The 121,896-nt window shown below is 35.7% G+C and overlaps 1 protein-coding gene across 4 annotated transcripts; it reads left to right on the plus strand.

Annotated features, from left to right (window-relative positions):
- The first annotated feature begins 54,070 nt into the window (after positions 1-54,070).
- Positions 54,071-119,289, plus strand: LOC149065476 (acyl-CoA-binding domain-containing protein 5-like). 4 transcript variants are annotated; one of them, XM_089253968.1, is made up of 10 exons: positions 54,071-54,323; positions 90,725-90,845; positions 92,728-92,800; positions 94,849-95,014; positions 97,382-97,462; positions 111,613-111,701; positions 114,855-115,047; positions 117,172-117,380; positions 117,549-117,673; positions 118,798-119,289. In XM_089253968.1, exons 1-10 carry the CDS (start codon positions 54,251-54,253, stop codon positions 118,805-118,807), a joined length of 1,140 nt encoding a protein of 379 aa, XP_089110094.1. In that variant the 5' UTR covers positions 54,071-54,250; the 3' UTR covers positions 118,808-119,289. The 4 variants fall into 4 exon arrangements, with proteins under 4 accessions (XP_089110094.1, XP_089110092.1, XP_089110095.1 ...); XM_089253966.1 differs by having other exon boundaries at positions 54,109-54,323; positions 117,549-117,669; XM_089253969.1 differs by lacking the exon at positions 54,071-54,323 and adding an exon at positions 86,615-86,725.
- Positions 119,290-121,896: the final 2,607 nt, after the last annotated feature.

Genomic DNA, 121,896 nt, shown 5'->3' on the forward strand with positions numbered 1-121,896 from the left:
AATATATGCAATGTTATCCCAACGTTATTTTTTGATTATATTTGCAATATTTCACCAGCATCCTTGGTGGATTCATTCATTAACCAAAAATTATCCATTCGATCAGTAAGATTTGTTTTATTTGTGTATAATTATGCGTGTGAAGAAAATCTTTCAACACTTATTTTAATTAAATTTTTATGGGAAAAAAAGTTTCGTGGACGTATCATAAAATAATAAATTGGTTAAATGAAGAGAACAGAGGTTATATTTATTTTTTCATATTTATCAAATTCACCCACTTCAATTAGGAATTATCGATTCCTAATATTGCAGGTGACAGTGATAAACACATTAAAATTCATTAAACTCACCGAGGCGATCGGTGATTATGCATAATCACTGATTTACCACGTTTCCTATAACATTCATGGGTAAAAAATAGTTTGGAGTGAAATATTCCAAAAACATTCGAAATTCTAGTGATAAAAAAAAATAGTTGAACTTTAACAATGTGGTGTGAATACAACCCCTATATTCACTTAAGGAAGGCAATAAAAGAAAGTAGGGGTAGAAAGAAAAAAAAAGAAATTTAAGAAGGTACGGTTGTGCGTAAATTTCCGCAAATTGTACTTGTGCGGAAATGATGTTGTGCGTATCTGTCACCAAACCGATAAAAGTAGACGGGGGAAAAAAAAGACGGCATCATATTATGAGAGATTTGAGCACAATTTTTAATCATGGAGGCTCATTCTTGCAGTTGGACCTGGAATCACCTCTCTATTTCATTCGCAGTGTCTAACACAAAAAATTTGGAGAATGTACCCAAATCACCCTATTTGACGGTGGTTTTTTTTTAATTTATCAAAAAAAAAAACTTACATCATGATAATTACTTTCGTGCAAACCGCACTTTTATATGTTGATTAGCTGATTTTTTTATTAATTTTCAAAACACATCATTGACTTTTCGCCATTCTGTATTTTCAGAATGTTGAGAGTAGATTACATCTCGCAACAATAAAGTCGGATCCGTGTTCATACACGTATATAAATATCAAAGGTAATTTATAGAAGCCTTATAAGAAGTACCCGAAGGGAAAATTAATCACCGACTCATAATATTCATTCTGAAACAACATAAAAGAAATACTAAAATGAAACCTGAAAACTGCCAGACAATTTTTTTCTCATGATATAATAAAAGATCAAGGAATCAACAACACATTTTTATGAAATTCTACAGATTCCATTTAAAAAAAATACATTATAAAAGTGCAAATATGTAAGGAATCTCAAAGAATCAATTTACAGTTTATATAAAGAAGCCAAATAGAATTTTTTCGGCACTGGAATAAATTTTTTTTATTGTTAATCGAAATTATACAAAAAATGAATTTTTTTATCTTCCCTTCAAAAAGAAATTATAATCTAAGCGAGTACTTATAATTTTTTTCTTTCAAGACACTTAATTGAAAATATACATAAGAAAGCAAACACGGATTAAGTTCGAGAACGAATTTGAATTTATTTTAAATTTCTATGTTTAATAAGTTTCCTATAATGAGGTATGAACAATGAAGTTGATAAAAGTGAATAAATACTCTATTTTACTCATTCACTCTATGCAATTTATATTAGAAATTTCATTTTAATATACAGGGTGATTGCAATTAAAGTACCCGTACTCTGAGTAGTTTTTCTCAAAAACTGCTTATCCGAATACGGCCAAAGTTTTAGGATATTTTAATCAGGCCACGGAAAAGAGATTTATGAAATAAAAATATAGTTCAATTTTCGACCACCAGGTGAAAAAGTGACACTTTTTATTGAATTTACTTTTTTCCCATGGGCCATATAGCGTATATACCAAGTTTCAATGGAATATGTCTACCAGAACCTCCTAGATACTATTAAGAGGCATTAACACTACTCAACCTATGCAGCGCCCGTTCTGGAGTATTCCACGTATTCCATTGAAACCTGGTATATACGCTATATGGGAGGGAAAAGGGTAAATTCAATACAAAAGCGCCACTTTTTCACCTCACGGTTGAAAACTGAACTATTTTTTTTTATTTCATAAATTTCTCCCCCATGATCTCATTAAGATATCCTAAAAAATTTTGGCTGCATTCGGATAAGAGTTTTTGAGAAAAACTACTCAGAGTACGCGGGAACTTTAATTATAATCACCCTCAGAGGCGAGGCTGATAGAATAATATGTGATTGAGAAATACTAAATTTTATTGATCAGTATTCATGAATATCTGATCTGGAAAGCGTGATTGCATCCATGTAGTCATATTCCCTGAGGTGATAACTAACTATTCAGTAGCATTTCATTTCATACCGTGCATCGCCCAGTCTATTCGGTACCAATGCCTTGAAGCAATCGGAATTAATTATCCTTTTCCAAAATATTTAATGAATATTGATTCATTCAAGCCGTAAAGTGTGAGTTTGGCGCTTCTAAACTTTTAAGCTAACGAAAGATTTTGATCTCTCTAAGAGAATTTTTAATGGGCTTTCCTTTTTAAGTCTTGTCTGCTGACTCTGCGCGTTTTGTTGTCTTGGTTGTTGTTTTCTTTGCACGTTGTTTGTCGATGATGTGAAGCCAATGCAATGCTGAAGAAATAAACACTGCAGATACTGAAATGATGCTGTTTTATCGGCGGAAAATATACAGGGTAAGTGAGAAATAAGTTCCCGCACATCAAAGAGCTCTGGAGTGCGTTCTACTACTACAAATGAAACAAAATTTGTAATACAGATAATTCAAATGATGCGCTTGTCATTTATTAAATTAGAAAAGTACAAAATTCCGTCGATATGTGGTGCTGGAGCAGACATGTAGTGAAACCTGTATAAAACGGAATGTCAAGAGACTGATATTATTTTCCGTTCCAGACAAGTTTCCGTTTTATAAAAGGTTCACACAAAAATACATGCAGTGATTTATTTCTGTCGTTTTGCGAAACTTAAATTCTGAGAATATCGCCCTAACTATTATATACCAACGACTATTAAACATTATTCTGATTGTTTTCATGTTCGCTGTTTCAAATTACTATACATTTGAAATTTCACATTCAATGCGCTTATAGTTAAAATTAAACTTCAATATAAAACGTTCTCCTGAACATCAATAGAATGAACACTCACTTTTTTCAAAAATGAAAAATTTTCAATATCCAAAATAAAAAAATTTAGAAATTGTATAAATTTTTAAAACTAAGTGACAAATGAGATCAACAACCAATAAACGTTTCTAAAAGAAAGACGCTAAATTTCTGTAACACTTGGATTTAGCTTTTCCTGTTGCCTCTATGACCTCCACATATTTTTGTGTTTAAATCCAATACCGTACGTATTTCTTGCGGCTGGTCACCATATCTACACTGAATGAAATGCTAAAACACGGTATAGCTAAACTGTGAACAAGAATTCAATCTCCCTTGCTTATTTCTCTCTCGAACTAGTTTGAATGGAAATTATCAACATTTTTCCAAGAAACCGGAATGTTTTCTAGAGAAAGCCACTATTTCCATCGTAGGTTAAATGCTATAAATGGGCTTTTACTAAATTTTTAATAGTAAATCCACTTTTACTCAAAGCCCAATCCTCTTACTTCCAGAACAAGTTAAGATAGATGACAAGCATTCATCATTTTTCCAAGAAGTAAAAGAGTTCCTTAACAAAAGGGGGGTAAAAAATCAGTACGACTCTTAACTTTCTACCGTATAAAGGACAAAAACTTGCACTTGTCCAAGAATTCTTTCTGTTTTAGCAGCTTTTTTTTTAATCTAAAAATAGACTAAATATGTCTTCCGTTTCCGCGTCAGACAGTTTCCGTCTTAAAGGGGGTTTCCCTAATTTAAAAGCATTAATTATCCACCAAGTATTTTTCTGTTCCGTTCAAGACAGGTTCCCGTCTCATACAGTGTCCATCTAAGAGAGGTTTCATTGTATTGCGACTGCTTATACATATAAATGTTTAATGTGTGTAGCAGTAAACCTGCTCAATATGTCCCGCTTCATTTTGAACCAGTGTTATCCGAAAAAATAATTTATAAGAGTAATTTCTCACTCCTCTTAAAAATTATAAGGGGTATTTTTGTAAAAACGTAGGGTATTTTGTTATCGGTGGGAAATGACACTCTATTAAAGAAAAAATTACCTTAAGAAATTTAATAAGATTAATTGAGGGATATTTTCATTCCTCAACGAAATTCGGAGAAGTGAAATTGAAATTTGATGCGTGAATCTTGAATCTAGATGTGTATTGGCAAAGAATGTTTTGAACAATGTGCACTAACCGCACAGGACAGAATTCAGCGCCATGTTGTGGATGTTTCGCGGACTCACTGAGTTCAGCTGTGGAAAATACGGTTTTGCGATTGCAGAAATTCTAAAACCTGGTCCACGGGTGCAGTGTGAAGGATCTAGAGGATCAGTAGTATTTCTGCCGCTCGCGGGCCAAAAACTTGTGCATGTGGAGGAACCATATGACCTGCAATTTTATAGCTAATTTTGTTGTAGTCTTCCTAACTTTTCTTAAAAAAACGTCCCGTTTTTCCCTTATTTTCAACAAGGATAACTTGAAAATTTTTGGAATTAAGATTATTTCATTCCTTTATGAATTATATTATGATAATTAGCCTAATAATTATATTATGATAATTAAAATATTACTTTTTTTTGCCTATTTTCGAATTTTTTTGTAAAAATGCTTTTTTGAATTTTTCTTGCCATAAATGCATGTTTCGACTTTTTCTTTTTTGTTTATCCGTGAATTTTAGAGGCGGTATTCAGAAGAACTTGGATATTTTTAACATTGAGAACTTCAAAAGCATTGTTTTTTTTTTTAATCTTCAACCTCTTTTTTATTCTTATCGGAAAGAACGAACCCAGACCTATTCAAACCCAAATAGGAGTGAGACTCGAACCCACGTTTTCTCACTTGCCGGGTGATCGCACTAGACTACAAAGGCAACGATTGTCGCAATCTTTCCTTAGAGCTCGTGTGCACTGAACGGGACCATACATGGATGGTCGGACTTATTTCAGGCCTCTGGTGGTAATGTCAGCAATTGCGAGATTTGCCCTGAATTAGGTCCGACCGACCGTGTACGGTCCCGTTCAGTGCACACGAGCTCTAAGGAAAGATTGGGATATTCGTTGCCTTTGTAGTCTAGTGGTCTGGTTATTATGCTTAAGTGAACTACGGAAAGAAAAGTTGTCTCCACCGTGGATCAAATCTTGGAACCCTTGCAATCCGGGCAAAACATTTATGTATTGCCGCCATATGGGGCCCAATTGAGAGAGAGATACCTTAAATGACAAAAAAATATTGTCAATGTTTAAAAAAAAATACGGGATGTTACATTACAGGCAACACATTGCACATATATGATTTATATAGATTAGAATAGTATAAATATGTCTTTACCATCGTTGCCAACTTACTGTTTATCAATTTATTGTTTGCAACTTATTATTCTATCATTGTTGCAGAATGCAAAGCAATATTTGTCCTTTACATGTGATATTTCCCTCCAAAATTCAAGGGTTAACAATCGCCCTTGCTTGGCTTGTCAAGAAGTAGGAGACGTGTACTTTTTAGCCAATCTGCTGGTGATTATAGAAACTTCATCAACAGTTCACAAGTAAAAATCTAACGTTGAGAAGTTTTTAGAAGCATCAATACCGAAATGAGCTCAAAATATAAAATTACTTTACTTGAGAAACATAATAAACTCATTTTGGTTGAGAGCAACAATGCCTAATTAACCCTTTAAAAGGCAAACATTGAAATATCCAGAGGGGCAAAATTTTGAGCTGTTGTATATTGTTATTAAGCAATTGAGGTACCCTGAATGCAATTACATGACAAAAAAAAAAGATTTATGGTTAATATTTAAAAAAATATGGGATGTTTCACTTTAGACTTTAGGGAACGCACTGTATATTACATAGATTTGAATAGTATGAAAATGTCATTTATTATTGTCAACTTAGTTTTCTATCATTATTGAAGAAGGCACAGCAATATTTCTCCTCCACATGTTGTATTTGCCTCCAAAATGCTAGTGTCAAAAATCGTTCTTGCTTGACTTGTCAAGAAATAGGAGACGCGATTTTACTGGCAATTGTAAAAACTCCATGAGCAGCTCACAAGTATGAGTCGAATGTTTAGGAGCTGCTTTTAGAAACATCGTGCCGAAACGAGCTCAAAATTTACAATGCGTTTACTTGAAAAATGTAAGAAAATCATGTTGCCTTTGAGAGCAACATTGCAAATGGCAGGTTAAGGGTTAAGAAACTTCAATGTCTCTACTCAGCGAATCGCGCTACTGTGCATGTTATAAGATAATTTCAGTGATGCACGCCTGACCCACTCGAAGGTATACATGTTAACTTGTAAATCAGACGCTGCAGTCCTGCCAAGTATCAGGGAGAAACGGGAATAATCCCCGAGTCGAGTGCCAATGAGGTCTGACTCGAGGGGGGGGGGGGATTGCCACTCCTCTTAATGTCCCACGTTATAAGATAAGTCATGTCTCTGTGGTACAATGGTCAGTGCGATTGCCCGGATTGCAAAAGGTCTCGGGTTCGATGGAGATAATAGACTTTTCTTTTCGAAATTCACCCCTTCGAAGTCTAGAAAAAGTCCCTCGATTTGAATTCTTCTCGAGAATCTGTGATTAACATACTTCTGTTTCCTTTCGCTGCGAGGGTCCATTAAACCCAGACGAAAATTTAGAGTCACGCCCAAATGGCTGGAAAAATCTAGGATCTCTCAGGGAGTTGGATTCCTGTTGAAGCAAGGGACTGGTGAACTAACCGCTCAGCTCATTCATTGATGAGAAAATTCTGTCGTTTATCGAATCGATCGGACATCGTTGCTCCCTATGTTCTGCGAAGTATGAAGTTGGTAGGAATAAATGTCCCGTAAAAATAGTACCAACTGTTCTTAGAATCTTTTATTCAAAAACTTCTTTCTTTCTCGCCTTTTAAGCAATTCTCTTTGATCACGTTCAGAAAGGTACCGCGAAGATGGAAGACATGTGGCACGATCTAAAAAATGAAGCATTATAAAAACATTTTGCCATGGCAGCGTATGTAAAAAACAAAAAAATTCGTTGAATTGACTCTCCGACTGTCAGCTTACATCCACCTAGCTAGGCCACTGCATTGTATTTTATTGTATTGCTAAAGCTTGAACAAATCCAGCTGCCGTGAAGCTTTGAACCCAAACTGTCGTTTTTGACAGTTTCGTCATTTTCTTTCATGAAAAGCTTACTATTTAAAATAAAAGAATTATTTTTCCATACTAAGAATTTCGTTTGAAAATATATGTTGTGCTCAAGAACCCTTGTTCTATCACTTGACCATAGCACACAGTTTGATAACTTCATCAATCAAAAGACATTTTGAAGTTTCATTTGGGTTCGAATTCAGCTTGGTCCTAATCAGAAACCTTTTCGACTAGACATACAGTACTGCCGTAAAAATGATCAAATTATGTGCGACAAATACAAATGCAAACACAAAAAGCAAATTGCCCAACTAGATGGCTGAAAAAGATGCCCATAAAGAATATGGATGTCAAGTAAACCCGAAATACAGCAACCCAATATAAAAGCACATATCACAAAAGAAAAAGCTAATAATTAAATAATTAATAATATATAATACACTACCCATAAAAAGATTATGTTTGTCTTATCTAGGTATAGATTAGCTTCTCGATTTATCCCAATATGTTTTTTCGACTTCTTTCTAAAATTGTCAGATGTGTTCGAACTCACGACGCCGGAGGTAAGCTATTCCATTTATAAACAACCCTATTAGAGAAAAATTCCCTGCGACACCACAACCTGAAAAACCTGTCCCTTACTAAATGGTACTGGTGTCTCCTCCTTGTCGAAGCAACTGATTGACGGTCTATTGATAACTCATGGACCATCCTATCCATCCCGTTGAAAATTGTAAACACCTGACGGCAGCTCACCAAAGATGGGTTGATTAATAATAAACAGATAAATTATAGTATGAAAAAATATATCGTTCATGTTAATCAATCGTAAACAGTTATAAAATATTTAAACATCTATTTAAATATCAGAGCTTCCAAAGAGAAAAGATGTTAAAAGTAATTACATTTTTTAGAACATTATTATTGGTCTTAATAATTTTTCTACATGTTTTTGGTATAATATTTAATTTATTTATTATATACTACAATTTTAAGAGTCGGAAAAATATATTGTAATGTACTCTAATGAAAAATGAAAAAATTTATATAAATCATTTTTGGACAAGGAATTTTCATTTCTCTCGTACGCGAATTAAAGTAAACAATTAAACAATGTTTGTATGGTATGCAGCGTGTTAATCAAAATTATAATGTTAATAACAAAGCCTTTTGTGACTGAAAGCGCAACAGATCGTACGATATTACGATAGTGGGAATTATCGTAAGCCAAGAAGCATCGTGATCGGCTGAATAGGGCTCATCACTGAAAAAAAATCGTATAATCACGGTGCAATTGCGAAGTATACTTCCCGGATCGTTTCGGATCTTACTTGCGATATTGGGAGGGGGGGGTGGTTCACCAAAGACAGTGGCCAATGGTCGCCAAGTACGAGGACTGCGCCGAGCACATGAAAAGTATAGCACTTAGTTGTGTCCGAAGATGATGTCACTCTCCGCTATCCACACAAAGGCTTTTAACAGCTGGCTGATGCGAAGATATATTTTGGAAAGATAAAACTCAACTTTTCCTACGAGAAATCGAACCCACGTCCTTTCACTTTCCGGGTGAACGCTCTAGACCACTAGACTACAGAGGAAACGAATATCTCAATCTTTCCTTGGAGCTCATCTGCGAATAAGTCGCCATCTGGTGGCGTCAGCAATTGTGAGATTTGGCCTGAGTTAGGCCAAATACGACCATCCATGTATGGTCCCGGTCAGTTCACACGACCTCCAAGGAAAGATTGAAATATACGTTGCCTCTGTAGTCTAGTGGTCTAGTGCGTTCACCCGGAAAGTGAAAGGACGTGGGTTCGATTCTCCGCAGGGGCAGTTGAATATATTCTCTCTTTCCGAAATATATCTTCGCATCAGCCAGCTGTCAAAAACCTTTGTACTTAGTTGTTGTTACATTCGTCTTCGCCGTCGTTGGGAACGGACGTGCTATTATCGCGCTCCGCTCACCGACCAATAGAAGAAGTTTTATCCAAAACCGTTGCCGGGGGATTACCGAAGGATTATCCGTCACGCCAGTGCGCCATTTTGTGTCTTTCTTTGTGTTTTTCTTCGTTCTCGTGAGTTTTACTTAGCGTGTTGTTTATTTTTGGGTCATATTCTGCGGTGATTTTCTTTTTTTTTTAGCGCACGTTGGATTGTGAGATAAGTGGTTTTTTTTTATTATATTGCTCTCATTTATTTTAAATTTTCGTTGTGTATTTTCGATCGACTTATATTTATTTTTCTCGTTCGCATTTCATTTTCGTTGTTTTTTCGCCAGGTTCGCTCGCTTCTTTGATATAAGTTCGTAGGTTTTTGGACGTTAGTGTTAGCAAACAGTGTATACTTTTTCCCGGGTACTCTCAATAACTTTGTTTTCCTTCCATTTGGGCCTATTGTTGTAGTGTTAGTGTTTTGAGATAGTTAGCTAATTCTAATAAGTATAAATTGTACTTCGTAGCTTAATACTTTTTTTAGAGGGTGTTGTATTCTTTATATACATATTTATTTTATTCTTCGTGATTTAGTGCTGAGCATTCTACTTTACGTAATTATTTCGTATAGTCTCTTACGTATATTTTGCATAGTAATGTATTTTACATTATTTTAATTTCCAGTTAACGTTTCTCATTTTCCTATTGTTAAGTATTATTATTATTATCTACAAGTCATATATTATTATCTAGCTTTAGCAATAGTGTTAGTATGCCTCGACCTCGACTAGTGTTGTGTAGAGCTTGCGACGGGAGGTTTCCCTGGTCTAGGGGTATAGTAGCTGATAGTTTCAATTGTAAAGGGTGCTTGGATAGAAAAAGGCTGGAACTCGAGGTCGAAGCTTTACGGGAAAAAGTTAGGGTGCTAGAGGGCCCGGTTATAACGGACCCTCTGGTCGTCGAGCCACCTGTTGATGAAGAAGCAATCTCCACGAACAACGACATTTTAGAGGGCGAATGGGTGGTCGTGGATGAGGTAGAGGGGGATAGTGATAGGGGTTTAATCATCGGCGATTCTATGGTTAGGGAACTTGGGAACCGAGTGTGTAGGGATTTTCGGGGTTTCGAGCGCTGTTGTCTTCCTGGGGGGAAGATTGGCAACGTTCGAGACGTTTTTCATCGCCGAAAGTTGCCCTTGCGGGTGATTCTGTGGGTGGGAACAAATCAGGTAGGAGCGAATATTAGTGAGTCTCTGTCAGAATACCGGGATTTACTATTATCCGCTAGGGAGGGGGGTTCAGATGTGGCAGTGATTCCAGTGCTGCCAAGGGGTAGTAGGGGATATAGGAGTAGGATCCACCAATTCAATATAGGCCTGAAGGACATTTGCTCCTCATTTGGGGTCACGTTCTTGGAGCTTCCCGCATTTACCGATAGGTGGCTTCGTTCGGATGGGATCCATCTAAATAAGAGAGGGGTCTGGGAGGTTTACGATAGTCTTAGGTCAGGTTTTTTACTCCCAGACCACGTAGTCGGGAATGCGGGTTAGTTAATGATAATCACAACAGTACTGACGGGGAATTACCCACCTCTGACTTGGATGGCTTCTCGATTGACACTAAATCACCGGGCAAATTAAAATGTTTGTTAATAAATGCCAGGAGCTTGGGTAACAAGAAAGATTTTTTAGAAACTATGATAGTTGTGGAGGACTTGGATCTTATAGCCATTACAGAATCTTGGGCAAACGATGGGGATGAATCTGTCTTACACATCTCCGGATACGATACTTTTTTGAGAAATAGATCTGATAGGAAAGGGGGTGGAGTGTTGATATACGTGAAATCATGTTTGAAGGCTAGAGAGTGTAACGTGCAGAGAAGTGATATTGAAACCATATGGGTTGAACTTGAGAACAAAAGACGTCATAAGCTTATTGTTGGGGTTTGTTACAATCCACCGAATAGGGATCAAAACTACATCGCCAAAATGCATGATGAAATTTCCTACATGTGTAAGCAAAAGAATGTTCTCATACTAGGGGATTTCAATTACCCGGGTATTGATTGGGAGAACCTTTCATCTGGAAATCAGTATGAAAGAGACTTTCTTAAGTTGGTGCTCGAAAATTTTTTGTATCAGCATGTATCAGAAGCCACTAGGGGTACTGCTATTTTGGATTTAGTTCTTACTAGTTCTGAGGATCTAGTTGAACATGTTTCGGTGGGGGAAGAGTTTTCTTCCAGTGATCATCGTATCGTCAGATTTCACTGTAACTTTTCCTCGGGTAAGGTTGATAACAAAAGACTGGTTCCTTGTTTTCGGAGAACTAACTTTGATGTTTTGCGAAGAAGGTTAGCGGAAGTTTTCAAAGACCGGTTGGAATCAGTAGGGGTGGTAAGTCAATGGGAAGAATTTAGTACGAAGCTGTCCTCTGTTTTGCACGACGTCATACCCTTTGTTCGAAAAAAGCGTGTTTGTACATCACACCCTCTATGGTTCACGGATAGCGTGCGGAACCTTTATCTTGAAAAGAAAAGAGCATTCAGGGAGTATAAAAGTGGACGAGGTGACCTATCATTGTTTACTGATAAAAGAAGACTGTTGAAGAAAGCGATAAGGGATAGTAAAAAGCAAGTTGAATCTAGGTTGGCAGATAACATTGGCTCTGACCCAAAATCATTTTTTCGATACGTCAATAATGGATGTAAGGGGACAGTTGGCCCCCCTCTCGATAGGAGGCTCAAAAGTAGAGAGCAATGTAGGCATGTGTAGTGCTTTCAATGACTTTTTCGCGTCGGTTTTTAATGGAGATAATGATATTCCATATACGGGTGTTGCATGGGGTAATAAAACGCTCAACGATATTCAAGTGGAAGACGTGGAGGTCCTAAATCTTCTAAGAAATGTATGTGCAAGAAAAGCACCAGGACCAGATGATATCTATCCCAGGGTTCTCAGGGAAGGTGCTAATGAATTGTTGGGGCCAGTCGCACAGATATACAGGAGTAGTGTTGCTGAGGGTATCGTCCCGAGAGATTGGAAACTGGCTAACGTTGTTCCGATATTTAAGAAGGGTAGTAGAGAAGTGGTGTCTAATTATCGTCCAGTGAGTTTGACGAGCTCCCTCTCGAAAATTTTGGAAATTATCATCAAAAGGCAGTTTGTCGAGAATAGACGAGAGTGGATAGACGAGAATAATGTATTGTCGGATAATCAGCATGGGTTCAGGAAGGGGAAGTCATGTGTAACTAACCTCCTTTGCTTCTATGATTACGTGACTAAGGCTTTGGGTAAGAGCAAAAATGTCGACGTTGTTTACCTTGATTTCCAGAAGGCATTCGATCGGGTCCAACATGGCAAACTCTTGAAGCGTTTACACGAGATTGGAATAGGGGGCAACTTGCTGAATTGGATAGAATCGTGGTTAAGAGATAGGTCGCAACGAGTTATGGTGAACGGGGAATTCTCTGGTTGGACAGACGTCACAAGTGGAGTTCCTCAGGGAAGTGTCCTTGGCCCCATACTTTTTTCACTTTTTATCGACAAACTCGATCAGGGTATCGATGGAATTACTAGCAAATTCGCAGATGATGTGAAGCTAATGGGGGTAATCGGAAATGAAAGCGATAGGGAGTTGCTCCAGACCAACTTAAACAAGATTGCAGCATGGGCAAATGAATGGAGCATGACGTTTAGCGTAGATAAGTGCATGGTCGCTCATTTTGGTTCGAACAACCCACGGTTCTCTTACGAGTTGAATGGTGTCACTATCCCGGATGCAACTAGAGTCACCGATTTGGGAATTCTCATTGACGAGCGACTTAAGTTTTCTGAACATTGTTCAGCGGTTGTCAAAAAAGCGAATAGAATGCTTGGTCTCATTTTCAAAAAGGTCTCTTCGCGTTCTCCTAAAGTCATTCTTCCGCTTTTTCGAGGCTTAGTTCGTCCTGGACTGGAGTATGCTGTAAGGTTTTGGAGACCATACCTACAGAGGGAGATAGACTTGGTTGAAGGGGTGCAGAGAAGAGCTACGCGTGTCCTTATTGGCACACAGGGCTTGAGTTATGAAGAAAGACTTCATTTTTTGAATATGTTTACATTGGATGAACGCAGGTGTCGAGGAGATATGATCGAAGTGTTCAAAATTTTCAATGGGATGGATAGGATGGACCATGAACTTTTAGTACACCGCCAATCGACTGCTTTTACAAGGGGACACCAGTATCGATTGGTGAGGGACAATGCAAGGTTATGGTGTCGCAGGGAATTTTTCTCCAATAGGGTTGTTAATAAATGGAATAGCTTACCCCCGGAGGTAGTAAATTGTAACACAATTGACACGTTTAAAAAGAAATACGATAAACATGTTGGGGTAAATCGAGAAGCTCTATCCATTCTTAGAATAAGACAACCATAAGTATTCTTTATGGGCATTGTATAATATTTTATCATGTGTATATATTGTTTGTAATTTGTGTTAATTGCATTTTTAATTGGGTTGCTGTATTTTTGAAACATATGACAACCATATTTTTATGGGCATCTTTTTATCAGCCACCTCGTTGGGCATTTTGCCTGTTGTGGCGTTGTATTTGTATTTGTATTTGTATTTGTATTTGTTGAACCGCAACTTTTGATACGTTTGACACGCGTTTTTCTGGCGACTGTTGGTTGGCATCAATATATTTTCTGGTGGCGTTTAACAACAGAGATGTACTTTATTCTGCGTAAGAGCGACAATTGGTGTACTGGTTACCGTAAGGGGCTGTTGTATCGAAGGATGAGGGTTCGATTCCACCTCAAACCCGCGTCCGAGGTTTTTCCTCTCTTTCTTAAATTTAATTTAATTTTTTTAAACCGCTGCACACAGGTTAAATGTGATTGATTATGTTATATTTCACCACCAAAATCGTCAGATGCACGAGGACAGAGGGTTTTTCCCAAATAGTCAATGTGGCAAGACGAGGTTACGGGGGCTAACGGCCCAGGGAGCCGACCTATTTCTAAGTTATTGGTTCATAATGAAAATAGATTCATTAGGAAACGAAACATAGAGCTTGCGTTGTGGCAAGCCACTGTATTTATTGCATATAATTGTTATTATATTATATATCATTATTATTATTATGTGATCGTTATATTACATTATTATTAAGTTCTGCATCATTGTAATATTATCACGCGAGCAAGACTCCTGACAAATAGAGAAAAAAACCTAGATCAAAAATTGCGGTTCAACGGCTTAAGTCTTGTTGTGGGAAGTTGCAGGTAGTCGAGCACGATGACTCGAGCAACCTCGATCATATTTCCCCCCACCAGCTGCGTTCCTCTAATGTAAACATATTCAAGAAATCAAGTCTTAAATCAAAAATGATCAAAATGTGTTTGACGAAAATTACCAAAATATTTCCCCCAAAAATGATCAAAAGATTAATAACGTACCCTAAAATACAGATTGCTACCCGATTCTAACCGGATCGGACATTATCTAATGAACCGGATACCATGATAATTTAACCGCTTTACGATCAAGGACGCATTATTGCATCCAAACGTCAGTGGAATAAATTCAAACAAGTTCTCTCTGTTTTCTTTCCTCTCTCTTCATCATCGCGAAGCTGTTGTAGTCCTACGAAACAAAGTTGTATATACTCCTGCTAGCTGTTAACCGCGGCTTCGCTCGCGTGGATTTGGTAATCCGAAAATTAATATTCCCATATAATATTCGAACTCCCCTTTGGCGGTTCAATTTTGAGAAATTCCATCTTAGTGAGAATTTTCATTATAGAATATAATGCTGACCAAATTTCATATACATAGCTTCAGCGATTACGGCTCAGCAATGATAGCTCCATATAACCTTTGAACCCACGTTAGGGTTTGAAAAATAGTAATTTAGTAATAGTAATAGTAATTTGAAAAATCCCTTGTTAGTCACTTGTTGAGTCACTTACATTACAAAATAAAAATACTGGCCACATTTCGTATTTATAGTTACAACGGTTTCGGCTCGGTGTGATTCTCTATATAACTTTTAGACCCCCCCCCCCAAACCCCAATAGGGATGGAATTTCGAAAAAATCCTTTTTAGTGTGTCTTTGCATTATTAAATGGAAATCTTACCAAATTTCATATTTCTAGCTTAATCGGTTTCGGCTCAGCGTGATTTCTCCATGTAACCTTTGAACCCTTCCCCTCACCAAGGGTTCGAATTTCAAAAAATCCCTGCTTAGTGAGTCTTTTTGCGTCATTAAATAAAACTACTGTCAAAATTTCATATTTATAACTGCAGGGGTTGTGTCTCGGTGATGATGAATCAGTCAGTCGGGACATGTCACTATTAGAGTTCATAGCAAATACAGGGGTATGGCATTTTACTGGTGAACCGTTGATCCTAGAGATATATTTCAATTAGAAAAAGTTTTAAAATAGCGAGCAGTGAGTGCTCAGATATATCATCCATGTTTCAAGGGGCTGTATGCTTATCAAAATAAATAAATTAACTTTTTATACAGTCTCCGTGTGCCCCAAAAGCCCAATTGAAAAGTTGTTGCCCTGTCTGTCCTGATGCCAACAAAAGATTTCCATGTTTCTAAGTGAGATATTCACTGAGATATTCGAATTTGAAAAACGGAGGACATTTTAGAAAAAAAACAGCGTTAAATGCGGGTAAAACGGTTTTTCCGCATTTAGAGCTGTTTTTGACATAAATTTCCTCCGTTTTTCAAATTCGAATATCTCAGTGAATATTTCACTTAGAAACATGGAATTTTTTTTGTTCGCATCAGGAAAGACAGGGCAACAACTTTTTAATTTAGGTTTTGGGGCACACGGGGACTGTATAAAAAGTTAACATTTTTATTTTAATACTTATACAACCCCTTGCGATATGAATGACGTATCTGAGGTCTACACGTTATTTAGAAACTTTTAATTTTTTCTAATTGGAAGAATACCTCTAGGATCAACGGTTCGCCAGTAAAATGCCATACCCCCCCCTGTTTGCTAAGCATTTCTTGCCAATAACTTGTAAGCGAAGGGGGTTAAACACCCTGTGTGATTTATAAAAGCTCATTTGAATCCATTGAAACCCACAGAGTTTTATATTTCCGTGATATCTTCAAACACGTAGCTGCATTAAGACAGATAATTGCTCATATAATTCTCCGGTCAAAGAAATCGATTGAGCAATAAATTATTATGCAAATTTATTTCCCTATTCATTCATCATGTATTTCATCCGGAAGAGCGAAAACTTCAAACTTTACACGCGTATATGTTCGTCTTGTTTTGACAGTTCGTTTTATATACATTACGGGAGGATGAATAAATAATAAAAAAAAAAATTGCCTAAAATTCTCATCAATCATCAAAAGGATGAAACGTGTCAGTTGCAATCCGATGCTGGAAATCCATTCGGGAAGCATGGTTCTCAAGTTCTTCGACATGGATGTCAGAATAGAACATCCCAATTGGAACGTGTTCAAAGTTTACTAATAAGCTATTCGGCTAGTTGCTCCCGCTTTTTCTTCATCGTTGATTCATTCATTCATTCATTCATTTTCCTGGAGGCGATGAATGCGTTGCATCTATCACTCATCGTTGAATTTCCATTTCAAAAAATTCGAAAATATAAGATGTCGTATGAGTGGATGCCAAAAAAAAAATTCGGAAGCCTTATATATATGTTAAAATTTATTATCTTCACTTAAAGGAAATATCTAATAGTACAAGGAATGAAATGTTCATACCAGTTGGATGCTGAGTTACTACGTGTCATGATTTTGTGCATCTTTCAAATAATGGGTTCCTACTTTCTATGTGTGGATACCCAAACCTAGAGGCCATTAGAATATGAAAGGAATGAAGGCAGCAGAGTGAATACAAGAGAGAGAGAGAGAGAGAGTGCGTGCGTGTGTGTATGTGTGTGTGTTACGGTAAATATGATAAATCTGGTTATCATGCATAATTGTCGATTTTGATAAATTTCCCTAAATTCATCACTTTTACCGGCGATTATGCATAGCACCCAAGCGTCGTTGGTATAAATTTAATAAGTATTAAAAACTATCACTTTTACTAGCGATTATGCATAATACCTAAGCGTCGCGTCGTTGGTAAACATGATAAATCGTACGATACAGGGTGTCCTGTAAGTGCTAATGTGGCTGTAATCTCATCAACCGTCCATGGCAGAGGTATTTATTCATTCATTTACACAATATTGTTTGGCCGAGGCCTATACAAGAGGTTGCGATTTGACATAGGAGACGATTGATGCTACACATGCAAAATCAGAAATCGAAGTTCAGTCTATTGTATTTGATGGAAGGTTGTTTCCCCATCAATAATTATTTGTGGGGGAAAAACTAAATTTTTGAAGCAATCTGTTGATGCAAGAAAAGGTTTCAATTTGTGGGAGCGATTGAGTCAATCGGAAAACTGTGAAGATTTGATTATAATATGGGAAGTGTCAATATTAAAATAGCCGTGGATAATTTTGAAAAGTAGGGATAGGCGAGCAATATATCTACGAGCGGTGAGTCTTTTCTGACCCCAACCAAAAAAAACCATGTTTTTAACTGCAAGACTTACTGAGCTATTTTAATTCAAAAATCGGAGAAAAGTTGGGAAATAACAGCAAAAACTAACGGACAAAGCTCAGATTCATGCTGTCCTTTTCCACATTTTCTCAGATTTTTTAATTTGAATATCTCAGCGAATATTGCGGTTAAAAACATAAGATCTCTTTTGTTGGACGCAAAAAAGATAGGGCAACAACTTTCTAATTGGAAGTTAGAGGACAAGGGGACTGTACAAAAATTTAGAATTTTTTTATTTTGGTACACACTGTATTTATACACTCAAAACTGGTAGATGGTAATTTTTCAACACATTTTGAGCATTTTTTAAATTGAAACCATACCTGTACGATAAACGGTTGATGAGATAAGTATCGCATTAGCACTTACAGGACACCCTCTATGACATACTATACAAGATAATTCAGCATGTGTATTGTGTATCATTATATCGGGGTACGATCATAAAATTTGTTATCATTATATCGGGGTACGATCATAAAATTTGTTATCATTATATCGGGGTACGATCATAAAATTTGTTATCATTATATCGGGGTACGATCATAAAATTTGTTATCATTATATCGGGGTACGATCATAAAATTTGTTATCATTATATCGGGGTACGATCATAAAATTTGTTATCATTATATCGGGGTACGATCATAAAATTTGTTATCATTATATCGGGGTACGATCATAAAATATGTTATCATTATATCGGGGTACGATCATAAAATTTGTTATCATTATATCGGGGTACGATCATAAAATTTGTTATCATTATATTGTGGTCCAACTATATTCATCACACATACTAGAGTCATTTGGAATTTTTTCCACTTTTTCAAATTCACCAGTTACATTATGGTATTATGCATAATTACGGAAAAAGAACATAAATTTCAAGTATTTGCCAAATTTACCAATGACACTTGGTTGTTATGTATAATCGCGGGTAAAAGTGATAATGTTTTTAGTATTCGTCATATTTATCAACGATGCTTGGGTATTATGTATATTCACCGGTAAAAGTGATAAATTTATCAAGCTCACCACGATGACTGGTAAGTATGCATAATAATCCGACTTATCAAATTTTCCGTAACACACACACACACACACACACACATATATATATATATATATTATATATGTGTACATGTTACATATAAGTATATATATACATACATTGAGTACATGTCCGGCGAAAGGACGAATTTCGGACATTGGCCGGGTAAACTGGGCTGGGAAGTGGCCAGCCCATATATATGTTACTGCTTTGTTTATACCGTCAACCGGGACAACTTTGCTGGTTTTTGAAAAAAATTATGTTTGTGGTGCTTGCAAAAGTTCCTGAACCAACCAATAGAGTCGCGATTGTTGCGATTGTTTTCATCAAAGAGAGAAGACATTGAATGATAGGCTTTTCACACGTTTTCAGCCTTATTAGTTATTTGCAGGTCGTTATCACTGTTTTTGTTTCCACTTAGTAGTACATAATAGCAGTTTTAGGTAGTCTGCAGAAGTTTCTAATCCCGCTCATTTATTTAAATGTATGTTTAAAAAAAAACTTTTTTTACTTAATACACTTTCCAAATCACTTTTTAGATTTAAAATTTGTGTTTCATTTAGGTTTAATAACATAATTTATCAATGTTGTACCGGGAAACGTGGTAAAAACGAGGGGTGGGGGGTGGTAACTTTTTGCGAATTTAAAATTTCGTCATTTTCTCAAATTCTTACTTACTTTCTTTCAAATTGCAAGTTTTTCGCATCTGTTTTGAAGGTCGTTTACATGGTAAGACGCGTTAGGACGAACTTGGAAGTGAACAGGTATCAAAATTATGATGATACCAGTGGCGTATTTACAGGGGGACTTAGCGGGCTATAAAATATATAGTTATATATTTTAATACTGTAGTTCAGGGCGACAAATTTGAGGAATGAATGACAAAAAAAAATTAGTAGAATGAGAGAAGGGCGAAAAAATTTGTATTACCCCTAAATAAATCCACCTCTGCCGAGACAGTAAGGGACTAGGTCACTGAGTGATCAAAAGAGTGACCATCGCAAGCACGCGAGTGAGCAAAAGAGCGACTTAGAGCTTGAGCAAGCATGTGAGTAAACAAAAGAGTGACCTACAGTGTGAGGGACCGGGTCAGTGACCTAGAGTGTGTGCAAGCACGTGAACGACCAAAAGGGTGACTCAGAGAGTGTGAAAGTATGTGAATGACTAAAAGAGTGTGAAAGCATGTGAATGACTAAAAGAGTGACCTAAAGAGCGAGGGACCAGGACAGTGAGAGACTTGGAGCGTATGCAAGCACGTGAATGATCAAAAGAGTGACCTAGAGCGCGTGTAAGCATGTTAATAAAGCAGTTCAAAGAAGAAAAAAAGCGACAAAGTTGTCCCAGTTGACGGCACCACAAAACGTTCTCAATTCATTACGAAATGAAACCGAAAACACGCAGTTTTTTTTGCGAGAAAACTACTCTCAAATTCGCCAAGTAACATCGGGGCGCGGTAGCCCAGGTCGATAAGATGTTTAGAGGTGTCGCGAGTTCGATACCCGGTTCGTCCTTGTCAGAAAACTTTCCTGACACAGGGGTACAACAAAAACGGCGACAAGACAGCAGGAAAAAATTGCTACCGCAAGGATTCCCCCCTCCAGGGGTTATCGCACCAACCCCTAGACGAGTATAAAAAACAAGCCTGCCGTTCGGAATCGGCAATAAATTGTAGGTCCCGGTCTAATTAGCCCTCGTGTGCAGAAAATGACTGCGGTGCGACAAAAATGATCAAGTAACATCGAAAAATATCAAGTCTTGAATTTAGTAGTTTTATCGTATGGGTTGATTCATCTTGGAATTACCACGATGACTCTCGTGTGTGCACAGACAAAACTATAAAGACCGTTTCACAATTCAAGCTACTGAACTTTCTGGACGACTCGGCTGTAGAAGCTGAACCCGTCGTTTTTTGGATTGACGATAATACTCATATTCATAGATTTAGGAGATAACTTTGGAGAAAATGAAGGAACTGAGGGGTAAAAGAGCCGATATATATTCTCTCCTGATTCTCAGTACGATCAAAAATCTTTAGGATGTTCTCAGAAAAGCCGTCTCGGATCGTCGAAACCCCTTTTCTATACTGATGTTCAGAAGCTGGAAATTGCACTTTCGACGTCTTGAATATATATACATATCTTATTGTAAGGATAAATTAATACCATATTTGGTTCAAAGTATATTTAGAAGCCAAAGGAGACGATAGGTTAAAAAAATTATCATCGCATTTTCGGTTGAGATTATTTTGAGGAAAAATTGTGGGAATTTTTTGTTGACTTAAATGTTCTTTTACTTATTGAAGAAATTGTTAAAGGGACACACATATATAGGGTTGGACCCGCTTATAACGATAGCTCTTTTTCAGCGAAAATGCTCGTGAAATCCGATGACTCGCTAAATCCGTTCTCAAGCGAAAAAAATGAAATTTTAGAAATCTTAAGTGCTTATATAGCAAGTATATCTGTGAAACCTGTATAAAACAGAACCTCAAGAGACAAATTATTTTCTGTTCCAGAGTGTTTTCCGTTTTATATAGCTGCACATAAAAATATATTCAGTAACTAATTTCCATCGTTTGGTGAAACTCAAATTTTGAAACATCACCCCTAACTGCTATAAACCAACAGAGCCACGCATGTTATTTGATTTCGAATTTTTCATATTTTTTGTTTCAAATTACTATACATTTGAATTTCATGCTTAATGCGCTAATGTAATCCCGGCCTTAAAGAGGTTTCCCATGATTGAAAAATGCAACCAATAAGCGTATCAGTTACATTTGCTCGAATGTAACAGATATACTTATTGGTTGGTTTTTTAAGTTTTATAAAATATCTTTTCTAAAACTTTTATAATGTAATCCCGGCTTTACGCAGGTTTCACTGTATAAAATTATACCGAAAAAAAAAATATTTGAGGTACACATTTTTGTTTAGCAGCTTGGTGATTTCTATTTTATCTTTAGCAGTTGAAACTTTGCTTTTCGACATTTTTCGTCAAAAAAGGCTACAACAAACGAGAAAGGAAAAATTCAGGTGGGGATATTCACACTCAAACACGTGAAGTTTTTATTGGATGCAAAACAAAAGTTTCTATAATTATCCATTTTTGAAAATTCTGATTGATCGATTTCTCACCTTCATTTCCCATGCCCATTCCTCTCTTCTAGACAAAGTGTTCTTATTCCTGCATATTGACAACAAACCAACAGTTTGTCGTTTTTCTTGCCTCTTTCAATTTTCACTCATTTTTCTATTCATTTTTTTTTTTTTTTGAATTTTCCCTCTTAAATCCCTCGTTGAATCCGAGCTACAGTGAAAAACTTGATCGCTAAAAGCGACAGAACTGCTATACAATTAGCATAGTATCAAACAAAATGCATTAATTTGCTCGTTAAATCCAGACTCTTGCTTAACCCCTTGAGGGACGATGGTTCCGCTATGAAAAACCACCTGTTCAAAATTTTTTTCCTCAGTCGCGTGGTGCCCCCTGGAACATTGGGGGCGTTAACGCCCACGTTGATTTGAAAAAAAAGGTTTGCTAAGATTCAATAAAGCTATTAGATGGCAACGCAAAATTATTTACTTTTTTTTATTGACTTAAAAAACTTTATCTACAGGAAAATGAAATTTTTTTATTTTTCTCATTTAATCTCCAAAAAATATGATCAATAACCTCGACAAAACTTATAAATTTTTCAGCTACATACTCTTTATTTGCTAAAATCATAAAACCAAGAAAAATTATTGGTAGTTTCTATATTTTTTTCAAAGTTTTTAAGTGGTTTCATGGTCAACCCCATTCCCTGTACTTATAGCTAGGAAATGTGACATTTTTTTTGTTTCTGGGGCTATCATATGATATGCTTGCAAGTGGGAAGACGGAATTATGCATTTTTGGGAAGATTGATGTCCTTCCCTAATTTTTGAAGTAAAAGACAAAACGTAGCATCCACGTGCCAGTAAAGTGTACATCATAAAGATGTGCCTTCTGTAGTACTAAAAAGAAGCACCACTGAACAATTAATATATGCAGTACTTGTAAAGTGTCACTGTGTTCTTATCAGAAAGGTGTCGTATGTTTTCAGAAATTTGTTGATTTGTGAAAGTAAGTTAGAAGAAATGAATAATGTAAATGAATTTTATATGCAAATTTTTATTGAATAATTTCTAGTTAACTTTTTGCAATTTATTATTTTGTTTCACACATTTTTTCATGTGTGTTCAGTACTGGCTGATACAAAATCGTACGAAATTGAATTAAAATAAGTACCAGCTTTGTCGTTATATTTTTAACGGGCTCGTAATAAGCAGCAGCTTCTATTGTATTTCATTGTGATCTGATGAGTAAAAATACTCGCGTGAAGAGTGTATATAGTAATATCATCCGCTAATAAATTTACCTTTCCTCGGAAGAAAATTTTCTATAGAACTTTCAGCAAAATTATTGCCGATCATAGATGTCGAAGTCCGTCGCGCTAGTTGCTTTCCGGAATGTACATTACCGATCAAGTATCTTTAAGGCGTGCCCAGAATCTTTGGTGAGTGAATTACCACGTGTTCCGGAAGACTTCACCACAAGAACTGAAATGCTATTGCCGGTAGGAATACGTAACGAATCTCAATAAGATCGTTACCGGTCACGGGATTTCGGCGTAAACATCGGAAAAAGGGGGGCCTAATATACAGTAGACTTTCAGAAAAACGTGCTTGAAAACACAAATCGTAAAACGTGGCCCTCAAAACCAATCAGTACAATAAGCATGTGGGGATTACATGGTTAGAGTTAAAGAGAATGGAATAGACTAGATATAACTTACCGTAAACGCGGGCTACTTTTGCCCAAAACGATAAAATAATAAAACGCACTGTAATTACTGCATAAAATCATTTTTGGAACCAGTTTCTGTAGTTTCTGCTAGGTAGCAGCACTAAGCTAAGTAACTGAGTGCATTGGCTAGTCAACAAATTGCCTATTAGGCAGTAGTAGGGGTGGGTATTTATAACTGTGACTGCATGTGATTTTCCACCTCTCGAAAAACTTTCAACTGTAACTGTATAGATTATGATCCAGCTTTTTCAAGATAGGTAAGGCCTAATTAGAAACACAATCTAATGTTTTCAACTGTAGTATGATTAAAATTTCGTTTAATCGTTTATTTTTTCCGACAACATTAACTGGAAATTTAAGCTATGGAAACTTGAAAAATATGCACCTTACTTTTGCCCAACATTTTGATGAGCCAACGTAGGTCGTATTTTTGTAACCCTTGGTAATTTGTTTGTGAGAACACTTAAAAACGTAATTATACATCGTATCAAGCACGGAGCGAAATTAGGGAACCGGGGGGATCGTTCCCTCCCTCCGAAATGTTGTAAAAGAGCTCTTCCTAATATATAGGGAATAGTCTCGAAACTCCGAGCCCCGAAAGTTCGAGTTTCCGGATAATCCGAGGCACTGAAAATTTCGAATTTTCTTAGAGAGAGAGAATGAATCTATGGGCATCTTTTTCTCAGCCACCTCATTGGGCATTTTGCCTGTTGTAGCGTTGTATTTGTATTTGTATTATTCCTGGTAATTTCAGTTTGAGAGGGACTAGGAAGCCCCCAGCCCTATAATGGGTAATTAGTGTAATAAACTATTAGACTCCCTTGGATGGACGTAGACTATTTTAATTTTCTGGTATCGTTGTGAAAGAGGAGGAATTTTGACAGTTTTCTTCGTAATGGTGGACAATGTCATTGTCCCCTAGTTGCTTACGTAAAATCATTGGAAAGACAGTTGAAAGCTATCAGTGTCCCGGCATCGTTTACCATCAATCCCATTCCCAAGTCTTCTGAATCACTCTCATCTCTTCGCACCGTTTTCGCATTCTTTATTTTTTGAAACACATCGTATAGCATCTGCATCTTATTCAAGAATAAAAATACAGTAAATATGCCTGTACTGCTTTTGCTTGTCTTTTTTTTAAGTAAAACCCAACATTTAAAGCATTTTTTTTATTGTTTTCCGGTTAATTCGAGCTTTTATCTAGTCCGAGATGACCTCGAATTATCGAGACTCAACAGTACTTAAGTCTATTGTTCTATCACTTTGGTTCTTTCCCTCCCCCGGAAAAAATTTCTGGCAACGGCCCTGCCATGTATAACTATGTTTTTTTGTCTTCCGTATTTTTTGTTTCTAGACTGGAAAAATGGTATATAAATATAAGCGTCAGCCTGGAAAACAGTACCCGAGTGGCATGGTGGTAAGATGCTCGTCTACCATCGTGAGGGTTGTTGTCAGGGTCCCGGGTTCGAACCCAAGGGAGGATATAGATAAGATATTTTCCCAAACGAACTCGAGGCGACCACCGATAGACAGCACCTTCACTTCCAACCCATCTCACTAATGGCAGTAAATTGCAATATAGCGATATGGCCAGAGTTGGTGTTTGGTGAAGTAGCCTGGAAAACAAAGATATGCAGAATACAGCAATGACCATCTTCAAAATTGTTTAGATGCTGTTAGATCTGGTGGAATGACCCGAAAGCAAGCAGCAAAGCATTTTAAAATACCCCGAAGCACCATCAAAAACAAACTTAAGAATACATTTTCTGGCACATCAAATCACCCCAAAATTTTCAGTGCCGAAGTTTCAGAAAAAACAGAAGCAAATACTGCAAATCCAGGGTTGGTGTTAGCTGTGGAAGAAAAAGGAGCTATTGTGGACTGTATGGGCAAACTCAAAAGTTGAGAAAGTGACCCCAGGACAAAGGCATTTTGTTTTATAACTCGAATGGACATAAAATAAATAATTACGCCACCAAAGTCTGTTAAAAGAGGTTTTTATTTATCAACAATTTGCACGACATAAGATTATTAAGTGAAAATTTCAAAAAAAAAGCATCCAAATATTGCTGTTTTTGCAATACAATTTGAAATACAAGTTTTCTTTCAAAAGTTGAAGTCTCATTACGAGACGAGGGTCAAGAATAACTCTAGGTCTTCGTTTAATGCTTTTTAAGCAAAAAAGTGAAATGGGCCAAAGTTGGGAACATGCTAAGGTAACATTGGCCTAAAATGTTTTGACGTGAATTTTATTTACGTCTTTTAAATTATTTGACGATACTGGGAGCATTCGCAAAAAGTTACGTGACGAAATTCTTTAAACGCTCATACCTCAGGAAGTACCCAACGCAAGTCAAAAGCAATGGTATCGTCAGATGCACATTGCAAAGACAACTCCAATGATATCACTCTGGTTTCGATATCTCTTTCCGTCTGGGCACCATGTCCGCTGCCATGATTCGTGACAAATTGTTTTCCGCTCTAAGAGGGATTCACAAGCATAGTAGACCAAGTCCATTTATCTTTATTATGGATAATAACACATTAAAGTTTTTTGTTAAAGCTCTGCTTTTACAAAATTTGTAAAATCAGGGCACTAAAAAATGAGTTTTAACTGAACTTTGACATGTTTAATTCCTTTACATCACTTGAACTGATTTAATTATCTATCAAAGACTTTAAGGTATTATTATCTATAATAAAGATAAATTTACTTAATCTACTATGGTTGTGAACCCCTCATATCTCGAGCAGTTCACAACAAAAAATGACGGCATTGGTACCGTTGTTAGCTAATCCAAACACAAAACCGGTGACTACGCGATTTAAGGCACAAACAACGTATTCACGTCAAAACTTGTGGTCGTGTCTATGACGCAGCCTACCTCAATTTTTTTTAATTGGGGTAGGCTGTGCTAAAGTTAAAAAAATCCGTTCTGCGTTTACATATACATAATTGAAGATAGCCTTTAAATTTATAATAGGTTACAAGAACTTAAAAACACTGTAGTAATAATATTGGGTTTGCTGGAAAGTGAATTTGAAAGTTTAAAAAAATGGGCCTAAGTAGTCCGCTTTTACGGTACTACTTTCCATGGAAAACGACGCATGACATATAACTTAATTCATAAAAAAAAACAATGTCATCCTCTTCATGAAATACCACATATTGAATTTTCTTTGGGGTGAACCAACAAAATACTTATATAAACTAGTTTATATCCCTACCGATTTCACTTTGGGTTCATTTTGAATTTGATTAAGGTACCGAGAATAAAATAGATTTCAATTATTTTGACTAACAAAACTTGTGAAAAGCGAACTGAAACCATATTATACAAGAGCAAATTTTCGCAAGAACTCAAAAGCAGTTATTATTATACGTATTATATTTTCAAACACTTTTGCTCGTGAGATTTATACACAAACAACGAAATGAAAAAGTATACGTCAGGCATAACTTGATAAAGATGTTCATGGCGTAAACATCAAGCATTCGTAGTTTATTAAAAATGATAACCTAGTGAAAATAATCATTTTCCTAGTGAAAAGTTTTGGTAGAGAATCTATTTTTTTCGGGTTGTGTGTGTGTGTTGCGTCTTTAATTTTCTACCGAGTGTCGGTATATGTGAGGAATGCACACAATTTTCTTTAAGAAAGAAAGGCAAAAGTAAACGTCTTATATATAAAGCATAAAAATGCTTAAACAAACAATCTCAGTCTAGCTTCGAGGGTTTAAAAAAAACCGAAATTTTTGTCACGCGCTGCGGCAAAAATATGAAAATTTTCTTCTGACGTTTTTTTTTTTTTCCTTCAACTCTTCGCGGAAATATTTTCAGACCACAGACGAATTGAATTTATTTTTTTTAACGACAGATATATATGAATATTTCATGTTTTTTTTACAAATTTTTCTCGCTTCGTGCGCAGCGATATTGTCAATCCTTAATTAAAAAAATTCACTGCGAAAAAAATTCATGTTCCCTTGGAAATTTCAACGGTTTTTGGGTATAACGGGGCTGCTGATTTTGAAATTGCTGTTTATTTTGCCGCATTGGTTCTAGTACACTGGTGGGCAAAAATTAAGCAAGGAGCTGAAAAATTGAGGTCGATCGAGTACTCTTTACGGATGAATGCGTCATGCTCTTACGGATGATTTAGTCTGACTAGTGATTTTGGACGCATACCTATCTGGAGAGAGCGGGGAACACGAAGTAACCCTTCCAACATCATCAAAAGGGACCGGTTTAGAGGTGAAATTCTCGTTTGGGGAGGTAACATGCTTGGTACCCGTACATTTTCCAATTTAGTTCAGTCACTGGTGCCCCCGGAATTGTACCGATGTGCTCATTCCTCACGTGCGTCTTTTCAGAGGCGCTATGGGTCCTCAGTTCCTCTTCATGGACGACAACGTTACACCTCTTCGTACAGTGGCTGTTGGAGAGTGAAGATATTCAACGCATCGATTGGCCGCTGACAAGGTCCCCGGATCTGAATCCAATCGAACACGTGTGGGACACTCTAAGGAGATTCTTGGCAGCACGTCACCAGCAACGATTCAGGAGCTGCGATTGGTACAACAACAAGAATGGGCAGTAATGCCTCAACAGCTCGTTGACAGCCTTGTACTCGGCATGGACGATATAAATGCTGCATAGCAGTCAGTGGTGATCATATTCCCTACTAAAAGCTCTGGATTTTCCTTGCCAGTCACTTATCACATGAACGTTTCGGTCTTCTGTTCAATTGTGCTCGAAGCTAATTTTTCAATGAAGTTCCTTTTTATCCTTTTGATTTCTTTTTTGGAAAATGTTGTTTACTTTTCCCATGTTCTTACGTCTTGGGGATCTTATGGTATTATTTGTGTCGATTTGGAACGCTTTTTCTCAACGTTACATTAGTAAAATCGTCTCGTCCTTAATTTTTGCACGCCGCGCGCGCGGTGTATTAGAGATAATGCATGCTCTCCACATTTAAATACAGAGTCTTCATTTTTACTTTCAATTTCTTATTTTTTTTTCATGTTTTTTACATGATCAGACATCAATGATCTTTATTTATTGGTATTAAGTTTATTATTGATTTACATTTCGCACACTTCCAATGTGATTTGTATGCTGTTTATATATTACTATTGAAATTTAATTCTTACTTCATCTCAAAAACCAGAGCCGATTTGGCAAAACCATGCCAAATTCGGAATCAGCACCCCAAAATCACCCTAAAATAATTGAAATATCTTTGGCAATGATTTACTGTATTTATTCATAATGCACAGTTTCAATATGATTTGTATGCTTCTTATGGTACCACTATTGAAATTTAATTCTCACTTCATCTCAAAAACTGCAGCCAATCTGACAAAACCCATGCCAGATTCGGAATCAATGTCCCGAAATAACTATAAATCACTGAAATATCTTTCAGGACAAAATCAGTGTTGAGCAATGTTAGTTATCAGTGTTAGTGTTAGAATTTCTAAAAAACTTTCGAAAAATTAGAATTTTTCAATTTCGCCTCCACACGATACATATGCTTGCTGAACATAATCACAGCACATAAAAACAAACGCCAACACAAAGCGGAGCTGACTGAGTTAAATTTAAGAGCCAAGTTTTAATGAACCACTTATGTGATTAAATCCATCTTAATGAGTCATTCCCTTTCATTTACCGTATTTACTCACATATAGGACGGGGTATGGTTTTGAAGATCAAAATAAGTAAAACTAGATTTATTAATTCAACTCCTCTCTTATTTCGTTTATTCATGAATTAACGCTTAAGATTTTTAGAGCGAGACGACGTAAATGCAGGGTGACATAAGTCGGGGTATTATTTATTGTATAGATGATTTCTGGGTGAATTTCTGGGTTGGGGGGGGGTGCTCAGAAAGGTGTTACAAAACACCGTGCTACGGCGCTCCAGGCTCTCACGCCACTGTTGAAATCCCTGTGTCTGGCCCAGGGCCGTGAATCAAACAGAGGGCCCCAAAAGTATTGAAAACTTCTACAAATTTTGAAATTATGTCTGTAATAAGTTCTCAATTTTCATTAATTCTGGAACTATTTCTCTCATTGAATATTATGCTGAAGCGAACTCGGGACGAAGTCATCTGGTCCCCGCCGGGATTCGAACCCAGGCCCTCTTGCAAACCGGGAAAGCATATTACCCGTTGTCTCCAGAGGTGCAGATGGTAGCACGCTTTCCCGGTTTGCGAAAGGGCCTGGGTTCGAATCCCGGCGGAGACCAGATGGCTTTTTCTTTCCGACTTCACCTCGGCATAATGTTCAGATAATACATTTCCTTAATATATTGGACTGAGAAAAAAACCGTCTATTTCTGTCATTAGTTTCCGATCGTTTTATTAATCAATTATTATTTTAATAGTTATTTCTCCCTCTGATTCTGACTTCAATTTTTTCATTGAATTTTCAACAAATCCCGAAAATTATAATTTTCAATCATTCAAAACTATCAGTAGTTCTGGATTTATTTTTTAAATTCATTCTCATTATTTATTGATTTTTTTTAGTGACAATTTTTGTTTAGATATTCGCTGGCGCAGATAGCACGCGAGTGAATACGGTGAATATGCGTAATATCGCACAAACTAAGTAGTCCAAATACTGCTTTGATATTTGGATCACTTTTGTATTATTTTACGTCTTTCCTATTCGTTGCTATCCATACACATAGGGTGGTATTCAACGATATGGTTCAAGCAATAGCAGGGGCGGATCTAGAGCTTGGAAGGGTTGATTTTTTTTTAAACTTTGCATTGTTGTAAATCGTCCCGCATTGTCCCGTATTTTCCAGGATTTTCTCTGTCTTGATTTTTTTGAAAAAAATGCCCCAGTTTTTTTCCGTTTTTTAGTCGGTTTTCTTTCTTTAATCAAAAATATTCATAGAAGTAATTTTCAACGGATTTATTAAATGCAATATTATCACATTGAAATTTATCATTTATAATTTTACCTGCTGTAATTTTTTTTCTTGATCAATCCTGCAATTTATATTTACAAAAGGGTCTCCATCAACTACTAAGCAACATTTGTCAGTTCCAGCCAGCTATTTCTCATAACAACTTTAAATCTCTCGGAAACTAAGTTTTTGTATTCTCAGTATCACACAAGGTGTGCGATATTGGGAACGCTGTTAGCCAGCTGACGATTTGGAGGGAGGTTTGTACATTTTTCCCAAAAAAATCAATGCGTCTATAAATCTATAGCATTATCGGTGAAAAACACATAACTGCACTTGTCTGTGAACACAGCCCATATATCATTTCCCATTTTTTGTGCGACCCAAAAGCTTGGAGCGAAATTTGAAAATGTGTAAGATATTAGGCACGTCTGCTCAACAATCATAAATCTTTTGATAGATTGCCTACTGTAGATATCTGCTGATGTAATAGAACATCTGGCTCTATATCCTCAATACTAAACCGTGGCCTAACAGCACAAAATAATCATCGAGTTTTTTGAATCAATCATTGGATGTGTCTTTAAGATGTTGTGGTGTAATGTTTAGAGCACTAGTCTAAAAGGCCGTGATCACACTATAAAGATTTTATTAAAGTTCTTTCATAAAACTTGAAAAATTCAACCAATAAGCACCTCGGTTACATTCGAGCGAATGTAACCAATAGGCCATATTTTTAGTTGTGGGTTTTTTTCAAATTTTGTTAAAGGTCTTTTATCAAACTTTCGAAGTGTAATCGTTACTTTTGTTACACTACGAACTACACTATAAAAGTTATTTCACAAAAGATCTTTTGTAACATAACTCAAATAAATATGATGTGTAATGGTCAACTTCGATAAAAGACGAAGATAACTTCGGTAAAGACGAAGATAACGTCGATAAAGACGAAGATAACGTCGATAAAGACGAAGATAACGTCGATAAAGACGAAGATAACGTCGATAAAGACAAATTGAAAATAAATTTGAATAGAAGTTTTATAATAGATATTTGTCAAATATTTTACACTATATAAAGTTTATAATACCAGTATTACACACAGTTACATGAGTACCAGTATTACACACAGTTACATGAATACCAGTATTACACACAGTTACATGAGTACCAGTATTACACACAGTTACATGAATACCAGTATTACACACAGTTACATGAATACCAGTATTACACACAGTTACATGAATACCAGTATTACACACAGTTACATGAATACCAGTATTACACACAGTTACATGAATACCAGTATTACACACAGTTACATGAATACCAGTATTACAGTTGCATGAATACCAGTATTACAGTTGCATGAATACCAGTATTACAGTTACATGAATACCAGTATTATACACTATAAACGCGTTTTAAAGTGTTCTTTGACAAAGATCTTTTATGAAACTTTGATTCAAATTTCTTTTTACTTCATCTTTTTAAAAGTTATCTTCGTCTTTATCAAAGTTACTTTTGGCTTTTATCGAGGTTGACCATGACACTATCATACAGGGTGGTTATAAATAAACTGACACTACTCAGACGTATGTAGCGGCCATTTTGAAGGAAGTATTTTGATGAAACTTGGTATATAGGGTATATGGACTATGGGGGAAAAGAAAGATTCAATCAAAAATAGTACAGTAAAACCTGTCTTCAACGGAATCGCAAGGGACCGAGATTTTTTCCGTTGAACACGGATTTCCCCTTAATAAAGGTTCAATTGACATAATGTGTAAAATTATGTAACGATCTCTTGTGTGATTGAAATAAAATAAAAATAAATTAATTGAAGATAAAGTAAATAATTTAAAAATGGATAAAATAAAGTAAATAAATAATTAGTCTATAATTACTAAATACTGTATTTAGTTTTTGACAGCATCTGCGTAAAATTCCGACCTACCCTGTTTTTCTTCTGAAATAACGACATTTACGTTCTTTTTAACTTCCTCAAAATTTTTCAATTAGGTGTCAATATCTGTCACGTCAGGTTTAGTTTTTACATTATCGTATATGTTTATGTAATCCTCGGCATCAGGGCCGTAACTAAGAATTTTGTCAGGGAAAGAGAGAGAGAGAACACAACATGATTTTGTCGTCCCTACCACTGTGAAATTCGATGATTTTATAACGGTGTTTTTGTTCCAACCTAATATTTGCAACCCCCTAAATTTTGCCACCATGTCAGTTGCTCTTTGCCTCTCTCTAATTAATTCTGGCCCTTCTCAGCCTTGCGATCATGGAATGTACACAGCTTGCATAAAATTTTTAACTCTTGCATATCATTTTGAAATTCAACCGTTTTACTGATTTCTCCCGTTTAAAACTTTTGCTTTTCCGAAAAATTTCAGAAAGCAACTACTTTACTACATATGGCTTATCAAAACTACAGTATCAAGTACAGAAACGAACTCACATTTTCAAGCATAGATTGCGTAAAAAATTTCGGTGGACCACTTTAACATTTTGTATGGTGCTTTGGTCGCCAAACACTCGCAGCGTTTGTTTGAAATTTTCCGTTAAAGGGTACAATTTTCATTTCCGTTTCCGCGTAAGAAGGTTCCGTTTAATCCAGGTTTTTAGTGTGTATTTTGGCATTGAAATCACGGGACCACGATTTTTTCCCGTTAAAGACAGTTTTCCGCTTGATGCAGGTTCCGTTAAAGACAGGTTTTACTGTATAATTATTGACCACCAGCTGAAAAAGTGACGTTTTTTATCGCTGTTATCTTTTTCCTATGGTTCAAATAACGTATATACCAAGTTTCAATGAAATACGTCTACCACAACGAGCGCTACATAGATCAGAGCAGCGTCATTATAATTAATCTAAGTAGTGTCAGTTTAATTATACGGACACTACTCCGACCTATGTAGCGCTCGCTGTGTGGTCGTATTCCATTGGAACTTGGTATATACATTATATTGAACAAACGGAAAAAGATAACTGCGATAAAAAGTACCACTTTTTCTCCTCGTGGTTAAAAATTGAATTTTTTTACTGAATCTTTCTTTTCCCATGATCCATATATCCTATATACCAAATTTTATCAAAATACCTCCATCAGAATGGGTGCTACATACGTCTGATTAGTGTCAGTTTTTTTATAGCCCCCCTGTATTTCTTTGTCAAACTTATTTTACAAAAGATTTTTTATAAAATAACCTTTATAGCGCCAGTTAACTTTTAGTTACCAGCCTTATAACTAAATCAGCTTGATCGAGTACTGTACCCTTATTTTACTCACACTTCAAATATCTCGCATCGATACGGTTCGTATATTATTCATGAGCGTGTAGTATTCATCTCATAGTTTAATAATAGCGTTTGAAGTTCAGTTGTGCTCGTGGTGCCAATCGTATAAACCGTTTTTGTCTCATCTAAACGTGCTGGAATACCGCACGAACTTTCTCACCCCAAATTCTTTTGGGAAATAAAAATGTTTCTCTTGGGTACAATGTATATATTCTTGTCTCTCCTATTCCCTAATGTTCCATTTAGACATTTTCTCAGCAAGAACCCATTAGAAGAGATACCTTGCCAAACTTTTCTAATCAAGTTGTTAAAGCTCTCGAATCGACCAATAAGAGGTACGATAAATTTTAGTGCCTTAATGATCATCTTAAATTCTGTCAATTTAAGACACGAACCCATTTTGAAGATTTCAAACTCTTATCAAAACCTTGATCTTTCCAATGCTATGGTATTACGGTTGTTTCGATTAGAAGGCATTTTCACATCGGATTACGTTTCCCAGAATATATCATAATGATACAGAAACCTAATTTATTGATAAATTCCTCTCAATTAATTCAATATCTATTGAGTGAAAGAGGACTTTTCGAGTCCTTCCCGGGAAGTTTATAATCCATGCAAATGTAGAAATAATCACGTTCCATTTGCGATTTCGTGACATACCAGCCGATATTCTATTTATTAGGAAATCCAGGAATATATTAGTAGAGTGTGTGTGTGTTCTCTTGAAATTTTTATTGATCGAAATCTTTGCAAGCTATTTGCTCTTAATTTACAACATGGTGTAGGCAACACTGCGTAGGCGTAATTTATATATCTTCTCCAACGTCAGACACATAAAGGATTTATATTTTACCGCCTCTGTTGGACTTGAGACTCATCCCAAAGCAACCGAACTCAACCGAAATACATTATTCAAGAAAGAAATGAATGGCGCTTTTCAACCCCACAATTCAAACCGGTAAATAGTATTATCATGTTATTCGTATATAAAATTTTAGAATTTAAGTCTAAAATGAATCATGAAGCCAATCAAAAGTACAGTGATTAACATTAAATATGGTTACATGATCGGGTCGGGGATTCTTTTAATCTAAAATGCCTGCTACAGCCTTGGAGTTATCGAATAGCAATTTTGTCATTTTCGATCTCTTTTACTCGATCAAATTGATCTTTCAACAAACAAATATTGATCTTATAATGAAAATAGTGTGTCATAAATGTTTTTACTTTATACATTGTGCTTCATAAAAAGTATACAGTTATTTCAGATGCTCTAAGACAGAAACAGTTGGCACCATGGACCACAACTGTGATCCGTTTAGTAAATGTAATCATCAAGTTTTCGTCCCACTACTGAGGGATTGGACAAAGGCTCATAAAAGGACATGTTGCCTGACCAAGCAGTCAAAATGGCAGCGTATGCAGTGGAGAAGGGGTTTTTTGCGTTTTGGAATTGAGCAAAACGGAATCAGTACCGTAAACGCAGGCTACTTTAACCCTAGGGAGTTACTCGTCCCAAAACCAAAAAAATAATTGAAATAGGCGTGTTACAAGCTGATTGCTTCAGGTTCAAATAGTAGCCGACGATACCGCCAGGCCGTAGTACTTACTAGATAGGCAAGCAAAATTCAATAGATTTCTAATGTTCACCACTAAATTGCAGCGAGGTTATTTTCATAACCGTTACGCATATTTTGATGTTTTCAAACTTTCGTTTATGCAAGGAAACCAGCACGGGTTCAAACCCGAGGGAGGGTGTAAGTAAGATATTTTCCCAATGAGTGCTTGAAGTGACCACCGATAGATGGGGCACCTTCATTTCCAACTCATTAATGGCAGTAAATTGCAATACAGCGATATGGCCAGTGTTGGTATTTGGTGAAGTAGTATATGTTTTAGGGTTTCCTCACACACAACGAGGATATCAAAGTCCGGCAACTGATTAAAGACTCCGTATCCAGAAGACGAACACGTACGTTTTTATGGATCTTCTCACACAAGGATATTGGCGTATTGGCGACGAAATATCCAACGCGACTGGATCACTAGGCGACTGGTATGCTAATCGAACGCCAACATTTGTTGCGCAACCGTATAACAATATCTTTAAAATAAAAATAAATAAATTTCATAAAAATATTAAGAAAAGGGGATTTTTTTTATACATAAGCTTTTAGAGAAAGGAACTATTTAAAAAATCCTTTAAAAATCTTAGTATTTTTTAATTATTATTTTCTACCGTAAGGCCGGAATTACACTATAAAAGTATGATAAAATATATTTTATAAAACTTGAAAACAACCAACAAAGCTATTGCTTACATTTGCTCGAATGTAACCGATGCGTTTATTGGTTGCATTCCCCCAAGTTTTATAGATGAACTTTTGTAAAACTTTTATAGTGTAATCCCAGCTTAAGATTAAATTAATTCAGATTACTTACTGACGTCACAAGCAGACTGCGGAGGCCTTCTATCTCTAGGAGGTGCTGCTCTGATGCTATTGAGATGGCTTTACTAAATGTATCGCAGTTGTGCTCCGTGTCTTCAACTGCTACTGTTTTACAACATCCAGAAACTGTATACAGTCAATTTACGACAGCTCGAATATCTGTTTAAGTCAAAATTTTCACTCAGCCCCAGAACTTTTACCGTATTTTGTTAAAATTTCCCTTAATGCGAAGTTTTCCGGATTGAAAGAAATTTAAAAAATGTCATTTAGTAAAATAGAATTTAGCATTTAGCAATAGAATTTAGCATTTAGCAATAGAATTTAGCATTTAGCAATAGAATTTAGCATTTAGCAATAGAATTTAGCATTTAGCAATAGAATTTAGCATTTAGCAATAGAATTTAGCATTTAGCAATAGAATTTAGCATTTAGCAATAGAATTTAGCATTTAGCAATAGAATTTCGCATTTAGCAACAGAATTAAACATTAAGCAAATAGGATTTAGCAACAGAATTAAGCATTAAGCAAATAGGATTTAGCAACAGAATTAAGCATTAAGCAAATAGGATTTAGCAACAGAATTAAGCATTAAGCAAATAGGATTTAGCAACAGAATTAAGCATTAAGCAAATAGGATTTAGCAACAGAATTAAGCATTAAGCAAATAGGATTTAGCAACAGAATTAAGCATTAAGCAAATAGGATTTAGCAACAGAATTAAGCATTAAGCAAATAGGATTTAGCAATAGAATTTAGTAATTGGCAATACAATTTAGAATTTAGCATTTAGCAATAGAATTTAGCCATTGGCAATACAATTTAGAATTTAGCAATTAGCAATACAATTTAGAATTTAGCAATTAGCAATACAATTTAGAATTTAGCAATTAGCAATACAATTTAGAATTTAGCAATTAGCAATACAATTTAGAATTTAGCAATTAGCAATACAATTTAGAATTTAGCAATTAGCAATACAATTTAGAATTTAGCAATTAGCAATACAATTTAGAATTTAGCAATTAGCAATACAATTTAGAATTTAGCGATTAGCAATAGAATTTGCAATTTAGCATTTATCAATTAGCAATAGAATTTAGAATTTATCAATTAGCAATAGAATTCAGAATTTATCAATTAGCAATAGAATTTAGAATTTATCAATTAGCAATAGAATTTAGAATTTATCAATTAGCAATAGAATTTGTCAATTAGCAATAGAATTTATCGATTAGCAATAGAATTTATCAATTAAGCAATTAGCAATAGAATTTATCAATTAAGCAATTAGCAATAGAATTTATCAATTAAGCAATTAGCAATAGAATTTATCAATTAAGCAATTAGCAATAGAATTTAGCAATGCAATTTCGCAACAGAATTTAGCAATGTAATTCAACAGCAGAATTTGGGAATGGAATTCAACAGCAGAATTTAGGAATGGAATTTAGCAGCAGAATTTAGGAATGGAATTTAGCAGCAGAATTCAACATTTAGAAAAAAGAATTGAATTTGTTATGGGTATCTTTTTCTCAGCCACCTCGTTGGGCACTTTGCCTGTTGTGGCGTTGTATTTGTATTTGAAAATTTACCAACAGAATTTAGCAGATTCATTTATCGGATTCTTTTGTCTACTTGCAAAAACTGAATGCCTTTCTTACGAAGGAAGGACAGGAAAAGAGAGTAACAGTCAAAAAATCACTGCGTTTTTTGACAGAAAAAAAAATAATCTTATATATATTTTATTTATAATTCATTCCTCATTTATACGAGTATCATGTATGTAGCCGTTTCCATAATAGGGTATGTACGTCTAGTTTATTTCTAAATATTCTCATTCATTAATTAAATATGATTAAATTAGAATAACTTATCTTTCGGAATTTCTCCATCTCTAGTAGTTTGACATGTTTTACTAATACGATATTCGTAAATAGCGCTGTTATTTTAATAAATATTTCTTTTTCTCAGTCTGAAATCGGAATTTCCGATAAGTCGAACTGACGATAACTCGAAGTTTTTTTGTCTCTCGCTGCGCATTCGACTTATCGAGATTTGACTGTGATTCTTTATGAATCACCCAGTATAATCGATTCGATATATTTCTCGATTTACCCCAATATGTCTATCGTATTTCTTTTTAAACGTATCAATTGTGTTAGAATTCACTACCCCCGGGGGTAAGCTACTTGCATTATATTTATTCACAACCTTATTAGAGAAAAAAAGTGATGAATGTAGTGAAATTTAATCACCCAGTATAATCGATTTGATACATAGAAAAAGAAAAGCCACAAAATACATTAAAATGAGTATCTTTCAGATAAAAAGGAAAGGCTAATTTAGCCTTGCGTGTATTGTTTTGTTAAAACTGATTTGATGTAGATTTTCTTCTCTAGAAATCATTGAAATTCGTACCTCACGTAAGATAAGAATGATTAATGGATTCTCAAAAAACAATGTGGCATAAAAATCCTACAGATCAAAGTGGATTAGAACGGTTTTATAGAGATACCGTGACTTTTAGATTAAAAATAATAACTGTATCAAAAATCTCTTTTTAAACTTTCATTAGTAGGAAATGCGAAAGATTAAATATAATGTTTTCAATGACCGAGAGAGTTCTTTTCGCAAAAATCATACGCATTGAGCAATTCAAACATTTGGTCTATATCATTATCAATAAAAAATCAGAGATATTTTCTGTGGATTTCAATACAAATACAAGATCACAACAGGCAAAATGCCCAACGAGGTGGCTGGAAAAAAAAAAGATGCCCTTAACAAATATGGATGTCATATATTTACAGCAACCCAATTCAAAGTGCAATTTTAAAAAATATTAATGATAAAACATAATACACTGCCCATGAAAAATATTTATGGTTGACTTATCTAAGTCTGGATAGCTTCTCGATTTACCCCAATATATTCATCGCATTTCTTATTAAACGTATCAATTATGTTAGAATTCACTACCCCGGGGGTAAGCAATTTCATTTATTCACAACCCTATTAAAGAAAAATTCCCTGCGACACTACAACCTTGAGTTGTCTTTTACCAATCGATACAGATGTCCCCTTGTCTAAGTACTCGATTGACAATGCAATAAAAAACTCGGGGTCCACCCCGTTGAAAATTTCAAACACTTCGATATCATGTGCCCCCGACACCTGCGTTCTTCCAATGTAAACATATTCAAGAAATCAAGTCTTAAAGTGAAATCAAGTGATAAATGTACACCGGTGTATCATTTTTACAGTAACGTACACATAAACTATAGAGGAACCAATTGTGCGTGTGTGTGACCGAAGTAAACGTCGTATTAAAATAGGTTGGTTTCAAACCTGATAAATGCAATATAATACGGAAAAGTGGCTGTGTAAAGAGATATTGATGTTTAGGAAAGGAAAATTCACCTCTCCCGTCACGGGACTTGAACCCCGGGCTCTCACTTGCAAGACTACTTCTAAGATATGAATGCATGTCAAACATTCCCTCCTTGGAGGATATATATATTCTGAATGGTCCGTGCGATGAACGGCGGCAACATCGCTAATTGCTTGCAAATGACATTAAGGCGTATGTGTCGCCATCTGGTGGCCTTAATGTCATTTGCGAGCTAGTAGCGGGATGTAGCATCCATCGCACGGAGCCATTTAACATATGTATACGCTCCAAGGAGGGAACATTCTGTCTGCTTTCATAGCTTAGAATAGAGGTAGAGCACTCGCCCGGCATACGAAAGACCCGGGTTCGAGTTCCCGTGAGGACAGAGGTGAATTTCCCTTTCCTAAGTATCAATATCTCTTCGCACAGCCAGTTTTCCGTATATATTGTATTAACAAAGAAGTGTCTCTCTCTACAAACCTGATGAAGTGACTGAAGTAATAGCGATAGAATGCCGCTCACGCGCGTTGTATGCTGATATTCCCGAATGGCAACGATTGATTTGTCATCAGGCAGTTGTGTACTTGGAACATTATCCTTCGGTTCAACAGACTTGAGTTTGAATCCCAGTTGGGCATAGATGTTATATCTGTCCAGTCGTTCCAAATTAGTTATAATCGTAATCCTTGCTATCGATATTTGACCGATGTGTGCCGGTCGCATGATTTGTCGTACATACGATGTGTCGGAGGCAGAAATATAAAATATGTGTTTGGAGAAGGATGATTGGTGTTTCGTCTTTAGTAAAAGCAAGAGACAGAAAACGCAAATACAGTTAAACCTCGATATAACGATATTTTGCGGACCAAGAAAAAATATCGTTGTAGAGGGGTTATCGTTATATTCAGAGGTATCATCAGGCCCCACCAAATTTATGCTGCTGCAGACATCTCTTCTGAATGGACCTTGTTAGTACCATCAAAATTCATATTTATTCGCTGCCAAATATTCTATTGATTACACTCATGTCCATAAATTAAGGATAATTCAGAATCACACGGAAATCGAAATCTAAAGTAAAAATTTCACCTGTAGAATTATCACACACATCTGCAAGAATGATATGCAAATTTCAGGAAGCCAGATGATGCCGATAATACGTCACAATGACGAGAGTGTAAGAGGGTGGTACATAAGGAATGGTGGCAAAGAAGTGAAATTGTTCACAAGAGTTCTGTAAGGCGCTCAGTGCCATAAGCGAATAGTTATGACACAGAGGACGCATGTGGATGATTTTTTACGTGGTAGAATTATCGGCCGCCTGGAATGTGGGCGTACTCAGATGGAAGTATCCGAGGAACTTGGAATTGCCCAAAGTGTCATCTCTAGGCTTTGGCAACGATTCCAAGATAACGGAAATGTCAGTAGACGTTACAGTACAGGTCGCCCCCGAGTTACAACGCCGAATGAAGACCGATATTTGGCAGTAACTGCCAAAAGAAGCAGACGGAGCACAGCATCCGACCTGTCTCGTCAGCTATCTGCAGCCACGGGTACCACAGTTACAAGGCAAACCGTGTACAGACGTTTGGGAGATATTGGTCTATATGCTCGCAGGCCTGTCAGATGTGTTCCGCTCACGGCAACTCACTGTCGGCAGCGATTAGCCTGGAGTAAGGAACATGCAATGTGGACATCGTCACAGTGGGCTTGTGTGATGTTTTCCGACGAGTCCAGGTTTAGCTTGCAGTCTGATTCACGTCGGACTTTCATATGGAGAACGCCAGGTACCCGTTACCACCATGACAACATCATTGAACGACACCGTTACGGTGGTGCAGCATTGCTCGTTTGGGGTGGAATTATACTGGGTTCCAGAACAGATCTGCATGTTCAAACCGGAACCATGAAAGCCCAAATTTATCGGGACATCATTCTGGAACAACATGTACGTTTGTTTAGGGGTGCCATGGGCGCAGAATTTGTGTTTATGGATGACAACACCCGTCCTCACCGAGCAAAACATCGTAAACGAATGCCTTGAATCTGAGGATATAGCCCGTATGGAATGGCCAGCATTCTCACCTGACTTGAATCCGATAGAGCATGTGTGGGACATGCTTGGCCGACGAGTTGCAGCCCACCAACCACTTCCTACATGTGTACCGGAACTTCGGAGAGCATTGCTTGCTGAGTGGAGTGATCTTCCCCAAGATCAGATCGATAATTTGATACTCAGCATGCCTAGGCGTTGTACGGACTGTATTTCATCGCATGGGAGGCATACAATGTATTAACCATCATACCAACCATGTAATAGTAAGTTTTTGTAAAGATATTTTTGTAAGATATTTTTTACAATTGCTCCAGGGAGCAAAAATCGTAGTTTTTATGAATGGTATCATACATACACCATCGTTTTTGTTCTTTATCTTTTGTTTAATAAATGGGCTTCATGAATAAGTAACGTTTGTTTTGTTTCTGAACCTTTATTTGCCGGAGCCGGGATTATCCTCAATTTATGGAGATGAGTGTAGTTGCTGAATAAAATTCAGTTAAGTGTTTTCACCCTGTAAAGTTTTTTTTCAAGACAACAGTTTTGTGTACTACACAAAAAGTGGCTTCACGGCAACTTGATTAATACTTTCGGATTGTGGATCGTGCGAAATACCGATTTTAATAAATACCTTCGACAAACACTGGTGAGGAATTTAAAAATTTATTGAAGGTGATTTTTTGAGTGAAATACAAAGAATATCGTTGTAGTAGTTTTAAAATATCCTCAAAAATATCGTTATAGAGGGGTTTATCGTAGTAAAGTAAGGATGCTCAACCTTTTAGAGACTGCAGGCCACTTTATTGGTTTAGAACCGCGTCGCGTGCCACTCAAGCCAGCGGCTTTTTACCAGGGGTCCGCGGTCCCCTTTGGGGAAGGGGTCTTTGAAGACAGGTGAGGGAAAGAGAGCCCATGAGCTTTGATGAGAAAACAACTCGTTGTTTTTACATTGCTATAGACTGAATATTATTTCGTGGAGAGGTTCTTATAGTCACAAAGCGGTCCAAATAAGTGATCTAAAAGTATGCCGCTGTGGTCATTCAAGGAATCTGGAAATATGCCTCGGGTCACTAAAGTGATCTGAAAGTGTGCCGCGGGTAGTTCAAGTGATCTTGAGATGTGCCGCAGGCAGCTAAAGTTGTCTGGAAATGTGTCAAGCGTCACTCGAGTAATCTGGAAGTGTGTCGTGGGTCGTTAAAGTGTGAGCTGGAAATGCACCGTGGGCAGCTTAAGTGATCTGAAAATGTACCACACTCCACCTAAATGATCTGTAAATGTGCTGTGCGCCATTAAAGTGAATTTTTAATCTTTCGTGAGCTACTTGAGTGGTTTGGTAATCGACCGTGTGTCACAATAAAACGCAAATGTTTCATGATTTTTATTTTATTATAAATTTCTAAGTAGCAATGAGAAAAAATTTTAAACGCAAAACCATTTTTGAAATAAGAGGTATCTCCATATGTTGGAATTTGATACCACTATAACCACAAGCCCTTGACGCTCACAGTAAAGGAACACATTGTGGGATAACTACTGTTCACTACCAAACAATACTTGTATGAATAATGATTTAATGAGTTTTTACAAAATTGTTTGAGGTCACAGGCCACTTCAAATATCTCTGAGGGACGCATTTGGCCAATGAATGAACGCCAGGGGCTCTGCCACTGGACTTATCCCGTTGCCGAGATCTCTTCCAGTGAACTTCGTGACAGAGTCTGGAACAAAGTGAGTGCACCTAACAGTCTGAGTGTGTAGCTATAAGTGTTGTGTCTGATATTTCAGTGCTGCCATCTATACTTCAAACTGTGAGTGAAGTGTAATTATTGAATATTTTTAACGTTGTAGGGGGGCCTGTTGCTCTCTGTGGCGAGACTTTTCAACGGGGAGATCGGCTCGCATTCGCTCCTTGAAGTTGAGAACCACAGAAAACCAACTTCAGCTGGCCACCACTGCGGCGCCGGTGGGGTTCGAACCTGGATCCTCGCGATGCGAGTCCGGCACAATGACCACTCGACCACCACAGCGGCTATTTTGGCCAGGCACATTTGGCCAGTGGGCATTGGGCTGAGGATATACTTAGTAAAGGATATCGTTGTATCGACTATATTAGACTATAGGCAATTCCAAACAAGATTCGAAAAATTACCGTGGTAGAGCAATTTACTATTATATCGAGTATCGTTGTCACCAGGTTTTACTATATCTGTTTTTTAACTTTGCGGCAACATTTAACTTTATATACGGTGTCATGTAAGTGTTGATGTGGCCTTTATCTCATCAACCGTCCGTCGTAGAGGTATAGTTTCAGTTTGAAAAATTCTCAAAAAGCGTTCCAAAATTACCATGTACCAGTTTTGAAAGTGAAAATACAGTGTGTAACAAAATAAAAATTCAAAATTTTTATACGGTTCCCTTTTGCTCCGACTTATAATTAGAAAGATGTTGCACTGTTTTTCCTGTGTGTGGGGCCAACAAAAAAAATCTCAGTTTCTAAGTGCAATATCTGCTGAAATATTCAATTCAAAAAACGGAGAAAAACGAGGGAAAGGGGCGTTGTCCGTTAGTTTTTGCTGTTCTTTCATGTTCTTTCTCCGATTTTTGAATTCAAATATCTTCGCAAATATTGCACTTAGAAACATGACATTTTTTCTGTTGGCCTCAGGAGATACAGAGCAATAACTTTCTAACTGGAAGTTAGAGGATAAGGGGACCGTTTAAAAATTCAGATTTTTTTTATTTTGTGGTACACTGTGTTTCCACTCTCAAAAACAAAAAAAAAAACTCCTTCTATATAACACGGGGTGACAGAACGTGTGCTTGCCCTGGTTTACAAAGTACCTAGTTGCTGCCTTCCTGCTGATTTATGTTATTGATTCAAAGGACTCGGCTTTTTTTTTTTTTTTTTGGTTTTTTCTTGTTTATTCTCAGTTTTCTGTGGCATAAAATCAAATTAAATATTATTTTGTCAATTTTCGTCAAAATCGATGGAATCTTGAACAGTATTCTCTTAACACATGGGTCCCATCATTACCTCCTAGAACCTAGAGCTACATCTCTAGGAGGTAATGGCCCCACCCGTGCAAGATCCGTGGGTCTCATGACAATGAGATCTAAACACTATTTTCGGGAGTAAGTATGTTAATTGTTAGGTAGGTAGCCTACTTCCAGCCAGGTAGGACCTTAGAAAAATCACTTTGCCCAGAGGCCTATGCTCTCAAATAAAATAAATTTTTCAAAAAAAAAAAACCAATTCTCAATTTACAGGGAAAAATAAATAACAAATTAAAAAAAAAAAAAGATATATAAAATTTTCGGATTATAGTTCTGTCTCAACAAGTTTTTTCTGGTTCCCCGGGACCGAAAAACATTTCGGCGGGAATCCCTCGTTTCAACTTCTGTAAAAAATTGCCTAATCGGCCACACACCGAATTCAATAACCAAACTCAAAATAGAATACAATTTTTAGAATAAATTCTGAAAGAATAAACATTTCTTCAATGATGCAGGGCCCTTGCATGAATGACTCTGGGCCCGTTGACTTTACCCATGAAGATATTACTAATTCAATTCCATACACACCGTGGTGAGACAAGACAAGTTGCGCCATCTCTCCGTTGTTATGTTATTCACACGTAAAATCTGATAGAATATACACACAGAATAGTTATTCAAGAGCTTTAGCCCTCTATGGTCTAGTATAAATTTGAATATACACAGCAAATGCATGGACAGAAAAAAACCCACTATATCAATTTCTTTTCTAATTTTTTTTTGGTATTTTAAAAAGTACACATACATGTTTTAGTGTCAGCCACCTCGTAGGGCATTTTGCCTGTTGTGGCCTTGTATTTGTATTTGTATTTAAGCACAAAATACGGCTATATAAGAGAGAGCAGGCCAGTAACTAGGCTGGGGCAACTGGGGCACTCTGCCACTTTGCCCCGAGCCGAATGATGGGCCCCACAAAAATGTACACTTATTTGGCATAATAATAACCCTTTCAAGAGGCCCCGAGGAGTCACGCTACGGCCCTAAGAGAGAGTGCAATACTCATCTAGAAAGAGTTGATTTATTGTCGTCGGTGTCATCCTTCGAGAGCAGCTGAAGTTTCAGCCCGGTTTTTAACAACGATTTCCGGGATTTATCCCGGTTTTTCAAGCACCTCATCTGGTCACCGTATGCTAACAGCACCCATTTACAGCGCATCCGTATTTGCAACAAAAAAAATATAATATTAAATTTCAATGACGTTTTCACGGGATGTCAACCATAGACGGTTAAACTGTAAATGGCTACTCTGAGCTTCTAAAATTTTGTCGCGGCTCCGTATGCAACCGCGAATCTAGACCCGAATAATATGGGAAAAATTTGTCTGCCCCGTAAAATACGGGATAATTCAATGCACCTACAAAATAAGTCGCTTCTCCAACACAGCGTCCTGGATCAACCCCACAGCTGAAGATGTCTGCCTTCGCTCTATTCAAAGCTGAAGATGATTGAAACAAAGATGAAAAAGTAATTTGACACTAAGAAACATTCAATCTACTTTCTGAAAATTGTTTACTGCCGATATGCTCATGAAAAATATCTTAGAAGATTGCTAATCTTCCGTAGGTACTCTTAATTGAAGAAAAATTCTTTTGCCTACCCTGTGAAACTTTGGCGCCGCCCCATGGATATCATCATGACAATTCTTTATATTATTTATAATCAGAATTGGTCAAAAATTCAAAAAAAACTTCCTTGTTTTTAATAATTTTTCTCAATTTCTATTTTCCGCATTAAAATTTCTCTTTTCCATTTTTAATACTCTAAACAGAATTTAAACGAAAATCTCAGTGAAACGAATTTTATGGCAAGCGGATTTTGCAAACGATGGTGACAAAATGGAAGAGATGGAAAACTTAATAAGCGCTTGTGAAAAGTTTCCGGGTAAGAAAATTACTAATTTTTAGCTCAACATTTATCCATTAGACTACATGGCATCACAATTTCCTACGAATTTAAAATTTTCTCTTAAAAAACGAGAATACTGGTTTATTTTTTTTCTGATACAGTAGGAAAACTTTTTCACATATTGCATGTAAAAAATTGAAATAAATTAGCAATTAATCTCCCATGCATAAAATTTTAATTGATAATTAGTGGGTAATATTTTAACAAATTAATTAAGCATTTCATATGAGTCTCATAACAAGTTTTCTTTTTCATGTGATGTTTCCATCCATTACATCGATTTTTTAGGTATCAGTTTCTTATCTCTGACAACTTGTCGAGTGTGTTAGTATTGTTTGAATTACCTAAATTTATTTTCTGGACATTTGGATTATAAGTGGTTATTGAAGTATTGTCGTGAGTATATATTGTTTTTATTTATTCACTTTATTTCACTTGAAGCAAGTTTTGGCTTTACTCTCGGATTGAAATCGTTAAAAATTCAATTAGTTATCCACCCTGCTATTTTTATCTCTACATCATTTCTAAATCTGCTATTGAGGCTAGACCAAATTAATTAACCCTCAATGAAAGAAATGTTCGTTTAAGCATGTTTTAACAAACTTTTTTTAATGATATACAAAGAATATTCGAAAATCTCATTGAGAAAAAGGTTATTTGTATTCTTCGATTTGCTAATTAACGCTAGAAATTTCATTTATTAAAACAAATACTGTATTACACATGTGAATAAAAATGTGAATTATATATGGTGTTATTAATTTTCCTGGTGACATAAAAAACATGGTTATGTTTCTCCAATTTTAATATTTGAACCATTCATGTTGATGTAACTAAAGATTTCTTAAACATTGTTAAATGCGTCAGGAAATGAAAAGTATTTCGGGGAAAATGTTACTCTGGCCTAAATGAATTTCAATTACCGTATTTTCAGTGGATTATACATTAAAAAAATTGAAATTTCTAATTGCGGATATATACGCAATGCGTATTTTCTGCACCTTTTTTTTCTGTAAGGTTGGATTGGAAATTAATATTTTATTGCAAAAAAAATAACTGTTAGAGATTTATAGATGAGAGACATGGATGTGCGTGGAAAATTAAAAAAATGTTAGTTGATTTCTTCATTTTTAGGTATTGGAATTGTTTTTTTTTCTTTCAAGGCAAAATTAATCTCCCTGCGAAGCAGATATCTGTCCATCTGTGTATTTGCCAAAAAAAATTTGCCCTAAATACTTATATACATAGAACAATCTGCGTATAAATTCGCAAAAAACGAGTACCGACATTTCCTCCAAGGAGGGTAAATGCTATTATAGTTATGGCTCCAAACTAATGAAAATACACACATATTCTCTGAAAAAAGGAACTAGAGTACGCATCTTAAGAACATGATTGTTTTTGCTCAACAGCTAAGTATACCACTCTTGAATAGCAAAAAATATTGAATTCTCTGACAATTGAAAGTTTCATCCTTATTAAATAAGGATGTATTTTATTTTTGTAACTAATATTATTCAGTCACTTGAATTCAACATTAATTTTAAGGTAAAACGATTAAGGTTACTTCAGAATTTCCAGTCATAAGAGATGAGTATATCGATAATACAATTAGTAAGAACTGGTAAGTGTGGTGGCTAGAGATATAGGGAAAAAATAAACAAAACGGTTCTGTTTGGTTGGAAAACTTGTTGTTTCTTTCCTGAACATAATACATTTTAGGACGTCATTTTCCGGTTATGAGATGACTTGAAGACTTTAAAGTTATGAATTCATCATGAAGGTGTGTGATGAGCGTTACGATTTAACATTCATTAAAAACAGTTGGATAGTTTCAGAACTATAGCTTCATGCATAGGATAAACATTGATATCTTAAATTCATGAAAACCTGAAAGACACAATCGTTGATCGTCGTTTATATCGATACACGGATGCATAAATATTTTGTGAGCACAAAATGTCTTTTCTTCAAATTCATATTTAGAGAAAACTTAGCAAAGCATAATAATCAGAGGAAAAAATAACTATAAATCGATTGTGCAATTTTTGCTGAATGAAAATGTAGAACTTTTTAATGAAAAATTTCATATGAAAAATGTGGTTTTAATAAAATAAAATGTGTTGATATATATCAACACAATTTATCAATTATAACTGAATCCATATTATAGTGCACGTTTTATACCGAAAATTAGAGGATCTGAGAAATCACTCAGTGATTGGAAAAAAAGGTGTAATGGATTCTTTGAAATGCATTAGACTAGAAAAATGGATTTTAAAATCCCCCTTTTTTTCTTTTTTTGCAAATTACAAATATTGCAAATAATTATTATCGTTATTTATAATTTTTAAACGATAAAAAATAAAAGACAACGAAAATAACTGCAATCAACATTGTTCGACAATAATGAAATAAAGAAATACGCCGTTAATTATGAACTCATATCATTATAGCAGTGGATGAGCATCGCTGTGATACCGTGTTTGGTGAAGGTGTCAGGTTGGAGCGGTAAAGTACTCACAATCTAAGTTCAAGTCTTCTACGTGGAAGCGATCTTATTTTTTTCTCTACTCCCGAATGGCACCATCTTTCTTCCAAAAGTCAAAGTATTTGCATATGTTCATTTTTTTAATACAAATACAAGGCCAAAACACGCAAAATGCCCAACGAGGTGGCTGAAAGAAAGTTGTTCATCACAAATATGGATATCAATATTTCTAAAATACAGCAACCCCCCCCCCCATATAGGGCGCATTACGGGGGTAACGAGAAAGAGGCTTCTCGTTCTCGTTAGCCCCGGAGGTAGAGAGCACCCCTTTATATACGTATATGAAGGCGTCTTAGCCCCGAGCACATTAGTGGTGACGTCACGACCGGCAGTTCCAAACAAACATGAGCTGCGCGAGATTATAAAGGAAAACGCTATAAGACGTAGGTGAGTCTCTGTTTAAATTATTTTTCTGAAAAAAATATGATTAAATTAGAATTCCGAGCTTTTGAAATGGAAACTCTCCAAACTCTTGTGAATATGCAATGTCAAAAATATAATAGTAGTCTCTAATTAGCTATGAAAGCTCTTTATTTCTCGCATGCTATCCGTTCACGTGCGTTTGGCCTAATTGCTCTGAATATATTTATTTCATTAAATATGAGTTTTTATTTATTTTCAAATAACTTCCTTTCATTAATTAATTAACTCTCTTTGATCAATTATTTCTTTTATTAAACCTGAAATTTGTCCCTATAATTCTGAAATTATTTTTTTTCCATTGATTTTAAATTTTCATCAATTATGAGAGAAATTCTCTTTCAAAAACTCAATTTTTTATTTATTTCATAAATTATTACTTTTAACAATATTGAAAATAATTTTGACAATTCCAAAATTATTCTCAATAATTCTGATTTTTCTATCAGTAGTTCTACAATTGTTGCTTTCAGTAATTCTATGACTGTTTTTTCCTTAATTGCAAATTTTTATCAATTCTAAAAATTTTTCTTCAATTCGATTATATCATGGAATCGAGTGATTCAATGCAGGAATCAAAAGCATGGCCACTAGGATAAATGCAAGTAAACAGATAGCATGCGAGAAACAAAAAGCTAATTAGAGACTCACGAGTCTAATTAGCTTTAATTGGAGACTCAATTTCATCGCTAATTAGAGACGAAATATTGTTATATTTTTAACACTGCATGTTCATAAGAGTTTGAAGTTTTCGTTTCAAGAGCTCACAAGTCTTATTTGATCATATTTTTTTTAGAAAATAATTTAAACAGACTCACATACGTCCTATGGCGTTTTCCTTTATAATCTCGAGCAGCTCATGCTTGTTTGGAATCATCGCTGCCTATCGTGACGTTACACTAATGCGTCCTATTAAAAATTCAATTATAAAAATTAAAGATTATATACATACATGATAAACGTCCAATTGACGTTTTTTCAAAGTGAAAGGACTATTTTCCATCACGTCAATTTTGAGACGAATTATGACCTACCAAAAACACTTTTATTGACATTATACGGCTACTTGGGTTCATATTTATAGTCATAAATATTAAATCACAATTTATAAGTTGGAAAAATAATTACAATCCTTGATTTCAGTAAAGAGTAATAATTCAAAGAAAAATGTTTTTTTCTCAGCTTAACAACATATCAAAAGACTTTCAGTTTGTCTCGGCATACAGTGCCGTCTTAACACACCTCCTTGCGTTGAGGCCACCAGAGGTTCCGCGTAAAAATGAGATCTCGTTAAAATTTTCGAAAGTATCACCAGGAGCTAGGGGACGTAAGAAAAATCACTTTGCCCGGGAGCCCAGGATGCTGTTAAGACTAGGCTGACCATATTTCCTCGAGAAAAAATACGGGAAATCTGGTTCGCAAATACGGAAAAATACGCGAAATTTCCAACTGTGGCACAAAATTAACCAAAATTTTCTAAAATACCAGGAATCACTGTTTTCAACCCCCGACATGGGCGGAGATATGGGAGGACGTGGGGGGCATTGCTCCTTCCCAGCATCAAAGGTGGAGTCGACTGATCATATATGTCGACTTTATACAGGGTGGGCAAAAAGTCCGTGGAAACTTTAAAAAATTCATAAAAACCGGAAAAATAACCGAAATAAAAAATGGTTTGCAGGGTTAGCATCGCTAGGTCACGGGAATTTTTTTAAGACAGGAAAAAAATAACTCAAAAGACAGCCGATAGGTGGCGTTGACGTACACAAGTCAAAGAAAAGTGTATCGATCCGGTCCATCCAATCCAAAGCTGCATTAAGAGTTAACTTACAAGCGGCTTTGATCCAATCTGTCGGAACTGAAAGATGAGATCCGCCGAGAGGTGTCATCGTATTTTTCCGGACCTGCTACATTCTGCCGTTGCTGGATTTGTGACTCGCCTGCAATATGTTATCCCCTATGATGGTGTTCATGTGGAACACATACTGCTGTAATGAAAGATTTGGAGGTATTCTGTTCGTTATTTGAGTATCTTTTCTTTGACTTGTGTACGTCAGTGCCACCTATCGGCTGTTTCTTTAGGTGTTTCTTTTTTCTGTCTTAAAAACGGTCCCGTGACCTAGCGATGCTAACCCTGCAAACCATTTTTTATTTGTGTAATTTTTCCGTTTTTTATGAATTTTTAAAGTTTCCACGGACTTTCTGCCAACCCTGTAAACGTGTATATATTTTTTGACATTATCATCATCGTGCCCCTCCCCCAGCAAAAATGACCGTACCCCCCCCCCCCAGACTTTCACGTCTATCACCGCCTATGACCCCCGAGTTTGAAAATATTTTTAAAATGTGTTCGTTTGTAGTGATTCGAAAATTTCGAATATTTTGTTTCTCATTAACACTTTACCTGTTTTGCCCGTGCGCCGTACGGGTTCTGTTTTCGGGACTTTACTGATTTACCCTTGTAGCGTATGGGTAATCTGATTTGCCCGTATCTCTTCTACTTCAAAAACCAAATTAGTCGTATAAGTGGCGCTGGTTGCCCTCTAAATGATAATTTGCTTTGAAGGTAGTTTTTTTTAATAAGCACACAACTGTATAATGTAACTTTCCTGTTCGGCGCTCATGTAGGAAGAAAAGACATCTTCCAGAGGGGAAACATTGTTATTTTATTTGCATTAAAAAATTTGTCCTAAATGCTTAAAAATACTAGAAATATTACTTTTTAACATTTTCCTACTTACAAATATCAAATGAACCAAAAAAAAAATGCAATAAACAAATTTGACATTTTTTATATCGAATTCGTGAAAACTTGAAACTGTTAAGGGGTTGATCAATTCAAATTCATTTTTTCCATTCCCACCCAAACTTTTTCCCTCATGTGAAGGGAAAGAGACTGCTACCAGAACATTTCCATATTTTATTTGTACTCTCAATATGTTCACTCTGCAAAATATATAATAAAACAAATGTTTTCGGTGAAATTCATCAGCCATGTTCACATTTTATTTAAAAATCAATGTTATACAAGGATGACGTCACTCTCCGCTACCATACGAAGGTTTTTTAACAACTGGCTGTTGCGTAGATATATTTTCGAAAGAGAGAAAACTCAACTTTCCCTGCGGGGAATCGAACCCACGTCCTTTCACTTTCCGGGTGTACGCCCTAGACTACAGTGGCACCGAATCTCTCAATCTTTCCTTGGAGCTCGTGTACACTGAAAGGGACCGTACATGGACGGCCGGACCAGACTCAGGCCAAGCTCACAACTGCTGACGCTGCCACCAGATGGCTACTTAGTCCAGCCACCAGATGGCTCTGTTAAGTCGCCATCTGGTGGCAGCGCCACAATATCCTCAAAGATAAATTCATAGTTGTGTAAAATATTTGCTGCCAAGCTTTCTAAATGATCGCAAATGCAATACGTAATTGGCAATATGCAATGCAGAATATTAAAATAATGTTTCGAAAATTCATTGAGAGTGTATTAGTTTTATGCCAAAAAGTATTGTAAAATATTTTTGAAAATGTCCGTTGTGTTGCATATAGAGCTTCTTGAAGTATGAAATGACCTGCTCATCCACGTATGTATCACAGAGTGTATAACAGAAATTGTATTTGGGGGCGTGAACATTACTATGATGAAATAAATTTCTCTCTCCAATCAACTGTTCTTTCAAATAAAAAAAATTGTCAAGTGGCCACGGACTGCTGAAATATCGCAAACCGAGCCGTTCGTAAACCGAGGGTTGACTGTAAGTGTAATATTCTGACAAAATACAAATATAATATCACTGAAACTAATATCAATTCGTCAACTTATAGTTATCGACTTATGATAATTACTTGTACCAACGTTTTTGATGAAAATAACAAATTCAAGTAAGCTCCGACTGAAAAACAGAAAAAAACCGGGTTATTTTTGTATGTCACGTGAGTTAAGACAGTCCTGTCTGCATATTAACCAGAAAGCTCCATTCCTAATTAATAATACAAGTTTGTTTGCTTTGCTGTAAAAATGAGAAAAAAAACTAACCATTTTTATAAAAATGTTGGGACGAAAAATATTTACAGAAAAATACGGGACATATGGTCATATTATTCTGTGTGGACATCGTAATGTCCCGTTTTTGCGATGACAAAATATGGTTACAATAATTTTGACTCAGCTTGAAAAATATCATTTCTTTCCAGTCTGTGACGTCAGGAGAAACAATCATTGAATCATTGGGAGATTATACTTGACTTGACTTCATCATTGAGTGAATTCAAAGAGAGAGAGAAAGATAGAGGGAAAAATTTGTCGGAGGTATAAAAAGTAGGGAGTTTATCGGAAGATAGAATTTCCCTATATTATTTCTTTTTTTAAATAGACCCACAACAAGGTTGCACTTGGATATCGTCGTCTGTTCGTTTTCTCTCTGTTGTCGTCGTCTGCTGCTGTTGAGAGTTTACAGTTATTTGTGTATTTTATACATTTGTTTATATTTCGGTAATGTTAAAAAACTAATCGCATGAAATGATGGATTCCGCAACAGTTGAAGAGAAATTCCATCACGCTGTTGAATTGATTAAAAGTCTACCCAAGACAGGTAAAACTTTCGATTTTTTTTACATTTAAAACACCTCAAACCTTTATACATTTATTTTTGGATTTGAATGTATTTGGTTCAGTCGAATTTTATGTCATAGCATTGAAAAATACTGGAGATATCGATAAGTCAATGGCTTCTAGATAGAATTTTTTATAAGCTAGATTACTTTCTGTTATCAGATTATTTCCACATGATAAATAGCTGCATCATGGAAGCACTGCTACTTGCTACCATGCAGTTTTTTCCCTAGATAGATTGTTTATCATGGTAATTTCTCAGCAGGACGTAGAAATTACTCTTTCCACATAGCAAATTTATTTTCGTTACTTAGTTGCATGTTTGTAGCACTATGGTGATATTCATGGAAAAATTATGTACATGCTTTATAGATATTATAAGTCATTTAAGTGCTGTGTGGAATGGAAAAACAAATTGAGGCTTATAAGGTTGTGTAACATGAACGTTTTTCATGACGAAATTTTTCCAAAAATCAGTATCTCTATATAAACGGTCAGTTTTCACTATATCTTATACAGTTGCATCTCAAAAGTTCGAATTCCAGATAATCAGAGGCACTGAAAATTTTCGAATTTCCTCTTTTTCCCCTCCAAGAACCCAATTTATTTTTTTCCAGGAATTACTACATAGTGCGTACATATTACAGTAATTTCAGTTTGAAAGGTACTAGGCAGCCCCAGCCCTATAATGGGTAACTGGTGTAATGAAATAGACTCTTTTGAATGGACGTAGACCATTTCAACTTACAGGGGTTGCTGAAAGAGAAGGAAGTTTGACCATTTTCTTTATAATAATGGACGATGGCATTTTTCTCTAATTGATTATGTAAAATCATTGGAAAGGCAATTGAAAGCTATCAGTGTTTCTGTGTCATTAGCCATCAATCCCAGCCCCAACTCTTCTCAATTACTCTCTCATCTACCCGCCCTTTTCACATTCTTCACTTTTTTGAAACACATAGTAATGAGAATTCTCATCTATATCTTATATTCAATAATAAAAACACTGTAAGAGTATGCTGGTACTGTTTTTGCTTGTCTTTTTTCTTTTTTAAGTGAAATCTGCCAAGTAAAATTACTTGCAAGTTATTGTGGAAACTTTTTTTCTCGAAACAAACCTTTTAATTTAAAATAAAAGATCTCCGCAATATTGACACATGTTAAAAGAGTTAAAATTTAACTGAACCAAATATCAATAGTCATAGCATGAAAAATACTTGAAATACCAAAATTTCAGTGGGTTCTAGAGGGAATCTCCCAAGACCATAGTGAGAGGGGGGTTTCGTCTCCCCGTCAAAAGAAGGGGAAAAGATAGCCAAATCTATTGCTCTATCACTTTGGTCCCCCGCCCCCGAATGAAAGTGGTGTCCCTCCGAACAAAATTTCTGGTTACGGGTCTGGAATCTCTTATTAGTTAGATTACTCTATCAGATTATTGCCACATGATAAATAGTTGCATCTTCTTGCTACATGCAGTTTTTCTCTAGATATAGATAAGAGTATTCATCATGATAATTTCTCAGCATGACAAAAATTACTCTATTTTCACATTGCAAATTTATTTTCATTACCGCAGAATGAGGTTACTTTGTGATAAGTTTTTGATTTATGCAATTTTTGTGGTACGTTGAAATAGGTTTTTAAATGAGAAACAATTTTTTCTGATATTTCTGTATCTCAGGTACATTCTAGAACAGAACCAAATTTTTAAAGTTGATACATAAGTAACAATGAATTTCGTTTTTTGTCACAATTTTACCCCCATAAGGTGGGGTAACTTTGTTACAGCCTTATTCTACATAGAAAACACATTCAGAATTTTTTTTCTCAGAATTTTACCTTGCAGTTCTACTACTAAAAAGATGCCGCAAGCAATCTACCTCAATTTTTCCACCTAACTACCTACTTTTCCCCCCTCATTTTTCATCTAGGAATTTGAAAAAAAGTGCAAAATAAAGCACACATTATCTGAATAGAATTTTATTTTTTAAAGTTAGAAAGGGAAAAATAGGTACTCCAATTAACTTTGATAAAGACCACAAAATGCAATTAAAATGGAAGGAGGAAAAAATTATATATAAATAGAGGATGTATCTATGGTGAATACAATGTTCATGACGTTCCTTCTAATTCAGAAATCTGGTAGATTTCTCAATGCTCCACTTGTTTTGGCATTTCAATGGTCATAAGTTCTCTGGCTAGATAAACAATTTCCATCTTTCCGAGCCGGCCAAACCCACTGTGTTCTCTCCTTTGCCATGCAGTTGATAGTGAACTCATCAGCATCTGTGTTGATTTTAGTCAGCTGCCCTGGATAGAAGTCACTCTCATAATTCACCTCTATGAAGTCATTTTCAAAAGCATTACTTGTCACTGCAATGAAAAAAGTTGAAAACTGTCAATTGTAACTGTCAATAAGTGGAAAACACTTATCACAAGGTTACCCCACAGTTAGTTTTTTACTTAAGTACTTTTCGTATATCAAATGTTGAATGGATTTTCAAAAATAAGCTATAAATGTATGGCATTGTCAGCAATTTTGGCGAGTAAAAATAATACTCACACATGGTGCAAGAAACATTTGGTGATCTCCAGCAAGTTGAAGTTTCTGCAGATTCACGAAGTGTCTCAATCAGCTGTTATCAACTAATAACAGAGCTCTGATTGAGACACTGGTGTTAAAAAATGGCGCCAAACACTGTGCTTATTTGTTAACACTTATCATTCTCCACATGAAGTTAAAGAAGTTGATTTTAAAAACCTCCTCTCATGCCAAATTTTCGAATTTGAATTTTAAAAATGTGTTTGTCATAAAGTAACCCACTCTACTGTACTTAGTTACATGTTTCTAGCATGACAGAGTCATTTTTATTTCCACAAGCAAATTTTTTTTCATCACTTGCTAGTATGTTTCTAGCACTATGATATTTGTGGAAAAATTATATGCGTGCCATTATATATGTCATTTAAGAACTGTATAGAATGGAAATATAAATTAACACTTATACGGTTGCGTAACATGAACATATTTCAGTTTTGAAAAAAATTCAAGTATTTACAGCGGTACCTTGAGTGACCAGTTTGAGTCATTCCTGAAAGTTACTTGCAAGTTATTGAGAAAACTTTTTTTCTTGAAACAAACTGCTAATTAAAAATAAAGGAGATCACAATATCCACACGTGAAAAGAGCAGAGCCGTAACTGGAAATGCAAATTCATTGTTGCCCACCTTCCACATAATTTTGAACAGAAAGACAGTTAACTCCACACCCTTCCTGTCCGCTTCGGGAGCACCAGACTCCCCTAGTATTTTGTGGGGGACTCGGTCTTCTAACGAATTGGTACACGTTGGAATGTCGTGTACGTATAATTACCAGATTCGAAAACTGAGAAAGGAGGACGCCTGCGCGCCAAAAAGTTTGGGAACCACTGCTGCAAGATATCCCCCCAAAAAAAACATTCTTCTAGCTCAATGAAAACAACATTGTATTTTACTTCTGGTGGTGAAACATTTGGAAAAGACAATTTCCTTACCGCCCGCCGAGCAAATTTTTTTCCTTATAGATGTTTTTTTTTTTTTTTGCGTGTGCATATTGCTAAATCAAGACTTGCTGCTCCTCCCGTATTGAAAGATTCAAATCGAAGCGTATTTTGAAAACGTCAGTCATATTATTTGAGTGTCTCGGCTGGAGAGAGTTCAAGGAAAACCCATCGAGTTTGTGTAACAGGAGGAAGTTGTATTTTATTTTTCAAGCAAATAGTATTGCCTGTCCTTCAAAAGTACTCTCGAACGCATGTTAAGTTCTTGCTTTCGTAAGATAGTTAATGATTAGGGTTTGATAGTCACGTGTCGTTAGTAACAGCATTTGAATCACTAAATAAAGACTGATGTCTTTTTATGACTGTGAATACAAAATCGTGTTCGTTTTGCAACTTTCAAAAACTGGTTTCGGTCTGATTATTATAGTTGATAATATCGATTATTTTAGTTGAAAAAAAATGCTGCCCATGATCCTTTTAGGAAGGACGTCGTTTTTCCCCCATACAGGCCGAAGGCCCGTTACAGAGATATTTATCTCACCCACCATTGCGAAAAGTAGTTTTCTCTTCGATATCGTTTGATACGTTGCATAATTGAAATTTGGCATACTTTTGTCAATCTAGAAGCAGGACTTCAAGTCAGATCACAATTACCCTTGAAAAGAAAACACTTCATTGCTCAAAACAAGTGAATCATCAGTTTGAGGAAAGGGAAAAAACTTGATTTTCGTGAAATAAAAAAAAAACCAAACAAAACTTTCCTACAATTTTAAATTTAAATTTTTACGTGGAAGAAATAATGCGTAAAATTTATTAGTGGGAACACACACAATATCCCGTTTTTGTTCGCATGATATCCGTTGGTTTTAGCATTGTAGTAACTGATCTACTAATAAATTCGAACTCAATTGTTATCAGGTCATTTTTGTTTCCTCCTTCGAATTGATTCGATAACGGAATATGATGGTTTTGAAATAAAACAACAATTTGTAAATATATTTCTGCGAATTTAAGAAAAAAGGTGTTCAACTATAAAAGGTAGAAAAGAGCTTCCCGTGGGATATCACAAAAAGATTGTTTTCCGGCGAATGAAATGTTACGAGACTTGACGAGCTTGTCTAGGAACCAAAAAAAGACATTCTTTGAATGATTCATTATTCGTAAACGTAGTATCTGCAGAGTCATCTTGGCGAGATCGGGTGCCCGTGCTCAAAAATCTTTTGGGCCTTCTTTTCACCTTGATGTAAAAAATGTCTTTCAACGGTAAGATTGCATCGAATTGCCAATAATAAAATGAAATGAAATATTGAAGTAGTAGGTAAAAAATGTAATAAATTCAGAATTAATATATGTATGAATGTAGTTAACATCGATTGATTTTTTTTTTTAATTTTCCAAAATTTGGATACAACTAATTTAACTTAAGGAACACCCATTAAGACGTCACTGGGTTCTGAATAACCCGATTCCGCCTAATCCGTAGCTTAAAAGAGCTGTTTCAGAATTGCTTGGAATATAATCAGATGTGTTGCAATTAGGATCATCGATCCGAGAATTCTTATTGATGAGCGGCTTAGGTTTTTTTGAACATTGTTCAGCGGTGGTCAAAAAATCGAATAGAATGCTTTATTTCATTCTCGGAAAGGTCTTTTCGCATTCTCCTAGAGCAGACATCTTTAACCGTTGCTCGCGAGCACCACGGTGCTCCTTGCTTGTGTCCGATTTCGTGCTCACGAACATTCGATTAACTTTCCAAATGAACACCTTGTACAAATTGCATTCAAGGATTGAAATCCTGATTTGATACATTCGTATGTCAAATTTACCGTGAGGAAGCTCCGTCTTTTTGATGATAGGTACAGGCAGTGCTCGTGACTCGATCCTTCCACTTTTCCGGGGCTTAGTATGTCCTGGACTGGGGTATGCCATCAGATTTTGGAGACCATACTTACAGAGGGACATTGACTTGGTCGAGGGGTTGCTGAGAAGAGCCACGCGTGCTCTTGATGGCACGAGTCTTAACCCTTACAGCGGTAATCTCGAGATATCTCGTCAAACTTGATCTGCTTTATTTCAGTCACCCCGAAATATCTCGGGTTCTTAATACGCTTTTATTTCCAATGTGGTAGTTATAATGCGGATCAGGAAAAATTTAAAAACCGCTTAAAGGGTTAAGGTATGAAAAGACACTTGATTTTTTTCAAAATGTTTACATTGGAAGAGCGCAGATGTTGGGGGGGGGGGATATGATTGAAGTGTTTAAAATTTTCAACGAGATGGATAGAATGGATCATGAGTTATTAATACATCGTCACTCAACTGCTTCGACAAGGGGACATCAGTATCGATTGGCAAGGGATAATTCTAGGTTGTGGTATGGCAGGGAGTTTTTTCCAATAGGACACTGTGAGTAAATGGAATAGCTTACCTCCGGGGTTCGTGAATTCTAAAACAATTGATATACGTTTAAAAAGAAATACAACTAGCATATTGGAATAAATCGAGAAGCTATCCATACTTAGCTAACACAACCATAATTTTTTATGGACAGTATATTTATATTTTTTCATAATTTTTTTTTATTGCTGTTATTGGGTTACTGTATTTTTGATATTGTTAAGATACAGTACATATTCGACGTCCATATTTTTTATGGGCATCTTTTTTCAGTAACCTGATTGGGTATTTTGTGTTAGGATCGTCTCGAAGCACGGCTTTTCAACTGTGGAGTAGGTTTTTGTGAGCTGGAAGTATTCTAGCGAAAATCGGAACATGGCCTTAGAACTTAACATCGTTAATAAGAATGAATGTTACGTTAAAGAGATATGACGTTTATGGAATTTAATCTGAACATTTCTGAAGATTGGGAGAAACTGGTGTTGAACGTTCTTTTTTTTTCAACGCCACTTTTATAGGACTACTGATAAAAATACTTCAAAAATCAAAACGTTTGACATATACCCTCACAAACTATAGCTTGTCTCCCATTTCATGCCTTTTGCAGACTACAGTAGAACTTGGTTGAATACGGGTAAACCGTTTTCCTGCATTTAATGTTGTTTTTTCCTCAACTTTCCTTCGTTTTTCGAATTCAAATATCTCAGTGAATATTGCACTTGGAAACGTGGAATTTTTTTTTGTTGGCATCAGGAGAGATACACGGCAACAACTTTCTAATTGGGTTTTGGGCACACGGGGACTGTACAAAAAGCTAATTTCTTTTTATTTTAATAACTATACAACCCCTTGCAACATGAATGACATACCTGAGTACTAAGCGTTATTTGGATACTTTTTCTAATTGGAATTATGCCTCTAGGATCAACGGTTTGCCATTAAATTGTCATACGCCCTATTACCTATGCATCCTGTATAATTATAAATTATTAAAATTTGGGAAACAGTTTCGTAACTGATGATGAAATTTTAATAATTGGTAGTTGATATCGGATGTGAATGTTGATGATTAAGTTGTGCAATTTGTAGTCATTTTACAGATCCATGATAGATTAATTGGATAATTCGAATTTTTTTCGAGTGACTTTGGACTTCAAACTAACCAAGTTCGACCATGCACATGACAGATGCATACGGAATTAAAAATTGCAAAATATGATTGACTTGACTATCAGTTTGGTCTCTCCCCGCCCCCCTTCCCCCGCAGAAAGACATTTCTGACTGCTGCCCTGACATGAGCATATTGACTTAAAAAGGAATGAATGGGGAACAATAATTCTTTTCTCATACCAGTCACGCTTTATCACATCGTTATAATAAGCCTTTCGTCATGTTAATTGAAGAAGGTATTGTATATCCTAATAAAGAAACTTTAGATTTAGAGAAGGTGCAGTAAGAGCCAGTAGTTCTATTAATAGTCTCACTGACCTGCATATCGTCAGGAATAGAACTCTGACCATTCAGTGAAGGAATAAAATCCCGAGCCTATTTAACGTCCCTTGCGCTTTAGTAATCTGAGATTTCATTTTTGTGAACCATGATGGCACACTACATCGTGTTCTACTCGTGAAATGTTTTCCCTGAATCATTCAGATTGAATGACCAACTTGTTTTTCAGACATGAACCATATCGAATATTTCTGGGGCATAATGGGAAAAAATATTGTTCGTCATTTGATCATTTTTGTCGCATCACGGTCATTTTCTTCTGCACACGAGGGCTAATTAGACTGGAACCTACAATTTATTGCCGATTCCGAACGCAGCCATTTTATACTCGCTGAGAGATTGGTGCGCTAACCCCTTGGTGTGGGACTCCCTGCGGTAGCAATCTTTTTCTGTGGTGACGTCGCCGTTTTGTACTTTTGTGTCATTAAAGTTTCTGACTAGGACAAGCTGGGTATCGAACTCGCGACACCTCTACACATCCTTTGGTACTTTAGGCGAGTATCTTATCGACCTGAGCTACCGCGCTCAGGATTGTGTTGTCTATAGTTCTCACCTCCCGAACAGTCCAATAGTTGGACTGATCATCTGCTAAGTACCGAATGCATATCCCTCAACCCTTCATCAATTCCATGTCTCGCCGCTGTGCAATATCGGTTGCCTAATCTTTTTCTTTACTCGCGTAATAATTTCCGTCTCGAATTCGCACTTTATATAGGCCTACTAGCTATAATGCCCGGCGCTATACCCGGGTTTTCTTTAATTACTGGGAAAATTGAAAAAGTGACAAACCATTATAAAGTCATATGCATGTCTGAAACGCATTGCTAGGGAACCATGGTAACCAAAGTAAACATTCCGAAAGTGATTGTTGAGGCCCAGGAACCATTGTTGCTCGACAGTTTTTTGCCCATTTGAAGTATTTGCCCATCTCTGACAAACTTTTAAAGTAGCCTATCGTTTAAGTTAGGCCCCGTTTGGTATATATGCAAAATTTGGCGATGATCAGTCAAATTGTAGATTTGTATAGAGAACATACAGACAGAAAATCAATTTTATATATATAGGTAATGAAATCACCGGAATTGTTTTGTGCAATGCCATTGCGAACCTAGATTTTGGATCAGTTCTCGTTGTAACTTCTAAAGAATTTCGATGCCTCCTCTTGTTTTAACTAATTTGAAAGAACTGATGATTTATCAAACAAAGCAGTTTTGTTGCGATTGCGCTTCTTAAAATTCTTGCTTAAAAAGTTCGTATATGCGGGATGCATCGTATTTCGGTCTTGTGCAATACCGGACACATGACTGTGCGGAAATATTACCGGGGACGTCGGAAATACTTCCGACCAGTGGGTGCTCACACAGGTGTACACCCCCTTCCCCTGAAGGATATCAAAAATTGAAAACGTATTTGTAAAATAAGTATTTAAACATTTTTTGGTATAAATTCTGTATACCATGGGTGGCTCGAGCCTCGAGGCAAAATTCTCACCCTTGCGAGATATTGGTTATGCGTCAATGGCGTATAAGCCGCATCAGTGAAGCAATCCCGAAAATTTGCAACTGTGTTCCAAGCTAGATGAAGTGCATAAAAAATTAGTTTTCTACGAGATTCATTAATGCACTATAGTTCGAGTGTTTTTACAGACACGCGAAACACATTCTCTCTCTCTAAACTTTTCTGCAACTATAATTTTCTTTACTCCTGATTTAATACTTTTCCCTATAGCAGTGCCTTGTGCCGGTGGCACAGCCCAATAGCCATCCCTGTTTATATGCTGTTACAATATATATCTCTCATCATCTATTTACTCTTCGGCTCCAGTACTTGATAAATTTATTTTTTTATTTCCCGTGATATAAGATACTTTCGTAATAATTTCTAATAATTCATTATTGGAATCTTAAACAAGAGAGTCATGGTTTTTTCTTTATAATTATTTTTTCTACGAGCCTAATCTATGAAAATATTTTATTACGCAAATCTTTTAATTTATACAAAATGTTTTCAATGGTTACTTGCATGTAATTATGATAGGATAAGGTAATTAACCAGGCAGGTGACCAATTAATTTCTCCTTTTTCCCCTTTTTAAAAATTTGAAGCTAATAAAATTAATTTTCCTGATTAAAATCACTAACCAAAAAAATTGACAATTAAAATAATTACTAATTAGTTTTAAAAAATTGAAATAATTTGATAAAAAATTGGCGCAACGGCGTGTACTGTCGTAACCACCTGACTGGTTAAGGTAGATGGATACTTTTGGAATAGCATACAATAATTAAAACCTGAAAGTGTTGACTGTGAAGAGGTCAGCACACTAAAAATAGGGTCTTTAAGCAGACTGTCGAGCCATCGAGAGTAAATTAAATTTCAAATATTCAAATTCAAATTTCCTTTATTTAAGATTTTTAAACACAGTTACAAAACATTTAGGGGCTAAGCAAGCTTGTAAGCCCACAAAACAATATCCGATACATATCTGTCGGCATAAATAATAACGAGAGAAAAAAAGAAAAAAAAAAACACGTACATATAACACCAAGAAATAAGTGGCAACAGGAATGGAATTGATAAACAAAAAATTTTGGCATTTAGCAGCGTATGCAAGATAAAAGAAGATTACATTACAATATCAAACAGATAATTTAAATCTTCTTGAGTTAACAACCAAGATTTTAAATTGATAAAAAAAGATGTACATGAAAATTGTTCTTTTATTAACTGAGGAAGTAAATTAAATATTTTGGGAGCTAAATAAAGGAAAAATTTTTGGAAACGAGTTTTATTTGGCCTTGGTACCTGTATAGTATGACGTCTAAATTGCATTCCAGACTTATGTAATTTCAGATTGAGATGGCCACTTCTTTTATAAAACATTTTTAAACTTTTATAAACGTACAGATGTTGCAGAGGGAGTAGCTTTAATTGATTGAAAAGTGGAAATGTATGCGTGAGTCTATTTTTACTCAATGATACGGATGAAGGACTTCTGTGTGACAAAAAGTGAAGAAAGATTGCTGAAATACGTCTCACCCCAACATATAATGCCGTAACTCAATCTAGATTCTACTAACGCAAAATAAAGAAGTTTTAAAATAGATTGGGAACATTTATTCCTGATAAAATAAAATTTCCTAATGTTCCGATTTAATTCTACACTCAAATAATTAATATGTGTTTTCCAGGATAGTTTTGAATCTAAAAAAATCCCTTAATACTTAAAGGTCTTTACTCTACTATTTACAACTGTGCACATACAATCCGAGATACAGCCATCTGTCACACTATGATATTTTAGGACACCAAAATCATCGAAAGTACCGGAACCAAATAACATATATTTAGTTTCATCTGTATTTAATTTTAAATTATTATTTCTAAACCAGATATTTATTGAGTTAAGATCATTTTGCATGTTATTCCTCAAGTTGATTGAAGAGCTTTCAGAGTAACAAAGAGCTAAATCATCAGCAAAAGCAGTGATTTTTCCTTTCAAATTAAAGTTACACAGGTCATTTATATATATTAGGGATAAAATAGGTCCGAGTACTGATCCTTGAGGTACACCAGATGTAATTTGTCTTTTAGAACTCAAAACGGAATTTACTTTCACACTTTGAACTCTGTTAGTAAGATATGTTTTGAAAAATTCAAGTGGCAAACCCCTAATTCGTGCATATTCTAGTTTCGTTAGAAAAATACTATGATTAACGGTATCAAAAAAAAGCTTTGCTGATATCTAAAAATAATGACGCAACTTTACAATTATTGTTATCTGCTATATACACATTTGAAAGAAAATTAACAAGAGCGTCCTCTGTACTTTTTGCCTTTCTGAATCCAAATTGGTTCTCACTAAAAAAATTAATGCCGTCAAGAAATTTAATTATTTTTTCTATGACCTTTGAGAAGACAGATAGTAAAGAAATCGGTCTGTAATTATTAACATTCTTTTTGTCCCCTTTCTTGTGTATTGGAGGAAACGATTGCAAGTTTCAGGCACTCTGGAAATTCGCCAGTGATAAAACTTAAATTAAAAATAAACGATAAGACATCACTTACATATGGTGCAATGCATTTCAATGTTATAGAATTAATTTTGTCAAATCCTGACGATTTTTTGGAGTGTAAGGAATTTATTATACTCAATACTTCATGACTATCCGTAGGGTATATAAAAAAGGCTTTCTCAAAAAAATTTAAATTTGAACAATTTATTGAATTACAATTATTAGGATGACTATTGTTACAAAAATTAAAAAAAAGTGATTAAAACATTCAGCAATATCAATTGGATTCGTTATTTCACCAGTTGTTTCAGTAAAAACCGTGTCAATACTGCTATATTTATCCTCACCAATTAATTTGTTAATTAAATTCCATTGAGATTTTGAATTACCGTTTGCTTGTATAAATGCTGCAGTATAATAGTCATTCTTATTTTGTTTTATCTCATTGTTTAACATATTTCTAAATGTCTTGAAATTATATCGCAGCTCAATATCAAACGGTTTCTTTTTAATTTCTTTCAATAATCTATGTTTAATTTTAATTTTTTCATAAATTTTTTTCGTAATCCAGGGTTTTCTTATTCTTTTATTATACTTTACTCTAGTAGAAGCATCAACACAATTATTAATTAAATCCAAGAAAGTATTCATTGCCGACTTTGCAGATAACTTTGCAACTGTAAACAGTATCCCACGTAACCATTTTTACAAGATCAATCAATTGATTTTTATCAAGATAGGTAAAGCACCTTGTTTCACAATTTGAGTCATTGTTGTCATGATCTGTTTCTAAGTAAAATAAAGCCATTTTATGATCAGTTATGCACAAATCGAGAAGTACAGCTTTTTTTTAATTTAAATTTCTGGATCTACAAAAAATATGATCTATGCAAGTTGACGTTTCATCGGTTTCTCTAGTTGGAGAATTAATTAACGATTCAAATCCAGATCTTGACATCAAATTCACAAAAGTAATTTGGCAAGTACCAACCAAATTTATTCTGGCGCTAATCATAACCAATTGAATTAGTATTTAATCATGCCAGAGCACTGGTTATAAATTTTTCTACAATCCTATGGGGAGGAACAACAATTAAAATGATTTTTTTTTTCAGTATACGAACGGCAGTGGCGGCTGAAATGAGGTGTGACTCATGCAGACTCACGGAGCCACAGAAGAGGCACCAAATCAGGGTTAAGGGAAAAAATGATTAGAGAAAAGTTTGAAAAATTTTCCTAAGGGTGCAACGAAAAAGATGTTTGCCTGTTCTAGCATTTTTCACGCAGTCAGATGCACCAACTTCAGGACCGCAACTAACTCTTGGGCTCGAATACATCATTAATTTATTATCATGAAAATCTATACCGCTGTAAAATATTTCATTTCGTACTTTAAACAGGGCCGTAACTGGGGGGGGGGGGCAACTGCCCGGCAGTTTTAGGTAGGAACAAAGAACTCCATTACAAAATTATCAAATTTTAAAATTGTGTGGGCGGCAAATATCCTAGTTATGGCCCTACTTTGAATAGTGATAAAAAAAAAATTCAAAAATTAAAATACATAGGCCTAATAAGGAAATCGTCGGGAAAAAAGAATTTCACATGCAATATAGAATTCTTTACATTTCACAAACACAACCTTTTCTCGTCAATCTTCATTAGATTCAGCTTACGTACCGCTTATTTTTCAAATAATAGGATTAATAATGAAAATTAGAATACACCAACTCACCCTGATGTATTTTCATCGAAGAAAAACTTTGCAAATTTACACACTCGAGCACGACAGTTTCAACTGTAAATCTATCGATTCAAGTCCGGTAATTAAGAAAAACAACACTTTGCAGTCAAGTTTCGAAACAAGATCACTATCACTGATATTATCACTATTAACAAGATATTATCACTATCTAGTGAATTCCCCTGTTGGAAAATCCAAATATGAAATGCCTAGATCTTCGATAGAGTGATTATGTTTGTACTTCATCTTCACACTAATGGTTCTCAAATGAGAAACAGTTTCTGTACGAAAAATCTAGAAAGATATCGCTGATAACAGTTTCGTTTAACAACGAATTATATCAATCTTATCACTATCTAGTGAATTCCCCTGTTGGAAAATCCAAATATGAAATGCCTAGATCTTCGATAGAGTGATTATGTTTGTACTTCATCTTCACACTGATGGTTCTCAAAGTGTGCTTCGCGGCTACTAGTTACACCGCGGTGAGCCGTCGATATTGATGTGTGCCGGTTCGGTGCTTTGAAGCGATTCTTTGTTAGACTATTGTGGGGAGCTGCAAAGGGACAAAAGCTTGAGAGTCACTGGATTACACTAAAATTTGTAACGCACCCATGTTCAGCTCCAGGAACGGAGCTGAACGCACCATGTTCATCTAAGAACGGAGGCTATATTGGCAATCACTATGGCCAGCAGTAAATATGGGTAGTACTATCTAACATGTAAAAAAAAGAAGACTAAGCAATTAGTGCAATGCTGTTGCTGTAGACACAACCATGCTGATAACATCCAATCACAATAAAGAATTAATTTACCATTGGCAAAATCGGCAACCAAAAGAATCTTCTCACAAACTTCACTGATCAATACTCAATTCAACCCCAGTCACGGAAGGGGACGGACATGCATTTGTGTGCTCCGAACACTGTCGGAGAATGTACTGCTCTCTCTGACTAGCCGGCCCGCAACATGGCAAGAACGAAGAAAGGACCCAGGTCACTGACTCAAAAAGCAGCGAAAGAGGGTTACTGCTAGCCCCACCACAAATCGCTTCTAGTCAATGACTTGGATTGGGACCTTCTCGCAGCCAGCCTAGATGCAGTTAACGATAGCATTCAGTCACTTCATCAACTTCATCACTCATCAGGAAGCGCTCACCCAAGCATCAAACGCAGCCCATGCTCTTCTGGATGCAATCCTGGCCGAACCATCATCACAGGACTTCTCAACGTGTGCCTACCCAAATGGTCAAGCCTTTGCTCAAATCCTGACTAGCTACCCTGCAAACCCCAGAAGCGCTTTTGGCAAGGCCTGGACATTACGGAAACTGAAGGACACGTGGTGCTCACTCATTCCGGAGCAAAAGGAGCCACAAAACTCCGCCCAAAATTCTTCTCTTTCCAGGTCTCAAGCTAACGAATTACAAGCTGAAATTTCCCTCGCGGAAATGGACTCTTCTCAAACCTCTCTTTTCAGGTTCAATGGTCATCATGAGACAACTGAAATTCGGGAAATTAATATTTCCGAGGTAATCGCAAACCAACCAATGGAAACAGCAGAATCATTGCCTGCAGATTCAGTCTGTCCTGAAACGATGGAAACATCGATTCCTAAAGAAAAAAGCACAGCTCCAGCAGACTCTGTACCAAGCAACACCATTGGCCAACTATTCTATCTGATCCAATCAGGTCTCGGGGGAGAATTTGTTGCTCTCTATATCGATTAAAGGAAAATGGACTGATACCGAGGCCCATCTGTCAACGCTCTGCTCGCATTCATTTCAGGCGAAGCTTCACAACCGAATTATTGAAATCAAATTTCAATCCAAAGATGATTTTGCTGCCGTTCAAGCATGGCTAACCAAAGAAAAGATCATCAAACCTCCTAGAGAAAAGAGCTCAAATTTCTTCTCCGTCCTTCTCAGGGGGCCTAGAAGGCAGTATCACAACATCCGAAATAAAGCTGGCCCTTGAGAAACCGGGTTTTTCACCTAAAAATATACAGATCTTTCGGAAAAAGCACACCACAAAAGTCTGGAAAATCTCTGCGCAAAAGCCTAGAAAACATCGAGATTCTCAAACTCCGAATCCTGTATCATCTAGACATAACCGTGGAAAAATTCATTCGAAATTTTCACGCCTTTAAATGCCGTCAGTGCCTCAGCTTCTCGCACTTCTCAAAGACCTGCTCCAACGCATACACGTGTATTAAATCCACGGACACTCACGAGTCCGGACATTGCAGCAAGGTGCGTGGAACCGACCCTCCGACGTGCGGTCTCTGCTTTGGACCACACTCAGCTAACTACAAGAAGTGCCCAGGATTTTTAAAAATTCTGAAAAGAAGTTCTACCACCAACTCGGCACCAGAAAAAACCAAGGCAAATCCCATCGTAGACCAGACGTATCACTGCAAAACTCTAGTCTCCAATACATCTTTCCTGTCATCTTGAAATACAAAAAATTCCAGGAACAAAGAGGGTGAACACTCCATGTGATCAGAAATAGATAACTGAAAAAAATTCAAAATATTTAAGAAATTTTAATTAAAATATCATATTGGTATATAGAAAAAATACCCATATGATTTTTTAATTAAATTCTTTCATTTTAAAATGCTTTTTAAGGTTAGTATAGCAAGATTTTTCGGAAGATATTCCTTGTATATTCCCTATGGCCTCCCGCAGCAGATCCTCAGACTAAACTTTTTATGTGCCCTTCTATAGTTAATTTGCAATGTGTAAAACAAAAAAATAAGAGAATCGTCCCTTGCCTCCGGGTTGAAACCCTGTTAGCGATCTGACCCTGCCCAATAGTCTTTTGCTATACATTAATGTAACGAAGTTTTTTTACATAAAAAAATTTAGATATCAGTGGTTCTAAAAGTGGGTGTCACTGAGTTTGCAACATTGATGCGTGCCTATTCCGTGCTGTAAATTGATTTTTTTCAGCACTTCTAGAAGGTGGAGGAGAAATGATGGCTAGAACCATGAGGGCATGGCCCCCTCAAGGGTTGGGCTGACAGGGTTTCAGTCCTGGGGCCCAGGTCGATTCTCGTAATTTTTTTGTTTTTCGCTCTATAAATTCGTTATAAAGGGGCCCGTGAAAGTCAGGTCTGAGCCCCCCCCCCCGCAAAAGATACCATTCTAGGGGCGGGCATCTTTTGCGCCCTCACAATCTCATGGCCTCCACATCCTGGAGGGACCATGCGTGAGGGAGCCGTGGTTGGCAAACACTCGAGAACCACTTGATACTGTATAAGTGGAACTATTGCTTACTTAGTTGCTTCAAATAAAAGAAGGTCCAAACACTTCCCTTGATAAGCAGTTTAAAGCAGCGGGTTTATCTACTCGCGGAGCCCATTTTAGTATATAATTTCTATGGCTGAGCTCCGTAGGTTCGTCTCTTTTATTTATTTATCAAATTTACTGATTTATATTTTCTTCGAGTGACTGCGGTGCCCTTCCGGAAGCGCACACGAAGCCCCAAGGACTCCGCGGAGCACTGGTTGAGAACCGCTGGTCTAAGGAAATAAATGCACGCACAATTGCACCACTGTCAAAACCTTATAAGCAAATTATCCCATATCTGCCGGCACAGGCGTACGCAGAATTTTCTCGAGGGAGTGTTTTCAGATTTTTTTCCCCTTCTGAACCGTATACTTAAACCCCGTATACTTTATAACTGTAAATAAAGCTGTACAAATAAGCGCTGGATAAGTAGAGCAACACGACAGAAGACGTATAGGGTGAAGAAAAAAATATTTTTTAATTTTTTGTTAGGTTTTTATTTACTGCAAAACACTGTGGGTGCTCAAGCAGCAGCAGCACCCCCCGGTTCTGACGCCACACCAAAACATATGCATCTGGATACCCTCCATCTCTTAGGCAAAACAGGGAAAAGGGACAAGCAAAAATGTGAGAAGGCGGGGGGTGTGGGAGCACTACAGTAAAATGTTTGCTGTATCGGCGCCTTAAGTCTCTATCAGTTGTGATGGTGATGGAGACTCCGGCGAGAGATTCAAGACGCATAGAGAGGATACAGGCAGTTTTTCCTTTAATGTTTTTTTTTTCGTGTTCGATATTTGCGGGGAAAAAAATCAGAAATCTATATAGGAGATTTTTATTTCTGAATTAATTCTGTGAGTGCTCTGCCCCGACGCCACTGAATATTACGTTACATCAATCAATTCCTATATTTTGTGATTATATGCGAGGGAGTTTAGTGTTAGAGAGCATATAACACGTCATAGTTGCATCAATTTTTATATCCTTCGATTCGTTTAAAGAGAAATTATCCGGGGGAGGGGAGCGAAAGAATAATTGAAATTATGCAAATGCGAGATTTCCTCAGAAGTGTTACACGTACGGAAAGGAATTTTTCTATTTACACTTCGGAAATTCATGATAGTGAGTAAACATAGAAGTATTATTGTATTTTTTTTTTTTCCATGTCCCCCCGTATATAAAAAAAATTCGATGCTGAAAGAAGGAAAAATAAAACCAGTTCTTTTTTCAACTAAGCAATCGCAATTTCATAAGTGAAAGGAAAGAAGTGCTAGCTTCAAAGATTGGTGTTTTTTAGCGTGTTTATCATTTCAGATCAGCGCAGAAGTTTTTTTTTCCTCTCTTTTTTTTTTTTTCTCATGGTGTGCAACTACCAAATTGTGGCCTCAGGTCATGCCGTGGCAAGAGAAGGTTGTGTCCAAGTAGGAAGAAGGGGGTGTGGGGTTCTAGGTCGAAAAAAATAAAGACCAAACATTTCCTCATTCCTTCTACACTGCCGAACGACCAACAGGCATGAAATCATGGGTAGACGTAGAAAAAGCTATAAGCGCTTTCCGTGCTACCTGTTAGTGGTCAACAGGGCTGTCGCTTCGTTTGTCTATCAGCTCTTCATGGGATTTATCATACAATTCGCATTTTATGTAAATACAGCCAGTGTCGTGGTAAAAACTGTCGATTTATAGATTAAAAGATAAGATTAAAGACGAAGATTTGTTTTTCATCATTCTTGCGACATAGACTGATTCCGGTTGATTTTGTTGTGTTTGTCACACAAGTTGATTCATCACCGGAATGAAGTATCTATCCTCTAAGACAGTGGTTCTCAACCTGGGGCCATATGGCTCCCTTACGGTCCTGGGATATTCTAGGGGGGCCACGGGAGAAAATCAGAAGAAAGGTGTTCCACGACAGGTGGTGAATGTGTTCCACGACAGGTGGGTGTCATAGAGAACTGTGAAGAGAAAAGCTTTAAAAATGAAACTGGTTTGAAAAATATTACTACTTTCAGAATTCATCAGATCCGTCCATAGAACCAGAAGCATCTTAACCCTTGGGTCTATGTGGGCATGACCGGGTTTTCATGTCTATAATGGAGGGGGACTGCACTATATCTAATTTTCATATGTAAGCTGTTACTTCCAGCTAAGTATGGAGGGCCGCCAGGGCAACGGTTGATGTGTTGGGAGGGTCGATTTATAGCGCATGTTCGTTGGATCGTCCCGTATTTTACACAGACCGTTTTTTACAGTATAATTTGACTCCTGGGAGAGATGATAATCCCCCATTTGAATCCGTGCCTAGCCAGGATTCCAGAGATTGATCTGATTAAAATTTCATAATTAAAAATAGAAAGTATCTCACTTCTTGGATAAGGGTAGAGGGGGCCCTGGATAGGACAGGGGGGGGGGCCACAAGAAAAAATGTGATCCATAGGGGGGGCCATGAGCTGAAAAAGGTTAAGAAACACTGCTCTAAGAAATCTGCACTTCAAAAATTTGTGCAGTACCAGGTTTTTCTTATGCATCTTGCTTTGCATTCAAGTTAAAGTTAATAGTGCTATATTGGTGGCTCGGTTTGACAAGCCTGAATTGAAAACCGGACAAAGGCTGTTCGAAATCTACTTCAAATTGCAGGCATTGGGCTAAACCAGTGGTTCTCAAATAGCGCTCCGTGGTTCTTGTCTCCAACCTCTCTGTCAGAGTCGTCGCGAGGAGTTGGTGTATTCATGTGTGCTTATTCAGTGTTTTCAAGTGATTCTTTTCTTGACTAAGCCGCGGATAAACGATGATAAGGCCAAGGGAGCCGCGGGTGGAAAAAGTCTGAGAACCACTGGTCTAAACGAGTGAATAGTAGCTGCAATATTATCCACTAGTTATGGATTCTGCTAAATTACATTCATAAATATTTACCATTCGCAACTTAAACCGATCTGAATGAAAATGAATTAATAAATCATGAATTGATAAATGGTTTTCCATGATATAGATTAGTCAAATAAATGATTTATCAGCAATAATGCGCGTCACTTCAAGTACGGGAAAGGTTTGCAGGTCTTGAATTATTTTTCGAACCGTAGGCATTTAGAATGTACTAAAGTTCCTTGTGCATATTCTGTATATGGGTTTCCGAGCTTCCAGTAGTATGTATTTTGATTATATATGGATTATATGTCCTCTTTTCTTGATTACCTGTCACATTTGTTTTTTTTACTACGAACTGGGTAATGAGGGCGACGCTTGCAACTCAAGTGGTCTTTCAAGCACAGCGTTGCTTTGTCTGACTAACAACGAGTAAATAATATTCGTGACTTTTCTTACGTGTATGAATCAGTTGTGATATGTGAAATACGCATTTGTAGATTAAGAGGTTATTTCAAACCGATGAAAATGAATTAGTTGTTCAATGACTATATGTATATAAATATCAAAAACGCCCTTGATTTTATTCTTTTTTTTTACCCCAAAAGTTATTTCGGTTAACGTATCAGATGTGTACATATATTTAACTATAAATCAGGACTGTCTTAACAGAATCACAGACTATCGATCACGGATTTTTCTGGAGGCCCCTACCTCACTGGAAATACCTGCTATCAAAAAAAAATGTACATACGCACTGTCGAAAGTTTCACCTTGTCTGATTTTCATGAGGCCCTTTCTGCGCTTGAGGCCCCCGGCCGTCGTACTCGGGTGAGCCCAAGTGTTAAGACGGCATTGCCTTCAATGTGCTATTTATGATGGGAGTTATTGTTTAAAGTTTCGACCTTTCAGTTTTGAGGATACCCGTCTGCTTTGATATTTAATTGCAAATGATTATACATCTGATCTCCGTTTCTTCTTAACTCTTGGGTGACTCTTACACTTTTTTCCTATTAAAATAAAAAATAGTCGATACCCCCCTCCCCTTCCTCCCCCGTTGAACTTGATGTACAAAAGTATTTTCAAAGACCTTTTTAATGAGTTTACTTGATCAATCCTTTGTTTTTTTATTCAAGTCAATAAAAAAAGTAGCACAGACAAAAGAAAATCAGTTTACTTTCAAAAACTTCATTTTATTCGTCTTTGTCCGGAGTTGAAATGAAGACTAAATAGCATCTGCTTATCTTCTGCTGAATCAGTTGAAGCTGCTGCATTTACCTAATATTTTCTAGTTGTTATCGTTTTCTGCATTAAAATGCAAACTAATGCTGCAAATGGGAATTATAAAAAATTAACTTTTTTTCTGCATCTTTCAGATTATATAAGGGGATTTCTCAATTTTTGAAACAATGCTACTTATAGGCTTTGGTAGATCACTTTTGGATATTGTTTATTGGCAGATCTACCTCTGTATTTCACATTAGAAAACAAAGTCGGTGAAACAACGATATACATACTATACAATTTAAGTCTTGCGTTCGTAACCAAAAGTTGCTAGTCGGTCTTTCTTTCCCATTATTCTACTGATTTTTCGATTGATATAGACTTCATAGAGTAAATTATGTCAATGTTAATAGTGATTGCTATAAAATTTCTTGTTCGACTCGAATGGCGTTAAATTTTTTGTATTGGCGTATTTAACGATATTTTTAATCCGTGTATTTATTTTTATTGGATGTAAATTATGTAGACGTTATATTGGAATGTGTGTGAGACAACTATACAATGGTCTCGTTTAAATCGCAAGTTATCTTGATTTCGAATCGCATTATTATTTCAACCACGTTACATCTTTTGCTATTGTTATCAGAACTGTGTGTTTGCAAGTCTGATACACAATGCGTCATTAGTTTAAAAGAAAGACAAAAATTCAACCAGTTTTCTTGTATCGGGATAGAAACAAGATCTGCAAAACAAACAGAAGCAGAGTAGTCTAGACTTGGAACTTCCTATAGCTCATGTTTTAAGACATTGGTCACTGATTCATTGTGTTTGTAATCATTGGTGCGTGACTATTCTCAATGCTTTAGTCGATTGCGCAACCAAAGATGTTCGAATATTTTCGCTTGTATAGACTTGATTTTTGAATATAATGATCCTAGACACCCGCTCCCCAGTCTATATGAAAATAATTATGGGAATTTTTGTTTTCCATCACACTTATTACTGTGTCATGGGGAAGTGATTTCTGATAATTGAAAAAAAAAATACCGAGTGTAATGAAGCTTTGGAAACACGATGACTTAGACAACGGACAACAATTTCCAAATTTTTAAGTACCATGCACCTAAACTAAGTATATTTCAAATGTATCTGGTCGGGTTGTTATATAACAAATACACTTTCATAAGTGACTAAACCAAGAAATTTGTGCTGGTTAAATGAATATGGTGAAACCCTATGAATTTAACATATCGCAAGCGGGGAACTGAGTTCTCAGTTCAACCTTGTCTGAGTGGAATATAAAACTCGTTTTTCAGTTGCAGAAAGTGCCGAGTGTGGAATCCTGTTACATTTTTAAAACGAAGGGGGGAAAAAATAGAAAAATTAAAACTTGAAAACTGCAACCAAAAATCTTTTATTAAACTTTTTATAGGGGAACTTTAAAAGTGTACACTATAAAAGATTGATAAAAGATCTTTTACAAAACTTCACAACACCCAATAAATCTATTTTTACATTCGCTCGAATGTAACCGAAATACTCATTGGTTGCGTTTTTCAAGTTTTATAAAAAAAACTTTTACCGGCCTTATGCTGGGATTACACTATAAAAGCTTTATGAAAGTTTTTATAAAACTTGAAAAATGCTACCAATAAGCTTATTGGTTACATTCGAGCAAATGCAACTTACAGACTGACATTTTTTTTGTACTTGTTTAGTATTACCAAAGAGACACAAACGCATTATATCTAGGCATAAAGTACTGTACTTTGATAATTAACTTTGTCTTACAGTACTGGTAAGTTTCGCTTTTCTCGTGTTTGTGGTAGACATTGCTAAAACAGGCAATGCTGTTTACTTGACGATAGCGTTTTACCGGTTATGTGGTTTACTTGTCATGAGAGGGTGGTTATAACTTTGAGATACCAAAATGGAATGGGCATCAAACTAACTATCTATATAGTGGAACTGAATGATGACGTAGCAAGGTGGTCCAAAAAAAACTATTAACGTCCTTGGTGGATCTTCTTTCTTCATCATCCTGACATCATCTTTTAATACGTATATTTTGTGTGAGGATAAATCTAATCCAATGAAAAATCAGTTACGTATTTGGATATCCGTGTCTGTCCCGTGACGTGTCAGTCATACAAACACCTTGCCGGTAAGGGAAGAGAAGACGATTCATTTTTTTCTCGTCAGTATTTTATTATCCATATAATTACCCATAATTTTCAAAATGTATAACGGTTCCGATGGATGTCAATATACATGAAAGTCTCTAGAATGAGCCGTTTTTTCAACTCAAGTCGTTGATCGCTTTGATTAATATTCGAATGTAATGGGAAGAGCTAATGAAAGGAAAAAAAAACTCGTATGTATAATGTTTAACTCCGCTTTAGTTTGTTTCGTAATCGTCATATTAATAATTAGGAATTTCGGCAAATGTTTTTTTTTTTTTAATCAATTTAAAAATTTTCCTTGTTTGATATTTTTTATGCTACTTTTGCTATTTCATGGTAAAAAAATCATGGGATATCAAAACTAAAATTTAAGTCAAAACAATAACATCAACATTGGGAATGAAAATACGGTAATTTCGTTTATACAAGAAGATTCAGAAAAGATGGGAAAAACTTTGAGGTGGAAAAACCTTTTATTCACGGTGACGCATACGGTTTCTTCTTCCCCGGGTTACATTTGCATGCATGGTGTTCTTTTTCTTCCGATAAATTTCAACAGGAATGCCGTTTTAACGTATGCGGAGCGGCCGTTTCGAAACGCGCTAGCGCGTTTGCGTTTCATGTTAGACCATGCATTTTTTGATGACAATTGTTTGTATTGATGTGTACAAAGTTTTTCCCATCTTTTCTTAATCGCCCTGTATTCTTAATATTATAGAACTGCTCAAGTACGTAACGTTGAACGAGAATAGTATAATCGATTTTAAGCTGATTATACGCGCCGTTTTGACTACCGTAACCATTGTAGCTTCCCGTCCGTTGAGTAGGGGAATTGAAAAAAACCGAAAATGCAATTATATATACCACAATCTAATAACACAAAAAAGATCACCTTTTATACTAATGAGAATTGACCAAAGATATATTTTTTTAAATTGATTGGTATCATCTGTCCCCTCATCACGGTCGAAAATCCGAAAACTTGCTCTAAAACAGAATTTGTTTGCGAAATGTGCGAACAAAACGAAATTTTGTGGATTGAATTCTAATAGTGCAGAAATGTTTACTTCTGATGATAATAGGACATACGCGAAATTTCATCGATTTCTGTTGGTATGTTATGCCCCCCCCCCCCCCATAGGGAACATAATTTGAACAATATATTATAAAATGTGATTTTCCTGAAAGTTTCCAACAATATAGAAAATTTATAAATTAAATGGAGTATTGAGACTTTTTTCTATTGGCTGCAAAATCGTTGTTTACAATTTACATTAATCTACATTCTTTTTTGATTACAAATATTTGCATCAGTTTATTAGAGGTTAGTGTGTGGCACGACTGCAGCATTCCTGTCTCCGACAAACACCGGGCCCGAACATTTTCTGGAGCCTCTTGAGCTTCCACTTGTCCTACTTTCTAGGTTTTGCCCTACTTTTTTTACAAAATCCTATTAACAAAATTCGTGTAATTAATTTTAATTGAGGAGGGAATCATCACGCGATATATTGCCAGATAATACAAATGTAGTATATTTCAATTAATCATTCGGCCAAAGCAGAAATTGCATTGTTTTTCAGGTTATTTCGGGGGTGTATGTGGATGATTTGGTTTATTAATTTTTCTTTAGCTTAGTTTGAGGGTTCAACAAGTAGAATAGTCATTAAAAACCTCTGTCTGGATGGGAAAAACTGATTTTGTATTTACTACTTCATGGTCTTCGACAGTAACTTTCATCATTCAAAACTATGGTGCACATTTTGTGTATAGGTGAAACAACAGTTTGCATAACAAAGCAATTGGATACATAGGCCTAAGTTATATACACTATTCTAGGTTTGGTGATTGTGATGCTGCCCAATAGCATTCAATTGTCTTCTGTATTTTTAGGGCATGCACAGAGACAAACAGTATTTACAATGCTCAGCGAAGAGCTAGAAATGAAAGTGCTTAATTTGTCAAAAATGATTACACTGGCATTGTGAACAGCAAAATGTGAGCAAATCCCTTTAACACTAGAACCGCGGCACTTTCGGTATACCTAGAACCGCGGACTGGGTCAAATTGACCCAAACTGTGAAAAAACGGTATTTCATAGCGAAAAAACAGGAATTTATTTTTGGTTCCTGGGTTTTTCCTTACTCTTATTCAATGTTGCTTAATTGCATATTCATAATGGAGAATTATATTTTTTTATGAATATATAATGGACTTCAAAATTAGCTAAAAAATGATGTAATTCAGTAAAAATAAGACTTAGTATACATTATTTACTATATTCAGTCCAAAAACATTTTTCAGTAATCTTATAATAGGACAAAGATGTAAAATAAGCGTGTCAAATTGAATATGAGAAAGTCTATAATATGATTCTGTCAAATAAGTATTGATTTCTTACTGATAAGTAGAATTTATAATGAGCAGTTGAGCAAATTTTTTTTATATTATTCTTGCACATTCATCGCATGTTGAAGTTGCACATCCCATGCAAAAATTAACAGTTTTGTTTCCACGTTTTTATGTTACCTGACACATCAGATCGTTTATTTTTATTTATTACTATTAATAATTTATTTATTTATTTATACTTTTGCGAAAGGGCAACACGTATGATGAACGCAGTTTTTCAATAAGATTTTAGAGGAACTGCTTTCCAAAAACTAATTCTGGCCTTCTGTACTGCTCTATAAAAAATACAGGAATATGTTTATAGTGAGGTCCAGGATGTTGTAGAAAACGTCTGTGATATGCCACCTTCACCAAATATTTTCTGGGCATTTGATTGCTACAACTACGATCGTTACACTTTGCTGAATTGTAGGGGGAAATAGTTTCTGTGTGTGTGGAAGCTTTTTGGGGCTACTACTGCCAATATCGACTGCCAGATGAAGCGTGCTGAATAATGAAGAACTTATATTGTTCTTTCCTTGATAAATTGTAATTGTGGCATCGTTGTTCTATAAAACTGTAGTTTCACTATCTTTATTGTATCAGATAATATTGCTCTTCGATTTCGTCTCACCGTCTCTACTAAGCTCGTATTTTTTGGCTTTTAGCATTTGAGCCAGCTTCAGTGTAGTGAAAAAAAAGTGTCGGTTGAGGCATTTCTGCCCTTGTTCTCAAATGACTTGATCAGTTGTATCACTATGTGCTCTGAAAGAGAGAGAGATTCGTTGGACGCTGATACATCCCAAGATTTGGAAATCCATTCAAAACGTATTTGGTGCAGGCCAGAATTTTATTCTTTTCCTGTGACATCGTTTGCCTACAGAAATTTCAACTACACGTTTTTTCTAGAGTTAAACTTTTACTCCCCCAAAATCTTTATTGAGTCTCGTCAGAATTCCAGGTATTCAAGTTTACAAAGGAAAAAAAAAAATATTTAGCTCTACTTGCCATTCCTCCATTGAAAAAAGATAATCTGCTCTGACAATGAATTGGCCTTGACCTTGAAAGACCTTTATTCTTCACTATCTTCATTTGCAAATACTTTTTAGAAAGGGTAACCGCTTCCAAGAAAATTATAGACCCCTTTTTTCCTATAGACCAGTACGTTGGTCAAAATGACCCAAACCGCGGTTCTAGGTATAAGTGCTTATAGCTCTAGAACACGAAATGGGAATATAATGAAATTTTCGTGAATTAATATTCATATGATATCATGAAAAGTCACGAAATTTGTTTAACATCTGCCGGTAAGTTTTTGAGATAAATGAAAACAAAGTTTGATTTGGGTCAAATTGACCCACTCCGCGGTTCTAGTGTTAAATCTGAATCATGTATATATAGTTTTTATAATTGCATTTTTATTGGGTTACTGTATTTTTGAAATATGTGGCATCCATATTTGTTAGTCAACTTTTTCTCAGCCACCTCGTTGGGCATTTTTCTTGTATTTGTATTTAAGAAAAGGATGGACAACGCAGTAAAACCATCACCTTGACTTATTTACATTAAACCTTGTAATTTACGCATTTTGCACTGTGCTTTTGGAAGTTTTCGTGAAGGAGCGTCACTCTTAAAAAACTTTCATGTCTTCATAATTTGCTGTGCATCAAAGAAGAGATTTTACACACTGGGCTTAGGAAGACTCCTCGAAAAGAAAGAGTGTACTATATTGTGTAAAGAGAACAGGATAGAATTATCTGTGGCCAAAAATTATTTTTGTTATCGAGTCATTTGTCATTTTGCTTTGGCTCGAGTATAGGGTACTGAAATAGTGCTGATTTTTTTTTATTAAAAAAATAAATATAAATACAATTTTCAGGGATTTTCTTTTATTATGCTATGATTATGTTTCTTGGGGGTACTCCTCCCCGCCCCGTCTTACTTTTTCTAATTTTTTGAGTGGGAGCCCTGCTCTTGAGCCTAATCTGTATATTTTGTACTTGCGTATTAACATAAATTTTCAATACATTTGAGGCCTATGCTCGATCCTTGTTAGCGGTATTGCTAACCTAGTTATTTTCCAACTGGATCTGGTCTTCTTTTTTTTTGGCCATTTAAGTTGGAAAAAATACGTCTATAGTTACTAGTTGTTTTTCTAGTCTTTTTCAAAAATTTCTCTGTATACTAGTATTCTATTATTAAATTACATGAGAATACGGGAATGTCCCGGGAAATACAGGGCGTATGGTGATCCAAATAATGACTAAAATTAGTGGGAGGGGTACAACCCCTTCGTTGTTTTAAGTTCGGAAAATTTTTTGACTGTTGGCAACACTGCTCGTTAGCCAACCCGTTAAGATTCCATTTACCACTTTCTCGGACTGTGAATCCAAAATTAACCTTACAGAGCGCTCCATTGGTTGTGTATAGCACGAAAAGCTAACATTTCGTCCTATTTGTAAGGGACGTATAGCCGTTATCGATGTACACAGATGTGTCGATGTGAGACACATATCGATGTGTGTCTTTATTTCGTCTGAGCTACATTTGCCTACAATTAATGTTATTGCTAAACGGGACCGCGCATGGCGTTCATACATGTTCTTAAGGCAGTGTTTTTCAATCTGTAGTCCGCGGACCCCCGAGTGTCCTTATACTGTAGTATTCTATAAGGAGGTCCGCGGGATCATTTCCATTTACTAACATTGCATGAATTTTTTGCTGTGAAGTTGTAATTTATTTCTTCAATTTTTTACGATATGCAAATTATAAAGAATACATTTTGTGGATTTTATGAAAAAGTGGTATCAAAATTGACCTTCTGACGCTGCATGGGGTCCACGGAACATTGACGTTCACCAGAGGGAGTCCGCGGTACATTGACCTTCACTACAGAGGTTCCGTGACATCAGAAAGGTTGAGAAACGCTGCTCTATATAAGGGGAGAAAATTTTAGGCCTCTGTAGCTTTTTTTAATGGTAGAGCAATCGCCCGTGCTGCGAGAGGTTGGTAGTTCGATTCCCCGTGGAGGCATGTGAATTTTCTTTTCGAACTTAAATGTCCGCTTGGTATCCAGTCTTTTGTACTTTGTATAAACAGCGGAGAGACATCGTTCTCTCTAAATCATGTTTTATTGCAAATTGTCTCGATTCGGACGACGATTATGGAGATAGAAAATTTTAACCGAAATCCCCATGGAATTTTGCTCATTTCTTACGTGAACATTTCCTCGCTATTAGAACCCGATCCGCGAAATTTCATTGTTTGTGAATTTTTAAGCAAATCCTGTTTTAGGCCGGTATTACAGTTTACACTATAAAAGTTTGATAAAATCCCTATTATAAAACTCAAAAAATTCAACCAATAAAGCTCATAGGTTACATTCGAGCAAATGCAACCTATAATCTTATTGGTTGAATTTTTCAAGTTTTATAAAAGGACTTTTAGAAAACTTTTATAGTGTAATACCGGCTTTACAGCGAATATTCCGATTTTCGACTGCGATGAGGGTACAAAAGATACCAACCAATTGTGATGAAATTTCAGTTTTTATTGGCATTACAGACGGTCTCCTTTTCTACCGTAGATACAATACTTTTATAACCATTTTAATCTTATGCCTATGTTTTCTACGCTATTCGATTCTTAGAGGAAGGAGGTATAAGGGGTTTTTACACCTCTAATAACGTTATTACAGTCAACGCGATTTCGGTTTCTATGACCTACCGTATCAGTGACTCATTTTAATAAAAACGTTAATTTTTTTCCCCCGTTTTTAGCAGAACCTATTGAGAAAAGCAGCGAAATACTTGTCAAAAGAATATAATTATATTTGACAGAAATTTAAGTACGGTATTAAATACTCTTGGAAACTGGATTGAAAAAGTAGATTATCGATATTTTTTCAAAATAGTCTAGTGAGTGAGTTCTCTATTTACCAATTACACGATGTGTAAATTTCGTAAACGTGCTCAGTTTTTTTTTACATAAACTAAATATTTTAAGTCATCGCGTTCTACGTTTAAAAGGATTTTTTTAACCGATGTAAATTCATCGCAACCATCAACGTTGAAGGCTAATCACAAGGGTGATCGCAAAAGATTTTTATATTAAAAATTCCGTTTAAGCTTTGCAAAAGCGGAAATTTCTTATGGTTTGGTTTTTGGCCGTGTAATATTGACGTTTAAAAAAATATCTTAATTCATTAAAATCTCAAATTTTCTTATAAATTAGAGACAGGAGATTTTATAGTAAGCGAAAAGCTATTCCCAAATTTAAATCGGGATCTAGATTCACGTGCAATATTTTCTTCAAATTTGTGGCACGTAAATTAAATTATTATTAATAGTGATTGACTTTTGTCTCTGATATTCAAATTTTGAAGGGGGAAAAAAATAGATTCATAAAATTTCAGAGAAAATTTTTTTGGTGCTAGTATATATATATAGTTTTTGAATAAAAAGTGTACGGATTGATGTCGTTTGTCTCTAAAAACATTTTACATCGTGGGCCACCGACGTATGGAACCACTAATCAAACGAGGTCCCAAAATCCTTGCAAAATTTTAATCTAATTTTTTTTATTTTTCATACGTCGATGTTGTTCCATACTTCGATTCTATTTTGTTATTGGCAATTCGGTTTAGAGTCCTCTTTATTCTTTACTGAGGTTAAAGTGCTCCAAACAGGGCTGTCGCAAGAGCGCCATGAGCCTTTCAAACAAAGTGATATTTTGGGGGCCCCCTAATTAGCTGAAAGTATGTACCTACTTACAAATTTTTATGCTTCCTCCATTATCACGAGGCCCCTTATGCACTTCAGGCACTGTTGGGCCCCATGCTTTAAGACGGCACAGTCTCCAAATAGGTTCGATCCCCTCGAACTTGGCAAGATGGCTGTCTTAACATCCCTCACCTAAAGAAAATATCAAATGTGTGATATCCGAATTACCTGCACCAGAAATTTTAGAAAGCATTTCAAAATTTGTAAGTTGAAGTTATGGACTTCAACTTCTTCACCCATTTTAGAGGGTAAAAACAATTTTACTTGCTAATGATTACGAATTGTTCAAGTTTAGGCAGGCCATATTTACTCAAGAAAAATATGGGATATTGAGATTCCAAAGACAGGAAAATACGGAACATCGCCAATTATTGCCAAAAATTATGCCAAAAAGAAGAAAAAATGCCAACTATTGCTAAAACCACTGAAAAATCGCTAACGACGGAAAATGAAGCACTATTGCGAATTTCCTGGATTAAAATTAAATCCATGAAATAAAACATTTAAACAAAACAAATATGTGAGATAAATTCTTGTTTATTGTCGTAATTATCGTAATGTATAATTTATGAGTTAGGAAGATAATTTTATCCTCCTGTGATTTTAATGAATAATAAAAATTCTAGTTGGCTTCGTTGAAAATACGTGAAAAATACGGAAATGTCCCGGAAACAGGATAATTTAACACAACCAGGCTATCACTGAAGTGATGTTAGCTCAGTGCCCCGAAGAGGACGTGGTTGTGCCGAGAAAAAATACAACTGGTGACCCGGCCGGATGAGTCCCCCTCCCACTAGTCAAGCACTCCCTCGACATATCAGGCAGAAAATCATGAGATATGGGTTATTTATACAAGATGAACACTATCGACCGCCCAATAGTTACACATGTGATTCCTTGTGAAAAACTAATGTGGAAAAGTGTTTTCACACAAAAAGTTTTTTTTGATTTGACCAATAATTATGGAGTTTACGCCTTAAAAATTGGTTATTTCATAATCCTGCCAAATTCACCAAAAACGTGTAACTTGCCGTTTTTGAAGCTGTTAATAATGCTATTAAGCTCAAGAGAAATCGAGAAGGCAAACACCAGTTTTTTTTTCTTGTGTGTGTGTGCACTTTTCAAATGTTTACCTGGTTGTTATACCAAAAAATGAAAATGCTTTTGCTTTCATCAAAGCACAAATCGTCACGAACGATGCAAACGAGCTCAACGTCTGTGTTCATTTGATTTTCTTCTTTTAACCCATTTGCACCCACTGTACTCATTTGAGTACAGCTTCACAAGAAAACGTACGTGTTCCAAATTTTTGTTAAATGAAAAAAAAGGGGCCGGAACTGGGGGGAGGGGCTGGGCGGCAAATTTTTGGAAGCACAAAACTCTCAAACTATTTGTTTCGGTCAACTTTGCTTGATCTACAATATAATATTGTTAGGTACATGAGCAGTAAAAACTAACAAAATTCGCAAAGAGATGGTATTTTTTCGGCCCGAAATATAATGAGAAATTGAATTTTGTGGATGTTATGCCGAAACTGATATTTAGAAAGAAAAGTGATTTGTCTCCTCCGGGAATCGAACCTGGGTCCCCTTGTATACCGGGCAAGTGCGCTAACCAATACACCAGAGACACTCTTTTCAGTTCCAGGAATTGAAAAAGTAGCTGTAGACCTGTTGCTCTGCGGCGAGACTAATAGGGAGATCGGCTCGCATTCGCACCTCGAAGTTGAGAACCGCAGAAAACCAACTTCAGCCGACCACCACTGCGGCGACGTTGGGGTTTGAACCCAGATCCTCGAGATGCGAATCCGTCACTATGACCACTCGACCACCAGTGGCGATAAAATTACACTACCAATAGTGAAAGAAGGCTTCTATAACGGGATTTAATATTTCAGTTAATTTTCAATTGATCAGTTCACTGACAATTTTCTGCTGCGAGAGAAATTCACGTTTGTTGGGTGTTTGGCACGTCAAAAAATTCAAAACGTCATATAACTCCTGAAATATTAGTCCGATCCTAAAACAAAAAACACTTTACGGTGAATTAGTTTTTCACAAAGAATCACGTGTGTAATTATTGGATGGTTGATTATCCACCCTGTGTCCAAATGCGCGACATGAAACGAATACGGGATAGTCAGCATGCAGAAAATTAAAAAGGGATAAAGAGTTAAATAATGTCCCGGAAGATACGTCACGTGATTCAACTTTATATTCGGGCGTGTGTATTTTCCATGTGCGTTTACGAACGTTCATAAAAATTTTTACAGGGAGAATAATCGGCCATTTATGGCCATCCATTAATTTTGCCGTTAGGCGACAAGACCAATACCACCGGACTGTACGAAATCGGATTTGAATTCTGTCAACACCTCAACCCACGTATTACTCATTCTTGAACTGGTTTTGTTTCAGTTCGTTTTCTTAAAATTCTAAAAGAGTAAATGACAATCAATGAGGCAAGTTTGTTTAAATTAAATATATCATTTTCTTTCCTCTTATTTTTAACTTATTATTCTATCAATGTCAGTGTGACTTGTTCAGTTATTGTCTAGTTGTGAAAATGTGATTCAGAAGCAGATCTGAAAAAAAAAAAAACTTTCCCAAGAAGTTTCCAAAACTCTGAAATAACATACAATTACTAATTTTCAGTTTGCTATCTCATGCTACGTTTGCTTGTGTTAAAAAAATTTAAAAAGTTAAAAATTGGAAAAAAACATTTTCAATTGGAGGAAAGGAATCCCATTATTTTGAAATCTTTAAACATGAAAATCATGTACACAAAATAGATCATTTTGAGTCTTATAAGCCTTAAAGTAATAAATACAAAAATCGGAAATTTTTTTATTTAATCTAGCTGAATTTTACTGGTGAATTTTTCAATAAAGATCATATTAAAAATATCTTTGTAATATATATATGGGGAGATTGTTCTTCAACTGAAATTACGTGAAGGATTTCTTCATTTTGTATGTTATCGTGATATTTTTGTCTCTTCCTTGATCCTGTGTAAAGAATAAGACATTGCTGTCACATAAAGTTAAGAGGTCTTTTTTTAAATCACAAACACTGCCTGTGTGCCCATCACCATCAGAGAAGTGATAGTAACTGGCATAGGCAAACTTAAATCAGTATGCTATAACTTGAGTGGGATGTTTATTTAAGGTATCAATTAATAACTTAAGAGTAAAAAATTATAGGTGAAAGCATAGAGGAGGTGAAAGCATATCACTCGTGAGCACCAAGATTTTGCCTTTTTTTTTTGCCAGCTGGTGATTTTAAATTTCCAATTCATCAACTCATGAACACTTGTTTATCTTCTCAATGATTGCCAGGATTGTGCATCTTCTTGTTCAAAGTCTCTCAAATCCACTATGGACATTTTTCCATATGTTGTTGCTGTAGTCCACAGTTGTTTCACAGCTCATGTCAAGCAGCCAAAAGAACATGTAAAAGATTCTCTACCCAAAATTTAATAAAATGGAACATTGTATAAGATTCGATCCAGTTATCATAAAGATATTTCTAACCATCCACAACTCCAGTCTATCAGCATTCATCGCAAGGTCCCGGATTTGAACTCCACTCAGAGATGCCACTGTACTCTAATTTACCTGGGTCCCTTATTAATTAAAATCTGGGTCATTTTTGACTGAAGTGAGTCCCTCAAAAAAAATTTATCTTGAAAAAAAATTATGCCCCCATAATTCACTGGTATCTCTATGAATTTTCTTCCAGCATGTCCCAGGTCTTTGATTACCTGCTTATATTTCTTTGTTGAGACTGAGCGGTGGGTCATGTTCTGGATAGGAGAAGAAGAAGACGTGAATCAAGTAACTCATTTCTAAAAACATGTTCTATCCAAAGGTTCATTTACTTTCATTGTCTACTAGTAGGAAAAGCTTGCAAAGAAACTCATTAGCACTGAGAATTTAATGTATGGAATTCTGCACATGTAATTAATCTGAAACAAAGTACAGTTCATCCCGCTTATAACGTTTTTCCCATTTAGAACGTTTTTTCACTTAGTACAACTTATTTTCGTGGTCCTAACAATAAGTAATTCTCATTAAGATTTCCTGTTTAAAGTGTTTTCCTATTTACAATGTTTTTTATGATGGTCTCTCGGACACTTATCTTCTGATTCCCCTATTCATACTTTGGTTTTCCTGGTAAAATTATTTTATTTTCCCTCCCTGATGGTCCACCACTCTGATCTGTCGCCATTTAACTGTCACATATTTTCACACCTGAATATGGAAGCTATGTAAGATTTGTGTTGGAGAAACTTAACAGTGTGCTTACGTGTGTGTGGTCAGCATTTGGTGTGTTCAGTAGGTGGTGCCATCTATCTAGCGCCACTACTAGATACTTTCTCAAACGGGACAAGTACACATTTTGGCACACCCTTGTAATGTAGAAGAAGCAGTTATAAAAGTTGAATTTTTTTTTTTGGTGCCCCCCTCTTGTCCAGAGCCCAGGACACTAGACCCGCCTGTCCCTGTCCCTCCCAGTTGCGGCCCTGCATCTATCCTCCAAACTGGTAATGTGCGCATTTGAAGTTTAATATATGCATATTTGCATTGTGGGTCTGTGTGATCGCCGTGGCAACCAGAAGTTTTTTCAAAGGAATAGCCAACTGAAAATTTGAAACCCTTATAAAAGCAATCGCAGGTTCCAAAGCCGGATTGTCACCGAAAGCAAAATTTTCGGGGAATTATAAAGGGCCTCTTCCTCCCTCCCTCCCCCCCCCCCCCCCCCGCGAAGATCAAAAACTAAAAATATTTTTGTAGAAAATAAAAATATTGTAATAAAATAATTTCTTTTATACTATCTGTTGATTTAAAATTATTTTTGAGTGTTAGTGACCCAGACTTTCTGTAAAGAATTAGATCCTTGTGTCCCTCCAAAAACCGATTCTGCATACACACGCGTGATTTTCGCGATGTGAAACGGTGACTACCACATAGCAGCTAGATGACAAAACTGGATATTCAAGGTTGAGTTTTTACAGATTTGTTTTTTTCCACGATATCGGGGAAAGTTTTATAATTTGAACGGGCGTTCCAATTCTATACGATTAAAAAAAATGTGCATCCCCAATATTGTAGGAACAAGACGAATTTACGCCATATAGATACGGTCTTTGAATGCCTGTAGATAGCCACGAAAGTACCGTAATTTCCCATATGTAACCAGAAGGGAGAAAATCCGCAGGGTAATAAAAAATCCGAAATTTGGAACTTCTGTACACGGGCCCCTCATTCAGGGAAGCAACTAGATCCCTCTTATTCTTCAACAACCTGCATGTATATCAATACAGTACAGTGTACAAAGTAGTAAAACCACATTTCAAGATTGTGCGATCATGATACATGGTAAATAGAAAGGGAAAAGGTTTGGGGATGTTTTTCTACTTTTTCCTTCTTAGAATTAGGAAAGGACACTTGAAAAAAAATTTTATGCATCCTTTTCCGAAGTTCCGGGTATTTGACGTGTTATAGCGAGTCAATGGCATCTCTGCCCACTTGTGCCACAGTAGTGGTTTGCTAAGTTAATTTTCTTTGATTCCCAACTTCGAGGCGTGAATTGAATGCGAGCCCATCTCCGCGTTAAAAAGTCTCATCATAGGGAGTAACAGGACTACAGAGAGTACAAATATTCAATCGTCACACTTCACTCACATCATTTCTGAAATATAGATGGCAGCACTGAAAAATCAGACACAACACTAGACATGCACTCAGACGGTTAGGTACACACACTTACACTTCCGGCACAACTCACTAGGTAGTAAATTGCCCATTGTGATAGACCTGAGTTGTGTTCAGTTAAAAGAGAAAGAAAGCATTAACACAATTTTTTACTGTTTTTAGAAACCAGAAGAGACAAGTTGTGTTGTTATTTGGGTCGCCTACATCATTATGTGTGGTGTTGTGTGTGCAACAATCTTTTAAATCACCAGACAAGCAGATGTAGTTATACATGTTCATGTATCACTCTCCCATGTCACCAAACTCTCTATCACAATTTTTGTGGACAGGGGACCATCTGTGGTTGCCTCAGGTTAGGCAGGGAAGGAATCTTTTTTTTTTTTTTTTTTTTTTATCTTTGGGATCGAACCATTACTGTAACTAGGGAAAAAATTTACGCTTATTTTGCATAATTTTTTCCTTTTTAAGCGGCTCCCCTCAAGAGCATGTGTGTCCCGGGGCCCTGAGAAGGTATGCTACGGCCCTGGATCAAATCTGGTGAGAACCTCTGCAGTGGTATTTGAGCATTTTATCACTGCGCCAGCCATGCCATTGTACAAATATTAAAGTTAAATAATTTTAATGAATAGTCTGGTTTTGAAGAAGCTCAGTTTATCATTCCTTCTTATTTTAATATTGATGATTAATGATTTTTTCCCCATCATTTAAGCTGTAAGTTATTTGATTTTTTTACTTTTTGAACAGGAAATTTCCAGCCTTCCAATGATATGAAACTGAAATTTTATTCATACTTCAAACAAGCAACTGAAGGACCATGCGATATACCAAAGCCAGCGTTTTGGGATTACATTGGTAAAGCCAAGTGGTAAGTATTAAAGCACTGAAATTTTATATATGTTACCGCTAAAGTGCAGAAATCAGTTATTCTACAAACTATCTAGGTATTGTGCAGATTAACTAGGGTGATCCGTTAATGTGCAGAAAATTGTTTCATTTCTCAAATTACCTAGATAATCTGCACATTACGTAACTACTAGGCACTCATTAAAGTGAAAATAAGATCTTTTCAATCCAAAAAAAAAATATTTCAAAAACCGCACTTTAATTTCTGAAAGTATCTTTTAATTTCTGAAAGTATCTATGATGGTTTTTTTTTTCATTAGCTAGTTGTTACTGACTGTGCAATTTTTTCTACAAGCATTGCGTTATACGTTAAAAAATATTTTTCTCAACGAGATTGGCGAGAGTCAGCCATACCTGACCGAGGCCGTGCATCGATACATTGGTTAAGAGACTTTCGTTGTCATAGCAATGAGTGTAAAAGTGGAGGGGGAAGGAAATGAGAGAAACAAACTTTTGAACTTTAACGATACGGAAGCTGTTAATATGCACATTACCTAGGTAAAATGCGGAAAACTCTTGATTCCACACGTTAACGGAGCAAATCAGATTAGCTAGGTAATGTGCACATTAACGGCTTTCGAGCTTTCACGGTAACATATATGCACCTATATGTATTTTCAGTTAATATATTACTTTGTCACATTTAAAAAATATTAGTGTTTCATATATGAGGAAAGCTTGATCTAATAATCGCCCCCAAAGCAGAATGTGCCAAAATCCGCGACGTACGTCGCAGAACAATTTGGAAGACTTCTAAGAAAAAGGGAAAAAAACACTATTACATGTATGGGGATTTTTACCGCAGAACATCTCCAGTCAGGTGAGGGCTCGTCGCAGAATAGTGCTAAACATTCTGCTTTGGGAATAATCGCCTTGGTCTGATGAAAAGGATTTTTAAATCAAGAGTGCATAGAAAAGTCCCAAATATTTTGATATAATGAATAACCTATACGTTTTTGCTTTCGATATAATGACCTTCCAATGTTACATTCATTTTCAATGGGATGATGGAGGTCGTTATAATGCACATTGACTGTAGAATCTTTCCCCCTCCCATGTGTAACTATTGACTAAATGCAAGATGGAAGCATTCTTTTGCCGACTGATTGTAGTACAAACCTTTGTTTCTTTTATCGAGAAAGCTCAAACCTTGTTTCGTCAATACACTCCTTTCCTTTGCAGCTAGGAGAAGGTCCAGTGACATATAATTATTATAGGCCTATTTCTATTTTTAAAAAATAAGAATTATGCAACCGAAATATTAGAGACATTATTTGGCCATAAAGAAAATATGGCTAATCATCTCTTGTATAATAAAAGTTTGCATTTCAATCTGCTGATCAACAGTCACTCCCCCTTCTTTTACTTTGTCCCACCGGCATCCACAAAAGAGGGATTTTGCTGTATGCAACAATTATTCCAACAGTAGAGAGAGAATCAATTTTCATAGGTGATCAGGTGAATAAAAAACCATTTCTCCTTGTAGAAAATGGTCAGTATGCAAATACAGATATAGTAAACTCAGGTATTTAAAAAAAAACAAGTTGTCACTGAAAAAACTGTATTCAAACATTGTTCAAGAAGTGAGACTTCTAAATTCAACTATTAAATCAAGAAAATCAGTCATTTAATTCAGAAACAAGTGTCATAGATATCAGTTACGTTCTTTTTGTGCCATTTAATTTTGTTTTTAAATTGAGAAGATTGTGGAATGATGGTCATTGAATCAAGGTTAAGTTTCATGTTATGTGGATCAGGATTGAGTCATGATAAAAATGTTTCTGAAGTGTTACCTACTGAAAAATCTTGTAAAAAGTACTGAACTTTTTTTTAATACATCTTAGGGATGCTTGGAACAACATTAAAGACATGTCAAAAGAAGAAGCGATGGAGCGTTATGTTAGTGAATTTGTCCAGGTAGATACTATTTTCCATTCATATGAATGACTTAAACCAAATTTGAAGTTAAAAAACAATAGGGTTTACATACATAGTGGTAACTATCAAATACCAAATTAAATGACATTTTAGTCCTACAATTTAGCATATTTTTATTGCTAGATATATCCTAATATTATGCAATATTAGTTATATATAATTAATATTATAATTAATAAGAGTATTGTTTTAAGTATCTAGATAATTTTTTATAATAATAGAAATTAACATCTGTTATAAAAAGAGTACAGCAGATGTTTATATCTGTACTCATATTATAACCAATTGAAGAAATTTTGGAAGAGGTCAAGTATAATCTTTAATTGAAAAATATCAAACCATTCCGTAGTTTTTCCTGTTATAATGATGTCCACTCTGTTGCAGGAAACATTTTTGTAGTTCACAGGCAAAAAAATATAAGAACACTTCAAATTAAGATGTCAAATTATAATTTACCAACCCATGTCTGTCAGAAATAAAAAGCTTTGATTTTGAGTAGCTAAATATATGTAAAAAATAAATGTTTTAAGTGCTATTTTGAAAAAATGAAAAACCATCAAAAGGACAGAAAAAAGTCAAATATGTCAGTCAACTGCTTTTTTTTTCAGCATATGCGTAAGAAATAAAATGATTTCATTATTTTAAGACATAAAACCGCGGAAATAATAATAATTACAGAACTGCCAACTCTCCGGATTCAGGTGAGAGACTCCAGATTTTTCATCCTTCTTCCCGCTCTCCAGATTTGTTAAAATTTCTCCAAATTTTCACAGAAAATTAAATTTTACGCAAGCTTTCACGTTGTCATGACGTCAATGACTGCCGTTGTCGTTAGAAAATACGCCGATAGAGTACAGCCGAGGTCATTTCCATCGAGCAGCAGTAAAAAAAGTCTTGGTGACCGCATTTAAGCAACTGGCAAAGAAGTGACTTTGTTTGTCGGTACCCCGGCCTTTAAGCTCGCTTATGGCTCGAAATAGAGCGTTAAACTTCTGGTATCGTGGTAGCGTTTATCAGCTATCATTCATCAGGGGCATGACCTTGGTTGCCGAAATTCCTGTATAATCGTTATTGTATTCCATTAACATCCGTGCGGTAAACATGTTTTTTCATCAGCAGCTTTGTATTTTGATTTTTAATTGTTTAATTGTTTCCTCCGATTAAATATGTCTTCCGAAAGAAAATATATAAAACTTTAAGCTATATAAAGCTAAATATAAAGCTTTTAAGAGTTCATATACCCAAGATTATCAATCACTGATAGCATCCACGAAAGGAAACTTATGTTTTATGAACAGTATATGTAGTATGATTTCTCTATTCTGCATGGAAAGGCTGACATGGAATTATATTCTGCTCGGGTGGGGCAATGCAGAACCTGCCTTGGGGGGAATGGAACTTTTTCTTAATTGATTTAAAACACATTCAAAATTTTTTTTTCGATCGAGTCTATGATGAGTGCCGGGGGGGGGGGGGTACCCCCTTTAGGAGAATCTCCGGATTTCTGGATTCCAAAAGTTGGCACGTCTATAATTACTTTTTTACAGAGATATTTGTTTTCATAACAGAGTGGATAAAATCCATGACTTTCAGTCATAAAGCCCAAAAAATAAAATATTATTACGAAATAAAAGTGAAAAATATTTTAAATATTAAACTTAGTCATTGTGTGTGTGTAATTTGAGATCAATTTCGAAAATTCAACTTTGAATTTTTCATTTCAAAAATGTGGAATGTACATTTTTTTGGGAATGACCTATATATATATTGTCCAAAATAATTCTGTAAGAGAGTAGAAAAATATTTTATAATCATTTTAAGTATTTATTCTTTGTTTAACATAATCACTTTTAACAGTGCATGTAATCAATGTGTGTATTTTCAATAGGAATTTTTATATTAAAAAGCAATATTTGAGGTTTTTGACATGAAAGTTTAAAATACAGTTTAAACCATCAAAAACTATCATGCATCAAAACCTGCCAACCATGTTGTAAACTAGATCATTCTATTTACTCTTTTGACAGATTTTGAAATCTGAGCCATTCGATGAAAGGGCAGAAGACTATGTACACCTAATGGGTCCATATATATCCTTAGCGCCTAAAGAATTCCAAGAAAAACATCTTAAGACAAATGGGAAGATACCTAGTAAATTAAATAACACTGAAACACCTCAGAATGGACAAGAAGGTGTGTAATTTCTGAAGTAGTTGGTATCAATTTCACATTTTATCATATTTGCAACTGCCAAGGGCTTGTGTATCTGCAAAGTTATTTTATGACCACTTATGTCAGATAATTTTCAACTAGAAAATAAAAATATAATTTTCCCCCTTTTTTTTTAAAAAACGTTTTTGAATAAAACCTACCCAGGCTGGGTTTTTTCATAGTGCTGATTTGAACCTTCTCTGTTCTCTGCATTAGGATCTTTTCTGTTTTATGATCAGATAATTCAATGTTGTATATCAAGTATATTTTCTCATGTAGATTAGATTCAGTATTTTTGTATTCCTTGATCATGTATGCAAGTTTAAAATAAGCAGAGCGAAAAATTGAAGAATTGCTCTAAAAACATGGTGATGTAATACACAAGTGATGCCATATTTCTTAAATCCCTGAACATGCAGAAAAACATATGCAAATACAGTATTAATATTTTGTATTAGGTTGATGATAACCAAATTATCAATAGTAAATATTGCCTCAGTTTTTTTACTATCATTATATCAAATTCCTGGGCAAAACACGTTTGCTTCAGTAAAAAGTGATTACAGTGGAACTTAGTTAATTCGAACTTGATTAACTTGAATTTTAAGAATTCCCCTTCAGTTTCATATCCCATTTAATGTTTAAATTACTGGTTTAATTAAATTTTTTTACTAGTTTTGGATAATTTGAAGTTTGATTCAGATGTGTCATGGGCGAAATGTCTTTTTTTTCCGAATTCCTGGCTAACTTTTAGTCATTATTTTCTTTATTGTGTGGTTCTGATTTTTTTCTGAAACTAGTATGCCCATAGTAAAACAGCAGAAAAATTACAATTGACAAAATCTGAATTTTTTTTTATGTGGCTCAATGTAAAAAGCAATTTCATTTCCAGTTCCACAGACTAGCTGTTGTTTTTCTGAGGGAAGGTGGGGTTTTGCCAAATCTTCGTTGACTTCATTATAACCTGCTAATGGCAGATACAAATGCTACTGCTCTGGAAGATATGAAAGTTTGTGCATGTGTGGTAATCAACTTCTCCACAGACTGAATGTTCAAAAATCTGGGTTGCTGAAATCCTAGTTTATTGTCTAGTAAAATGCATTGTAGATTCATGTGTCTCTAGCATTATTGTTCATTTATTTTTGAATTAGTTGGCAACATTTTCCACCATGTCCAAAAGAGGTTCTTACTCTTGTTTAACTCTGAAAAAAAAAAAGAATCGTGATTTAATTACGTACGGATGCAGACATTGGTGAATCTTTCATTCTTTAAATATATTTGCAGCTTTGGGGGTGGTAGCCCAGGTCGATAAGATACAAATATAACGCCACAACAGGCAAAATGCCCAACAAGGTGGCTGAGAAAAAGATGCCCGTAAAAATATGGATGTCGGATACTCGCCTAAAGTACCAAAGGATGTTTAAAGGTGTTACGAGTTTGATACGTGGTTTGTCCTTGTCAGAAAACTTTCCTGATACAGGGGTACAACAGAAACAGTGACATGACCGCAGAAAAAATTGCTACCACAGGGAGTCCCCCATCGAGCGGTTAGTGCACCAACCTCTCGATGAATATTAAAAAAACAAGCCTGCGGTTCGGAATCAGCAATAAATTGTAGGTCCCGGTCTAATTATCCCTCGTGTGCAGAAAATGAACGTGGTGTGACAAAAATAATCAATGATACTTGCAGATTTTGTATAATTTTTAAGATGATTCAGAAGAAAACAAATTAAAATTATGTGTTTGCAAATGAAATATAAATTTCAAGACTGTTTTTTATATACAAACACTAGTTGCAGTAATGAGAAAACTGGCATAGCATAGTAATGTGATACATAGTATTCAACACATTTTTTTATAATTATCGAGTTTTTTTTAATTTTTTTGTTTGTTGTCCCCTTGAGCTTTGAATTAACCAAGTTCGACTTTATTCCAATTTGATTTTTTATTCAATTGTTAGTACAAATTGATATTGGTCTTTTGAATTTATTCTAAGATGTTTATTAAAACTCATTTTTTCCTGGAATGCCAAGAGTGAACCAGACTCTGCCATTCAAAAAACTGATTTCCTCCAACTTTTATAGCATGTCGGTTAATGTGAGGGGGGGATGCCATAAAAAATGAGTTGTGTTTTCTTGTGAAAAATCTCAGACATCCCCTCCTTTTTCTTCCTTAAGCCTTCAAAGGCACAGTGGTTAAGAACCACTAACCAGTGAACATAAAGCAAGTTAAAAATATATAAAAGAATCTCAGTCAGGAGAGTTACAAAATGTTCACATGAGTGAATGGTGTGATAAATTTCTATGTGTAAAAACAAATTTAATTTAGCAGTTACTTTACCTTTTACAGATACAAACAAAACAAATTTTGTGAACATGTTCAAGATTGGGAGAAAGGGAGACTCTGATATTTCTAGTGAATCGTCAGAAGGTATTTATTTTCTTAAAATTTTTCAGTCCAGAGGGTGTACCACCTTCTGATTCTTGGTAAGAATCCAATTCTTAACTATGGATTTGATCTTTAGTTAAGAATTGAGAGGCAATTTTGCTACCAGATTCTTAACTAAGAATTGTTTTCCTTCCGTTGTTAAGAATCGGGTGACCCCACTTCTTAGCTTGATTCTTAGTAGACAATTTTTTTCTTCCATGCAAGATGATGTAATTTCTTTCTTTAATAGAAGTTTTTTATGATTAGTATTTACGATCATATTTTAAAAAATTAAAAAGTATTCAACAGATGAATTTTTATTGCTGAATAAGGAATTCGTCAAACTTTTATAAAAAAAAAAGTTATTGAAAGGTTGTGTGGGAGAGTGAAAAACAGTGTTGGAGTCTATATACAGAACATATATGTTGGTAATAGTGTTATGGGAAATTATAGATTTGACAATTTTCCTAAGCTTAAAAAGTGAGAGAAAATTGTATTTGTAACACAATATATGTGAGAAAAAGCTCTAATCGACCAAAATGTAATTGCACATGAATATAAAAATCATTATTAACCTGCTGCTACATTTTTTTCCCCATACACTTTAATGTATATAAAGAAAAGCGAACATACAGAAGCTATGTCAATTTTTACTATTACTGTGTATTATCTGATCACTATTATTTTTTTATTCGACCACGAAGCAGCTATGCGATGCATATACAGTGAGTGCCATGTGCATTTTGCCATGAAAACTAATTTAAGTAAACATGAAGCACATTATAAAAATTATTGTTAGTCTTTTAATGTTAGCTTTACTTACATACATAATGTAAGCATAACGATAACTCATTTATCGCATTAACCATAGATTGACAATTATCCATAATGACCTATAAATGTAATAGATTCACTGTAAATGTGAGCAAAATTTATCAAAATTACCGAAATTACCAATGATTATTCATAATAGCAGCTCCTTAGCACTTTCACCATAACATATATAGCATAGCCACCACTCTTTGTAGAGGAGGGGACAATGTGCTTCATCCCCGTGGAAGAATCTTTGAATCGAATCATATCAGATAATTAAGTATGAATATGCTTCAGTTTTTTATTGCAACATGGCTCTCAAAAAGCATTATGTATTAATAATTTCTTTGCAACCATGTTTACATTTCCTTAAATGAACTCCACCATTTTTTCAGGCTAGTGTCATTCTAAAATTTATTTTCCTCTTCCCCCTCTTGTCAACAATGTGTTGTTGTTCATTTTTAGCTGGGGGCTGATTGGTCAGTGGCGAAATTCTTCAAAAGGGAAATTTTTCGGCCTGTCCACCACATGACCTTAAAAATTGCATCATGGTTGCATTCATAGCTTGATTCTTAACCGCTTGAACTGTAATTTATTTTCAGACACGCAATTTAATTTCCTTTGTTTCAAAAGGAGGGATTGATATAGAAACTCAGTTTTCTTGCTGAAATAATTTGTAATTAATAAAAATAATATTTTTTGTATTTGTATTCATACATTTACATGAATGTTTGTTATACTTTGGTGAAATAAATTAAGAGAATTTGCATATTTTATCGAATTTCGTGAAAAGAACTGAACTGAATGTAAAACCACTGCTTCTAGACAAAAATGCAAATCTTTTACGTCAAATACGTAAGTATACACGTGTGTGTAGGTGGAGCCAGTAGAGAAACAGGCTTTATAAGCGCTCGTAAGTTAAGACGCATTTCGTTCGCTAGCACACCTCAGCGAATATCTTGGTGGAAGAATTATTTTGCAGCAATCGGTTAATTTCAAATTGTAACAGTAAAAATGAGTAACCACCAACGTTTAGATGATGGAATGAGGTGGCGAATTGTGGGGAGACTAGAAGCAGGCCAATCTCAAGTCCAGATTTGTAGAGAGTTCAATTTAACGCCCAGCGTTGTGTGTAACTTATGGAAACAGTTCCAGGATACCGGATCCATCGAGAGAAAGCCTGGGCAAGGTCGTCCAAGAGCCACGACGGCCAGAAAAGATTGCCATTTGTCTATTATAGCGAGGTGTAACAGGAGTGCTACAGCTTCTCGGCTCTCTCGTGACATGCATGCAGCCACAGGAACCCGTGTATCCAAAAGACTTCATGAGAAAGGGTTGTTTGCAAGAAGACCTGCTGTTTGCGTCCCGCTCACTTCTACGGACAGGAGAATCCGTTTATCATGGTGCAGAGAGCATAGAGATTGGAGTATGGATCAATAGGCGACCGTTCTCTTCACTGATGAGTCCTGGTTCAGCCTAAGCACCGATTCTCGTCGTACGTTCATATGGAGAGAACCAGGGGCCCGCTACCTACCCTCCAATGTCCGCAAAATCGACCATTATGGCAGAGGAGGTTTAATGGTCTGGGCAGGCATCATGTTGGATGGCCGCACACCTCTCCATGTCTTTGAAAGAGGCACTGTGACTGGTGTGAGGTATAGAGATGAGGTCTTGGAGCCCTATGTTCACCTTTTCAGGGGTGCAGTTAGCCCTGAGTTCATTTTAATGGACGATACCACGAGGCCACATAGAGCTCTTCTGCTCGATGATTTTCTAGAGAGTGAGGATATTCGCCGGATGGATTGGCCAGCCACATCTCCAGACCTTAACCCTATAGAGCATGTCTGGGACACTCTGGGGAGGGCAATTGCAACTCGCAACCCCCCTCCGGGAACCATCCAGGGAATGAAAACAGTGTTGCTGAATGAGTGGGACCAATTGCCACAGGAAATGATAAACTGCCTTATTTCAAGTATGAAATCACGCTGCGAGACCTGTATATCTGTAAGAGGGGACCATACCCCCTATTAACCCATTTTTTTGTTTATTCTGCAACCGCTGTTTCATACCTTCCGACTCCAACGAGTGTTACGCACGATCATGCGTGTGTATTACAATTATTGAATGGTTATTTGTTTTGTATTTTATCAATGTATGTACATATCAAATTCCATTAAAATCGGTACAGTAGTTCTAGAGATAATTGACCAAGTCTGCAAATTCTCTTAATTTCTTACACCAGTGTATATACATAATAGTTCATAATTAGTGTCGAAATATTCTTCAATAATGTTTAACAAAATTATATTGTGCAGTTATAGTCTTTTAAAGAAAATATGTGTTTCAACATAATGCTAATGTATTTGCAACAAATTCAAACAATGTAAATGTGTATATATTTATCCTCACCTATATTCGGGTTTATTTTAAAATACTAATAATTTTCAAGCGTATGATACTTCTCAAAACACTTCGGAAGATGCTGTGCTACTTGGCATCTTTTATGCAAATTACATTGAAACTGCTACTAGAAGCATGCAAACAAATGTACCAAAGCAATAGACTCGCTATGACTTACATATACTTGTCTCATAAAAATATTCAACAGACAGACAGACAGACAGAATTTTTATTGTTAGGCCGTGAGCCTATTACAATGGTGGTGACATTTGAATATATATCATACGCTGAAGGGAGAGAGACAATACATCAATTTGAGATTGGGGATTAGGATTGCACTGAGTTAGTTACATTCGTGACAAACGTTACAAACAATATATTGAATAAAGCAAGAAAAAAATGCATAAAAATATTTAAAACAAAAACGCATTGAATAGGAACATAAGATTCTTTGAATAGGGAAAAAAAAAAAAAAAAAAATACACATATATATCAAAGAGTGCATCAAAATATATTTATGTCTCGGATTCATTTGCATACTCGCTTTCTGTGAGAATAAAATTTTTTAGTCTTTGAGCAGCTACAATGAAATTGAAAATTGAATGATATTGTTTATGAGATAATTTTAAGAGACCATTCAAATCAAAATGACTTATGAGGTTAGACAGATATTTTCGTCTATATGAACGATAGATTGAACAGTTGAAAAAAACATGGTGCCAGGTTTCGAGTTCGTTCAGATTACACATATTGCAGAAATTGTGGGGAGATATTGCAAAGATTTTTCCATGAAAAAAGATTGAATTATGTTTTATTCTAAGTTGAAAAAGGACTCTTTTCACTGTGATATCAATTTTTGATGTCATGTAATCCTCAACAAATGTATGCGATTTGAGAAACTTATAATGAGGGTGGTTATTACTATTTTCCATAGCACTCATGTCAATTTGGAGATTTTGATCTACAAGTGTTTGCAGAATCTGTGGCAGAAACTTAACAGCTGTGTTGGGATCCTGAGCAAACCAAACAAACCCAAAGCCAGATTTTTCAAGTAACAGTTTGACGTCTGAAGCCCAGTTAAATTTTGACCCAGTGGACGAGTTGCTATATTGGTGTAAATATGATTTCTTACTAAGTCTAGAGTCCGGCATTTTGAGAATACGTATCCAGAATTTAACAATCAACTTTATAAATGTAATAGATAAAGAGGTATATCCGAGTTCCAATCGCAATATGTAATTTGGAGTATATTTTGACAAATTAAATAGTTTCTTAATAAAAAAAGAGAAGCATTTGTCGAGTTGTAGAAGGTAGTGCATTGACCAAATTGGTGAGCCATAGATCAAGACAGAGGTTACCATACCGTTAAATAGTTTAAACCAGCTATAAGGGGAATTAAGTTTGGCTCCAAGAAGAATAGGCCATAATGCATGTATTGCAGATATACCCTTCGCTTGGAAGTGATTTTTTGCCAGATGGTATGTTCCAGAGGAAGAAAAGGGAATTCCGAGGTAAGTATAAGAATTAACGGTATCCAATTTTTTATTTTGGTAGAAGAATGTATCGCTTTTGGACTTCTTCCCCCCCTTACGGAAGACCAAGACTTTTGTTTTGTTCACATTGACCGTTAGTTTATAGTCCTTACAAAATTGCTCTAGAATATCAATTTTTCTTCTTAAATTCATAGGGGAGTCCGTCAGTAACACTGCGTCATCCGCGTACAGCAAGATATTGAGTTGTGTTCCATCAGGGAAAGACAAATCTTTTATTTCTGCAGAATTTAAGCGAATTATGAGGTCATTCAAAAACAATGAGAACAAAATGGGACTCAGAATTTCTCCCTGAAGAACACCAGAGTTAATGTTGAACAACTCAGTGTATCCTAATGAGCAGCGCACCCTAGCGGCGGCTTTTTTGTATATGTCAGAGAGCATGGAAACAAATTTTGCACTAAGATTAAACTCTTGGAGAACCGACCAGAGAATTTGATGGTCCACTGAATCAAATGCGCTCTTGAAGTCAATAAAAGCTGAGAACAGCTTTCCTCTCTTCCGTTTTAATTTGTTTTGAATGAAGTAGTTTAAAACGAACACTTGATCCATGCAACCATATTCCTTTCTGAAACCTGCTTGTTCCTCAAGGAGAACGTCATATACGTTTAACCAATTATAGAGTCTGGAGTTTAAGATTGATGTAAATATTTTTGTAATTACTGGTATGAGGGAAATTGCTCTAAAATTTTCCGGATTGTTAACATCACCCTTTTTATGTATCGGGGAGATAATTATTTCGATCCAAGATTCGGGTAGATTAGTTGAGGTATAGATTTTATTGAAGGTATCTGTAAGAGTAATCACGGAGGAATCTCCTAAAAACTTAAAAAATTCGGGTTTTAAGCAGTCCCAACCTGCGGCTTTCCCACATTTTAGTTTCTGAATAGCGTTTTTTACTTCATGAAAAGTAATATCGGGATCCAAAATTGGGTCAATTGCACGACAGCTATTATTTAATGGTTCCATTCGTGGTGTATTATTATTCGCTTTGAACGCAGTTGAAAAGTAATTGTGCCATGTTGATATGTTGATTTCAGAATGGAGGGATTTTTTTCTCTTGAATTTTTTGATAACCTCCCAGAAGGATTTCGAATCTCTGCTGGAACAAATTTGGTCGTTTAAGTTCTTGAAATATGCCGCTTTTTTTTTATTGCATAAGTACCTATAAACATTCCGTTGTAGTTTGTATTGCGTAAAATTATGATTATTATAGCACCTGCTCAAAATCCTGGTTGTTTTTCGTAACTCCCTTCTAGCAGTCTGACACTCAACATCGAACCAACCGAAGCGTCCATTCCGTGTATTAAGGCCCCTCGATGACCTTGATTTTTTTTATTAACCCATGATTTCTTGCGGTCTGCATCAGAAATGGAACGATTTCTTCGGTGCCGATATCTGGATCAGCGGAAAATCGTGAGTCGATATCGTTCACAAATTTAGAGCCATCTTCACTATTCCAAAAGGATTTTAAAAAACCGGTATTTATATTTGGTTTCGCAAAATAATTAGTATCCATTAAATATAAAGTTGCTCTGATAGGGAAATGGTCGGAACCGAGTTTCGGGATAACCTCAAATTCAACTGTTTGACGGTACACATTAGCAGATACAATAATATAATCAACTACACTAGCACCATTTTGATTAAAGAGGGTGAAATTACCTGGGTTGTCTTGGGGAAAAGTGCCGTTCAAAATAAATAAATTATTTAACATGCAGAGCTCATTCAAGAGCTTACCTCTATGGTTTAAGATAAGGTCGTTTGATCTGTGATGAATGAGTTCATCATCAAAGAAAGATGGATTAAGAACATATGGATTACCAATGCGAGCGTTCAGATCACCCATGATAATAATGTTTTCACAATTAAGTGTATTTATGAAAATAAACAGGTCCTCAAAATCTTTGTCGAAATTGGGGTAGGGCGGAAAGTAGCAGGATACAATGTGGAGTTTTCTAAAATCAAAATAATCAGCTGATAAAAAAATGAAAAGATTAGTAATTTTTAAAATGTTAATATTTGTTAATTTACTCTGATCGTATCCAAAAATTAGGCCTCCACTGGGTCTACCAATACGTGATCTAGACGCCAAACTTTGGATAATTTTATAATTCTGCATTTGGGTTGGCAATTTAAATTCCATAGTATGCCAGGTCTCTACAAGTGAAAAAAAATCGTAATCCGTGAAATCATTCCAGAAATCAGGACATTCATATTTGTTATACAGTCCAGCAATATTAAAGTGCAAAATATTTCTGGGGATCTTGTTTTTTGATACACTTTTGGGACATTCAATTTTTTCCAAAGTTATAAAGTTTTGATTAGAATTTGATTCATCATTATAATTACAAGGATCTATATTGCAATTAGGCCGGCCATAATTTATAAATTTGAATTCTGTACTTTAACTATGCCTGAACATTCCGGATTACAGATAAAAGTCTCGTTATCTATTATTAGTTTGTCCATGAACATTTTTGCACTCTTACCCTGTGTGACCGCCTTTTTTCTTTCAACGTTCAGCAGACTCCTTCTCTTTCTCACGGCCGGTGAATAATCCTGGGAGACCGATATACCAAGGGATCTAAAATCCTTCCATTTTTGCAGGATTGTATTGCGATCATCAGTGGAGGGTATGCGAGCGATGATCGGAGCCACTTTTTCACTTGTAGATTTTCCTATCCTGTGCGCCCTGTCGATGTGCACGCGGGACACTCCCACTTTTTCGCATAAGTTCTTGATTTTGACTTTACACACATCCCAGGTTTCAGCGGATTGATCACAGGGAACCCCGAAAAACACCAGATTATCACGACGAGAACGGTTTTCAAGGTCGTCGATTTTTGATTTTAACTCGATTATATTTTGATCGTGATCCAATCGATGACGAAGTTCTTGTATTTCTGCAGCCATTTTGGCATTTTCAGTACGGAGGTCATCTCTCTCTCGTTTAGCCACTTCCAAGTCCATCAGAATTCTTGACAGCGAGTTTTCAACCGATTCAAATCGTCGCGACAAATCGGCAAGCTCTCCAGTATTCCGCAGTGCAAAAGTTCTCAGCTCTATAAGTAGATCTCTGTCACTCTGATTCGCATCATCAGAGACAGCAAGAGTAACATCAGGTGATGAATTATGTCTGGGACGTTTTGAAAGATTGTTCGAAGACCGATCAGCAAGGTCAGGAGGTGTTCTGTCAAGTTGACGTTGAGAGCGAAATATTTCGTCGATCTTCATTTCTTCAGTATTTTTGTTATTTTTCGCCATTCTGGTCATCAGCTTATGATCGGTAGAGACGGATCAACATTGAGGGCCAGGATTCAAATTAAATATTATAAGTGTTTAAAAGATTGTGTAAAAAAATATATCTTCCGTTTAAAAGCTATTAAAAAAAAAAAATTAAGAAATGGCGTTGGAGAGAATAAAATGAGCGTCCTTCTCTCATGAAGGCTAGTGTTGCCACCCATAAAAATATTCAACAGTCAATAATTCCTGGTGAATGCAGCTCATCATTGTCAGTTTGCTCAAGAAAATTCATTCGTTATTTCAGCTCAAGAGGTTAAGGTGCTTCTTACAAATTGATTCTTACGTATGGATGATTGGAATCAGAAGGTGGTATACCCCCCAGAGGTTGGATAAGAAAAAATCAGTTTTCACTGTTGAATATCTGTATAAGTTTTTCTGAACATTTCCTTGGGCAAATTGTTGCCAAAAATTCCTCCCTTTAGGGAGTGAATTTTGAAAAATCCCTTCTTAGCGAGTCTTTGCATCATAAAATGAAGATACTGACTAAATTTAAAATTTATAGTGTTAGGGGTTTTCACTCGGCCTGATTTCACTACATAGCATTTCAACCCCCTTAAGGGTCGAATTTTGAAAAACCTTAGAGTCATTTTATGACATGAAATAAAACTACTGACCAAATTTCATAAATACTCCAGTGGTTTTCGGCTCGGCATGATTTCTCTGTATAGAAGAGTTGATCCACTTTGCCCAAGAATATTTAGAAGACACCAACGAATAAGGCAAATACACAAAAAAAAATTTCTCTGTATAACCTTTGAACCCCCTTAGGGGTTGAATTTCGAAAACCTCTTTCTTAGTGGGTCTTCAGTTCATAAAATGAAACTACTGACCAAATTTCATATTCATAACTCCAGTGGTTTCGGCTTAGCGCCTGAGTAGCGTGGTGGTAAGATGCTCGTCTACCACCGTGAAGGTTACTGTCATGGCCCTGGGTTCGAATCCGAGGTAGGATATAGATAAGATATTTTCCCTAACGAACTTGAGACGACCACCAATAGACAGTGCCTTCATTTCCAACCCATCTCATTAACGGCAGTAATTTGCAATATAGCAATATGGCCAGAGTTGGTGTTTGGTGAAGTCGTGGTTTCGGCTTGGCGATGATGAATCATTCAGTCAGGACATGTCATTATATATATATAAAGTTCATATTTGGTTCACACAATAGCTCTGTTCTGATTGATTGATCAGTTAATTGTGATGAAAATTTTTGTTGAATTTAATTTCATCAGTTCAATTGAAATTTTATTTAAAAATTTTGTATTAAAATTTGTGAATTAACTTGATTTGTATGTGTTTGAACGGAACCCATAAATAACATTTTAACAGAAAATCATAAATTTTTATAAAATAAACTGATGAGACTTGAAGCATCTAACAATTTGATGAAATGTTTCTATTACAATTTAACTAGATGTAGCAGTGGTTAGTCAGACTTGAAATTGATGAATTTGTATGATGTGATAATATATTTATGTTTTTATAACAATTGACATAAACAGGGTGGTCATAGAATAACTACTTCTATAAATCAGTTCCCAGAGGTTGTAAAGCTTGAGGTATGTGTATGAAATTTTATGTATAAACACAGTTAAAACAGCACCAACACTAAAGATAAACAAGTACCTCTATCATTGGCCCTTTATTGTGTTAATATTGGGCAAAGGATTCCTATTTCTCCATATTTTAATTTTAATTAAATTATTTTAAATTTTTTATACCTATTTTGGGATATGCACTGGAAGATTGTGTTAATTGCATGAAGAAAGCTTACACAGTTACAGATAGGGTTTCCAAATTCCCTACATTTTGTAGCCTTAGAGAATCGGAAACAGGAATTCATATTTATACCGAGATAACGTATTCAGAGTTGCCAATTGCTACAGATTGTCCATAGTTTCTACGGACGACCGCAATGAACTACAGAGCTATGGGAGATACTATCGATACTATGGAAATCGGGTCTTTGAGTTTCTTGTGGTGTTTTACTTTATTTTTATAAAATTGCACTAATCTTTATCATAACTCAAATATGCATGTGAGAGAGTTTGAGAGAAGACAAACTCTGAGCCAATCTGTTTTGTCTGTGTGTGGAAGGCAATCTGTATATAAAGTCGCGTCTCTAAACCCACCACTCTACCTGCACCTTCTATAACTGAAAGCCTCCGCACGAAGCTTTGACGTCACTGAAGTCGTCCATTTCACCTGTAGCCATTGGATATAGCAGTCCGACATATGCAAAATCTTTACCTTTTTTTTTCTGTATATCCAATGACTATAGGTGAGATGGACGATTTCAGTGACATCACAAGCTTCGCGTGGAGGCTTTCCGCTATAGAAGGTGTTAGCTCTACTCTATGCTAACACTCGCAAAACCCTGTTTTCCATCAAAACTGCCCATGCAGGTTTTTAAATGGTTCAGTGTGACGGGTCCGGGCCTGGCTTCATTCACATAGTGCATGGTCGAGCTCACTGAATTTGTGTTGGAAAGAATGTTTAATCATAGGTGCCGTAGGAGCTCTGAAATGAAGAAAACAGGAATGGGGGGAGGGGGGTCTAAGGTTGCTAGACGTCCATATGTACGGTTCACAAATGCATGTGCAGGTTGGGATCGCATTGAATATTCATGAATTATTAAGGGACTCTGTGAACTCAGAATGTTGCTTCAGGAGGTGAGGGGAGTTCATGTTCATGTGGCAAAATAGCTCTCTAGGTTTCAGTGCCACTGAGGTGCTGTATTTAATGAACTTTGAATTAAAATTATAAAAATATTAAATTTTTGATGATTATTTTTTATTGTACTATGATTATGTTGTCCTAGGGGGGTACTCCCCATGGTGAAACTGAACATTCATCACTACTGACTAGCTTTAAGCCAATGTTGGCATGTCTGCATATTTACAGTGAAACCTAATTTATAAGACCTTTTTCGGCCTCGATTACTCTCTATACTTTTTAAAGGTTAAATATTTCATTTATAAGCCACACTACTTCAATTACATGACATTTTTATGACACAAATCCCAAATTTTATAATAATTAATATATTTTTTATTATCTTTATTTTGTTACAATATAGTAAAACCTTGTTAAGTCATCACTCTAATAAATCGTCACTCCAGTTAAGTCATCGTTTTTTGTTTTTTTTTTTTGGTCTTGTCCATCTTTCATAGATAACAATGTTATTAAACCTTTGTTTACTCATTGCTAATTTTGGTTAACTCGTCACTATGGAAAAGTCTGAGAGAGGAACGAATGACTTCTATGGCTCCCTTTAAAGAAAGAATTTGATAACAGCATATTGCCATATATTCAAAAATGACCTTAAAAACCTTATACCAAAATGAAACAGCTTAAGTAACAATAGTTTCGCTGAGGAAGTTCATTTGAAACATTCTTAAAATGTTAGGGGCTGTTTGAGCTAAACTTGATTTCTTCATCTACTCCTCCTGATAATAATTGGGTATTCAAACTGAAACAAAATATCTTTGTTAAAAAAACAAGACATTTTTTCTGATGTTGAGGCCTTCTAATGTCTGATTTTCCTTTCCTAGGGCCCCTCAAGTCGTGTGGCGATGTGGACCTTATGTTGGAGATTATCATAGATTACTGATGAATTCCAAATCACTAAAATTAAATGTGTACTCTGTACGTAAAATTAATGTGCAAGAGTTCTGTTGTAGATAAAAGCTAACAATTCTAACAGTTTCTCTGATAAGTCTAAATTAAAAATTACTTGAATAAATCATGCGTAAGTGTACCAGCATATTTCACCATAATATGTTAATATGTTAAATACTAAAAGTTTGAAAAAGGTAAAAAATTTTCTTTTCTATTGTAATCTATAAATTTTGCTCTGTCCGATTGCTTAAAAAGCAGGGTGTCAGTTGTAAACGACAAATTTTCCCAGGGAAGGGATGCACAGATTGGGCAACAAACATAAATCAATAAAACTTATTTTCTCAATCACTTGCAGGTGGTTAGAGGAAAATGACAAAAGGGATAAGTTTTTGAGCATTGTGGGTGGGGGGGGGGGGGTTTTTACTTCCATATTTTTTTGGCTGGGCAATTTGCCTGCTGCGGCATTATGGCTGTGTATTTATATTTTTGTGTTGGGGGGAGAGGGGAAGAAATTATTGCAGGGTATTGCACAATTACTCTCCAAGGAAAAAGGGACCCAAAGTAAGGGGTGCTGATGAATGAGGAAAATATAAAGGTATTGTGCGTGTGTGTTTGACTTTAAAATAGCAGAGCTTCTCTCTTTTTCAGAAATGAACATCCCACACATGAGGCAAAACAAAAATTTCATTCTAAAATACCAGTAATCAATTTTCACAATATTATTTTTGTAATTTATTCACTCTAATCACAGAGATGCCGCTGCACCCTAATTTACCTGGGTCCTGATTCCCTAAATCAGAGGAGTTAAGAGAGAGGGGAGAGAGAGAGAGTGTGTGTGTCGAAAAAAAATTAAATTAAAGTATGGTTCTCTCTCCCCCTCTATCATTCACTGGTATTCTTGTGAACAAATAATTCATTTCTAAAAACATGTTCAACCCAAAGGTTCATTGAAAAAAAAGATTAATTTACCAACTTATAAGTAGGTTCTTATATATTCATTGTCTAGTTTTCCGAATTTCCGGGTATTTGATGCACTATAGTGCGTTGGTGACATCTCTGCTTTAATTAGATAATTTTTATTGAAATTTTCTTTTCATTGAAAGAAAAAAATATTTGCACTCAACCTGGCAGTAGTCTATAGAAGTAAGCAGTCAGAGTGTGGTATGCATGACCAGAATTTTTTCTACAAGATTCTCAATTTGTACAAGGGTGTCTCAGTATCAGGTTTAAAATTTTCTAGGAAGGGTAGGGCTTAGCCAGACGACTCGAAATGACATTGCAATACAGGGTCAGAAAAGCTTTCCTGATATAATAGCATACACAGAAAACACCAGGATTGAAGGACACCACATAAGTGAATATGTGTTTCAATAATAAATGAACATTTACAAATAACAGAGATCAAATAAGATATTCAAAGTTTCATCTATGAGCTGTAATGCGGGTTTCGCATCTCTGAAGCATGGAATTTCAAACAGCATTCTGGAAGGACTAGACTTCAAAAAACAGAAGAGGATTGGGGGAAAACAGCATTATAAATACGGGTAAACCGTTTTACCCACATTTAATGTTTTTTCTCAACTTTCCTCTATTTTTTGAGTTCAAATATCTCAGAGAATATTACACTTAGAAATGTGTTTTTTTTTTTCATCAGGAGAGTCAGGGCAACAACTTTTTAATTGGGATTTTGTGCACATGGGGACTATATAAAAGTTTATTTTCTTATTTTAATAACTATACAACCCCTTTGAACATGAATGACATATTTGAGTACTACACGTTATTTGGATACTTTTTTTAACTGGAAGTATGCCTCTAGGATCAATGGCCTGCTAGTAAAATGTCATGTGCCCTGCTATCTATGCACCCTGTATATTCACTATTTATTCAAAGGTTTCAACACAGCTGACTGATGCAAAGATGAATTCCGGAAAGAAAATTCAGTAAACCCACCCCAATCCTCTCACGTATTGGATAAGCATGCTGCCCCTCTATGCTACAAAGACAGTGAACCTCTCTCTTTAGAGCTCATGTGTGCTGAATTGGACTGCACATGGATAGTCAGACCTAACTTAAGCCAAAGCTCATAGTGCTGACACTTCCACCAGATGGCGACTTATTCTAAGATTCACTCTCCGCTAATCAAATATATGACATCATCTTTGGATAAGTCACCATCTGGTGGCAGTGTCAGCATTGTGTGCTTTGACCTCACTGTCCATGTACAGTCCTGCTCTGCGCACATAAGCTCTAAGGAGAGAGGTTTGTTGCCTTTGTAGCATACTAGTTCGCTCATCTGATAAGTGAGAGGACATAGGTCTGATTCCATGCAAAGGCAGTTGAATTTTCTGTCCTGAATTCATCTTCGCATCAGCCAGCTATTAAAACTTTCATATGATCAGCGGAGATTGACATCATCTTTAAATACTATTTATTTCTTTAATCTGATATTTTATTTTTCAGAATCTAGAAAAGTAAATGGAAATCATAACAATGGTGCCACAGAAACTGACTCTGAGGATTTTTCAGATACTTATGATCAAGTAAATGGAGTAAGTACTTCACAGATTTAGTATTTTAACACATTAATTTGTGTACTTATCAATGCAGAAGTAAATTCAGCATTGGCCTTTGTGTTGAAAAAATAGACTAATAAAATTTTCATTCTTAAACAATAATTGGTTAGAAATGAAACAATATAGAATGTCCTCTAGATTAAATAACATATATAAAGTGCCGAAAACAAATAAAACGTTATTTCAAAAGAGTTATAGATACACCATTCAAAAAATAATGAATCTATACCATACAATCAATCATACAAATAATGACATAAGATCTAATAACAGTATATTCACGTTTTCTATGAATACCAGTCTAGAATTTATATTACAACTACATGATACAATCCATCTGTATGTAAAATTTCTTTGTTACATAAATACAAAAAATATATATATATGCTTTATATTGAACAGTTATAAACCGACCTAAACCATAATAGGCTGTTGCTAAGAAAAATAATCCACGGAGAAATAATGTTGTAATAAAAAAAAAAAAAATTTGTCATCTAACAATTGCAAGAAGTTGATTAGCTTTGTTGAACTTATTGGTTGTTTTTTGCTGTTATTTGATGGTAAATATAATTGAAATTCATTTACATTAAATAAATGTTCCATGTTAGAAGCTTCCTGTAGAGTTTGGTTTTCTTTTTTATAATGCAATAGGTATCTCAAAAAACTACTGTAGGTTATCTAAAACAACTATATATATATTTCTTTGTTGATCTATCTCTCTCTCATCCAACAGGACTTAACTGCCACAATGTGAAAAAAAAGAAAATATCACATTTGCATATCCCCCCTCACATTTCTGGTGTGAAATTTAACTTTCATGAATCACTGTTTTGTCGTATTTTACAAACAAATATTTGTTAGAAATTATTAGTTTATTTTATCACAAAAAATGAGAAACTTTGCCTGGTTTTAATTTATACAAAAATTGCCAGGTTTTTAAGCTCCGATTTCTAATCTGGGTTTTTCACCTTTTATCATCGACAAGGTCCTCAGAAAAATGACCCAGACATGCACCACGAACCTGCTCCCAGCTGACTCAAAACAGTTTTCTAATACCGTTGTTCTTCCATTCGATTCTTCAAGTTTCATGATCTCTTCTACCTTCAAGAAATTTGACTTCCATACAATATTCCAGCCAACAAATATACTCACCTTTTCCCATCTGAAAGATCCTATCTCACCCTCCAAAGAATCTGGTATCTACTTCATCCCATGCAAGAATTGTGAAAATGGATATATTGGCCAAACTAGAAGAAATCTAAATATTCGAGTTCTCGAACACCGAAAGCATGTTGAGAAGGGACGGACAGATAATTCGGCTATTGCCCAACACTGTTGGCAACGTTCACATTATTTTGATTTTGATAAAGCGTTTGTTTTTAAAAAAGCGACACACAATTCTGAATTGAATTTTCTCGAGGGATACTTCATCAGAACATTCCAGAATTTCCTCGTTAATGATGGAAGAAACACACCACCTATTTCGTCAGCTTGGACAGGCTTTATTAACCTCAGTCGTGACGAAACTTTCAACACTTTACAACAGATGGCTCCCCAATTCGCATCCAAAGACCACTCGGACGCAGCAAATACAAAGGCGAACTCTTCGGACGACCAGACGTAAACATCACTCTTCCACGACTCATTCATGTGAATTCTGACCACGAAGTCCTGATGACGGCTCTCCATTGAAGAGCCGAAACGTGTCGACCATTCAACCAATTGAATTTATTTGTCTTAAAAACGTGGCAATTTTTGTATAAATATTAGTTTATTCTTAGAACGAATCCTGAACAGTTGAGATATTTTATTTAATCAGTTGTTATTTGAATGTAGAGCTATCAGTTTTTTTTATAGTCAATTTTTGAAAAATTTAGTTTTAAACTTAAAATTAACATAGATACTGCATGAATTTAAGCACTGCAATGTCCCAAAATTATGTTTTAAAACATTAGTAAGCAATGGATAGACCAAGAGATGGTATTTTCTTCACTATAATTTATTGCAAGACAAGGAAGGAAATTTTAATCATTTTCATTTCAAAGAAAAGTCAACTCATCCCAACCTACTAATAGCTATTCTAAAGGTTATGAATGAGAATTAATTTTCAAAAACTTCAGATGATATATGACTATATGGCATCAAAGTAAAATTTAACTAATTGCTCGAATATTGTCTGCTTAGGGAAAAATTTATTCGAATAAATCTGGCGATGCATTTAGCTGTAATAAAACATAAACAGCGAATTCTTTCCCTGCTTACAAAAAAGTATCATCCTTCACCAAACCCTGTTTACATGAAAAAATTGCAACACGTTAAATGTATTTTTTTTTTCTTTGAAATTGAATCCGCTTGACCAGTTTTTTCCCCTCATAAGGAAAAGAGAGGATACAAAAGTTGTACTTTTTTCGTTGATGTATGCATTATTATTCCTTTTTCCAAATGGAGAAAAACTGTAGTGTCAGGTTTTAGCATGGGTTTTTTTCCCCTATTGCTGATAAAATACTGCTGTCTTTTGTCTCCAATGTTAACGTTGTTCTGTACTTGAATGAATGCCTTAAAGGTACTTTTGCAAAATATCATGTGCCAGTTGATTTCATACTAAATACTGGACACTGGATACTAAGGTTGTAAACTTAAATGCAGGGCTAGAACATTACATGTGTGTCAGACGTGGGCCATATTCAGTGAACCAGGACATAAACAGAAAAATTAGTTAGTTGCAGAGCCTTTGATGCTAACAGTTGTAGACACTGTTTGCTATTTCAAATTTATGCCTATTTTTTAAATATTTAAAATTCCAAAAAATAAGTTTGATCACATTATAGGCTGCAAGCTGAATATGAGGCTTTTGAAGGCTGTGTCAAGTCTGTAGACCACCAGTTTGTGAACCCTGCTTTACGTTAATATCAAAACCATCCAATTCTTCATTTTTTATTTATTTTATAAATATATATATATATATATATATATGATGAAATAGCATATCGAAAATTTTTAGAATTTGAGGAAATCGTGTTATTTTAAAGGATTTTCATCATGAACACATTACCTTGTCTTGAGCAGCCTTCATAAAGAGAAATTCTGTTTATCATAATTCCGGTTATATCAAATTATGTATTTATTCAGGGTCAATCTGAAGCTGTGGTTCAAGATAGTAGTGACACTGGTTATTATCTGGCGCAAAACCACCAGGCAACTAAAGGACCTTCTGTTATTGAAGCACGGGGAGGTGCAGATCAAAGAGTTGTATCAAGAGGTTCTATTTCTCCAATAGCTGGTGGAAACAACAGAGGTAGTCGTGCTCATCGTCGGAATCGGGGTACTTTTTTTTTTTTCCTAAGAATATGTGTAATCATTTGATACATCTTGCAGAAAGGGTTTTTTATTTGTACATGATAGAAAACGGGTAGTCAAAAAAATTTCTATTTCTACTGCATCCATTATTTATTGCAGTAATTCAGAAGACAGAGCTACTTCTTCTCACTGGATCAAATTTAAAATGGTCAGCACGTATTCCTAAGAGATTGTTATGATCTGTCCAGGGAATTTGTTAGTGTTAGTAGATATCCATGCCCGACCCGGGATTCGAACCCAGACCTGCACAGTCAGAAGCTAGCTCCCTAACCACTGGACTGGCAGGCAGCAGGGCTGGTCTGATTAATCGGAGTTGGTTAATTGATCAATTCTTAATCGCAGTTAAAAATTTTAGTCTAGTTAATCGACTCCATCTGATTAGAATTTGCATAAAAAGTTTTTAATTTAACTTGATTTTTTTTTTTTTCACCGTTTTTAATTTTAACTTGAAACCAGTAAGATGTCTTAAATAATCTACCTTTGTATATCATTTTGAATAAGCAACCAAATTTAAAAGTATTTGCAAACCTGCCAACTCTCTGGATTTAGGTGGGAGACTCCAGATTTCTCATTCTTCCTTCCACTCTCCGGATTTGTTAAAATTTCTCCGGATTTTGGCAGAAGATTAGATTTTATACGAGCTTTCGCGTTGTAGTGACGTGAATGACTGCTGTCGTCGTTAGGGAAAGCACCCATAGAGGACAGCCGTGGTCATTTCCATCAAGCAGCCATAGAAAAGTCTTGGTGACCGCATTTAAGCAACTGGCAAAGATGTGACTTTGTTTACATAATGTTTATCGTCGATCATTTATCAGGGGTATGACCTTGGTTGCCGAAATTCCCGTATAATCGTTATTGTATTCCATTAACAGCCATGCGGTAAACACAAGTTTTTTCGTCAGCAGCTTTGTATTTTGAAGTTTTTAAATTGTTCCCTTCAATTAAATATGTCTTCAGGGAAAAGATATCACTGATAGCATCCACCAAAGAAAACTTATGTTTTATGAACAGTATATGTAGATGTGATTTCTCTATTCTGTATGGAAAGACTGACATGGAATTATATTCTGCTCGTGGGGAAATGCAGAACCTGCCTTAGGGAAAGGAATGTAACTTTTTCTTAATTGATGAAAAAAAATTTTGAAATTTTTTTTTTGATCGAGTCTATGAGTGCCGGGGGGGGGGGGTACCCCCTTCTGGAGAATCTTCGGGTTTCTGGATTCCAAAAGTTGGCACGTCTGTATTTGGATCAATATTTTGATAAAATTTTTCGTCATGTGAAAATACAAGTCAAGTTAATGAAAACTGATTATTTCAGTTTCGAATTGAGTTTGCTGGGAATTTCAGAACACAAGACCAAAATTTATTGTCTCCACTGTGAATAGCAATTTCTCGTATTCTTGGACGTATCAGTTCCTCTCCACACAAGAACCATTTGGGAGAAGTTTCTAGGATTAAAAACAACAGTCAGGGCCATGTTAAGAACATCATGGTCTTCTGGGTAAATAGATTTTTCTGATGACCCCCCTATCTGACTAGAAATGCGTGTCTACCAATTCACGTGCTTAATCTCAAAAATCTACAACAGATCTCTATCATGAGGCCCCTCTGCACTTCAGGCCCTCGGGCTGTGCTTGCGTGGGCCCATGCATTAAGATGGCACTGGCGACAGTATGATCAAAAGTAGTTTCAAAATCAGTGACTAACCTAAAAAAACAGTTTTAAAAATTCGTCAAGATCTAAGTGGAAGAAATTCGAGGATTGACAAATATATATTCAGCATATTAAATTGCTTAAAGCAGGCAGTCTTAATTTTTTAATCTATTCATATATTAGTTTACATCTAGTGAATAGGTGCATGGGGGAGAGAGAAATGAATAAAATATATTTTTTCATAGCATCAATTTAATATTTTTAGTTACAAAAATTATTTGATTCCAATTTGATTAATCAATTAAAATATTTTGATTAACCTGTTAAAAATTTTATTCGATTCCCCCGCACTAATATTTTTCATGTAAACTATTATTATGTGCATAATAAGTATGCATAGATCGCATACAAATACAGAATTTTTTTGTAATCTTAGGTGGAGAAGCTTTTGCATTTCATAATCCAAGCTCTTCAGCAAATGGAGGGGGAGGTGGACGGAGAAATGGTGATAATCTTGAATCATCCACAGATGTTAGTGAACAACTGGCCTTTGCTGTAATACGCTTGCAGCATACAATGGACCAGGTTGTCAGCCGATTAGATTCATTGGAAGCCTTGTTGCAAGAAAAAAGTCATAATTCTTGTGTAAGCATGAAAAGTGCTGATATTATTCTTGTAAATGCTTTTTATTTGTTATGTGTAATGCAACTTTATAAGACTTATGCTTATAAATTGCATATTAATGCTATTTTCAAATTAATGTTATCAAATAAAAAGTTTGATTGGAAAATAAATGTGTAAAAATTATTTCAGGTGTCCACAGTCAAAAACTCTTTTTCATCAGTTTTCGGAATACCCCCAAGGGCTGCTATTTTAATAGTGATATGGCCTTTCATTGCCAATTGGCTGCTTCATATAATTCAAAAAAGACGTCGTAGGTGAAGTCATTGTCATACTCTTTTTTTTTTTCTTCTTTGTTTCATTATCAATGGAGTGATTTCATTATCATGGATCATCAATCAGTTTTAAATGTTTTATACTTTTTTCTTAAATTAGTGGCTGACTCATTGTAACTAAATTAATTGTTTTTAAAATGAAAATGTTCTTAATTTTCACCTTAATTAAACATGATGTACAACCAATAAAAGTATGTAATTCTCTTCAGAACATCAAGTGCACTGAAAGCCAACACCCACAGATCGATATCTTTGTACGCCTTTAAATTATCACCCAGGAGAAAAAATCCAAAGTAATAAAAACTCTCTGCCCACCATATTTACAATTATCTTTACCATATATGAAAGGGATTTTTGCCCTTATCAGCAAACTGCTCTAACAACAATGAAAAAACTGTCTACAAACCAACTTGAAAAATTTGCAGTTTGCTAGGTCTGTTAACCATGTTAGATATCAACTAACCTATGCTGCAAAAAATTAGAAAAAATTGTGGATGTTATAGCCTGGGTTCCATATCTGCAGAACCCTTTAGTGGCTACCAACCAACAGGACAATGTGATCACATAGTGAGGCCAATGTCTGACATCTTGATGCCTAGAATGTTTAACTTCTCCCTTGGCATGATCTTTGATCAAAAGCCTCCGATTCCAGATTGAGGAGTGAGTTGTCTAATAAGAACCATCAGTAGCGACAGCAGATTAACTTAGAATGCATATAGCCTAGTGCAATGGAATATATTCCCATGATGTCATCTAGAGTCTCTTTGCCTCTAAACATAGCAGCATTTATCCATATCCCTGAATGGCCACTCGTAATACTCATCACTATCTATTCTTGATGTCTGAAGTATCTACAATTTTATTCATTTGAGCCTTGTGCTGTAACGTATTTAAAAGACTCAGTTTGGGCTTTGTTATCTTGATGATCTCAGTTTGGCTTTGTTATCTTGATGATCTCAGTTTGGCTTTGTTATCTTGATGATCTCAGTTTGGCTTTGTTATAATCTTGATGTTGCAATTTTATTGACCAGCAGTTTTTTCTTTTTTCATATTTGTACTTTGACATGTTTTTCTACTGTTTAATTTATGTTATGAATTTATTTCAGGGGGCTCTGAAAATGATCCTGGTAAGGTTCTTCTGTATGATTTGGTGAACTATTTTTGGAAACATGGGTGGTCATTTGACATAGACACTGTTGTGATTGATTTAGATCCATGAATATGAAAATATAACATTTCCAGTAAAAATATTCTTTTTGTCAAATGAAACTCATTGAGTTTTCATTCAGAATGATTGCTTATTAATGTTATATTTTCTGCAATTCTTTCTGAAAGTTGTGATAACTAAGCTAAGATCATTTATTTTATTTTTTCATCGAAGAGAACTGTCTTTTTTTTTATGAGAGCATTTGATAGTCATGAAAGTGTAAATGAGGTTTATGATTTTATTGTGTACTATATTTGCTTTCTCTTTCAATTTACTGTATCATATGTAAACTTGAAGCATGCTGATGGCGTCAAATGTTATGTAAAGGCAATATTTGTATAATTTTATTGAAAAATTTTACATGTTGAAAATTAAAAAATATATATATTTAGTTTTATTGCTTTTCATTCACTTGAATCTTGTCAATTTCAAACCAATATAGTATTTGTAAGTAGAGGATTATATATTGTTTTTGAGCACTCCTGATATTGAGTTTTGTTTTTTGGCCGCTAGGCGGCTCCTGATCTATTGTTTGAGCTAGATGAATTGTGGAAAAATTAAATATAGGTTCTAGTAATCAGAGGATGATCAGCACAACTGAAATGTTGTTTCGATTCCAGTATTAGTAGAGTGTGAAGATGGTGTATTATTTGAAGGAAAAAAAAATTTTTTTTTTTTTTGGAACACCACTGATTGGGTGAGAGTACAACAATGACAAGATGCTTCTAGAGCAAATTTAACGTCAAGAATGGTCTACATCAGAATGTGACAAAACAGTTGTTCGAGAAATTCTAACGAACTGGTAGTGTTACAGAGGATTTTGTAGGGCAGTGGCAGTCTGCCATGACTAGTAAACATTCACTCCGTTCAGAATATTATCATATGTCCAAACAGATCGGCCTACAAAACTGCAGTTGCATGCTTATTGAGCAAGTCATCAACACACAGAATGCTATGAATTGTTGCCTCGTAATGTTTCCATACAATTCTCAAACACAGCAGCCACTTCTGGTAGTATAGATATCAAATTGTATCGTAAATATCGAATTGTATCGATTCTGGCTGTGCTTGAACCCGTGCTAGAATGTGAAATCCCATTCCAATAAAGACTTTGGAGAATGTCACCGTTAATGTCATACTTGACTGTCGATTGAGACGTGGTTGCAGCTGACAGTGGATATTTTAAGAACATCTGGATGTGATTCCAATGATTGACATAGTGCCATCTGTTGGTGAGAAATTATGTACTGCCCAAAAGAAAGCAAACTAAAAAAAATTCCCGCCTTCGCACATTTATATTCTGCAAGAAAGACTTGAATATTGTCACCGTTTTCTTGCTATTCAATTTTGAGACTTCCTGTACATATGAGAGGGAAAGAGAATACATAGAAGAAAGATATGGTTGATCACAAAAGAGAAATCTACTGCACTCATCCTTTTCTCCCTTTCTATTTCTAGCATGCTAGCAAGGTAACCAGTTTTTGAAATTTATCACATATACTTCAAATACATGTCATACCAATTTATTGCCAAAAACCTTTACGTGAAGGGATTGTATTTTTTCCAACTAGCTGGGAATAAAGGACCGAGGCAAATCGCAGGGAATTGAATTGTATTACACGAAAACAAAAAATTTTGAACATGAGAAAATATGTGAGGTCAATATTTTTATTTAGTCACCAAATCTCATTATGTAATTTGCAAGTAGGGTGATCAGATGACCCATATTTCCCCGAAGTTTTGGCTGCCTTGATATTTTCTATAGTCTTGTAGTTTTAAGAAAGCCTACCTAAACTTTTATTCTTTACTGAAATCAAGGATTAAAATTACTTTCTCACATTATAAATATTGTCATAGTTATAAATCAAGGCTGTAAGGGTCCGCCCCCCCCCCCCGAAATGTTGGAAAATGACTGGTACATACGGAGAATAACATGCTTATATCTATTGTTCTATCACTTTGGTCCCCCCCCCCCCCGAAATAAATATTTGGCTACAGGCCCGATATGAATGATCACCTCGTTTGTCATGTTGAAAGTTTTTCATGGAATTCATTTTAATCCACTGTGATTTGCAGTGGTAAGTTCTTCGGAACGTCCCGTATTTCACAGACCTATTTTTCCCATAAAATTTGGCTCTTGGGAGTGGTTTATCACCTACTTTCTGCGTCTGTGCCTGGCCTAAGGTTTCATTTTTTAAATTTTTGTTGTTATATGTTGTTTTAATTAAATTCAATTCGATAAGTAGAAAGGGTCTCACTCTTGGATGAGGGTAGAGGCCCTGGATAAGACTGGGGGGCGAGAAGAAAATGAGATTCAAATGGGGCCTTTTTTGGAGTGAAAATGGTTGAGAATCACTGCTCTATAGAATGCCAGCCAAGCCACACCCGTTTAGCCGCCGCGCGGTCGTTTGGTCATAGTGACGGACTTGCATCGCGAGCACTCAGGTTCGTGCCCCCACCAGTGACGTTGGTTTACTGTGGTTCCCAACTTCGTGGCGTGAACGCGAGTTGATCTCCCCGTTAAAAATTCTGCCACAAAGAGCAACAGTCCTACAAGGGTACAAATATTCAATCACTACACTTCACTCCTAGTTTGAAAATACTCAATCAGACTGTTAGGTTATAGACATGCACACTTCCGGCACAATTCATTCGGTAGTAAATTGTACGTGCCGATAGACCGGGAAATTGTGCTCGGTTTAAAAGAAAGCCACACCAGTTTTTTTGAATCTTGCATACTGTTGAAATTATACTTTGGTCTTATTAACTTTACAGCGGCAATGGCAATACATCTCGCCTAACTTGATGCCTTGTATTTTGGCAATTCCTAGATATCTTGCTTCCTTAAAAACCCTTTTATTTGTGCAATGCCGAGACCAAACACACACATTTGTAACGATACTTCACTTAAGAACATATTTCCATCCCCCCCCCCAGCCTGTCAGATTAACTGTCCGGAGGGCGGAGTCAGTTTTTGTTTAAAGTTTGATAACAGAAG

Source organism: Pholcus phalangioides, unplaced genomic scaffold (genome assembly GCF_987345545.1).
Source record: "Pholcus phalangioides strain wild (caught in Gottingen) unplaced genomic scaffold, Ppha-v1.0 ptg000039l_1, whole genome shotgun sequence".
In the NCBI taxonomy this organism is placed as follows: domain Eukaryota; kingdom Metazoa; phylum Arthropoda; class Arachnida; order Araneae; family Pholcidae; genus Pholcus; species Pholcus phalangioides.

What these genes read in the sequence shown, in the direction of transcription:
- LOC149065476 (XM_089253966.1), top strand. Translation starts at nt 54,251, where the DNA reads ATGATGGATTCCGCAACAGTTGAAGAGAAATTCCATCACGCTGTTGAA. An exon ending in TTCTAGTGAATCGTCAGAAG is followed by an intron (nt 97,463 to 111,612) that starts GTATTTATTTTC and finishes TTTATTTTTCAG; the next exon opens with AATCTAGAAAAGTAAATGGA. An exon ending in TATAATTCAAAAAAGACGTC is followed by an intron (nt 117,670 to 118,797) that starts GTAGGTGAAGTC and finishes AATTTATTTCAG; the next exon opens with GGGGCTCTGAAAATGATCCT.